This window comes from Pelmatolapia mariae, linkage group LG16_19 (assembly GCF_036321145.2).
Source record: "Pelmatolapia mariae isolate MD_Pm_ZW linkage group LG16_19, Pm_UMD_F_2, whole genome shotgun sequence".
NCBI classification, from domain to species: Eukaryota; Metazoa; Chordata; class Actinopteri; order Cichliformes; family Cichlidae; genus Pelmatolapia; species Pelmatolapia mariae.
In genome coordinates this window covers 46,962,514-47,106,692 of record NC_086241.1, presented here as the reverse complement: position 1 = coordinate 47,106,692, position 144,179 = coordinate 46,962,514, and the positions used below count along the sequence as shown (strand labels likewise).

Here is a 144,179-nt window from a genome sequence, read left to right as displayed (position 1 = left end):
GTTAAAATACAGAGTTAAAAAGTTGAGTCTTTATTTCAAAATCTCGATCAGATACAGTCAGATACAAACATACAATATACACTACTGCTCAATAGTTTGGGTCAGTTTGGAAAGTCCTTGTTTTTCATGGTTATAGTACCTTCATTTGAATGTAATATTCCATGAAGCTTATGCAAAATGTTTCCACTGATGTTTTTGAAACTAAATCAGTCCTCATGAATCACTTATAATATTTAAGGAAATATCTACACAGACATACAAAAGCCCATTTTTTAGTAACAGTTACTCCTGTTTTGAAAAACTTTCACTGTGGTACTCAATACACAATTTTCATGTCAGGTAATTCATATTTGACTACAAACATCTTTATACTGACAAGCAGAGCTGAAGATTACTGTGCTGATTAAAGAAACATTGCATTTGGTTAATTTAGGGTCTGAAGCTTCAAATTTGTGGGTTCAAAAAGTATTCAAAGAGATTAAAAATGATAGAAAATAAAAAAGTTAGTGAAGAATACTCATCCTAATAAATGGAAACTATTCAATGTGTGAAACTGATGCAAAGGTGAAGGTTGTGAACATTTGGATGTGTCACTGTGTTTATGGAAAAGTGCCAACTTGGTTTAATCAGTGTGAAAAGAGAAAATGGGATGATCCACACAGTAATGTGTGGAAATGTATTATTTTCTTAATCAGCAAAGTAGTTTTGGTCTGTGCTGATATCTTTGGTAAAAGTTTTCTTGACTGATAAGTTGGGATTTAACATGATAAACTTACAGTAGATAAGACAATGTACCACTGGAAGACAGGAGGTATTGTTGCTGAAAATGGGCCTGTGTACACCTGTGTAGATATTCCATTAAACCTCATTCATCATTTATGGTCAATGTTACTATTAAGCATTTATATTTCTTTACATTTCTGATTACTCAACATCAAACTAACCTTTATTTTCTTCATAAAACAAGACATTTCTGACTGGATTCAAACTTTTGAGCTGTAGCGTACATTGCAGTGAGAGTCCATGGTTAGTGATTATAGCAGATGATGTAGAGTATCAGGACAGGGACAGACTGTTAAAACGTTATGAGCTGTCTTGCTGCAGAGAAAGTGGAGTCTGTCATCCTTAAATGCTACCAAGATAGGCAGCTGGCAGGATTGAATGATGCTCTGCCTCTGTGGTCAAGTACAGACATAGGCTTTAAGCAACCATGAGCCACTGATGAGCGTGACAGATCAGTATTAATAAGAATGTAAAAGTGGATTTGTTAAACAGCTATGAGTCACTAATAAGAAGAAACCAATGAGCACGCAATAAAGTGGACTTGTTAGGGAGAGTTTTTCATTGGAGTTGGAATAGTTTAGCTCAATTTTTGTTAAAATACAGAGTTAAAAAGTTGAGTCTTTATTTCAAAATCTCGATCAGATACAGTTAGATACAAACATACAATATACACTACTGCTCAATAGTTTGGGTCAGTTTGGAAAGTCCTTGTTTTTCATGGTTATAGTACCTTCATTTGAATGTAATATTCCATGAAGCTTATGCAAAATGTTTCCACAGATGTTTTTGAAACTAAATCAGTCCTCATGAATCACTTACAATATTTAAGGAAATATCTACACAGACATACAAAAGCCCATTTTTAGTAACAATTACTCCTGTTTTGAAAAAATCTCACTGTGGTACTCAATACATGTTTTTCATGTCAGGTAATTCATATTTGACTACAAACATCTTCATACTGACAAGCAGAGCTGAAGATTACTGTGCTGATTAAAGAAACATTACATTTGGTTAATTTAGGGTCTGAAGATTCAAATTTGTGGGTTCAAAAAGTATTCAAAGAGATTAAAAATGATAGAAAATAAAAAAGTTAGTGAAGAATACTCATCCTAATAAATGGAAACTATTCAATGTGTGAAACTGATGCAAAGGTGAAGGTTGTGAACATTTGGATGTGTCACTGTGTTTATGGAAAAGTGCCAACTTGGTTTAATCAGTGTGAAAAGAGAAAATGGGATGATCCACACAGTAATGTGTGGAAATGTATTATTTTCTTAATCAGCAAAGTAGTTTTGGTCTGTGCTGATATCTTTGGTAAAAGTTTTCTTGACTGATAAGTTGGGATTTAACATGATAAACTTACAGTAGATAAGACAATGGACCACTGGAAGACAGGAGGTATTGTTGCTGAAAATGGGCCTGTGTACACCTGTGTAGATATTCCATTAAACCTCATTCATCATTTATGGTCAATGTTACTATTAAGCATTTATAGTTCTTTACATTTCTGATTACTCAACATCAAACTAACCTTTATTTTCTTCATAAAACAAGACATTTCTGACTGGATTCAAACTTTTGAGCTGTAGCGTACATTGCAGTGAGAGTCCATGGTTAGTGATTATAGCAGATGATGTAGAGTATCAGGACAGGGACAGACTGTTAAAACGTTATGAGCTGTCTTGCTGCAGAGAAAGTGGAGTCTGTCATCCTTAAATGCTACCAAGATAGGCAGCTGGCAGGATTGAATGATGCTCTGCCTCTGTGGTCAAGTACAGACATAGGCTTTAAGCAACCATGAGCCACTGATGAGCGTGACAGATCAGTATTAATAAGAATGTAAAAGTGGATTTGTTAAACAGCTATGAGCCACTGATAAGAAGAAACCAATGAGCACGCAATAAAGTGGACTTGTTAGGGAGAGTTTTTCATTGGAGTTGGAATAGTTTAGCTCAATTTTTGTTAAAATACAGAGTTAAAAAGTTGAGTCTTTATTTCAAAATCTCGATCAGATACAGTCAGATACAAACATACAATATACACTACTGCTCAATAGTTTGGGTCAGTTTGGAAAGTCCTTGTTTTTCATGGTTATAGTACCTTCATTTGAATGTAATATTCCATGAAGCTTATGCAAAATGTTTCCACTGATGTTTTTGAAACTAAATCAGTCCTCATGAATCACTTACAATATTTAAGGAAATATCTACACAGACATACAAAAGCCCATTTTTTAGTAACAGTTACTCCTGTTTTGAAAAACTTTCACTGTGGTACTCAATACACAATTTTCATGTCAGGTAATTCATATTTGACTACAAACATCTTTATACTGACAAGCAGAGCTGAAGATTACTGTGCTGATTAAAGAAACATTGCATTTGGTTAATTTAGGGTCTGAAGCTTCAAATTTGTGGGTTCAAAAAGTATTCAAAGAGATTAAAAATGATAGAAAATAAAAAAGTTAGTGAAGAATACTCATCCTAATAAATGGAAACTATTCAATGTGTGAAACTGATGCAAAGGTGAAGGTTGTGAACATTTGGATGTGTCACTGTGTTTATGGAAAAGTGCCAACTTGGTTTAATCAGTGTGAAAAGAGAAAATGGGATGATCCACACAGTAATGTGTGGAAATGTATTATTTTCTTAATCAGCAAAGTAGTTTTGGTCTGTGCTGATATCTTTGGTAAAAGTTTTCTTGACTGATAAGTTGGGATTTAACATGATAAACTTACAGTAGATAAGACAATGGACCACTGGAAGACAGGAGGTATTGTTGCTGAAAATGGGCCTGTGTACACCTGTGTAGATATTCCATTAAACCTCATTCATCATTTATGGTCAATGTTACTATTAAGCATTTATATTTCTTTACATTTCTGATTACTCAACATCAAACTAACCTTTATTTTCTTCATAAAACAAGACATTTCTGACTGGATTCAAACTTTGAGCTGTAGCGTACATTGCAGTGAGAGTCCATGGTTAGTGATTATAGCAGATGATGTAGAGTATCAGGACAGGGACAGACTGTTAAAACGTTATGAGCTGTCTTGCTGCAGAGAAAGTGGAGTCTGTCATCCTTAAATGCTACCAAGATAGGCAGCTGGCAGGATTGAATGATGCTCTGCCTCTGTGGTCAAGTACAGACATAGGCTTTAAGCAACCATGAGCCACTGATGAGCGTGACAGATCAGTATTAATAAGAATGTAAAAGTGGATTTGTTAAACAGCTATGAGTCACTAATAAGAAGAAACCAATGAGCACGCAATAAAGTGGACTTGTTAGGGAAAGTTTTTCATTGGAGTTGGAATAGTTTAGCTCAATTTTTGTTAAAATACAGAGTTAAAAAGTTGAGTCTTTATTTCAAAATCTCGATCAGATACAGTTAGATACAAACATACAATATACACTACTGCTCAATAGTTTGGGTCAGTTTGGAAAGTCCTTGTTTTTCATGGTTATAGTACCTTCATTTGAATGTAATATTCCATGAAGCTTATGCAAAATGTTTCCACAGATGTTTTTGAAACTAAATCAGTCCTCATAAATCACTTATAATGTTTAAGGAAATATCTACACAGACATACAAAAGCCCATTTTTAGTAACAATTACTCCTGTTTTGAAAAAATCTCACTGTGGTACTCAATACATGTTTTTCATGTCAGGTAATTCATATTTGACTACAAACATCTTCATACTGACAAGCAGAGCTGAAGATTACTGTGCTGATTAAAGAAACATTACATTTGGTTAATTTAGGGTCTGAAGATTCAAATTTGTGGGTTCAAAAAGTATTCAAAGAGATTAAAAATGATAGAAAATAAAAAAGTTAGTGAAGAATACTCATCCTAATAAATGGAAACTATTCAATGTGTGAAACTGATGCAAAGGTGAAGGTTGTGAACATTTGGATGTGCCACTGTGTTTATGGAAAAGTGCCAACTTGGTTTAATCAGTGTGAAAAGAGAAAATGGGATGATCCACACAGTAATGTGTGGAAATGTATTATTTTCTTAATCAGCAAAGTAGTTTTGGTCTGTGCTGATATCTTTGGTAAAAGTTTTCTTGACTGATAAGTTGGGATTTAACATGATAAACTTACAGTAGATAAGACAATGGACCACTGGAAGACAGGAGGTATTGTTGCTGAAAATGTGCCTGTGTACACCTGTGTAGATATTCCATTAAACCTCATTCATCATTTATGGTCAATGTTACTATTAAGCATTTATAGTTCTTTACATTTCTGATTAATCAACATCAAACTAACCTTTATTTTCTTCATAAATCAAGACATTTCTGACTGGATTCAAACTTTTGAGCTGTAGCGTACATTGCAGTGAGAGTCCATGGTTAGTGATTATAGCAGATGATGTAGAGTATCAGGACAGGGACAGACTGTTAAAACGTTATGAGCTGTCTTGCTGCAGAGAAAGTGGAGTCTGTCATCCTTAAATGCTACCAAGATAGGCAGCCGGCAGGATTGAATGATGCTCTGCCTCTGTGGTCAAGTACAGACATAGGCTTTAAGCAACCATGAGCCACTGATAAGCGTGACAGATCAGTATTAATAAGAATGTAAAAGTGGATTTGTTAAACAGCTATGAGCCACTGATAAGAAGAAACCAATGAGCACGCAATAAAGTGGACTTGTTAGGGAGAGTTTTTCATTGGAGTTGGAATAGTTTAGCTCAATTTTTGTTAAAATACAGAGTTAAAAAGTTGAGTCTTTATTTCAAAATCTCGATCAGATACAGTCAGATACAAACATACAATATACACTACTGCTCAATAGTTTGGGTCAGTTTGGAAAGTCCTTGTTTTTCATGGTTATAGTACCTTCATTTGAATGTAATATTCCATGAAGCTTATGCAAAATGTTTCCACAGATGTTTTTGAAACTAAATCAGTCCTCATGAATCACTTATAATATTTAAGGAAATATCTACACAGACATACAAAAGCCCATTTTTTAGTAACAGTTACTCCTGTTTTGAAAAACTTTCACTGTGGTACTCAATACACAATTTTCATGTCAGGTAATTCATATTTGACTACAAACATCTTTATACTGACAAGCAGAGCTGAAGATTACTGTGCTGATTAAAGAAACATTGCATTTGGTTAATTTAGGGTCTGAAGCTTCAAATTTGTGGGTTCAAAAAGTATTCAAAGAGATTAAAAATGATAGAAAATAAAAAAGTTATTGAAGAATACTCATCCTAATAAATGGAAACTATTCAATGTGTGAAACTGATGCAAAGGTGAAGGTTGTGAACATTTGGATGTGTCACTGTGTTTATGGAAAAGTGCCAACTTGGTTTAATCAGTGTGAAAAGAGAAAATGGGATGATCCACACAGTAATGTGTGGAAATGTATTATTTTCTTAATCAGCAAAGTAGTTTTGGTCTGTGCTGATATCTTTGGTAAAAGTTTTCTTGACTGATAAGTTGGGATTTAACATGATAAACTTACAGTAGATAAGACAATGGACCACTGGAAGACAGGAGGTATTGTTGCTGAAAATGGGCCTGTGTACACCTGTGTAGATATTCCATTAAACCTCATTCATCATTTATGGTCAATGTTACTATTAAGCATTTATATTTCTTTACATTTCTGATTACTCAACATCAAACTAACCTTTATTTTCTTCATAAAACAAGACATTTCTGACTGGATTCAAACTTTTGAGCTGTAGCGTACATTGCAGTGAGAGTCCATGGTTAGTGATTATAGCAGATGATGTAGAGTATCAGGACAGGGACAGACTGTTAAAACGTTATGAGCTGTCTTGCTGCAGAGAAAGTGGAGTCTGTCATCCTTAAATGCTACCAAGATAGGCAGCTGGCAGGATTGAATGATGCTCTGCCTCTGTGGTCAAGTACAGACATAGGCTTTAAGCAACCATGAGCCACTGATGAGCGTGACAGATCAGTATTAATAAGAATGTAAAAGTGGATTTGTTAAACAGCTATGAGTCACTAATAAGAAGAAACCAATGAGCACGCAATAAAGTGGACTTGTTAGGGAGAGTTTTTCATTGGAGTTGGAATAGTTTAGCTCAATTTTTGTTAAAATACAGAGTTAAAAAGTTGAGTCTTTATTTCAAAATCTCGATCAGATACAGTTAGATACAAACATACAATATACACTACTGCTCAATAGTTTAGGTCAGTTTGGAAAGTCCTTGTTTTTCATGGTTATAGTACCTTCATTTGAATGTAATATTCCATGAAGCTTATGCAAAATGTTTCCACTGATGTTTTTGAAACTAAATCAGTCCTCATAAATCACTTATAATGTTTAAGGAAATATCTACACAGACATACAAAAGCCCATTTTTAGTAACAATTACTCCTGTTTTGAAAAAATTTCACTGTGGTACTCAATACATGTTTTTCATGTCAGGTAATTCATATTTGACTACAAACATCTTCATACTGACAAGCAGAGCTGAAGATTACTGTGCTGATTAAAGAAACATTACATTTGGTTAATTTAGGGTCTGAAGCTTCAAATTTGTGGGACAAGCAGAGCTGATGATATAAAAGAAATAAAAATGTCATGAACCCAGAATTTCTCTCTTTGTTTCATGGAAACGTTTCTTTCCCTCACACCCCTCCTGTGGAGAGGAGGGGTCCACCCTAGGGCAGAGTCTTTCCTGCTCAGCTGGATCTCTTCATGGAGCAGGCAGTTCTTCAGGACGGCGTGTGCCACAGAGCTTCACCAGACTCTCTTCACATCTTCAGTGGTAATCAGATCTGCCTTCTAGTGTTTATTTCTAGTTCTAGTTATTTGGTAACTAGTTCTCTATTTGTTCCAGTTCGTCAGCTGAAGAAGATCGCGCCGGTCAAAAACCTCAATCCATCTGCCCTTAACTTTTCTGAATGGATTGTGGAACTCTGAGCCCTTCACCCGCCTGCCTGCTGTCCACCGTTCCCTCCCTGGTTCGCCTTACGGACTAACCCCTCTCAGCTCCAGAAGTCTCGCGGGAACAGTTAACTCAGATTATCTGAACCCCCCCCATCAATTCTGAATCACTCTGTCTCTGCGCAGATCGCTCAGCCTAATCCTGAGTTCTCTGACTTCTTGGTCACACTGCCTTTGTTTGAATAAAAAACAAACCTTTGTGATTGAACGGTCTGCCCAGTCTGAATTTTGGGTTCTGACTTCCTGCTATTGTGACAGAAATTGTAGGGTCTTCCTTACAAATATAAAGCGACCGTTGTTGTGATTTGGTGCTGTATAAATAAAACTGAATTGAATTGAATAATAATAATGAAAAAAAAATGAAAGAGAGAAAAAGATAATTAATTTGGTAAGAAATGAAAACTATTCAATGTATGAACTGTTAAAAAAATGAAGGCTGAATATCTGGCTGTGCCAGTGTCAGGACTGAATAAAAATAGTTAACCAAATTTACTGTAATGTAATATTAAATGAAGCTTGTCGACAATAAATAAAAATATAAACAAAACAAAATATTTAAAACAAAAAATATTTTTCAGATCTCTTTGATTCCACCTTTTTACTGATTGCATTGTTCTCACATAATATTAATGCTACAAACACAGAATGTAAACTACTGACAATGTTCACAGTGTGATGTTAGTACTTTGTTGGAAAGTGAAGAATCTGAATAATTCCTCCATTGTTTAAACATTTCAAGTGTTTGCTCAGAAAACTGTGTAAGAACATAAGCTTTGTCTACTTCACTGTCTTCATAGTCCTCATATAACTTCGTATCATTGCTGTCAGTACTCTCATGCTCACAGCAGGGTCCTGCTGGAATAATTCCCAACACTATTCCATCTATATCAGACACTACATGCATCTCCACACTTTTAAGAAATACTCTAAGCTACCAACTTTATATTAAATGTTTGTGTACTACATTACTGTTTGTGTAGTACTTCTTATGAGGCCACGAAAATGGGAAGAAATGTTCCCAAAACACACTATTTCTCTATAAATAGAGGTTGAAGAAAGCAAACTAGCTGCTGTTCTAGCCTTTTAATTACTGCTCTTGAAAAACAGTTTACAATTGGAAATAGAACATTTCAGCAAACACAATCACTCAGTGCAGTTATCAAGAGTGAGATTAAATGTTAAAGATCCCTTCATAAAAACTGTTTTAACATCATAGATCAATTTAAAAATAACAGCTAGTCCAACTTTGCTTCATGCTGCCTTTTTTGTTGTATCATCTACAGGTACTTTTTTCACTAACACACCACTCATTATGGAACTTGTTTTGAATGGCGGTAAAAAGGTGGTAAAAATCTGTATAATGTATAAACAAGGTGGACTTAAAACTGGTTTTGTCATATGAAACGGGGCATGTGGCAGGGATTGGACACTGGGAAAAAACATATTACACATATTTCCATATCTGCAGTTGAGCTTTTGGTGTCATCTGAGTTATCTGGACATGCACATGCACTGGGAAGAGACATGTGAGACTGTATCTTTTTATAATGATGTTATCCCTTCATATAGCCTGTAAGAATTATTATTAATTGCTCATTGCAACAAAAATGTATTTGATATCTTTTTGCATTTCATTGACAGGTAAGGCAGTTGTTGTGATTGCAGGCATGTGTTTATAACATTGACAATTTGAGGAGTGAAATTACCCACAATAATATAAATTGAGATGCAGATATGGAAGGAAATAAAGCCTTTTTTTTAAAAAATCTGGCTTTTCAGCCCTGATATTTTCTCAGCTTCTGAGAGAATATCAGGGCTGTACATAATGAAAATCCATCAGTGTTCTGGAAACTGTTCCACAAGACAGCTGATAGAAAATGCCACATACAAATGTTCCAAAAGAACAGATGAAAACAGATTTTGTGTTACTGAGATGTTCAGTCATCTCTCTGACTTGAATATGAGAAAAACTTCTTACAGACGTTTTACACTAGTTTATTTCTGACTCCTCCCCCAAACCTGTTTACAAGACATAGATCAGGAACTAACAGGGTTAGAGTTTGAAAGGGTTTGAAAAAACAAACAAAAAAACCCCCATACCTTTTATACTATCACCCATACACAGGGTATTGTGACCACACCAGGTGGTGTAGTGCAGACACCCAAGTGTCGATGCGATAAGTCGAGACGAGGTGATGTAGGAGTTTCAAATCGATACCATCGCTGTATCTACTAAAAATCTCAGGAGAGTTCAAATCAAATTGATACCATGTATCTACTTGGGTGCTGAGGGGTAGCACTGGCAGGCATTAGCAGGTTTTTTTTTCATTATATGGGTGTCCCAGTAATCATGCAATATGATGATGACATAGCCAGTCTTCCTTTTAACTGTAAACCAAAAGAGAGAAAAACTAAAGAGGGAACAATCTCCATGCACAGGAACTCAAATGACTCACCGTGGTCCATGTCTTTATCTGCCCTGTGTCTGCTCTGAAATCGGCTGATTTTTATAGCAAGGAAAGTTTCCTCTCCTCAGTAAGAAAACTTTATGTTCAGAGCTGAACAACAGAGGGCGACAGAGAGCAACACAAACTGTAGAGTGGTTTGAACTGGAATCTTTTTTCTGGCACAAAAATGCTCAGATGTCATTAATGAGAGACATGTTTTCAGACATGTTTTGGCAGACCATCAATGTGTTTAACATGTCTGAGATGATGAGATATCACTTTTTTATCAGTGCACAATGATGCAGTGAAAAAACAAATATCATTTGTATCATGTGTGACACTCAAAGTTTGTGATCACTTTGTTTTTTTTATTCAAAGTTGCACAATTTGACAGTGTTCATGTGTTTCATAATAAAACACCACAGCGATACCAGCACTCAGATTTCAGCCAAGCTTGACTGAAGCAAGACACACTATTACAACTGTTTCCTATTTGCAGCAGTAGATATCATTTATTATTTTTTTAAAATTCCAATTTCAATAATTTCCTGGTCTCAGATGAGAGTAGCCAAAAATTCTACAGCTCCTCCAACAGAGCCCACAGCTGCGGTGGCGGTCCCAGACAGACCTGCCATACCTGCAGAGAGAAAACAGGCTTCAGAATACAGAGAAGACGGGGAGGCTTTATCCTCGCTGCAACACAGTAACATGTTATTATTTGTATGGCCTGTCAGGTTTATCATACTAAGGGTTTATGGGCAATCACTAAGAAAATAGTTCCAAGGCACCCGTGATTATGTTTCTTTCTTTTCTTTTTTTTCTTTTCTTTTTTTACTTCCTGACTGCAAAACAGCCACCAGACTTCCTGCTGTCGCTCCTCCTCCATCAGCAGCTGCAGACATCATGCTTGCAGCGCAGGAGCCTGCAGCTATTCCAGCTGTGGTGAAACCTTTAGCCCTGAGGACAACAGGAGCAGAGACCACTACTCCACTTGACAACAGGAAGAAACACCTGGTTACTGACCATCAGGATGATTCAAAATAAATACATGTATGGTATGTGTGACTTCTTGTATGAGCCTGAGTGATAATAAATAAACAAACAAAGAAACAAACTGGTGTGTTACCTGCTCCGGCTGTGATCGCTATAGCTCTCACTGAAACACAAAAAAGAAAGAAAGAAACATCTTACCACAGCTTAGCTGGAAATATTTAGACATTGTCTGTAATGCTACAATCATGGACTTATATGATGTAGAGATGATTTGAAAATGATTTGGTCCCACCTTCACTGTTGTGATTGGCGTGGGGGTAGGGACAGGCTTAGGGCGTCGGGGGGTTCCCCAGGAGCATCTTCCTTGGGGGGCTCAACCCGGGGTAGCGGTCAAGGCCAGTTAAGGGCTCTGTTGGCTCTTAGGTGACGGTTTCCTCGTGGCTGCGTGCAGCGGGGCTAGGGGAGGGTCTGTGCTGACGGACGTGGGTTACTGACCTGGTAGCCTGGCTGCCCCTGGGTGGGTCCGGGATGGGCGTGAGGTTCTGGGGGCACTCCGTCTCTGGGCTGGGGCCCTGGCCGGGCCTCGGGGGCTCGGGTCCTGGTTGGTGTGTTGCCGGGGTTGTGGGCGGGTGGGTGTATGGGTGCCCAGCCCTGGCGCAGGGTGCCGCCAGTGCATTGAGCCACCTGGGGGGCTCTTCAACTGGTGGGGGAGGTTGTCACATCTTGCAGGAGCTTTCCTCTCTTCAGGAATTCTCTCTGCAGGAGGGGGAGATACAGGAGAGGTGGAGGAAGATCTCAACCTGGGCATCTATTGTCAGTCTGGAAGATGAGTGGATGATGGGGTGGGTGCAGTTTTCTCTGTGGTGGGGTCGGGTGGGCTGTCCCGGGCTCTGTGGGGCCGGGCGGCGCTGCTGCACTGGGCCCCGGTCCGGATGGGCCTGGGCCCCCTTTCCCTGGCGGGTTGCAGAGTATGGGGGTGCCTACTGGGGTCAGCGGGGGAGCTGGCCCCAGGGAGGGGTCACTTGCCCCTCCCTTCCTTCCCTCCCCATCTTCAGCTGCCTCCCTCTTCCCGCTCCACCACAGTCACCCACACATGCAGGGCCTTGGGGTAGGGGTGTGTCACCAGGGTGCAGAGGAGGCATCCCCCCCCTCTGTCCCCTTCTGGCTGCCTCTGCCTCAATTTTATCCCACGACTTAGACATTCACATTACTCACACTCTCATTACACATACATATAGGATCTTGGGGGTGGGCACGCAACACGGACTCCAAATTACCATCAGGGTGTACACCTCACCCCTGGCGTCGTTGCCCACCTCTCAATTTTAAATACACGTAGACATTGAGGGCTAGCAGGAGGTAGCTCTGGCAGGTAGCTCCATGCCCTCCTGGGTTTTAAATGCACCTTAGAACACACATACATCAACACTACATATGGGCGGGTGGAGGGAGGTTTGGAGTCTTCTCACACCCCCGGTCTCTGCGGCCTGCTGGATTGGGGGGGCTAGGAGGAGGAGTTGGCCATCCGACTGGGGTCTGGAATGTGGGGCCTCCCTGCTGCTGCGGAGTCGGGGCGGTCTGCTTCTCCCCACCGCAGGGAAAAGGGTAACACCACCTGGGTCTGGGTGCAGTTTCCCCCTCCAGGGGCAAGGGTACCTAGACCCGGTTCTTAGAGTACGCTTGGGGAGTGTGATTGTGTGTACAGTGTCTCTTCATGTCTGTCTTCACGTTGGTTGAGTGTGGAGTAATTGCTTATGAGAGCATGAGGGTGGGAATGGATGTTTGTATCTGTGTGTGCCTGTTTGTCTGTGTCTATATGTCAGGTTGGGTATCAGACGCCACCTCTCTGGGGACATCTCAGGCCCTCCAAGGTTAGGAGGTCTATCTCCCCCCACCACTTCCCCTGCCGGTGGCAGACGCCCTCAGACATCGGTGCGTTGGTGGTTCTTTGTGTCCGGGGATGGGCGTCCAGGTACACACCGGCTCACTCCTTGGTGGCTGCTTATCGGGGCCTGGAGCCTGGGGCTCGCTCGGGCCACTTCGGGGAGGGGGTGCCCTCGGCCTCTCGGCCTGGGGCTCGGTCACTCAGGCACAGCTGGCTGCCGGCGGAGCTCACGGGCACGTCACTGCAACCCCCCCTGGCTTCTGCTCCGCGGCTGCTGAGTGACCCCTCATCTGGGACTCTCACTCAGCTCTTTCTGGGATAGTGGCGCGGCTGCCCCTCTGTTGGTCTTCCTTGGTCTCTTGTGTTCTGGGGGCCTCTGGATGTCTGGAGTTTTGATCTCCTCCATACCTGCTTCATGCCCTGGAGGACGGGGCAGTGGCCCCCCACACCCTCTAGCAGATCATTACATGAAGGAACCTTTTAAAAACAAGCGCGTTCATGCTCACAGGTGTACACACGGGTGCTCACACACACAAACTACACCCTTTTTGGCTCTTACCTCAAAGCACACTGTGCGCTGTCAATCTTACGTGCTGCACAATAATCTTTAATATTTAGTATTTACTGTCATATTCCCATATATCATTGTGATGTTGTTTATTCTATTACTCTCGTTTTCTTCAGCTTGCTTTCTTTTTTCTTTCTCAACAGGTGATCCAGGTGATCGATATATGTATTGTTTGTCTACTTATTCTGTTGGTTTTTGTTTTTTGCCCTTTTTCCCCGTCCCTCTTCTCAGCTGTTTTTCTTTCCCTCTTTCTTTCTCCCCTTTCTTTCCCCCAGTCAAGTCTGTCCCGTATTCAGCAAGTGAAAATAAAATAAACAATAAAAGGTGAATCAAATAGACCATTACGGCAAGGCTGGGATGGTCCATTCGGTAAAGTAAATCCGTTGGGCATCTTTCTTCGCCTTTAGACAATAATTCTGATGGCAAAAGAACCAAACGGGACAGGCAAAAAAAAAAAAAAAAAAGAAAAAAAAAAAAGAGATGATTTGAAAAAGGCAGCTGTACTCATACACACCCATTATTCCACTCAGGGTGAGGAGCCTAAGACTGGACTGTGTCTTTTATACAAGTAGGAGGGTCACCAGTTATTTCGTGGAAAACAAAACTCCTAGAGTGGGTGTCACTGTGAAGTAAATAAACTTTCTTTAGTCATGATAGAACAAGTGAGTGATTCTGAGGTTGCATCTTGGGTGGGGAGTGGGGGTGGGGGGTTGACATATTTATTTAATGTTATTTTCTTTGTTATGCAAGAAAAGATCTGGCAGACCCAAAGACACAGAGTCAGAACACAAGTTTCTAAGAGTCACAGAACCACAGCTTCAAGCACAAAAGTAAAAGTACATAATTTCCATAGGGATTAATAAAGTGTTCTGATTCTGATTAAATATAGAAAGGAAGTCTCTGTTTCAAGTGCAGCATGAGTTGCGCTTTTTGTGTTATAGGTGTAGCACTATAACACAAAAAGCCACGATGAAAAAATAAAAAGCCTGGGATTTTTGTAGTCAGGGTTACCGAGGGTAATCTGAGGTAGTCCATGTGAAACCTCACAGTGAAGGTGAGAACAAAGTGAACAGGCTTGTTGTGTTTGCTTGGTCACAGTCACAGTAACCTGTGTGTTAGTCTGTAATGATTTCCCAAGTGGACAAAGTCAATACTGCACTTGAGGGAGCTCAAGTTATGGGATGTGAAGCAACATCAGTTATGAAACACGTATGAGGCACAAAATAACCAGTCACTACCTATAAATCTATACATTTAACTACTCTCCAAAGAGATTAAAGACTAAAGACGGATTTTGTCATGTTCGCTGTGTGCCAGGCAGGATGAGGACCCAAACATGAAAAGGTAAACTCAAGGCAGCAGCTTTATTTGCTGGAAAAAAACCCGAACACTGAATACAAGGAGCAAAACATAAAAACTAGATGCTTGGAAACGAAGACTCTGAAAACAATGAAACCAGACACAAAAAACTGATGAGAAGCAATAACAGGAATCAGAAGCACGGAGACAACACACAGCACTAAGGGTGTATGACACAACAAGGGGCAAAGGAAAAAAACAGGGCTTAAATACACAAGGGAGTAACGAAGGAATAGGAGACAGGAGGGAAACCAGCTGGGAATAATCAGACATGATGAGACGGGGAAGAAGCAAAACTGAATACACTGATATAGGACATGGGACTGTCAAAGTAAAACAGGAAACACAAGACATTCACACAGATGCAGATTTGACTGACTGGAGAGACAGAGGGAACATGGAGACAAGAGTGACTATACATGAAAGGTGGAACACGGGGAAGGCAAAGAAACAGAAACCTAAAGCCTAGGAACTAAGAATAAGCACAAGCAGAAAACCATGAATGACAATAATCCAAGAATATTAACCAATAAACACAAAACACTGGGTCCGTGACCTAATACCAGGACAGAGTTATAACAAGTCCCCGAACAAATACAGATAAAGCATAAGAAGCACATTACCAACAAGTGGAAAGTGCAATAATCTGATCCATTATGTCTGAGTGCAAAGGTCAAACAAGAAAAAAATATCTGAATGGCAATTTCGTGTTATGCTTTCACAATTTACATTTTAAATTGTGAATACAAAAACTGAATTGTGAAGAGTGGCACAGTGGCATACCTGGTGCCCTCACTAAAGTAACAATAAATAACAATTTACTCATTCATTATAACTGATGGAAACATGTAAACTTGAAAAATATGTCTCCATATTGTTTCAAAGATGCAAAAAATGAAACATATGTTTATCTCATCTTTTATTTTTTTAATGAATCAGCTGTCTGCTGGAATCAAGAGTAAATAAGAACCAGCCACTTCATCACCTTAATCATTTGATGAACAAGCTGTGAAAATTATGATTTATTAAAACAGGCAAATTTTATTTTTTATTATAGAAATGGAGCAGGACGAGCTTGTTCATAAAAAATTCAAAAATGCCCAATTAAACAATCAGAAAACAAAAACAATTACAAAACCAAAGGACTTTATCTTAGGTGTGTGAATGACAAAAAGTTTAAGCATTTTTTAACATCTCTGAGAATCTCAATCATCAATTTAAATGCCACGTTACACCAATAGCCAGAAAAGCTACAGACTTGTTCAGCCTGTTTAGGTCTAACACTCCTTTAAACCTTCATTCACAACACTTGAGTCATAACATTTTTCAAAAGACTCTTGGATATAAACAAAGAAACAACAATGGAAAACAATGAGATGTGGAGCTAACCAGCTGAGATGAGTTGCAATAAAAATCAGCGTCGTCATGGTAAATCAGCCTGGCAGGTTCAGGAAGCTTTGAATGAAGGTAAAAGTGTTAAATGTTGTGCTAACTTTAAGACGAAGTGCAGTTTCTGCTGTTGTACTTTCACGACTCTGTGTGTTACTGTGAATGAATGTCCCTGCATCAGGTGTAGCAGCTGCTATCATGTCCACCCCAAAGAAGAACATGCCAGTGTTTGAGGATCAGCTGTGTGTTGCCTTTGATGGCGACGCTGTCCTCTTCTCTAATGAGTTCCAGGGGGATGGACTAAAAGCATTCTTGGATTATGAGAAGCAAAATGTTGAAAAGCCAGTGAAGAAGGTATGATTCGCCTTTTCTAAATATTTTAAAACACCAAATCCAGCTATATGGTTATAGTTATGTTGTCGTTCCGTGATGCCATAAACAATATATATATTTAATCAAAGAAAAGAAAATCTGTGCTAGATTACATTACAATAAACTGATATCAGCTAAATTATCCAAATGCACTTTCCTGCTTTGACCAGATTGTCATGTGTTGAGTCACTCCTCTTCTTCTCTTTCCTTTATTCAGGGACCATTCAGAGGATTCTTGGAGGTTTTAATATAACTGCAGAAAACATTGTATAATAGAGGCAAGAAGTGTCCCATTCGTACCTACCTGGTGACATCTCGAGGGGCAGGCTGTGACGGCTACAGAGCTTTAAACACTCTGCACACCTGGGGTCTGGAGCTTGATGAAGCTGTGTTTGTGGGAGGGGCTGACAAAGGTCCTACACTGCAGAAGATCAAGCCTCACATCTTCTTTGATGACCAGCAGAGACATGTTGATGCTGCATTGGAGGTCAGCACAGTAGCATGTCTGGTGCCTTACCAAACTAAAAATAAATAGCAATCCACTGATTGGATTTTATAACTGCTGGAAAAATGTGAACTTGAAAGGTATAATGCTTCATAAATGCAAATAAACTGTTGTCTGTTGTTTTGTTTTTTTCTACAGTATCACTGTTTTTGTACATTTTTAATTCTATCAAATGCTTCTTAGTAAATCAGCTGTTTGTGAAAATCAGCTGATGGTTTTCTTTTCACCGTTGAGTGAAAAACAAACCACTTCAACAACTGAATGAGCAGATCAGAAGGCATGGCAGAAGTGATGAAACTATATTTTGTGACATTATTTTCATAAAAAAATATTTTATGTAAAAAAAAAAAGTCTGTACTATGTGATAGAGCTACAATAGCAGACTTGGATTTCCTCACACAGAAACAATCTTTCAGGATGTAGATGTAAAGTATTGTTATGGAAATATGTGCTGTTAATCAAAAGAGAGTAAGTAAGGTTTATTTATTGAGCACTTTTCATAGACAAGTAGTCACAAAGCACTATACAGAAAGGGTTTAAATAATCAGAACTTCAGGTACTCAGACAATACAGACAATACAATACAATACAAAAGGTCAAATGTAAATTAAAGTTTAAGATTAAAAAAAAGTCCATCTTTGAGCCCGTCTATTACAGTGTCTGTGGTCAGAGTTAAGTTACATCAAATGTAGTAGAGATGAATTAAAGGTTAAGCTGATGATGCTTAGATTGATTTACTGAATTCCACTTTCACACCAGCTTTATAGTGTCTAGTATAAAGACATAAACAGGCATAAACAGATACAAAGGAATAAACAGTATATTGAGTACAGAGGATGGAAATCAGCAACAACAACTCATGAAAAGTACAGAATGTTTGTACCTTTGCAACCTCTGAAGATTTCTTGCTCTGATAAAACAGATTGGATTGTGAATTACTGATCTGCAGGACGGGTACCTCTATATAGGAAGTCTGTTTCAGCTCCTTTATTGAAGATGTTCTAATCTCTGATCATATGAGTCTTGCCCAGCAGGTAGCAGAGCTTAGATTGAGCTGATGGTGAGTGATGAACTCACCCAGTACTAACATCCCCGTAGTAGGGATGGGAATTGATAAGATTTTCACGATTCCGATTCCATTTTCGATTCTGTTTAACGATTCGATTCTTTATCGATTCTCTTATCGATTCTTATTTTTAAAAAAGGAGAACACTAAGGTCGATTAGCTTAGAACTTTGTTTTATATCTTCTCTTTGAACAAGATAGAAATTTAGGAGTAGCATGGCCTTACAAACCCAACAGTGAGATCTTAAGAGATCCACAGCCTATGGCTCTTCAATGGGGTGTCACAGGGTCCCCAGGGAAAAAAAAATGTAAATGTAAAATAATAAAATAAATATTCTTCTGTAGCAATAACAAAGTATAACATAAATTATTCTGTAGCAATTACACAAGAATATCCAGTAATGTCCCTGCCTACAAGTAAACACATTCACTTACCGAAAATCGGGGGCATCTGCTGTGGCAAATAGGTGCAAGCCTTTTACCACAAACTTAGTCACTGCTCGGTGACATTCGTCTATCCTGGTCTGAATGGAGACGCTACCGGTAGACTGCAGCGAGAACTGCCAGCATCTGAGCCAGCCAGACTCTGTCTGTCTCTCTCATCATGGTCACCTAAATGCAGCGCACAGTAATGGCAGGTTTTGTAATAAGGCAGATCGCGCTAACATAATATGCACTGTTAGTTGATTATTTACCTGCCGCATTAACGGGAGAGGACGTGCAAATATTACCGCTGCTGCTGGGTTGAGAGTCACGAGTCCGGAGCGGAATTAAAAACACGACATTCATTTAAGGTTATCGCGTGTTTTGTGAGCAAATGCTTTTGCATATTCGTAGTGTTTCCTCCCTTAAATGAAATATCTACTTTGCAAGTATTGCAAGTTGCCCTGTTGTCATCCGTTCTCATAAAGTATAACCAAACTTTTGAGCGTTTGAGCCGCTTAGGCGCCATGTTTCCTGCCAGGTAAATGACGCTCCGCAACGTGGTGACGTCATTCGGGGCGACTGGAATCGATAAGGGAATCGTTTGCAAAAATGGCAAACAATTCCAAGGAATTGAAACAGTGGGAACCGGTTCTCAACAAGAACCGGGTTTCGATACTCATCCCTACCCCGTAGTCCAAGTGTCTCCCCTGCTTTCCCTCATATGATAAACCCTGAGAAGCACTGTAGGTCCGATCTTATCAATCACACCTGTTAGTAGCACCTCCCCTCTCAATTGTTGTCAAAATTGTCAAAATATGACCCTGTGAAACCTGCTCAGCCAGGCCTAACGATGTTTTACTATGTTATCGACAAAGGAATGTAACTCCCAAGATAGCTGGCGCCAGGAGCCTTCTGGGAGGGTAGTGGGAGTCTTCCTTGCAGCAGCCCAACTAAGACAAAAGACTGTTGTAACTGAACAGATACAGAGTGTGTGTTCCGCCATACCATATATCACCAAACAAGATGCGACCTTCTCATGAACTTAAAATGTGTATGAGGTATGCCAGACACCATAGGGAGTGAACGTCCTCCCATCTCATGGTGCACAGAGTGCACACAGAACCTTAGCAGACCTAAATAAGGATGAGACATTTTATCAACATACAAACGATTATATATCTCTAAGCATAAATGATTATATGTTTCTAAGTGCAAATGACAATCTTAAGCTATCACTCTCACATCAGTGTTTGGTGTTAAAGAAAACCATATTTACATGAAAGCAGGATTGATTGAATATTCTGAATACAGTGGATCCCAAAATCTTCTCAGTTATCACATTTTGATTACGCATATTTGTGTCGAGAAGTTTTGATCTGGTTGATGGAAAGACCTCACTTCGGGGGCTTCCAGTTCCGGGCAACTAAGGGACGCCAGCTTAGATCGTAGTATCCCGATTAAAATTTAAGAATCACCCCATAAAGTCAATTTACTACGACTAAAATAGTCTCAGTGAATTCCTGGATAGGGGAACGATGGCCACGAAACAAAAAAGCAGGAAGACCACTACGACAATGACAAAAGAGGCAAATGTGTCAGCGCATGATGTCGCTACTGTTAGCTCCGGCGAAGACATGCCAGGTGAAGCTAGACAAGGAGATTTTTTCAGGTTTCTTCAAATGCGGGATTATTTTAACAAACATTGCATTATCTCAAACCCAAACTCGGTTGAGTGAGAAATTTTTAAGATAGTTAAATTAGCATATGTTGGTTCTCTGAGAAAGGCAATCTCCAAACTATATAATGTGCTTCTTCAGGCAAGGAAGGATACTACCCAAAATATTAAGACTAAATGGGAACTGGAATCAGGGATAGGTATAACAAAGGAGAACTGGAAGAGGATTTGTAATTTTCATTGGTACTCAACAAGTTCACTATCTTGGAGAGACCACTGTTGGAAGAATATTATTAGATTTTTCAAAACCCATCATCAAACTAGATATAAAAATGGGACAGCAGAATGCTGGAGAAGATGTGGATCAGAAGAGGCACATCATTACCATATCTTTTGTGATTGCCCTAATTAAAAAATTACTGGCTGGGAATTCATAAAACTCTGTGCGAGGTCTTTAAGATAAAATTTGATATTAATTTTGTAAATTTGTACTTGGGCCTGGTTGCTGGCTCGGTCCGGGGAGGGGACACAAAGCTCTTACAAGCGCTATTAGCAGCCAGCAACAAATCTATAACTAGAAAGTGGCTAAATCCAACTCCGCCAACACTTGAGGATTGGTTTAATGTGGTTTTTGAAATATTTAAAATGGAAAAATTGACATTCTCCTTAAAAGTTCGAAAAGATAAATTCTACAAAATATGAAATAAATGGATTAGCTTTGTGTCCCCCATACACTGTCAAGCCACCGAGTTCATTTTTTGTTATCTGAATGTAGAACAAAAGGACTAAGAAAAAATCTTTATTTTCTTTTTGACTAAATACTATCAATGCACTTTATTGTAACAAGTCCTTTTTCAATAAAAATATCATTTTAAAAAAAAGGAAAGACCTCGCTTCAACTTTACGGTTGGGAGGGAAATTGATTTATCAATTATAAATAATAGCTTAGTGTGGTGTATGATGTATAGGCTGAGTGGGATTTAGTTTTTCCTGTTTGATGGATTTCAGTTTCTGATATTCAAGAAATGTATTCTTGCTGATTTCATATTTTGATACAAGTTCTCCAAATGAAAAACTTTCCATCCTTTATAGCAGCGGTCCCCAACCCCCGGGCCTCGGACCGGTACCGGTCCGTGAGTCGTTTGGTGCCGGGCCGCGAGAGTTGAGGCTCAGGTGTGAAATGTGTGGTTTTCAGGGTTTTTATCGGTTTTCAGCGTTATTTTGTTATCGTTTTTATCGTTAACTCGGTTTTCCTGGGTCTTTTCACGTGTGTTATGAATAAATGTTCTTTTTTTCAGTACCGGTACTAGTTTTATTTTGTTGTATTTATCTGCGACACCTTAAAGACCGGTCCGTGAAAATATTGTCGGGCATAAACCGGTCCGTGGCGCAAAAAAGGTTGGGGACTGCTGCTTTATAGCATATTCTAGATTTTTTTAATCAGTTTCTTGTGCCACGATGAAAAACCAGATATTCCACCAAAACCATTTGCTAGGATTAGATTTGTCTGAATGCTGAAAGTTATTTTGATTGGTTAGAATTTGAGTGTACAGCTTTTTGATAGATTCAGTTCTATCAGACAAACATCCAGAAATATCCAGGAGTAAACCTCAATCAAAGGAGGGTCTTTAATGCGAAACCTTTTGGGAAATTGCTCATCATCAATTCATTCTTGTTTGCAGGCCTGAAAGAACTTATCACTGTCTCATCTGGGAGGGAAGATCAACTTGTGAGTTACAGAGAAACAGTACTCACCTGTACCTGTCTGATGAATCAGGGTTTGAGGTTCAGGAAGCAGTGAATGAAGGTAAATGTGTTAAATGTAATGTGGGCAACAAAACGGCCTCAGGACAAGAAAGTAATAATCTCTAATAGTGACCAGTAAAAAACCACCACACTCACTGAAAATTGAGTACACAAGGTTTATTTTTCTTTGAAGCAGACTAGTGACCGAAGACATAGTTCTGGCCTGCAATCCAAGGCCCAAAGCCACCACAGTCAGAGTTATTAGCCTGGTTACAAGCAGGAAAAGGTGGTCACTGAGAAGAACAAGCAGTCAAGAACATATCAATCTTACATCTTCCTGAGAAAGGCTTTTCAACCACCTTGATAGGTCTTGCGTTAATAGAGAGTGCATTTCCACACTAGATCCTGGAAATTCAACTCTCAAGCTCTTCCTCTACAAGTCTTGAACAATTTCTTCTGGTCAGTTACTTCCTAAATACAGAGGAGATTTTTCCTCTTTAAACTCCCATAATATGCAGGTTCAGCACACCAACAGTTCCCAAGTTCCCAATTTCAACTGGATCAATTTTCTCTCCCCTTTCTAGAGAAGGACTCAAATGACCACCAATCAACTACTCCATGTACTCAACTCCAAATATCTGGCAGCTTGAATAGAGCGGAATCTCCACTCCCATATAGTGTGGCCTATATCTCACAAATACACACACACACACTCACGCACACACGCGCGCGCACGCACACACGCGCGCACACACACACACACACACAATAACTGAAATGGAAAATAATGCCAACACAATATTTAGAGATTCTTCCACCAACATTCTACAACAGAAACAAATTTTAAATCTGATATAAGGCATAAACTCATCCACTTCAGTTTATAGCAATCTTCAAGCTGAATATGCTGCTGGCCATTGACCGGTAATATCGTTTTGACAGACACCAATGTGTCGTGATAACTCGAGAAGGTGAAGTAGGATTTTGAAATTGATACCAAGGGTGTATCTACTAGAGATGGACCGATCCGATATTGCCTATCGGTATCGGTCCAATACTGACCTAAATTACTGGATCGGATATCGGAGAGAAATAAAAAATGTAATCCGATCCGAAGTATCACAAAATCACCTCACAAAACACGCTACTTGGCGTAACCAAGCACGGCGCATCGGAGCAGTATGTGTCACGTGACAGAGCGGCTGTTGTCTGCGAGACCTGTCGGTCTGTTGGAGCATTTGGAGCCTCACTACATGCTTCCTAACCGCGGCATTTCATCTCGGCGAAAACTATTCCAGAGAAGTAAAGCAAGTGTGTAAGTTCATCCCTGAATGTTTGCATAGTATTTCCACGTTAAGCTTAACAACTGATATATTGAGCCACAGCTGGACTGGCCATCGGAGTTCCATATTGAGGTGAAAAAGAAGATTTGAAGATTTGTCCCGTACTTCAGCTAGAATTAAAAAATAGACACAAAGCTGGAGTTATTCTGTCTTTGCTGCGCAGTTGCGTGTAGTTCTGTCATTCACTCCCCCTTCCTCTCCTGTTATTACTTCAATCATGAAACTGATCAATGATCAGCTGATCGGCTTTTCTGACGCAAGTCCCGTCTTTCTTGTTTGTTTATCGCCCACTTTGCGCCAGAAAGAGGAGACCAGCGGATAAACAACAGCAGCACGTTTAAGCGTGACAAGCTGTTGTTAGAATGTATTTAATATTACTTTCTAGTATCAGCTGATGTTTGCTGGAGCCAAGGCTGTAAAAGCTGCTGGTCATGATATCCGTTTGGATATGTGGTGAGAGGAAAACATGAAGATGAAACCAGGAGCTGTCCTTACTAAATCATCAGAGCTGAACAGGTGATGGAGAAACAGGTTTACCTTTTAGGTGACATGAATGAGTTGAAGTTAGGAACTGTTTCTGAGAGACAAATAACACCAGGATCCTTTTCTATGTAGCTGACAGCTGGTAACTGTGCAGGGGCGGGTCTAGCAAAGTTTTGTCGGGGGCCAGGTTGGGCATTAACAGGGAAAGGGGGGCACAAAGAAATACTTTTCTTTGTTATGTCATTTAAAAACTTTGAATAAATAATTATCTGAATCTTACAACAAAAGTGGTCATCTGATTAAATGTATAGAAATCCATTATTGTATATAGTAAATAATAAGTCTAATATACACCCTAATAAACTATAGTACTTTTTCCTTTGGGAAGGTACTATCTGTGCAGTCTACAATTCTGTTGAAGAAAGACGTTGAATCTATTTAATTATTGTAGAAAAATTATTTATTTCTGTGCATTTGTTTTACACTTGCATTAAATTAAAGTTGATTACATCGATTAAGGGCGGGGGTTGGTTCCCTAATATTTTTTGCTGGGAGTTGGCAACCCTATTAGTTAGGTTGCTTAATATTTCCACTAAGTACTCTTTAAAATACCAGAATAGGGAGGATGGTGTAGGTTTAAATTTATTAGATTGATCAGTATTGCTGAACTATAAAATGTTTTGGGTGCAGTGTATTTTTTGCATACAGGTATAACAGAATAGCTTCAGTCTCTTGTTTTTTAAAACTTTAGTATGAACTTATACAAAATGCAGCAAGATATTTATAAAAAAAACAGTTTTATTGATTAAAAAATGCACTATATCGGATTCATATCGGTATCGGCAGATATCCAAATTTATGATATCGGAATCGGTATCGGACATTAAAAAGTGGTATCGTGCCATCTCTAGTATCTACTTAGATGCTGTGGGGTAGCAGTAGCAGCCACCAATAGTTTTTGGGGTTTTTTCGTGATCTTGGGCTCCCAGTAATCATGTAATATGATGATGATAATCTGTGAGCTGACATTAAAATATCCAGTCTTCCTTTTAACTTAAACCAGAAAAACTAAAGAGATGCCAGTTATGTTCAGTTCTGACTGAACCCTTAAACCTGTCATCCATATTTAAAAACTTGTACACAAAACCATGTCTTGTCCTTATAACCGTGTATTGAACACAGTTAGCTGTACTAATGATACACACAAGGTTTAAAGCTTTGCACCATAATATATAATTTTAATATAAATGTATCATAATGAAAATAATGAAAACACAACACAATGATTAAAAACAATCTTGAGAGAATAACAAGACTTTCAGTTTTGGCATAAAGCAAATATATGAGTTCTTCATGATTTTCAGCTGATGAAACTTGCCAAACATCCCACTGCTGCTCCAGCACCAGCCACAGCAGCACCAGCAGTAGCTGACAGACCAGCTGCACCTGCAGCACCATTACACAAAGAAGCAGAGAAATACTTATACTTTGTACATAATAAGTAAATATTACCTCAGTCCTGCTGATATCACAGTGTACTGTATTATTATCAGAAGGCATAGCATACATTTTCACTGCTATGCAGATGACACCCAACTTTATCTATCCATGAAGCCAGATAACACACGCCAATTATTTAAACTGCAGGAATTTACTAAAGACATACAGACCAGGATGACGTCTAATCTTCTGCTTTTAAATTCAGATAAAACTGAGGTTATTGTGCTCGACCCTGAAAATCTTAGAAATATGGTATCTAACCAGATTCTTACTCTGGATGGCATTACCTTGGCCTCCAGTGACACTGTGAGGAACCTTGGAGTCATTTTTGACCAGGATATGTCCTTGAGTGCACATATTAAACAAATATGTAGGACTGCTTTTTTCCATTTGCACTACATGTCTACAATTAGAAATATCCTGTCTCAGAGTGAAGCTGAAAAACTAATTCATGCATTTCTTACTTCTAGGCTGGACTACTGTAATTCATTATTATCAGGATGTCCTAAAAACTCTACGAAAAGCCTTCAGTTAATCCAAAACGCTGCAGCAAGACAGGGACTAGAAAGAGAGAGCATATTTCTCCTGTATTGGCTTCTCTTCATTGGCTCCCTGTTAAATCCAGAATTGAATTCAAAATCCTGCTCCTCACATACAAGGTCTTAAATAATCATCTTATCTTAATGACCTTATAGTACCACATCACCCCATTAGAGCACTTCGCTCTCGCACTGCAGGTTTACTTGTTGTTCCTAGAGTATTTCAAAGTAGAATCGGAGGGAGAGCCTTCAGTTTTCAGGCCCCTCTTCTATAGAATCAGCTTCCCATTTGGATTCGGGAGACAGACACTATGCATTGAGTATTTCTTCTTATGTCACCTTTCTCACTCACTATGTGTTCAAAGACCTCTCTGCACTGAATCACACTTGTTATTAATCTCTGGCTCTCTGCCACAGCATGTTTTTTATCCTGTCTTCCTTCTCTCTCCCCAAGCAGTCGCAGCAGATGGCCCCGCCCCTCCCTGAGCCTGGTTCTGCTGGAAATTTCTTCCTGTTAAAAGTGAGTCTTTCCTTCCCACTGTCACCAAAGTGCTTGCTCATGGGGATTGTGGGGTTTTTCTATGTATTATTGTAGGGTCTACCTTACAATAAGGCGACTGTTGTTGTGATTTGGCGCTGCAGCTTCCAGAAGAGCAGGATCAGTGACTACAGCACCTACTGCAGGAAGCCACGACATGACTCACCGGGGTCCATGTCTTTGCCTGCTCTGCGTCTGCTCTGAAATGGGCAGATTTTAATAGCAAGCAAGGCTTTCTTTCCTCCGCAACAAAACCTTATGTTCAGAGCTGAACAACAGAGGGCGACAGAGAGCAACACAAACTGTAGAGTGGTGTCTCTGTATTTTTGTGTTTCATATCTTTGCTTATATTGGTAAATGGGGCGGTGTTAATAGAATTTACGAAGGGGTCACATGTTTAAAATAAAGAAACCAGTATGTTTGTGGCCATAGCTTCTGGCAAAAATGTTCTTTATAAAATAATATAAAATACAATAAAATGCTTTAATTTCATTCATGAGAGAATTGCATCAGATTAAATCCCAGTATGTCATTCACAACTGTTTAAATGTCGGATATCAGTTTTTGGCAGACCATCTATTTATAGGGCTTTGGAGTTGACGTCACGCCGCAGTGCATTGTGGGATCGCAGCGCCATGTCAGAAGGCCACAAATCAAAACAAACACACTGTGTTGGAAGCAGGACTGCCAGAATCACGCTTAAAATCAACGCAAAAGACGACTGTATCGCGACCGACTGCGCCCAGACGCCAAGAAACGGTACATGGAAAAAATAGCGTGCATCGGTAATGTGGACCCGTATGAAAAAAGGCAGTGGAGCGGAAACCCAGACAGCCTACCGCCGTTGTCCTATCCCGATATCTTCGCGTACCTTGTCTGTGGAGTCAGCGCATGCACGGCGAATCATTTTCGGAATTATAAATTCCTGGAGGCGCACATCTAATTCACAAACGGTTGGGTACAAGATTTGGCCGTTTTTAAGCCTCCACGTTGTGAGTACGTTGACCATATGACCAAGATACAGCCAGAGGTTGCCAGCTGTGCGTTGCCATGTAAATAGTTTGCATTTCATGTGTATGTACTTGCTAAGTACATGTCAACAGATCTTGAATAAAAAAATAAACATACTTTTCGTTTCTGTTTCATATTTCATATGCTGGTTTGCCTGCAATAATGCCAAATAATACGCTACTCCGTCAACATGACGTGGTTCTGCAGCATCACACATTAGGATGCTTTATCTAATTATCTATGACCTCAGCGCATTCAAAATAACACGAAAAGCCTATTAAGAGAGATATGAATTTATTTAGAACTCACCGGAAAGAAAATGCCGCGAGCAAACCAACAAAAAATTGGGGATGGCAGAGAACTCGATATCCGCTCGTCTGACCGCTGCAATCCAAGCCTGACGTCTTCGTTTAGTAATATCGGATACATGAGATCCCTCCCGTTGCCTCCAGGAGGGGAAACGATGAAAAGAGAGCCAATTTTCCAGCTTCTTGCCTTCCTTATCGTGTGATCTAACGTTGCAACACAGCACGTACGAACCATAGCTGACGCTTCTGTGTGCTTTCCTTGGCCTACTGTCATGGCGGGAGGGGGCGTGGCCCCGCTCCCGTGACATCACGCTCCAAAGCCCTATAATGTTACGGAATAAATGTAATGGGGAAGGCTTTAGGACCCAGGGGACCCAAGGGAGGGTATAAAAGAGGAAGTAGCAGCAAGCGCTCTTCTTCTGTCATTTGCACTGACGAGCAGCTGTGAACAATGGTTGTGTGAGTAGGTGAAGAGCCTGAGAAGTTTTAATTGTCTTCTACACAAACAGTTGTTTTAAACCTCTACAGCAGAGGTTCGAGGTACAGGCTGTTTTTCTTTTAGTGCTTTTTTAAATTCGTTGAAATGTATTTGATGTTTATTGTATTTTATGTTTTTAGTAGTGATTTTAGAAGACAAGCCAGGTGTGCAGCAAACAGTTGTCTGCTGGAGGTATGTTAACTTAATATATTTGACATTAAAAAAAAGTGTGTTTATGCACTACAATCTAATTTATATTGTATTGTCTCCTGCAGGACAGGCTGCACATGTGAATTTGTCACTGTTTTTTCCTCCTTCTCCTTTTTGTTGCGTTTTTATCCCAAGTTGGTTTTAGAGTAGATCACCTTTTAAAACTGATTTTTTTATGCTTGGTTTGTTTTTATTTCTACTGGGCTGGTGCAATATTAGTCGGGCAATGTGCAATCCCTGAGCTGGGCTCTTACCTTAGGGGAAGTAGGTCTTTTAGAGGTGCTCCGTGTGGATTTGCAGTGAATAAGTTTTATTAAGAGTGATTTTAGTGCCACCAATTATTGCCTGAACTAAACACTTGGTGCATGCGATAAGTGTTCTGTTGGGCTCGTATTTATTTGGGGTGGATTTGTTTCTTTTAAAGCAACGAGCATCTGGGACCACCGGGGTAGAGCAAGCCCTCAGGTGATAGTTGCATTGCTGGCAGGTAGCACCAATAAAACTAACTACTGTGGTCGTTAGTGACCTTTTCTATTTTGATGTTTTAGGCCTATTGCAAACCCTTTGTTTTCTTTTAAAATAATAAATTTTAACATATTTGACTGATATTGACCCTGTTGTCCCATTTATTCTGGGCTCGTTCCGGTAAGAGCTTTGGGCCTGAAAGTTTGCACTAGTAGTATAGAGGCCCTTAGCGGTTACTCGGTGGCTTTTACTCGCTACATAAATATATATTCTTAGTGCTTATTTTCTGTTTATATTTATAGAGGCCAGTGTAGAAAAACGCCACTTTGAGTTGTAATGACTGCAGAGGGGTAAATGCAAACACGCTTACACACAAGTAATAATTAGACTAATCCTATAGATCAGAGAGCCCCAAACATGATATTCGGAACCAACTTTAAATAACTAAAAGAACAATGGATGAACATATTGGATTATTGAGGCGTCGCAGAGAGGTGTTTTCGTTTTCTGTCCTTTACAGAAGGAGCAGATTCCAGAACCACAGCAAAACCACGAAGCGGTTGGCGAGAATCCAGGAAGCACCAGACGAACGGATCTGGCCAAGAAAAGGGGACCCAAAGGAAGCTAGCGTCTGCAGCTCTCCTTTTCCGGAAATGTAGAATAAAGATGATTTTTGAGCTTTCACCACACTGAGTCGGGTTTTTTCTCGGTCAGTAAAAGAATATACAAGAACCGGATTTGATAATAACCAGATGGAAATATATCGCTTTGTTATCAGTAGATGATAATAATGCAGTGAGAAAATAAAATCAAAATAATTTATGCTTACAGGTAGAATTTGTATGTGCGACACTCAGTGTGTCTGACTTCACTTCAAGCTTTGGTGATCGCTTTATTTCTGCCAGTTATAGAAAGCATGTCAGCCTTGGGACTCAGTTGGATAATAATAATGATCCATGTCTTAGTTTTTTCTGATAGCAGATAGATGAATATAATAATAAAATATAAACACAATAATAAAAATAACCAGAACACAACTTTAAAATACTTTTCATTATTTTTTTAGGGCTCTTTTCGCAGTTGCACAATTTGACCGTGTTCGTGTGTTTTGTAACAAAACACCACAGCATTACCAGCACTAAGATTTCAGCCAAGCTTTACTGAAGCATAACGCTGATACTATTGCAACTGTTTCCAATTGGCAGCAGTAAATCATTTATTTATTTTTTCTTTCTAAATATCTTGATTTCTTGGTCTCAAATGAAAGTAGCCAAATACACAATTCCTCCAACAGCCCCTCCAACAAAGCCCACGGCTGCGGAGGCGATCCAAGACAGACCTGCCATACCTGCAGAGAGAAAACAAGCTTCAGAATACCAGACAGCTGATCGAGCAGTTAGATCAAGTAACTGAACTACAAAGAAGAGGGGGAGGCTTTATCCTACAACGGAGTATTAGAGCCACAAGAAAAAAGTTGTTGTGGACATTACTGTTTGAACACAAACTGCCACATGCGCTATATCCACTAAAGAAAATTCCTTATTTAGATGAGTTAGTTTGTTTGTTAGTTAAACAAATAGATCAGCCGTCTTGTGATACAACATTCATCTTTGTTGCACGGGGATGTAACCATCGACAACCTCGCATCTGTCCATTACCAGCCGTGGCTTTTTGTACAACCTAACACTTATCACCACACTGTGTTCATGAGCTAAAAGAGAAATAATTTCTTTCTTTGTTACTAAAACCGATTCTGAAGCACAATTTCACAAACTCAGATTATATACAGTAGCAACCGTGGCAGCTTGTCTCCAGACAACTGTAATCTCCACATTTCGACTATATTTTCAAAATGATCGATAATATTTTTCTTAAATAAATGGCCCTAAAACTCTTTCGTATTATCCTCACTGCAGCACGGTCACATGTTATTGTTTGGTGGCTCTTTAAGGTTTACAATAATAAAGATTTTTGAGTAATGGGAAACTATTTTTTTTTACCTGCTGACTGTAAAAGAGAAAACAGACTTCCTGCTGCCACTCCTCCTCCACTGGCTATAGCAAGTGCAGACATCCAGCTTGCAGCGTAGGAACTAGCTGCTATTCCAGTTGAGGTGAAACCTACAGCCCCCAGGACAAAAGGAGCAGAGACCACTGCTGCACCTGACAATAGGAAGAAACACCTGGTTACTGATCATCAGGATGCTTCAAAATGAATACATTTATGATATGTGTGACTTCACCTATGAGTTTTAGAGATAGAAATACATAAGCAAATTTTTTACCTGCCCCGACTGCGATCGCTAAGACTGTCACTGAAACACAAGAAACAAAACAAAACAAGACTTACCACAGCTCAACTGGAAATATTTAGACATTTTCTGTGACGGTAGAATCATGAGCTTATAGAGATGATTTGAAAAAGGCAGCTGTACTCACACAGACTCATTATTCCACTCAGGATGAGGAGCTTAAAACTGAACTGTGTCTTAAACAGAAGGGTGAGGATCAGCTGTTATTTCTTGGGAAATGAAACTGAATGGGCGTCACTGGGTCTGTGAAGTAAATAAACTTCCTTTAGTCGTCATAGGAAAAAGTGATTGTGAGGTTGGATCTCAGAGGGTTTGACATATTTACTTATTTTATGTTTTTTTGTGTATTGTTTTTTTTTTTTTTTTTACTTATTATGTATTTCACACACACGGGTTATTTCAAGGATTTTTCTTTCGGCTTTAATCCTTATGTTGAATCACTTGCTTAAAATAAACACAAACAAAAAGGTATTATGTGTGGGAGCAAAAACTATCAGTGGCAGATCTGTAAGAACGGCAGATATATTGTATGTCCTTAAACCTCTGACCTTGCTCAGAGAAAATAAATTACAAATTTAAATTAATTAGAGGCCAAAAAGATTCTTCCTCTTGTCTGCAAGTGGAGACAGACACCAACATGCATCCAAGCACATTTTTGAAACTGCTGGACTTTTAATTTCAAATGCAGTATTTTATATCTGTACCACTAATAAGCAGTGTCCTAGTTACTGTTTCTCAACAGCAATTAAAGTGGGGGGGGGGGGGGGGTCAGTCACTACTGGAGCAGTTCATGGAGACCAGAACAGAAACTTCTTTTTTGCCTTACATGAAATGTCTTAGGTGACTTGATTTAATCAAGCACTTTGGTTGTTGCGTATTTGTTGCACAAAAGTTTCAGTTCATAAGAAATGGTTCTTGTAGTTGTTCAAAGATAGAGTTGTCACACCACTGCAATGACGACAGCATTCAAATATGATGTTGTGAAACCTCGCCGTGGGTGCCATACTTTACATTCAGGTATGTGATGATTGAAGGAATAGGAATTTGTCTTGTCTTTCTTGTCTTTCCCCTTTGAAAAAAAGTTATGTGAATTTATTTTCTCACGGTAGCAGAGCTCGAAATTCCTCCTGACCGTAATGTGAATCAACACAGTGTAAGTTTAAAACAGGTCAACCTTCATATAAATGATGGTTTTTAGGCTGTAGCTCTGCCTCGTGGTGCTCTAACAACCTCATCTACAGACTCACATTTAGCACAATATTATCATCATTAAAACATGATTAAAACCCATTAAAGGTCACTTGATAGTGATGGGCAGAATGACTTCAAACTGTTGTGTATATAATGTAGACCAGAGGTCAAACGTTATAAACAGAAGGGTGTAAAAGTAGTGCTGGAACATACTGTGGCCCGAACCATCATAACACTTTGAGGTTTTGTAGGTCTTTGCTACAAAATGTTTTTTATCTAACATACACACATTCATAGTCTGATGGATGCATCGGAGAGCAAGCCGGAGATAGTATCTTGCCCAAGGATATTTGTGTTATTGTGCTACACTGAGGCTAAGGTAAAAAAAAAAAAAGCCTGGCATTACTGTACTCGGGGTTACTAAAGGTCATTGAAATTCTGCAGATCACAGCTTTGTAGGGAGGGACGCTCCAGTACTGCACTTGGGGCAGCTTGAGTTATGGCATGTTAAACAACATCAGGTATGAAATTAGTGTAAAATCTCCTCACATACTTGAGTCATACCTTGATTCTAGTTTAATCTTGTTAAGAAAAATAATGAGAAACAGAAACAGAAATAAAATGGGCGAGTATAGAAAGGTTATTACAGCAGACACAAGAGCAGAAGGTGAGATGAGTTATAAGAACAACCAACGTTTGAGGAGCCCTGGACAGCAGATCCTACGAAATGGCAGCACTGGAGTTTCTGGAAAGCTTTATTAAACTGCATTTAATCCCAGTCATTTTCAGAGAGAGATTAAAGGTTGAAGACTGATTTATAGCAATTCCCCTCACAAATACAGATAAACCACTAAAAGCGCCTCACTGACGAGCAAGAAGTGCAATAAATGATTGAGAAGTGATACATGCTGTATGCACACAGGCATCAAATAAGGAAAAAAGAATAGCTGAATTGCAGGTTTGAGTTTACATTTGAAATATGACAAAGCGTACCTTCATTAAATTGTGGGAGTGTTAAAATGTTACACACATTATTTTTTAGTTACCAGAGATCCCATCACCATTGCCATGTCATCAGAAGTCCTCTTCAAGAAGCGAGAGGGCTGCAGATCAGAGACACTGGTCCTGCCTTTGATTTGTCAAGCTCAGATATTATGCAGGAGAAAATAATAAAACCAGAGCTCACAGACACACACACATGCGCAACACGTGCATAAACTCAAGAGCATGCAGTGGTTGGTTGTCAGTGAGAATATAGCAGCACAGAAACCTGCACATAAATGCTACCTTCATACTGTTATTTAACACTCACTCAAGTTTGATTTCTCACTCAAATTTAAGGCTCTGCAGGCTGTGAATGATAAACTTAAAAATCATTACCCTGAAAGTGAGGAGCTCTTTAAGGTTATCAACAACAGTTCATCAGACTCACTGAAGAATGCAATCAAAGAACGCGGTGAGTTAATGATACATCCATTTACTACTAATTCAATTAGGCATGTCTCTTAGAGGTCAATATGTTCCATGTCATTTGACATCTACCACTGAGACATACATGTAGGTACGACCTCAGGAGGATGCATTAGAACAGAGCTGTTAAAGGTCTCAGCTCTTCTTATTGAAATAACCCTAAATGGAAGCGATTACATTGAGATAATCTTTGCTCTTTTAAGTGAGCCTGGTACATTCCTGCTCACTCCCCAATGCTTTCTAAATTAGATCTAATCCGTGAAACTGGTCTGTGAAGATCAGGCCTCACATCTTCTTTGATGACCAGCAGAAACATGTTGATGCTGCATTGGAGTCTGGCACAGTGGCACGCCTGGTGCCCTCACCAAACTAACAAGAAATGGCAATTTGTTTATGGGAGTTCCCATATTGCTTTAAAGACACAAAAATAAACATTTTTTTAAATCTCATTTGTTACTTCTGTGAAGTTTTGTTCATAAAATATATTTGCGTGTAATAAAGTAATCAAAAAATATACTGCATGTTGGAGCTGCTGGGATTTCCTCACACAGAAACAATCTTTCAGGATGTAAAGAAGAACCATAATATGTAACTATATCATTGATTATGTCATTATGTTCATCCTCAGAACATCCTCAAAAACATCTGAGTTGTGTATAGCACATGTTAAAATATAACAAATATGACAGTAGCACATTATGCTGCATGGATTTATTAAAAAGCACCAAAATCTAGGAGGTAACATTTCTGTAACGAGACATACAATCTTAGACAAGTAAATACGACTATCACACAAATCTCTGTAAGCATTTAAAGTACTAACACTTTATGTAATATAACTGTTTTGTGAATTGGCGCTACATAAATTGAGTTATATTCAAGTTCAAAATGAACATGAATATAACTCCTCGTCAAACCTAAAGTCATTTCTCTTAATTTGGACAAAAGGCACAACAAAACATAAGAAAGAAGCTTAACTGGCTGTTGAGAAGTATCAGCATCAGCTTCTTCCTGAAGTCCTCCTCACCTCCAAAACCCACCAGAGGAGCCTCTGTTTCACAACCAGCAGCTGCTATATTTAATTTTCAGTGTAATCATTTTATCCCGTTTAAAATTACACATTTTTAAAGAAGATCACTGTTTTACTGTACGGTTTATTCTTTATTCATGTCAGTCCTTAATATGCATTTATGTATATGAATATGTTTAGTAGGCATATTAGTATACTGAGAGCCTCATATGGAGATATTACACTCTGACTTTTCTTCACCTTGTACTTCATTCTGCTCAATAAAATGTTAATATTTGTTAAACAGTGATGATTTTATTGTTTTATACTGTAAAATATGCTAATATGAATAAATATTAGCATCATGAAGACAGCTGTGCTGTGCAACCGATTGTAGGCTGAAAATATAATGAAGGTTATTGTTGTCAGTGTACTCTCACTCAGTGATCTTCTTCTTAGCTCAAGAGCTGGCAGCTCGTCTTGTAATCAGAAGGTTGCCGGTTCGAGCACCGGCTCCGACAGTCTCGGTCGTTGTGTCCTTGCACAAGACACTTCACCCGCTGCCTACTGGTGGTGGTCAGAGGGCCCGGTTGCGCCAGTGTCCGGCAGCCTCGCCTCCGTCAGTGCGCCCCAGGGCAGCTGTGGCTACAATGTAGCTTGCCACCACCAGTGTGTGAATGTGTAAAGCGCTTTGGGGTCCTTAAGAATCAGAATCAGAAAGGGTTTTATTGCCAAATGTTGAGCAGGTTTACAACATTAGGAAATTGCTGCGGTACTTAGTGCAAACATACTGTTATACAACTCTTAAATAGACATAAAAATAAGAATTAAAAGTGCTAAGAGGATAGATATGTACATGAGTGCAGGTGGTGATCAGTGCCAAACATGGAATGATGCAGTGAACACAGTGTAGGGTCATGTGTTAGTGGTGGGAACAGTCATATGGTTATTGTTCATGAGTCCAGCAGCAGAGGGGAAGAAACTGTTCTTGTGGCGAGAGGTTCTGGTGCGAATGGACCGGAGCCTCCTGCCTGAGGGGAGCAGATCAAACAGACTGTGTCCAGGGTGAGAAGGGTCAGCTCTGATCCGAGCTGCATGCCCCAGTGTCCTGGAGGTGTACAGGTCCTGCAGAGATGGGAGTTTGCAGCCAATCACCTTCTCAGCAGAGCGCACAACACGCTGCAGTCTCTGTTTGTCCCTGATAGTGGCTCCAGCGTACCACACGGTGATGGAGGAGGTGAGGATGGACTCGATGATTGCGGTGTAGAATTGCATCATCGTCCGTGTTGGCAGGTTGAATTTCTTCAGCTGCCTCAGGAAGTACATCCTCTGCTGGGCTTTCTTTATGACGGAGGTGATGGTGGGCTCCCACTTCAGGTCCTGGGTGATGGTGGTACCCAGGAAGCGGAATGAGTCCACAGAGGTGATGAGGGTGTCAGTCAGGATGATGGGGGGGAGTGGGGCTGTGTGCTTCCTGAAGTCCACAATAATCTCCACTGTCTTCTGGGCATTCAGCACCAGGTTGTTGTGGCTGCACCAGGACACCAGACGTTCAACCTCCCTCCTGTAGGCAGACTCATCCCCGTCCGAGATGAGTCCAATAACGGTGGTGTCATCTGCAAACTTGATTAGCTTGACAGACTGGTGGGTGGAGGTGCAGCAGTTGGTGTACAGGGAGAAAAGCAGAGGAGAAAGAACACAGCCCTGAGGGGAGCCGGTGCTGATGGTCCGGGAGTCCGAGACATTCTTTCCCAGCCTCACATGCTGCTTCCTGTCTGTCAGGAAGTCAGTGATCCACCGGCAGATGGGCCGTGAGGGTCTTGAGCTAGGAGAGAACCAGGTGCTCAAATGACTTCATGACCACAGATGTCAGAGCCACAGGTCTGTAGTCATTTAGTCCAGTGATCCTTGGTTTCTTGGGGACAGGGATTATGGTGGAGGACTTGAAGCAGACAGGCACATGACATGCCTGCAGTGAGGAGTTGAAAATGCCAGAAAACACTGGGGCCAGCTCGTTTGCACAGTGTCTGAGGGTGGCAGGAGACACACCGTCTGGGCCAGGAGCTTTTCGAGCATTCAGACTCTTAAACTGCTTCCTCACATCTGCTTCATGAATATGAAGAGTAGTGGTGGGAGAAGGTGGTGTGAAATCCTCCTTGGTGTGGGGTGTGGAGGGAGGTGTTGTAGGTGAAGTGTTTGATGGTGGTGATGGCTCTATGGAGGGGGGAGAGGTGGGGGAATGAGTGTCCAAAGTGTCTCTATTGTTGGGGCCGTTGGAGGTGTGAAGGCTGCTTGATGGCTCGTCAAAACGGCAGTAAAAGTCGTTAAGGGTGTTGGCCAAGAGCAAGTCATCAGTGGAGTGGGGGGTTTTAGGCTTGTAGTTGGTGATATTCCTAAAACTTTTCCACACAGAGGCCGAGTCATTCTCTGAGATCTGCTGCTGCATCTTCTCAGAGTGCTGGTGTTTAGCAATGTCCACTTCTTTAGTGAACCTGTACTTGGCCTCTCTGTAGCAGTCCCTGTCTCCGCTTCTGAACGCCTTTCTCTTTTCCAGCCACAGCGTTTTGAGTTTAGGAGTAAACCAGGGTTTGTCATTGTTATAACTCACCCTGGTGCATGATGGCACAATGCTGTCCTCACAGAAGTGGATATAGGAGGTGACAGTGTCCGTAAACTCGTCCAAGCTGTTAGAAGCAGCCTTCATTGTGTCCCAGTCTGTGGACTCCAAACACGTGCGAAGCTCCTCCACAGCCTCGTTGCTCCACACTTTTTTAGTCCTCACGACAGGTTTGGAGAGCTTCAGCCTCTGTCTGTACGTGGGGATCAGGTGGACCATGACGTGGTCAGAAAGTCCGAGTGAAGCGCGGGGCACCGCGCGATAGGCCCCGCTGATCGTGCTGTAGCACGAAGGACTAAGTAAAGCGCTATACAAATACAGGCCATTTACCTTTTACCATTTCTTCTGTAGAAATGTTCCCTATTCAATGGTGCGTTTAGCACCAAACTCAGGATGTCGATTCAACCGTCAGTAAAGGTATTTTCAGTCACTCCCAGCAGAGGGCAGTGCAAGATAGTCAGAGTTTATGTGCCTCTTTCCCCTGTTAGCTTGACTATGATGCTTTCACGCGTTTCTACATTAATGTACAGAAACATTCATCAATGTAAAGCTGTTTAGAAGCTACTTACAATAAGCTGTCTATTCTAAAGAGCTTGGAAAGAAAGCGAATAGACTTCACTCATTTTCATGAAAACATTTCACCTCTCATCCGAGAAGCTTCTTCAGTTCTAAAACAAGCTGAATAAGATTAAATGTTGAGGATGAACCGTCCTCCTGAGGTCTTGACCTTCTCTCTGTCACTCAGATGACTTGTTTCTATTGACAGTGATGGAATCCAGCACACTTCATTAGTGCATCCAAAGACTCAATATATTTAATAGAGTCATTCAGTTGTTGACCAAGTCCTGTGTGAAAGCCCCTAAATCTGTAACATTATGAATTAACTAACCCCTCTTTGTCTTTCACTGGTAAATATCTTAACAAGCACATTGTGTATTTCATCCTTTAGTCACATTATCACTATACAAATAATAAATGTCTTTGTTGCCACAAAATCTAAATGTTACGTTGATTACAGGTGTTGGCAGAGATATGAAAATGCGCAGGAAAATCTGATGTGCATGGCAAACTTCACCGACGATATTTAGGGAGGAATAAACACACATCAGCCTTCCGCCATTTTGATGAACGCATACGCCCCCTAGAGCGTGCCAACTTTATTAACAGCCACACAAATATAAAGCACACATCAAACATAGATGGACCATTTGACTGTCTCCATAATTGAGAGCATTTTCTCTTCTTATGTCAACACCCCCACTTGCTCTCATATTATGATGCTCTTAAGTAAACAAAAAAAAACAACAAGCACAGGGTTTCTTCCTCAGTACTGTATACATGTCCGTATACCATGTTAATGCCCAAACATAAACTTCTCAAACTTGAACAACTTAACTTTTGTTGCAGGTTTTGTCATTACATCTGCTACCATCTCTTCTGTTGAACAATAATCCAGAGTTATTTTCCCTGCACTCACAGTTGACCTCACAAAGTGGTACTTTATGTCAACATGTTTACATCTCTGTCTCGTCACAGGATTCTTCGCCAACACAATTGCACCCTGATTATCTTCATGAACTTTTGGCGGTGCATATTTTTGTCCATCGATACCTTGTAACAGTTGCATTAGGTACAAAACTTCTTGTAAGGTTGCAGCTGAAGCCATACTCAGCTTCACAAGTAGATAATGCAACAGTAGGTTGTCTTTTGGTTTTCCATGAGATTAAAGGACCATCTACAGACAAGCTTATGCAATAACCAGTTGTACTCCGTCTGTCTGTTACATCAGCTGCCCAATCAGCATCGCTGTATGCCCACAACCTCAGTTCTTTGTTGTCACATTTCTTGTAACACAGTTCTTTCTCGGTTGTCCCTTTTAGATACCTCAGTACATGTTTTACTGTAGTCCATTGGTCTTCAGTTGGCTCAGTAAAATACTGTGAAAGTTTACTGACTATAAAACTCAAGTCTGGTCTTGTGCATGTAGCCAAATAGATCAGACTACCAACTGCTTCTCTGTACCTTTTGACATCACTCATCCTTTCTGCACCTTCAGTGTAGTTCAGTTTTTGCTCACAAGGTGTCTGTCTTTCTTTACAATCCTGCATGTTGAATCTTTCAAGTATTTTTTCCACATATTGTTTTTGTGACATTTTTACACAGTTATCACTCTGGTCAAAAACTATACCAATGAAATGTCTCAGTTTACCCAAATCCTTCATTTTGAATTTTGCTGCAACCATTTTCTTCACAACAGTTAGTTCGCTTTCATCACTAGCAGCAATGATCAGGTCATCTACCCATATAATCAGAATCACCTTCTTATTTTCTGTCATCTTTGTGTAAACACAATGGTCAGCGGGATTTTGCACAAAGTTGTTCTCACTCAGATATTCATGCAACAACTTGTTCCAATTTCGGCCTGATTGTTTTAGCCCATATAGCGACTTTTTCAACTTGCACACCAATTTTTCATTTGTGTCAGATTTTACCTCATAGCCCTCAGGTTGTTCCATGAATACCTCACAATCTATTGGTGCGTGAAGATAGGCAGCTTTAACATCCATCTGATGTAAAAGCATGTTTTCTTGTGCTGCCTTTTGCATCAACACTCTGATACTAGTCAGGTTAGCAGTAGGGGAAAATGTTTCTTCATAATCCACACCTATCCTCTGACTGTATCCTTTAGCAACATAACGTGCCTTGTACTTCTCAGATCCATCAACATTGTTTTTGACTGCGTACACCCATCTACCCCCCACTGTCTTCTTACCCTCAGGCAAAGTGGTTAAGGTAAATGTGTCATTTTCTCTTAGTGATTGCATCGCCTCATCCATTGCACTGACCCATTTCTCTGAGTTAGATGAAGTTATTGCTTCCTTAAATGTTTGGGGAATGTTACACATTGCTCTGTAACAATAATCCATGTTTGTGAGTACTTGATCACAATCCTCCTTGTCAGTAACAAATTCACTTAAATACCCAGGCCTCTTTCTCACTCTGGAAGGGTACCTTGCAGCCTCGCAGTCGAGTTCATTCTCCTGTGACTGGCTGCTCATCTCAGACATGCTTAGTGGGATCTGTTCCTGAGTATCTGTGTGTTCTGTACTCACATCAGTCTTTTCTCTGGTCTTGGTGAACCTGTTTGGTGTCTCAAAGTCACCCTCATCATCTGGCACCATGTCAGTCTGTGTTTGTCTCTCTACTCTTGTTTTAGTCTCAAACTTCACCAGTCTATGCTTCTGTACTTTCCCACTGTCTGGGTAGTAGACCATATAAGCTGGACTGTTCTTGTCATATCCAACAAAAATTCCTTTCTCACACCTTGAGTCTAGTTTTCTCTTGTTCTGCCTGTAGGCATAACACACTGACCCAAATGTCTGCATCCTGGAAAGGTTTGGCCTTCTTCCTGTCAGCATTAAATATGGTGTCTGTTCTGTGCGTCTGTTAAAACATCTGTTCCTCACTACAGCTGCTGTTTGCACTGCGTAAGTCCACAACTCTTTAGGTAACTGTTTCTCTATTAACATACACCTGGCCATATCAAAAAGAGTGCGCCAATTGCGTTCTGCAGTACCATTTTGGTGTGGTGAGTATGGTGCTGAGGTCTCATGCTTGATTCCATTTTTGCCAAGGAGTGCCTGATACTCATTTCCCATAAACTCTGTTCCATTGTCAGACCTGATACATTTAACTTGTCCATACGGGGCCGTATCAGCCAAAAACTTCTGTGTTGCTTTTGCTGTGTCACTCTTATTTTTCAGAAAATACACAAACACTGCACTGGAATAGTCATCAGTGAATGATAGTGCAAATCTATATCCATCTCTGGACTCTGGGTCTACTGGACTAGCTAGATCTGTGTGTACCAGCTCTAAGGCGGTTCTGGCTCGTGCATCAGGGTCCCTGTTTCTAGTTTGAACAAACTTTCCCTGTGTGCACACTTCACAATGCAAGACAGATTTATCTGTTTTTCCTTTGATTGCCATACCATCAACAACACCCTGTAATTTCTGAATGTCATCATAATTACAGTGACCAAGAATTTCATGCCATGTTTGCATGTCATAGCAACCCTTACACTGGTCTTTACCTTCAGTGTTTACTGTTTGTAGGTAGTACAGTCTGTTGTACTCATATATTGGGAACCTTGTACCGTCTTTGTGTTGTAAGGTGTCTTTTCCTTGCTTGAAGATCACAGTTGCTCCATTTGAGGTAGCTGCTTTCACAGAGAAGATGTCTTGTGGATACGATGGGATGTACAGTGCCTGTTTCAAGGTTGTTTTGTGGCACTGCCCCCTGCTGTCCATCAAGCAAAACTCTGCCTCCCCTCTTTGCTCTGCAACTCCAGTGCACTTAGTGCCGTCAGCCAACTCTACGTAGTGTGACTTGGGCTGGAAACTGTCGTCGAATCTTCTGAACTTCGTTATATCTGTAACAATATGCGAAGTTGCCCCTGTGTCCACCATCAGACCCTTTTTGTTGATGCCATGCTCTGACTGGAACGCTGCATCCTCGCTGCTTACCCGGAATGCGTAGTTTTTGCTACCCGACTCCTCGGAAACTTTCCGTGCGTTGTCCTGTCGCCGTTTCCGTCTGCAGGTTGAGTGCCGATGGGTGGTGCTTTTACACTCGCTACACCACTGCTTGCGCTGACACGTCCTGGCTTTGTCCCTTTAGTCCGCATCTGAAACACACTATGTCTGTGTTGCCGGCCCCACGGTCATTCGATTTTTCAAACGTGGGATTGTCGCTCGGTCGTGCACGTGCTTTCATGACGTTGTCATCTGACGCTGCGGCGCGCATTTTCTCTGTGTCTTCATAGCTTCGCAATTTAGTTTTAAATTCAACAAAAGTCACTTCAACTTCACTTTGTGTGACATGGATAGCAAACGGTTTGAATGATTCTGGCAGTCCCTTCAAAACCATTGCTACCAATAGCCCATCACTCAATGTTTCTCCAGCATTCCTCAGGGCTGTGATGTGTTGTCTCTGCTAGTATCACATACTCAGTCACACTCTCACTGCTGGACTTTTGGAGCGAAGTGAGTTCTGTATACAGGCTAATTATACGAGGCTTCCCTTTACCTGCATAATAGTTTCTTAGAATCCCCAGCGCCTTTCGTCCATCATCCGCTGCTTCTCGCATAACAAGAGACAAACTTTTGTCATCCAGAAACTGGATCAGCTCCGCGTAGGCCTCTGCATTCTTTGCTCTGTCTTCTTCTCCCTCCGCGTCGGTAGGCTGCTTCAAAATAATGTCTCTTAAACCTTGCAAACGAAGGTGGCCCAAAAATTTCGTCTCCCATAGTTCGTAATTCTTTTCGTCTCCATAAAAAACTAGCCGAGCCCAACGGCTATTTGACTCAGCGGCTCGTCGGCTCATGGCGCTAGCATGGTATGCTAAACCTCACCGAGTGCGCAGTACGTCGCGGCGTTTCTCTCGGTGGCAAAACCACATGGACTCTTTCGGAAAACTTCTTAGCTCTCTGGGCCCATAACCTGTTGGCAGAGATATGAAAATGTGCAGGAAAATCTGATGTGCATGACAAACTTCACCGACGATATTTAGGGAGGAATAAACACACATCAGCCTTCGGCCATTTTGATGAACGCATACGCCCCCTAGAGCGTGCCAACTTTATTAACAGCCACACAAATATAAAGCACACATCAAACATAGATGGACCATTTGACTGTCTCCATAATTGAGAGCATTTTCTCTTCTTATGTCAACAACAGGTGATTAACTTCAACGTTTGCCCTTAATTATGGTTGACTGTCACCACTAGTGATGTGTCGGTCGCGAACGAAATGGCTCTTAGAGCCAGATCTTTGACGTGAACGACGCGAGCCGTGGGTAGTTGTTTTTTTTTTCTTTCTCTCACCCTCTCTCTCGCACTTATTTCCCGCTTCACTCCGCAAGCGAGCTTTGTGCTTTGCACTGGGCAGAGGGGGGAGGGGCGGTAGTTACACTCGCAGTAGCACAGGAACAGAGCGGGAGGGAGAGAGAGAGAGAGAGCCAGGGACAACAACGTCACATTAGAAAGGTATAGTAATCATCCACAACTATTTTCAGTTGCAGATGATAAAGGATTCAGAAAGTTTATTCATGCAGGCCCATATGACAGAGAATATGCATGTTGTTTTTGTTTTCATGTTTTAATTTATATTTAATTGTGTTTTGGTTTGCAGTGTTTTGTGTTGTTTCACTTTAAATTTGTAAAAGGAAAAAGCTGAAAATTTAAATAGTTAAAAGTTGAAATGTGAATAGTTGGTTTTTGTATTATATGATTTATTTATTACATTTTATGTGGAGTGAATAAATAAAAGTATTTTTACGGTGGCCCCTAGAGACAAAGCACATACAAACTCCAAAACACGTTGTTGTGTCCACATACTATTGCATTTGTTCTGTAGATGCATTTACCAGAAGCGCTAGAGGGCGCTAGTGAGTATGTTGTTGTTGTGGCTTTGGAGAAGAAGAAAAAGAAAAATAAAGAAAGGAGTTATCTCCGGTGATCCTCTGTTCCTACCTGCGTGTGTGTGTAATGCTTGCTGAACTAACACCATACAACAAGTGGCGACGAGAGTAGTGGTGATTCAGTTATGGCTCTGCTCTCTTTGCAACCCCCGGCTGTGTTCCTGGATTGTCCAGGCGAACCGAAAATTCCATTTGCTGCGTGGAGAAAGTTGTTCGATAACTACTTGCTTGCAATCGGGGGTAATGACTTTGCTACGGAGAGGAAGAGGGCCCTGCTCATTCACTGCTTGGGAACGGAGGGACAACGAATCTACAGCGCCTTGCCACTCGCTACGGATGATTACGAGGGATCCGTAAAGGCTTTGGAAACGTACTTTCATCCTAAAGTCAATGTTGTCGCCGAGAGATACCGCTTCAGGCAACGAGCCCAAGCTGTCGGTGAGTCTACAGATCACTACGTTGCAGCACTGCGTGAGCTCGTGAAACAATGTAAGTTCGGAGCTATGGAAAATGAAATGTTGCGGGATCAACTTGTAGAGAAGACAAATAATGCTCGTATACGTGAAAGACTGCTAATGGAGGAGGATTTGACGCTTGATAGAGCTTTGGAAATTGCTAGGCGTACAGAGGCTGCAATAGCTGATGCAAAGGCCATTGCTGTTGGTGAAACAAAGCCTGTTGCCGCTGTTCAAGTACAAAAGAAGATGCGCAAGCCAAAATACAAAGCAGCTAAAAAAACGGATACAGCTCCGACGTGCTACCGTTGTGGTTCAGCTGATCACAAAGCCAATGATAAATCCTGCCCCGCAAAAGACTGCAAATGTAATACGTGTGGGAAAATTGGACATTTTTCGAGAGTGTGTAAATCTTCCCATAAGCCTGTTAATGAAGTGACTGTGCCTGAAATGTGTGTTTTAACTGTTGACAGTTGTGTCAGTAGTGATCCAGCTAAACTGATGTGCACTGTTACTGTCACTGTACCAAATACTGCACAGGCATGTACTGTTAAGCTACTAGTAGACACAGGGTCGGGTGTTTCCATACTGCCTGAACATGTTTACAGCACATATTTTGGCTCAGTTAAGTAATCCAGCTGTTCAGCTTATTACATATTCAAAAGAGAAACTGGATGTATTAGGGTGTCTTAGAGCTGACATTACTTACAATGGCAAAAGTGCCTCCACAGATCTCTACATTGTGAGAACAGGAACACCCATACTGGGCATGGACTTGGTGACTGCCCTCCAGCTACACATAAAAGGGGGACAATTAGTCTTTGAGAGTCCCAAGGTCTGTGCTACACTTCAGCAAACCTCTGCTTTGCCCGCTCACTGCAAACAGGAATGTGGGTCTCCAGTTGCATTCGGATGTGCAAAGGACTTTGTACATAAAGTGAAGGTGCGACCTGAAGTGAAGCCAATACAGCAGAAACTTCGACGCTTACCCCTGTCAGTCCGTGGTGCTGTTTCCGCAGAACTCAAGAACCTTGAGGAACATGGCATCATAGAGAAAATCGATGCATCTGAATGGGTCTCCCCGATTGTAGTCACTAGAAGGAAAACTGGTGACATACGCATGTGCGTTGATTTGAGAGAACCTAACAAAGCGGTGGTCGTTGACAGTCATCCCTTGCCACTGATAGAGGACATACTGTCTGAGCTGCGTGGGGCTGTCATGTTCTCCACCCTGGATCTTAAATCCGCCTACCATCAGCTGAAACTACATGAAGAGAGTAGAGGGCTCACTGCTTTTGTAACACAGTAAGGGGAATTGTTGAAAAGAATATATCAATGGGCCAATAGGCTCGACTATAGGAGCACAGGGGTGTGTTTAAATGAGACACAGAGACACGAATGTAACTCAAAAGAACCAGACGACTTTAGTGAAATACACTATAAGGTTGACAAGCACAGGTTAATGACACTTTACAATGTTAGAAAGGAAACTTACAAAAAGAAAGAAAAGTAAAACACATAAACTACTAAAACAATGACTTGGCCAAGTGTTACTTTTGGTTTTCAATGTTCGGTTTCAACATTCGGGTTTCAATGTTCGGGTTTCAATGTTCGGGTTTCAATGTTCGGGTGCACCCTAGTAACCTGACTCCTTAACTCTTATAGAAACAGATTACACGAATCTAATGTACATTCAAATGAAAATCTCACACTCTTTTCACATGTGGAGGATGTTCTACACAACAGCTTATTATTTAAAGTCCCAAATAAAAAATGTCCAAGGGGTAAAGTCCAAAATATTCCCAGGGTGTGAAAGAAAATAGGGGTGGAAGAATGTCAGTCAGTGGTCTTATGTATAACCAGCTGTGTGTGAAAGTGTGAGTGATACAGTCCTACCACACCGCAAGGTGCAGCAGATCATCAAGTGGAAAAGAAGCGAATCTCAGTCTCTCTAAGTCCAGGTGGGAAGGCTCGCCATCTATTTCACCAGAGGAATCCACCTCAGGAACAATTCAGCATACAAAAAAAAACCTGACCTGTCAACAGACAGGGTCAGAAGAGCAATTCAAATATTAATTATACTGTTCTAGCTATAATTCACAACTTAGAATTTTGTTGACATCACATTCAACATCAATTTGCAATTAAAATACTCAAATTTGCAAAAATAAAACATCTCTCTTACACAAACTATGCATTAACCCAAGTAAAGTCAGTGCATATGCGACAACTATTAATCAAACAATTCAGATAAATTCAGTTTCTCAACGATAAAATGTGAAACAGATGTGAACTAACTGAGACATACAACATGTGCTCACCGATCTCAGTGCATCACGGCCGAAGACAATGGTATGGTGTCTCTCGGTCGGAAAATGCGGGGCTCTAAATAACGTAACAGGACATTGTTTTTTCTCTTTAATAACAGTAATACGACGTGAAGGAAAATAAGCATAAGTTGCACTTCAAGTGTTACCTTACTTCTGGAAGCAGATTGAGATGAACTTTAAGGCAGTTGATAGCAACCAGAGCTAACAAAGGCTAACAGTTTAGCTCCACGCGGTACTTTCTAAAGTCGCCAGAAAACTGCAGCATTCGCCTGTTTACTCACTGTGGCTACTCTTACCATGGAAGGTAGCTGATAACCAGCGAACTTATGTGCAGCACAGTTGGTTGCAACTAATATCTAACACTTTTTCCAGCTCGAAAGCTTCAGACTCTCTTTTCTCCTGCCAGCACGCGACTACCTCCACACATAGCAGCGAACACAGAGCAGGTGGGTGGGACACGCAGCGGCAGGCTGCTTTCCCATTGGTCAAAGCATACTGGGACCTGTGCATTTCGATTGGTTGGGCAGGCTGTCCATCTCTCCTCATATCAGTCCTTAAAGTGGTACCCTCATTTTATGTGGGTTACACCCTCCCCTCTTGATGGTATGCCCGTCCCTGGGCATCTGCAGTGTGGCACTGAGTTACACTGCTTTGATCTTTCCAACATAATTGCTAGTTGGATCTTCAAATCCATTTAAAGAGCTAGTCAATGCCTCACTAAGGCCTTGGAAAAGAGAATTCACCACTGTTATCAGAGGATTGCCAAGTTTTACATAATGCAATCTCTTGGGCTTTGCATGCATTCTGTTAGAACGACGAAGAGGAAGAGATGGCTCATCATCTTGAAATCCGTTATTCTGGATCGTCACAGGTTCAGGCTGTTCGGTAACAGGTCTGTTCACATCACTCAATCCTTCATCACATGCTGCATCAGAGCTCGTCTCATCATCTGGAGGAACTTCCTCAGACTGCTGCAATTCTGAACTTTGAGGAAGTCCTTTGGCTGAGTCAAGCCCAGGCAATATGTTTGATTCAGGTGAGTTGTCACGTTCAGGTGAGTTGTCATGTTCAGCTACATCCTGAATCACTCCTTCACCTTCCTCTACTACAAGGGATTCAGTGGCAGGAGGATCAGGTGGAAGTGAAACTGTAGGCACCTCTGGTTCTGCTGATTGTCTGACCACACAAGGAGGTTGACTCAACTTGTGAGTTTCATGTACTGGGACATATACGTCGGGCTTTGATGTAATGAGAGGGCGAAACGTCCAATCAGGTACATCGTCCAGATCAGAGGGAATTTCATCTTCACTCTCAACAACGGAACAGTGCCTTGTTCTGGGTCTCCTGTTTGGGTGGGTTTTGACTGTCTCGGGTTCTGCAGCTGCTAACAGAAATCCACATGGGAGAAGCAAGTCACGATGTAGAGTCCGCACAGGTCCATCTTTACCCTCAGGTTTAACTGTGTAGACTGGCATCTCTCCAGCTCGCTTAAGGACAATGTAAACATCCTCTTCCCACTTATCTGCCAGCTTATGTTTTCCACGCAGCTTCACATTTCGTACAAGAACTCTGTCTCCGGTCTGCAATGTTGATTCAACAACTCGTCGGTCAAATCTGGCTTTGTTGCGACCTGCATTCTTTTGTGCATTACTGGTGGCAATCCGGTAGCTTTCTTCCAAACGAGATTTTAGATTACCGACGTACTGGGAATGAGTCTGCTTAGCAGCATTAGTGGGCAACCTAAAGATAAGGTCGATGGGCAGTCTCGGTTGCCTCCCAAACATCAATTCATAGGGGGAAAATCCAGTCACGTCACTCTTCGTACAATTATAAGCATGTACCAGAGGTTTGACGAAGTCTCTCCAGTGGAGTTTATCTGACCGATCCAGTGTCCCAAGCATCTGGAGAAGAGTGCGGTTGAATCTCTCAACCGGATTCCCTCTAGGGTGGTAAGGAGTTGTACGCACTTTCTTCATGCCAGTAAGTTCACAGAGTTCCTTAATGGTCTTTGATTCAAAGTCAGGACCCTGATCACTAAGAAGCTTTTCGGGAAAACCATAATGGACAATGAAGTTGTCCCAGAGACACTTTGCTACAGTCTGTGCTCGTTGATTTGGAGTTGGCACTGCTACTGCATACTTTGTAAAATGGTCAGTTATGACCAATACATCTTTTGTGTTTGAGCGATCTGACTCTATTGATAAAAAGTCCATGCACACTAGTTCGAGAGGTCTGCAGGTCTTAATGTTTATCAACGGAGCAGCTTTCTCTGGAGGCGTTTTTCGACGAATACATCGCTCACAAGATTTGACCATTTTTTCTATGGTCATGTGCATTTTCGGCCAATAAAATCTGGCCCTTGCCAAGTCTACTGTTCGTTCGACTCCAAGATGGCCCATATCATGATGAAGGCTTGTAAGTGCTGTGGCTCTTAGCTCCTCAGGGAGCACAAGCTGATATGAGATGTTGGGACCATCTTGCCGTTTACGATAAAGCACTCCATTCTGCATCTCAAACCGATTTAACTCCCTGAGTAACAGGGGAAGTTCGGGTAGCTCTAACCTAAGGCTGGGAGGTGGAGTTTCGCCAGTCTCCAAGAGTACAATCACTGCATTGATAGCAGGGTCCAATGTCTGCTTTTGCCTCAACTCCTCCTCAGAAATTGAGTGGACAATGGGAAGCCCATCCACTTGCTCCTGTTGGAAGCAGTCGGGAATAGCTGTGGACTGGTGAGTGAGGGATTCAACTAAGGTCAACCCAGAAGTGGTGGACCCAACATTAGCTACGGCTGAGGTGACCATATGGCGTTCACAAATGGCCTGAATTACATCCGAGGGAACAGTCTCTGGACTTTCAGGGTTGCTCAGATGGTACAGTGTGAACTGCCGGATTCTCTCACTCTCCTTCTTAGATGCATAATCATCCTCTGGTGGACTGTGAGGACGGCGCGAGAGCGCATCAGCATCCAGATTTTGTTTTCCCGCTCTGTACTGAAGACTAAATGAATAGGTGGAAAGACTGGACAACCACCTATACCCTGTTGCATCAAGCTTTGCAGAGGTCAAAATGTACGTAAGAGGGTTGCTGTCAGTCACTACTACAAAGTCTGTACCATATAGGTAGTCAGTGAATTTTTCCGTGACTGCCCACTTAAGGGCCAAGAACTCCAGCTTATGGGCTGGGTACTTCCTCTCACTTTTTGAAAGACCACGACTTGCAAAAGCTATGACCCTGGACTGTCCATCTTGTACCTGGTACAATGCAGCACCAAGGCCAATGGTACTGGCATCCGTATGTAAAACATATGGAAGCTGGGGGTCTGCAAATCCCAAGATTGGAGCTGAGGTTAGCTTTGCTATTATTTGGTCAAAGGCCTCCTGACATTGAGGTGTCCAACGCTGACCAAAGGGTTCCTTTGGGTTGCGATACTCTGAATTTGCGTTTGTCCTTGGCTTGTTGTTCCGCTTCCTAATTGGTGGATAGCCCGAGGTTAGTTCGTTAAGTGGTCTGACAATGACAGAGTACCCCTGAATAAACCTTCGGTAATATCCAGCAAATCCTAAAAAAGACTGAAGTTCCTTAAGATTTGTGGGGATAGGCCAGGTCTTTAAGGCCTCAACTTTGTCAGGGTCAGTCTCTACCCCTCTTGCGGAAACAATGTGACCAAGGTATTTTACCGAGGTCTGAAAGAATTTGCACTTTTCTGGTGCCAGTTTCAAGCCATATGACATCAGTCGTTGCAGGACATGCTTCAAGCGCTGTTCATGTTCCTCCAGGGATGATGAGAAGACAATCAGGTCATCAATGAACACCAGAACCTCTTTGAGATTCATATCTCCCACACACTTCTCCATCAATCTCTGGAATGTCGAAGGCGCATTTGTGATCCCCTGGGGCATCCTGTTAAATTCCCAAAATCCAAGTGGGCAAACAAATGCTATCTTATGCTTGTCTGCTTCCTCCATCTCGACCTGATAGTATCCAGACTTGAGGTCTAGAACCGAGAACCACTTAGAACCTGCAAGAGCACTGAATGCATCTTCCAATTTTGGAAGGGCATAGGCATCTTTGATGGTCTGCAGGTTCAGCTTTCTGTAGTCCACACACAGACGAACAGACCCATTCTTTTTGCGAACGACAACAATGGGGGAAGCAAATGGAGACTCAGATTCTCGTATAACACCAGAATCAAGGAGTTCCTGTAGATGTTGTCTCACAGCATCCACATCATTGGGATGTATGGGGCGTGCTCTTTGTTTAAAGGGTGTCTCATCACTGAGTTTGATATGGTGTTTGACTTTGTCAGTGTGCCCAAAGTCCAATTCGTTTTGAGAGAAGACATTTGGCATGTCGTTTAACATGTTTGTAATTCGCTCCTTCCATTCAGTGGGTAAAGGCGAATCTCCAAAATCAAAGCTCAGTTCTGAGGAAGACTTAGCTTGAAATTTAGAGCAGTCTGGTTCTCTGACAGTTTGCTCTTTGTGTAGCACTTGCACTATAGCATTAACATCTGCCAAAGGTGTTTTGGGGGGTATGACAATGTCATGGTTGGTTTCATTTCTCACTACGACAGGGAGAAGACACTGACGTTTGCGTGGTAAAGTGACTGCAATTGCTGAAACTAGCAAACCATTTGGTAGTGAAGAAGCTGAAGGATGTTCAAGGACAACATCTCTTTGCATGTTCACAGGATTTACATTGACAGAGGCCTCCAGGACAACTGTCTGTCCTGCAGGAACGACTGCAGGCATCTTACCTGTTAGTTTTGCACAACCAAGGCTACCAGAGCTAAAGTTTCTTTGTCGTATCTCAAGTATTTTGAGAACTGCTTGATACCCATTAAACAAAGGCTGAAAGGGTGAAAGCTTCTGGTAATCAGCATAGAGGACATCAAGGGTGTTTGTGCCTATGAGAACCTGCTCATGGGCTGTAGAGCAGAGATGGGGGATAACCAAGGCCAGAGTGTGAACAACAATATCAGAGCCTACAAACTCTTTAGGAAAGGTGATGGTAAGCTCAACATATCCTAAGTAGGGGACAGACTGGCCATTGGCACCCTCCACTTCAAGCAGCTCATTTAAGGGATGAATGGTCAGATCTGCAAGATGTTCTTCATAGAAAGACTGGGGTACAGTTGTGACTTGTGAACCCGTGTCCAAAAGACAGTTTGTGTCTCTTCCGGCAACAGTTACTTGAGCTGTGGTCTTAGTTCCTACAAGGCCATGTGGAAATTTTGATCCTTCCACTTTAACGTTTTTAGTGGCAGATTTCATGATTTTGGGACTGACATTGTGAGACTCCACTCCCATATGTCCCTCTATGGGAGTAGACTTCAGTTTAAATGTGTCTCACTTCGAGAAGCATTAGAGGCTTCCCAAGCAGCCTGTTTTTCTTTCAGCTGTTTTTTCTTAGCTGCTACAAGCGAAGGATTTGGCGATTTATCACAAACTGAGACGACATGGCCATCCTCCCCACACTGGAAACAGTACCATGGACGTGGTCTGCTGTTGGTTTTAAATGCGGAGGGATGCTGACTGGCCACTTTTGGTCTCACACCGTGGGTGTCAGGTGTGACACACAGAGGGACGGACCTCGCTTTTTGCTGCTTAGGTTGTTTCGGCTTATGATTCTCAGACTCTTAAGCTGAACGCTTAGGTCAGCAACTTGTTGCTTTAGTGTCTCAAGATCAGACTTGTCCACCAGATTATTGGTGGTGTGTGCGAGTTGCACATGTGACATGGCGTGCTGCTTGCTAAAGTTTTGGGCAGACTTAGCATGACTAAAATGCTGCCTCATGCGACTCAATTTTGCCGCCTGTTTATCTTCTTCTGTCCTAAGAAGAAGCAGCAGCTCTGCAAAGGAAGGTGGGTTTTCCTTTTTTTGTTCTAGTTGAAGATCGATTATTAATGTATTCTCCCAACAACCTCGAATGAACTGCTTTAAGAGCTGTTGGTCAAAATCATGAGCAGACACACCACCACGTCTCATGGTTCTACTTAATGCAGTGTGCAGCCTTTGCAGGAAAACAGAAGCTCTCTCTCCATCATTTTGAAATGTGCTCATGAACCTAGCGTACAGCTCATCACCATCTTCGACTGTTCCGTAGGCAGAGTCAAGCAACTCAAGATAAGCAGAGGGTCTAGACTGTGGACTCAGATGTTTAATCATCTCGGAAGCAGGAGGAAGCAGACTGTCTAGTATACGTTGTGTGCAGTGCAGATCAGACACAGAAGGATCTCTAATAAGGATTTCAACACTAGCTCGCCACGTATCATAATCTGCCTCATGGCTAGGACTGAAAAAGCCCTGAGTCTACCAGATGAAGCGAACTGGGGTGAGCTCTCATTGCTGCGCACTACATGTTCAACAACTACTCGCTGAACAGCAGTTGGATTAACATCAATTATGGGGCTAGTAGTGGCCCCAGAAGAAACTGGAAGAGTCTGTGAGGGGCTGAAATCAGTCAGGTTTTCACTGATATTGGGAGAGGTAAGAGGCTTACTTGCGTTATTTGGTGATGTCAAAACTGTGGAGTCTAGGGGTGACACTGATTGAGGGTCCTCAGAAAATGAAACGTCTCCCTTGCTGGTTAAGTCTTTCTGTGGAAGTGGGCTCTGTACAGTTGAGGATTCTGGACCAGTTTGAGGTGATTGGGAAATAGCACTTCCTGCAGATGAAACCAGATTTTTAAGTTCTTCCTTCAACATCTCCTCTAATGAATTTCCACTCAGTTTGGCAATTTCACGGAGTTGTTCCATGTATATTTTAGTGGCTTTGTTTCTGGCATCAAGGGTATAAACACTTCCTAAGGCCTGTAACTCATACACAATGCCTGCTTGGGTTGTGCTTGGAAGCCGCAGAGGTAACAGTGGCTCCAATGTGTGCATGGCAGTCTCATGAGTAAACTCGATGATCATGTGCTTATGGTAATCTGACTCAGGATCGTCTAGACGAAAGTAACGGTTGATGGAACCATATTTTTGGAGGAAAGTGGACACTTCCTCATCAGTCTCTGATCCTGTAAGCCCACTAACAACTACAGAATTGGGAATACTGACAGATTCACGTAGTACAACATCCATTTTTTCTCTAGAAGTTGCAGCTCAGATTAAGCACGTTTAAACACCACACACAAATTGTTTGGCACTTAAACACACACAACCATGCTCCTGGCTGGCTCGCCAGAGCTCTCACTGTAACACAGTAAGGGGAATTGTTGAAAAGAATATATCAATGGGCCAATAGGCTCGACTATAGGAGCACAGGGGTGTGTTTAAATGAGACACAGAGACACGAATGTAACTCAAAAGAACCAGACGACTTTAGTGAAATACACTATAAGGTTGACAAGCACAGGTTAATGACACTTTACAATGTTAGAAAGGAAACTTACAAAAAGAAAGAAAAGTAAAACACATAAACTACTAAAACAATGACTTGGCCAAGTGTTACTTTTGGTTTTCAATGTTCGGTTTCAACATTCGGGTTTCAATGTTCGGGTTTCAATGTTCGGGTTTCAATGTTCGGGTGCACCCTAGTAACCTGACTCCTTAACTCTTATAGAAACAGATTACACGAATCTAATGTACATTCAAATGAAAATCTCACACTCTTTTCACATGTGGAGGATGTTCTACACAACAGCTTATTATTTAAAGTCCCAAATAAAAAATGTCCAAGGGGTAAAGTCCAAAATATTCCCAGGGTGTGAAAGAAAATAGGGGTGGAAGAATGTCAGTCAGTGGTCTTATGTATAACCAGCTGTGTGTGAAAGTGTGAGTGATACAGTCCTACCACACCGCAAGGTGCAGCAGATCATCAAGTGGAAAAGAAGCGAATCTCAGTCTCTCTAAGTCCAGGTGGGAAGGCTCGCCATCTATTTCACCAGAGGAATCCACCTCAGGAACAATTCAGCATACAAAAAAAAACCTGACCTGTCAACAGACAGGGTCAGAAGAGCAATTCAAATATTAATTATACTGTTCTAGCTATAATTCACAACTTAGAATTTTGTTGACATCACATTCAACATCAATTTGCAATTAAAATACTCAAATTTGCAAAAATAAAACATCTCTCTTACACAAACTATGCATTAACCCAAGTAAAGTCAGTGCATATGCGACAACTATTAATCAAACAATTCAGATAAATTCAGTTTCTCAACGATATAATGTGAAACAGATGTGAACTAACTGAGACATACAACATGTGCTCACCGATCTCAGTGCATCACGGCCGAAGACAATGGTATGGTGTCTCTCGGTCGGAAAATGCGGGGCTCTAAATAACGTAACAGGACATTGTTTTTTCTCTTTAATAACAGTAATACGACGTGAAGGAAAATAAGCATAAGTTGCACTTCAAGTGTTACCTTACTTCTGGAAGCAGATTGAGATGAACTTTAAGGCAGTTGATAGCAACCAGAGCTAACAAAGGCTAACAGTTTAGCTCCACGCGGTACTTTCTAAAGTCGCCAGAAAACTGCAGCATTCGCCTGTTTACTCACTGTGGCTACTCTTACCATGGAAGGTAGCTGATAACCAGCGAACTTATGTGCAGCACAGTTGGTTGCAACTAATATCTAACACTTTTTCCAGCTCGAAAGCTTCAGACTCTCTTTTCTCCTGCCAGCACGCGACTACCTCCACACATAGCAGCGAACACAGAGCAGGTGGGTGGGACACGCAGCGGCAGGCTGCTTTCCCATTGGTCAAAGCATACTGGGACCTGTGCATTTCGATTGGTTGGGCAGGCTGTCCATCTCTCCTCATATCAGTCCTTAAAGTGGTACCCTCATTTTATGTGGGTTACACTTTCATTACACATGAAGGACTGTACCAGTACTGCAGAGTCCCCTACGGGTTGAGTTCAGCGCCTGCAGTGTTCCAAAAGATGATGACACAGATCCTACATGGCCAGAAAGGGGTGCAATGCTATCTTGATGATGTCATCATATACGGAACTTCAGAAGCCGAACATGAGGCCAAAATGTGTGCTGTGTTACACAGAATCAACAATGCAGGACTGAAACTCAATGTTGACAAATGTCAACTCCGTCAAACTACTCTGAGCTTTCTGGGTCAAAAGATCGGTCCAGGTCTGCTGCCAGATGACTCTCATGTCACTGCTATCCTGCATGCTCCGCCCCCTACTGATCCTGCAACCCTGCGCTCATTTCTTGGCTTGAGTGCATGGTACAGCAAGTTTGTGCCAAATTACGCGACTGTTGTTGAACCTATGAGAGCTCTTCTGCGTAAGGACTGTTCATTCCACTGGAACGAAGCAGCTCAAGCAGCGTTTGATCAAGTCAAGCAGTTAATCGTGCACAGCCCTGCTCTGGTGATGTTCGACCCCAGTAAGCCAACCATAGTCTCGACAGATGCCTCAGACTACGGTGTAGGTGCTGTTTTGACTCAACTTGACGGTAATGATGCAGAACAGACTGTTGCATTTGCATCTCGCAGCCTGTCTGATGCAGAGAGGAAATACTCAATCGTTGAGAAGGAAGCCCTAGCTTGCGTCTGGGCTGCTGAAAAATGGCGCACATGGCTCTGGGGCAGAAAATTCCTCCTACGAACAGATCACCAAGCACTTACAACATTACTGACTACTAAGGGCAATAACAGAGCTGGTCTACGCATAGCCAGATGGTCAGCTCGCCTGTTGGAGTTTGACTATGAAGTGGAATATAGAACTGGGTCATTGAACCATGTTGCTGACTGTCTTTCTAGGCTCCCACTTCCTGAGACAGACATGGCATGTGCAGGGGATGTAGAGTCAGTTGCAGCCATCCTCACTGATCTGAGTGCTGTGTCTGAGGATGACTTCCAGTCAGTGTGCAAAGCCTGTCCAGTGTTCACAAAGCTCCGTGTGCAGATACGGAAAGGCTGGCCTGCAAGGAAGACGTCACTGGAACCTGACTTACAGCCGTACTTCCCAATCTGCCATGAACTTGCAGTCATGAATGAGTGCATCGTCAGAGGTACACATTGTTTGCTCGTGCCTGAGTTGTTGCAGAAAAAACTCACTGATATAGCTCATGAAACTCACCAAGGCATTGTACGTACCAAACAACGCCTGAGGGAATTGTACTGGTGGCCCAAAATGGATTGTCACATAGAGACACTGATAAAAAACTGTGCAACGTGCAGACAGAATGACAAGTCCACTGTCACCCATGATGCTCCACTTCAACCCATTCCTTTACCAGCTGCTGCTTGGGAAAAGGTGTCTGTGGACATCATAGGCCCTTTTGAAATAGCCCCTTCTGACTGTAGATTTGCCATCACATTGGTAGACTACTTTAGTAAGTGGCCTGAAGTAGCTTTTGCTCCCCGAGCTGATGCAGCCACTATCATTCAGTTCCTTTCTGTAGTTTTCTCTCGTGAAGGGAATCCAAAGACATTGATAAGTGACAATGGCTCCCAATTTCTCTCTGCTGAGTTTGCTGACTTCCTCAAAAGCAGGGGAATACAACACCTAAGATCTTCAGTGTATTACCCAAGAGCTAATGGGGAAGTTGAGAGATTCAATAGATGCGTTAAAGACTGCCTACAGACTGCCTCGATTCAAGGACAACCCTGGAAATCGTTCTTGAGAACAGAGCAACCCCTCATTCAACAACTGGAGTTTCCCCTTCAGAACTGCTCCATGGACGACGAATGAGAACAAAGTTACAGGTAATGGATATGCCTGTTCCTCAGACAGAGAGGCATACCATGTGCGAAAGAGTTAAGAATAAGCAAATGAAAATGAAAGAATACACCGATGCTCACAGACACGCCAAACCATCCAACTTTCAACCTGGTGACAAGGTACGGGTTAGGAAGCCATGGAAGGTAAAGAAAGGCAAGTTAAGGTTTTCTAAACCAAGGACTGTCATGACAAGGAAAGGGCCAAATACTTATTTGCTGGATGATGGACGGACCTGGAATGCCTCACACTTATCGGCTCTGTCAGAGCTGAACACAGGTACTGATTCTGACACAACAATGGACTGTCATGAACCAGGAACTGATCTAGCATCTAACTCTGAGTCTGATAGTAGGCTTAGGCCCACCAGGATGAGGAATCCACCTTGCTGGACCCAAGACTTTGTCATGGGGAAGTGAATGTTACTGAGTAATGTGAAATATGTTAAACGTGTATTAGGTGACATACATCAGAATGATGAAGTCAGGTTCATGTAAGAAATCCTTGCTCAAAGGGGGAAGATGTTGTGTCCACATACTATTGCATTTGTTCTGTAGATGCATTTACCAGAAGCGCTAGAGGGCGCTAGTGAGTATGTTGTTGTTGTGGCTTTGGAGAAGAAGAAAAAGAAAAATAAAGAAAGGAGTTATCTCCGGTGATCCTCTGTTCCTACCTGCGTGTGTGTAATGCTTGCTGAACTAACACCATACAAAGCACGTACAAACTCCAAAACACGTAAAAACTCAGAAGCACATAAAAACTCAAAACACGTACAAAAGAGAACAGAAGTGCTCCAGAATGCTAGGCGCAGTGTTGAGCTTTTGTTACCTAGTGGCTACACAAGCCAGCAAGTACCAACGACCGGATTTGGTGTGTGGTAGTAACAGGTAAATGAACTTTTTTTTTTAAATTATTTGAATATATATGAGTGCTTGTGTATAAATACACAAACAATACACATATGCTTTCAATTGTGTAATTTAAGTGATCTAGGTAGCTCTGTTTTGGAAGTTCAGTTAATGCTAGAAATGTGTTTTGGAGTTTGTACGTGCTTTGTCTCTAGGGGCCACCACATATATTTATATATAAACATATATAAATAAAACCACTTTTTTTTTTACATTAGTAATTCCTTTTGTGCATAATTTTATATTATTGTTAATAATAAATTAATTAAAGCAACAAAACAACCTGAAGAGCCGGTTCGGAGCCGAAAGAGCTGGCTCTTTTTAGTGAGCCGAGCCGAAAGAGCCGGTTCTCTAAAAAGAGCCAGAAATCCCATCACTAGTCACCACATGCATCAGCCACCATTCATGTCACACTGCTGGCTGAAAGGGAAAGACAAAATATGGACACCTCACTGAAAAAATAAATGTATTTAAAAACAATGTCAAGAATATCACCATTTTGTCTGTAATGTGTGTAGTGTGTGGATGCGTGTGTAAAGCAAATAAAATTCAAATAATCCCAAATGACCTGGAAGAATGAGCGATAGAAACTGAGGTTGCTGAGGTCCATATATAGTCTCAGTGGAGTAACTAAGCACGGTGACAAATATTGCTCTAAATAAGCCACTCCCTAATACAAGTAGCCGCCAAAACCTGGAAGATGTCTAAGAGCCATCACACATATGTATTCACAATAAAACAGGTTTTTGTGATGTTGTCATGGGGGATGTCAACATGAAATGTACACAGTAAAAATTAGCACACACAGGTGTTCATCAAAAATCAAAGAAAAACATTGTAGAATTGATTTGACCTGACAACATTTTTAATTTGTGTATATAAAGAAAGCCAATTAAAATGAACAAAAACAAAAGAAGGACATACCTGTTTTATGTAAGCTTTGGATGAGATGGAGATAAAAGCTAACACATTAATGAGCCCACTCCTGCACCCTGATAAGTATGAAGGATTAATTTGTTACCCAGATGATCTCAATGTTGCAAAATGTGCTTTAACCACTAAAATCAGCCACTGTGACCATTGCTGCAGAGCACACTGAAAAACACTGATGGGGGCCATGAAGGTCTGTAGTTAAATTCCTGCTCAGTGAGTGTCTATTTAAGATAAACATCATTAACAGACATTTTAATTAGCTGCTGACATCAACATGGAACACCAAGTCTCCTGCAGTAGGACAGACCTCCCTGATTTAACCCTGGAGGACCCATGGGGTCAGATCCGACCCCATTGGTTCTCCAGGGTTAATATACCATAATGCTCAGTGTTATGTTGTCATGGCAATATGAAGTCAAAAAAATACAAAACACAAATGAAATAGAACACATTTAAACGATGGCAATGGGACAGCAGGTTGTAAGAAGATTTCAAGCAGGAAAACTTTTGAGGATTTCTCTTAAATTTGCAAATTTGGATAACAAAACTCGAGGTGGAAACATGGAAGCAGCTGGTAGGAATACATCTGAGGAAAGGACACATGAAGGTGCAGCATGAGGAGAGATACAAGAGGAGAAAGATGGTGCAGAGATCATCGTGGACCAAGTAAAAGAAGCAGACAGCAAACTGTGAGTAGACAAAACACACAAAGAGCTCAAAATTATTGTGCTGATTGAAGAAAAGTTAAATTTGGTTAGTTTGGGGTCTGAAGCTCCAGCTGTGTGGGTTCAATTGTTTTCAAAATGAAGATGAAATTATTTTTAACAAGAATTGGAGAAGTCTTATGTGTGAAAATGCTAAAACGCAGAAGGTTTTGAACACCTGGGTGGTTTATTCACAATAGAAAAAGAAAATATGATAATGCAGACATTAATGTGACAAAAATGTCTTGTTTCCTTAATCAGCACAACGGTTTTGGTCTCAACTAAAAAACAAGGAAATGGGTTGCCTTTTTGTTTCTCTTACGCTCAGTGTGTCAGATGTTTAGTCAGTTCTCAGCATTATTCAATGGTAATAGTATGTTGAATTAATGTAGTTTATTTGAAACATTGTAGGCCTTAGTGAAATTGAGACACAGCTCCTAAACTTTGAAGACAAACAGAAAAATATGACAGCTTCTGAAAACGTTTAAAGTTGCTTAGGCCTGCTGAGCTGCAAACACAATAACAGACATGAAAAATTTGTAATGATTAAAAAAAAACTGGAGATTTGTTGGCTTTTTTGTAATACAGTGTTAAAATGGCTCGAAGTAAAGGATTTTTAAAATTATTTATCAGAAAAAAAGATTAATTTTAGATATGAAAAATCTTTCATGAGTGAAGCTGATCAAAAGCTGAAGGTAGTGGCACACCCAAATGTTCACGTTGTTTATGGAAAAGTGCCAACTTGGTTTAATCAGTGTGAAAAGAGAAAATGGGATGATCCACACAGTAATGTGTGGAAATGTATTATTTTCTTAATCAGCAAAGTAGTTTTGGTCTGTGCTGATATCTTTGGTAAAAGTTTTCTTGACTGATAAGTTGGGATTTAACATGATAAACTTACAGTAGATAAGACAATGGACCACTGGAAGACAGGAGGTATTGTTGCTGAAAATGGGCCTGTGTACACCTGTGTAGATATTCCATTAAACCCCATTCATCATTTATGGTCAATGTTACTATTGAGCATTTATAGTTCTTAAAATTTTAGATTAATTTTGTTTTACTCAACATCAAACTAACCGTTATTTTCTTCATAAAACAAGACGTTTCTGACTGGATTCAAACTTTTGAGCTGTAGCGTACATTGCAGTGAGAGTCCATGGTTAGTGATTATAGCAGATGATGTAGAGTATCAGGACAGGGACAGACTGTTAAAACGTTATGAGCTGTCTTGCTGCAGAGAAAGTGGAGTCTGTCATCCTTAAATGCTACCAAGATAGGCAGCTGGCAGGATTGAATGATGCTCTGCCTCTGTGGTCAAGTACAGACATAGGCTTTAAGCAACTATGAGCCACTGATGAGCGTGACAGATCAGTATTAATAAGAATGTAAAAGTGGATTTGTTAAACAGCTATGAGTCACTAATAAGAAGAAACCAATGAGCACGCAATAAAGTGGACTTGTTAGGGAGAGTTTTTCATTGGAGTTGGAATAGTTTAGCTCAATTTTTGTTAAAATACAGAGTTAAAAAGTTGTCTTTGTTTCAAAATCTCGATCAGATACAGTCAGATACAAACATACAATATACACTACTGCTCAATAGTTTGGGTCAGTTTGGAAAGTCCTTGTTTTTCATGGTTATAGTACCTTCATTTGAATGTAATATTCCATGAAGCTTATGCAAAATGTTTCCACAGATGTTTTTGAAACTAAATCAGTCCTCATAAATCACTTATAATGTTTAAGGAAATATCTACACAGACATACAAAAGCCCATTTTTAGTAACAAATACTCCTGTTTTGAAAAAATTTCACTGTGGTACTCAATACATGTTTTTCATGTCAGGTAATTCATATTTGACTACAAACATCTTCATACTGACAAGCAGAGCTGAAGATTACTGTGCTGATTAAAGAAACATTACATTTGGTTAATTTAGGGTCTGAAGCTTCAGATTTGTGGGTTCAAAAAGTATTCAAAGAGATTAAAAATGATAGAAAATAAAAAAGTTAGTGAAGAATACTCATCCTAATAAATGGAAACTATTCAATGTGTGAAACTGATGCAAAGGTGAAGGTTGTGAACATTTGGATGTGTCACTGTGTTTATGGAAAAGTGCCAACTTGGTTTAATCAGTGTGAAAAGAGAAAATGGGATGATCCACACAGTAATGTGTGGAAATGTATTATTTTCTTAATCAGCAAAGTAGTTTTGGTCTGTGCTGATATCTTTGGTAAAAGTTTTCTTGACTGATAAGTTGGGATTTAACATGATAAACTTACAGTAGATAAGACAATGGACCACTGGAAGACAGGAGGTATTGTTGCTGAAAATGGGCCTGTGTACACCTGTGTAGATATTCCATTAAACCTCATTCATCATTTATGGTCAATGTTACTATTAAGCATTTATATTTCTTTACATTTCTGATTAATCAACATCAAACTAACCGTTATTTTCTTCATAAATCAAGACATTTCTGACTGGATTCAAACTTTTGAGCTGTAGCGTACATTGCAGTGAGAGTCCATGGTTAGTGATTATAGCAGATGATGTAGAGTATCAGGAAAGGGACAGACTGTTAAAACGTTATGAGCTGTCTTGCTGCAGAGAAAGTGGAGTCTGTCATCCTTAAATGCTACCAAGATAGGCAGCTGGCAGGATTGAATGATGCTCTGCCTCTGTGGTCAAGTACAGACATAGGCTTTAAGCAACCATGAGCCACTGATGAGCGTGACAGATCAGTATTAATAAGAATGTAAAAGTGGATTTGTTAAACAGCTATGAGTCACTAATAAGAAGAAACCAATGAGCACGCAATAAAGTGGACTTGTTAGGGAGAGTTTTTCATTGGAGTTGGAATAGTTTAGCTCAATTTTTGGTAAAATACAGAGTTAAAAAGTTGAGTCTTTATTTCAAAATCTCGATCAGATACAGTTAGATACAAACATACAATATACACTACTGCTCAATAGTTTGGGTCACTTTGGAAAGTTCTTGTTTTTCATGGTTATAGTACCTTCATTTGAATGTAATATTCCATGAAGCTTATGCAAAATGTTTCCACAGATGTTTTTGAAACTAAATCAGTCCTCATAAATCACTTATAATGTTTAAGGAAATATCTACACAGACATACAAAAGCCCATTTTTAGTAACAAATACTCCTGTTTTGAAAAAATCTCACTGTGGTACTCAATACATGTTTTTCATGTCAGGTAATTCATATTTGACTACAAACATCTTCATACTGACAAGCAGAGCTGAAGATTACTGTGCTGATTAAAGAAACATTACATTTGGTTAATTTAGGGTCTGAAGCTTCAAATTTGTGGGTTCAAAAAGTATTCAAAGAGATTAAAAATGATAGAAAATAAAAAAGTTAGTGAAGAATACTCATCCTAATAAATGGAAACTATTCAATGTGTGAAACTGATGCAAAGGTGAAGGTTGTGAACATTTGGATGTGCCACTGTGTTTATGGAAAAGTGCCAACTTGGTTTAATCAGTGTGAAAAGAGAAAATGGGATGATCCACACAGTAATGTGTGGAAATGTATTATTTTCTTAATCAGCAAAGTAGTTTTGGTCTGTGCTGATATCTTTGGTAAAAGTTTTCTTGACTGATAAGTTGGGATTTAACATGATAAACTTACAGTAGATAAGACAATGGACCACTGGAAGACAGGAGGTATTGTTGCTGAAAATGGGCCTGTGTACACCTGTGTAGATATTCCATTAAACCTCATTCATCATTTATGGTCAATGTTACTATTAAGCATTTATATTTCTTTACATTTCTGATTACTCAACATCAAACTAACCTTTATTTTCTTCATAAAACAAGACATTTCTGACTGGATTCAAACTTTTGAGCTGTAGCGTACATTGCAGTGAGAGTCCATGGTTAGTGATTATAGCAGATGATGTAGAGTATCAGGACAGGGACAGACTGTTAAAACGTTATGAGCTGTCTTGCTGCAGAGAAAGTGGAGTCTGTCATCCTTAAATGCTACCAAGATAGGCAGCTGGCAGGATTGAATGATGCTCTGCCTCTGTGGTCAAGTACAGACATAGGCTTTAAGCAACCATGAGCCACTGATGAGCGTGACAGATCAGTATTAATAAGAATGTAAAAGTGGATTTGTTAAACAGCTATGAGCCACTGATAAGAAGAAACCAATGAGCACGCAATAAAGTGGACTTGTTAGGGAGAGTTTTTCATTGGAGTTGGAATAGTTTAGCTCAATTTTTGGTAAAATACAGAGTTAAAAAGTTGAGTCTTTATTTCAAAATCTCGATCAGATACAGTTAGATACAAACATACAATATACACTACTGCTCAATAGTTTAGGTCAGTTTGGAAAGTCCTTGTTTTTCATGGTTATAGTACCTTCATTTGAATGTAATATTCCATGAAGCGTATGCAAAATGTTTCCACAGATGTTTTTGAAACTAAATCAGTCCTCATAAATCACTTATAATGTTTAAGGAAATATCTACACAGACATACAAAAGCCCATTTTTAGTAACAAATACTCCTGTTTTGAAAAAATCTCACTGTGGTACTCAATACATGTTTTTCATGTCAGGTAATTCATATTTGACTACAAACATCTTTATACTGACAAGCAGAGCTGAAGATTACTGTGCTGATTAAAGAAACATTACATTTGGTTAATTTAGGGTCTGAAGCTTCAAATTTGTGGGTTCAAAAAGTATTCAAAGAGATTAAAAATGATAGAAAATAAAAAAGTTAGTGAAGAATACTCATCCTAATAAATGGAAACTATTCAATGTGTGAAACTGATGCAAAGGTGAAGGTTGTGAACATTTGGATGTGTCACTGTGTTTATGGAAAAGTGCCAACTTGGTTTAATCAGTGTGAAAAGAGAAAATGGGATGATCCACACAGTAATGTGTGAAAATGTATTATTTTCTTAATCAGCAAAGTAGTTTTGGTCTGTGCTGATATCTTTGGTAAAAGTTTTCTTGACTGATAAGTTGGGATTTAACATGATAAACTTACAGTAGATAAGACAATGGACCACTGGAAGACAGGAGGTATCGTTGCTGAAAATGGGCCTGTGTACACCTGTGTAGATATTCCATTAAACCTCATTCATCATTTATGGTCAATGTTACTATTAAGCATTTATATTTCTTTACATTTCTGATTACTCAACATCAAACTAACCTTTATTTTCTTCATAAAACAAGACATTTCTGACTGGATTCAAACTTTTGAGCTGTAGCGTACATTGCAGTGAGAGTCCATGGTTAGTGATTATAGCAGATGATGTAGAGTATCAGGACAGGGACAGACTGTTAAAACGTTATGAGCTGTCTTGCTGCAGAGAAAGTGGAGTCTGTCATCCTTAAATGCTACCAAGATAGGCAGCTGGCAGGATTGAATGATGCTCTGCCTCTGTGGTCAAGTACAGACATAGGCTTTAAGCAACCATGAGCCACTGATGAGTGTGACAGATCAGTATTAATAAGAATGTAAAAGTGGATTTGTTAAACAGCTATGAGTCACTAATAAGAAGAAACCAATGAGCACGCAATAAAGTGGACTTGTTAGGGAGAGTTTTTCATTGGAGTTGGAATAGTTTAGCTCAATTTTTGTTAAAATACAGAGCTAAAAAGTTGTCTTTGTTTCAAAATCTCGATCAGATACAGTTAGATACAAACATACAATATACACTACTGCTCAATAGTTTGGGTCACTTTGGAAAGTTCTTGTTTTTCATGGTTATAGTACCTTCATTTGAATGTAATATTCCATGAAGCTTGTGCAAAATGTTTCCACAGATGTTTTTGAAACTAAATCAGTCCTCATAAATCACTTATAATGTTTAAGGAAATATCTACACAGACATACAAAAGCCCATTTTTAGTAACAATTACTCCTGTTTTGAAAAAATTTCACTGTGGTACTCAATACATGTTTTTCATGTCAGGTAATTCATATTTGACTACAAACATCTTGTAGAATTAAAGAGATTATTTTTACTGCTACTGTTCAAGACCATCATCTTATCGTTGCATTAATTATCATTTCATCAAAGCATTTATTGAAGCTGTTGGCATTATGTTATAATTTGTATTACAGGGGTTATCATAATCAAATATTAACATGTTTATGACAGGTGCAGTTATAACCACTTTAAAATGATTGAGTTAAATATATATATCAAAACTCATATGCTGAGTATATTGTTACAAGTAAAATAGTAGCTGAGCAAAGGCCTGAATGTATTCAGCTTCTTGTTGCATTTGAGTTTGCCTAGCAACAGGTGACACAAGGAGGACAAGTCCATGGGGACCTCAAAGGCCTGAGATCATCACCATATTTGGATGGATGCCAGAAAGGGGAACTTCTGTGTCTGCAGTTATCTCTTAAAATACATGAATGTTCTCTACATGCAAATTATGTGCTTGTAAACGCAAGAGGGGGCGTTACAATACCCTGATGTTATAAAAGCAATCTAGAGTGTATTTTGGGTAGAGATGTACAACTGATGTTTTGCAGTTTACACCTCTCCACGCTGCGTGCATTCATTAAAATCAATTGTTTGACCGACCTCTTCTGGACTATCATTGTTTTACTCTCATCCTCAATTTCGAACTCGTAACAATCTTCATACTGACAAGCAGAGCTGAAGATTACTGTGCTGATTAAAGAAACATTACATTTGGTTAATTTAGGGTCTGAAGCTTCAAATTTGTGGGTTCAAAAAGTATTCAAAGAGATTAAAAATGATAGAAAATAAAAAAGTTAGTGAAGAATACTCATCCTAATAAATGGAAACTATTCAATGTGTGAAACTGATGCAAAGTTGAAGGTTGTGAACATTTGGATGTGCCACTGTGTTTATGGAAAAGTGCCAACTTGGTTTAATCAGTGTGAAAAGAGAAAATGGGATGATCCACACAGTAATGTGTGGAAATGTATTATTTTCTTAATCAGCAAAGTAGTTTTGGTCTGTGCTGATATCTTTGGTAAAAGTTTTCTTGACTGATAAGTTGGGATTTAACATGATAAACTTACAGTAGATAAGACAATGGACCACTGGAAGACAGGAGGTATTGTTGCTGAAAATGGGCCTGTGTACACCTGTGTAGATATTCCATTAAACCTCATTCATCATTTATGGTCAATGTTACTATTAAGCATTTATAGTTCTTTACATTTCTGATTAATCAACATCAAACTAACCTTTATTTTCTTCATAAATCAAGACATTTCTGACTGGATTCAAACTTTGAGCTGTAGCGTACATTGCAGTGAGAGTCCATGGTTAGTGATTATAGCAGATGATGTAGAGTATCAGGACAGGGACAGACTGTTAAAACGTTATGAGCTGTCTTGCTGCAGAGAAAGTGGAGTCTGTCATCCTTAAATGCTACCAAGATAGGCAGCTGGCAGGATTGAATGATGCTCTGCCTCTGTGGTCAAGTACAGACATAGGCTTTAAGCAACCATGAGCCACTGATGAGCGTGACAGATCAGTATTAATAAGAATGTAAAAGTGCATTTGTTAAACAGCTATGAGCCACTGATAAGAAGAAACCAATGAGCACGCAATAAAGTGGACTTGTTAGTGAGAGTTTTTCATTGGAGTTGGAATAGTTTAGCTCAATTTTTGTTAAAATACAGAGTTAAAAAGTTGAGTCTTTATTTCAAAATCTCGATCAGATACAGTCAGATACAAACATACAATATACACTACTGCTCAATAGTTTAGGTCAGTTTGGAAAGTCCTTGTTTTTCATGGTTATAGTACCTTCATTTGAATGTAATATTCCATGAAGCGTATGCAAAATGTTTCCACTGATGTTTTTGAAACTAAATCAGTCCTCATAAATCACTTATAATGTTTAAGGAAATATCTACACAGACATACAAAAGCCCATTTTTAGTAACAATTACTCCTGTTTTGAAAAAATTTCACTGTGGTACTCAATACATGTTTTTCATGTCAGGTAATTCATATTTGACTACAAACATCTTCATACTGACAAGCAGAGCTGAAGATTACTGTGCTGATTAAAGAAACATTACATTTGGTTAATTTAGGGTCTGAAGCTTCAAATTTGTGGGACAAGCAGAGCTGATGATATAAAAGAAATAAAAATGTCATAAACCCAGAATTTCTCTCTTTGTTTCATGGAAACGTTTCTTTCCCTCTCTCCCCTCCTGTGGAGAGGAGGGGTCCACCCTAGGGCAGAGTCTTTCCTGCTCAGCTGGATCTCTTCATGGAGCAGGCAGTTCTTCAGGACGGCGTGTGCCACAGAGCTTCACCAGACTCTCTTCACATCTTCAGTGGTAATCAGATCTGCCTTCTAGTGTTTATTTCTAGTTCTAGTTATTTGGTAACTAGTTCTCTATTTGTTCCAGTTCGTCAGCTGAAGAAGATCGCGCCGGTCAAAAACCTCAAGCCATCTGCCCTCAACTTTTCTGAATGGATTGTGGAACTCTGAGCCCTTCATCCGCCTGCCTGCTGTCCACCGTTCCCTCCCTGGTTCGCCTTACGGACTAACCCCTCTCAGCTCCAGAAGTCTCGCGGGAACAGTTAACTCAGATTATCTGAACCCCCCCATCAATTCTGAATCACTCTGTCTCTGCGCAGATCGCTCAGCCTAATCCTGAGTTCTCTGACTTTTTGGTCACACTGCCTTTGTTTGAATAAAAAACAAACCTTTGTGATTGAACGGTCTGCCCAGTCTGAATTTTGGGTTCTGACTTCCTGCTATTGTGACATAAATTGTAGGGTCTTCCTTACAAATATAAAGCGACCGTTGTTGTGATTTGGTGCTGTATAAATAAAACTGAATTGAATTGAATAATAATAATGAAAAAAAATGAAAGAGAGAAAAAGATAATTAATTTGGTAAGAAATGAAAACTATTCAATGTATGAACTGTTAAAAAAATGAAGGCTGAATATCTGGCTGTGCCAGTGTCAGGACTGAATAAAAATAGTTAACCAAATTTACTGTAATGTAATATTAAATGAAGCTTGTCGACAATAAATAAAAATATAAACAAAACAAAATATTTAAAACAAAAAATATTTTTCAGATCTCTTTGATTCCACCTTTTTACTGATTGCATTGTTCTCACATAATATTAATGCTACAAACACAGAATGTAAACTACTGACAATGTTCACAGTGTGATGTTAGTACTTTGTTGGAAAGTGAAGAATCTGAATAATTCCTCCATTGTTTAAACATTTCAAGTGTTTGCTCAGAAAACTGTGTAAGAACATAAGCTTTGTCTACTTCACTGTCTTCATAGTCCTCATATAACTTTGTATCATTGCTGTCAGTACTCTCATGCTCACAGCAGGGTCCTGCTGGAATAATTCCCAACACTATTCCATCTATATCAGACACTACATGCATCTCCACACTTTTAAGAAATACTCTAAGCTACCAACTTTATATTAAATGTTTGTGTACTACATTACTGTTTGTGTAGTACTTCTTATGAGGCCACGAAAATGGGAAGAAATGTTCCCAAAACACACTATTTCTCTATAAATAGAGGTTGAAGAAAGCAAACTAGCTGCTGTTCTAGCCTTTTAATTACTGCTCTTGAAAAACAGTTTACAATTGGAAATAGAACATTTCAGCAAACACAATCACTCAGTGCAGTTATCAAGAGTGAGATTAAATGTTAAAGATCCCTTCATAAAAACTGTTTTAACATCATAGATCAATTTAAAAATAACAGCTAGTCCAACTTTGCTTCATGCTGCCTTTTTTGTCGTATCATCTACAGGTACTTTTTTCACTAACACACCACTCATTATGGAACTTGTTTTGAATGGCGGTAAAAAGGTGATAAAAATCTGTATAATGTATAAACAAGGTGGACTTAAAACTGGTTTTGTCATATGAAACGGGGCATGTGGCAGGGATTGGACACTGGGAAAAAACATATTACACATATTTCCATATCTGCAGTTGAGTTTTTGGTGTCATCTGAGTTATCTGGACATGCACATGCACTGGGAAGAGACATGTGAGACTGTATCTTTTTATAATGATGTTATCCCTTCATATAGCCTGTAAGAATTATTATTAATTGCTCATTGCAAAAAAATATATTTGATATCTTTTTGCATTTCATTGACAGGTAAGGCAGTTGTTGTGATTGCAGGCATGTGTTTATAACACTGACAATTTAAGGAGTGAAATTACCCACAATAATATAAATTGAGATGCAGATATGGAAGGAAATAAAGCCTTTTTTAAAAATCTGGCTTTTCAGCCCTGATATTTTCTCAGCTTCTGAGAGAATATCAGGGCTGTACATAATGAAAATCCATCAGTGTTCTGGAAACTGTTCCACAAGACAGCTGATAGAAAATGCCACATACAAATGTTCCAAAAGAACAGATGAAAACAGATTTTGTGTCACTAAGATGTTCAGTCATCTCTCTGACTTGAATATGAGAAAAAACGTCTTACAGACGTTTTACACTAGTTTATTTCTGACTCCTCCCCCAAACCTGTTTACAAGACATAGATCAGGAACTAACAGGGTTAGAGTTTGAAAGGGTTTGAAAAAACAAACAAAAAAAAAAACATACCTTTTATACTATCACCCATACACAGGGTATTGTGACCACACCAGGTGGTGTAGTGCAGGCACCCAAGTGTCGATGCGATAAGTCAAGACGAGGTGATGTAGGAGTTTCAAATCGATACCATCGCTGTATCTATACTAAAAATCTCAGGAGAGTTCAAATCAAATTGATACCATGTATCTACTTGGATGCTGAGGGGTAGCACTGGCAGGCATTAGCAGTTTGTTTTTTGTTTTTTTCATTATATGGGTGTCCCAGTAATCATGCAATATGATGATGACAATCTGTGGGGTGTCATTAAAATAGCCAGTCTTCCTTTTAACTGTAAACCAAAAGAGAGAAAAACTAAAGAGGGAACAATCTCCATGCACAGGAACTCAAATGACTCACCGTGGTCCATGTCTTTATCTGCCCTGTGTCTGCTCTGAAATCGGCTGATTTTTATAGCAAGGAAAGTTTCCTCTCCTCAGTAAGAAAACTTTATGTTCAGAGCTGAACAACAGAGGGCGACAGAGAGCAACACAAACTGTAGAGTGGTTTGAACTGGAATCTTTTTTCTGGCACAAAAATGCTCAGATGTCATTAATGAGAGACATGTTTTCAGACATGTTTTGGCAGACCATCAATGTGTTTAACATGTCTGAGATGATGAGATATCACTTTTTTATCAGTGCACAATGATGCAGTGAAAAAACAAATATCATTTGTATCATGTGTGACACTCAAATTTTGTGATCACTTTGTTTTTTTTATTCAAAGTTGCACAATTTGACAGTGTTCATGTGTTTCATAATAAAACACCACAGCGATACCAGCACTCAGATTTCAGCCAAGCTTGACTGAAGCAAGACACACTATTACAACTGTTTCCTATTTGCAGCAGTAGATATCATTTATTTTTATTTTTTTAAAATTCCAATTTCAATAATTTCCTGGTCTCAGATGAGAGTAGGAAAAGATCCCACAGCTCCTCCAACAGAGCCCACAGCTGCGGTGGCGGTCCCAGACAGACCTGCCATTCCTGCAGAGAGAAAACAGGCTTCGGAATACCAGACAGCTGATCGAGCAGTTAGATCAAGTAATTGAGTTACAGAGAAGACGGGGAGGCTTTATCCTCACTGCAACACAGTAACATGTTATTATTTGTATTATTTGTATACAATCAGGAAACAAAAACAATTACAAAACTAAAGGACTTTATCTTAGGTGTGTGAATAACAAAAGGTATAAGCATTTTTTAACATCTCTGAGAATCTCAATCATCAATTTAAATGCCACGTTACACCAATAGCCAGAAAAGCTACAGACTTGTTCAGCCTGTTTAGGTCTAACACTCCTTTAAACCTTCATTCACAACACTTGAGTCATAACATTTTTCAAAAGACTCTTGGATATAAACAAAGAAACAACAATAGAAAAAAATCAGAGGTGTCCAGGCTGGAGGTGAGATGTGGAGCTAACCAGCTGCGATGAGTTGCAATAAAAATCAGCGTCGCCAGAAACAGAAACATATGAATTTTTCCATATTTAATTAGATCAATTTAACACTGATAAATTTTGAAACATTTATAACTTGATTGATCAGCTTATTGATCACCAGCTCACTATGGGAAAATCACAGATTAATTATAAGAATGATAGTAATAGTAATGATAGGTGATGTGAACATCTAGTATTCAAACTTTGGCTCGTGCTGCATTTTTCAAGATTCAAGATTCACTTTTATAATTTTTCACTAACACACGGCACATTATTACTTTTTTTCTTCTGCATTTCGGTAAAATGCTCTATAATGTATAAACAAGGTGGAGTTGAAATTGGTTTTGTTGTGTGAAACAGGGCATGTAGGCCTGAAATGTGGACCAGGTGTGAACAAACAAACTATGTGATGAATCTAAACAGTTTTGGTAAAACAGATGGTCCAGTAGCCTTTTCATTCATTCTTGTTTGCATGGCTGGAAGAACTTATCACTCTGTTACCTGTGACTGAAGATCAACTTGTGAGTGAGTTAAAAAGAAACAACACCCACCTGTAACTGTCTGATGAACCAGGGTTGAAGGTTCAGGAAGCTTTGAATGAAGGTAAAAGTGTTAAATGTTGTGCTAACTTTAAGATGAAGTGCAGTCTGTGCTGTTGTACTTTAATGACTCTGTGTGTTACTGTGAATGAATGTCCCTGCATCAGGTATAGCAGCTGCTATCATGTTCACACCAACAAACATCATCACAGAGTCTGAGAATCAGCTGAGTGTTGCCTTTGATGGCGACGCTGTCCTCTTCTCTAATGAGTCAGAGTTCATGTTCAAGAGTGATGAACTACAAGCATTCTTGGATCATGAGGAGCAAAAAGTTGAAATTCCAATGAATGAGGTATGATAGAAACACATTTCACCTTCTTTCAATATTTTTTAAAAAACACCTCATTTAACTCCATGGTTTTAGTTATGCCTTCTGCAGTGTCATAAACAATATATATTTAATCATAGAAAAGAAAATCTCTTCTTGATTACATTGTAATAAACTGATATTAGCTAAATTATCCAAATAGCACAGATGTGGCTGGGGTCCACGTCCTCCCCGTTGCTAGGGTGGGAGCAGTGCCTCTCACTATGGGGTACCGGGAGTCTGTGAGTGACATCTCAAGCCTCACTTTTGCACATTTAAACTCCTCTACCAGACTAGGGATAGGCAATGACAGTATCCCGTCGCTATAGCGTCCGACGCTGCTGAGGCATTTGGGAAGTCCGAGCCACTTCTTAACGTAGGAGCTCACTAGCCTTTCTAGTCGATTGGTATGATTGAGTGAGACCTCATACATTGTCAAAGGTCACAGTAGTCTGGGTAACAAACTGGAAGCACCAGAGCTTCAGTTTCCCTGAGAGTGCAGTGATGTTAATCCGCTTGAGGTCATTAGCCAAGTTCTGCCTTAGTTGATCTAGTTGTCACATATCATTGAAGTCTGCATTGTACCACCATCCCAGGCTGATGACCAGCAGAGACATGTTGATGCTGCATTGGAGGTTGGCACAGTGGCATGCCTGGTGCCCTAAAAATAAATAGCAATCCACTGATTGGATATTATAACTGTTGGAAATATGTGAACTTGAAAAGTATGTTTTCATAATGCTTCATAGATGCAAATAAATAAAGAAGCAAACATCTTCATCTCATGTGTTGTTGTTTTTTCTGCTGTGTCACTGTTTGTGTCAATTTTTACATTCTATCAAATGCTTCTTAGTATATCAGCTATTTGTGAAAGTCAGGTAATAATTTTCTTTTCACTATTGAGTGAAAAACAAACCACTTTATCACCTGAATGAGCAGATCAGACAGGGATAACAGAAGGGATGAAACCATTTTGTGTGACATTATGTTCATATAAAATGTTTTAATGTAAAAAAAGGAATCAAAAAATATACTGTGTGATGGGGCTGCCATCGCAGATTTTAATTTCTTCAGACAGAAACAATACTTCAGGATGTAGATGTAAAGAATAATTATGAAAATATGCGCTGTTAATCTAAAGAGAGAAGATTAAGTAAGGTTTATTTATTAAGCACTATTCATTGATAAGCAGTCAGCACTGCACACAAAAGGCTTAAATAAACAGAACACTCCCACCGCAACCATCACTACACTCGGCCGCTCAGGCTGCTACCCAGTCAGTCATTCAGCCTGTAGCCCTGCCGTTAGTCCAGTGTGCAGTTCAGCCATTCACTCAACCACGGCTCCACTTTCACCACAAACAACGCGACTATCTCTAGTTCACTCGCCTCTAGTTCAGTCGCCTCTTAAGTCGCACGCAGCTCAGCCATTAAGGGGAGACAAAAGACTTTCCCCCCTGCTCATTTCTTAGCAATAAATAGTTCTCAAGCAGCAACGACAGTGTGGACAAAAAACCAGGCATTAATTTATCTTCCCTATATGACCCTGATGCAAATGAGGGAAATGAAAGCAAGCAATCAATTCCCTAATTGGGCTTGCGCTATTTCAACTTGTTAAGGGGGCCTCTGTCTAGATTAAAGGGAAGGTCAATTTCTCATCATTGACATCATCAAGGACATGTTACCTGTCCTTGATGATACTAAAGTAGAACCCGTCTCTCTTGTTTTTTGTTTTTTTTTTATCTCCCGCTTTGCGCCAGAAAGAGGAAACCAGCGCATGTCGCGCTAAACAACAGCAGCACGTTTAAGCTTGATCAGCTGTTGTTAGAATTTATTTAATATTACTTGTGTCGGCTGATTTTTGCTGGAGCCACGGCCGTAAAGCTGCTGGTCATTACCTTTTAGGTGACACGAATGAGTTGAAGGGAAGTTATGAACCGTTTCTGAGAGACAAATAACACCAGGATCCTTTTTTTTTACGTAGCTGACAGCTGATAACTGTGCAGAGGCGGGTCTAGCACAGTTTTGCCAGGGGGTCAGGTAGGGCATTAACAGGGAAAGGGGGGCACAAAGAAATACTTTTCTTTCTTATTCTCATTTAAAATGTCTAGCTTTTATTAAATAATTATCTGGATCTTACAACTAAAGTTTTTATCTGATGTAAAATGCATAGAAATCATACATATATACCATCAAGACAGACATCACTGTCACGACAGCGTTTGTTTTCATTCAAAGACTTTATGGCGTTTCCTATAATACCTGGTGGGCTGGTCACTAGTCAAAATGCCCGGGCCAATTTTTTGTCCCAGTCCAGCCCTGTATATATTAAAAAAACAACTATATGTAAAATAATTAAAGATGGTTTGTTCTTCTGATTTTTAAAAGAGGTAGTGGTTTATTTAATTGCAACCTGTAATTTATTGCAGTTAACTTTTATTTGTTTAATTGTTTACAAAAGGTTTGAGGTGTGGAATAAACTGCAAAGGAGTTTGAAAACTGGTTGGAGGATGTGTTTATGCGGGGGGGGGGGGGGGGGGGGGGGACGATTTTCTTGTAAAACAAAGCGAGGTCCTAGCAAAAAAAATTGGTAACTACTGCTGTAACACAACATAAGAACACTGGGCCATAGCTCAGCTGGTTTCTATCAAAGACGAATGGCTCACCAGGGTCCATGTCTTTATCTGCTCTGCGTCTGCTCTGAAACGGGCTGATTTTTATAGCAAGCAAAGTTTCATTTCCTCAGAAACAAAACTTTATGTTCACAGCTGAACAACAGAGGGCGACAGATGTCATTAATAAGAGACATGTTTCAGATGTGTTTGACAGATTAAATGTCAGCAATTTATTTCCAACAGTTTATATAGCAGAAATCATTTTGGGCAGACCATCAACGTTTTTAACATGTCTGAGATGATAAGATATCACTTTGTTATCAGTGCATAATTATGCAGTGGAAAAGTAAAAAATAATTTGTATCCTGTGCGAAAGTGTGATCACTTTCTGTTTTTACATCAAGCCTTGGTGAACACTTTTAATTTCTGCCAGTTATAACAAGCAAAACATGTCAGACTTGGGACCCAATTATGTAAAAGCTATGATTTATATATGTCTATATATATATATATATATATATATATATATATATATATATATATATATATATATATATATATATCTGTTATCTTTAAAAAAATGTAATAATAAAATATAAATATAAATATAATAATAACCAGAACACAACTTTAAAATGCTTTTCATTATTAGGGCTTTATTCTAAGTTGCACAATTTGACCGTGTTCATGTGTTTCGTAATAAAACACCACAGCATTACCAGCACTCACATTTCAACCAAGCTTTACTGAAGCATGACGCTGATACTTTTGGCAACTGTTTCCAACAACAGTAATTATATCCTTTGTTATTATTATTTTTCTTTCTGATTATCATAATTTCCTGGTCTCAGATGAGAGTAGCCAAAAATCCCACAGCTCCTCCAACAGAGCCCACGGCTGCGGTGGCGGCCCCAGACAGACCTGCCATACCTGCAGAGAGAAAACAGGCTTCAGAATATCAGACAGCTGATCGAGCAGTTAGATCAAGTAACTGAGCTACAGAGAAGACAGAGAGGCTTTATCCTCACTGCAACACAGTAACATGTTATTGTTTATAAGGGGGGGTTTGTTTTTGTTTTTTTACCTGCTGACTGCAAAACAGCCACCAGGCTTCCTGCTGCCACTCCTCCTCCATTGGCCACAGCAGCTGCAGACATCATGCTTGCAGCATAGGAACCAGCTGCTATTCCAGCTGAGGTGAAACCTACAGCCCCCAGGACAATAGGAGCAGAGATCACTGCTCCACCTGACAACAGGAAGAAACACCTGGTTACTGATCATCAGGATGCTTCGAAATGAATATGTGTATGATATGGGTGGCTATAGCTCAGGTGGCAGAGCAGGTCAGCCCCTAATCAGAAGGTCGGTGGTTTGACCCAGGCTGCCTCCTGACTGCATGCCAAATATCCTTGGGCAAGAACCCCATGTTTGCCTGCTGGTGGTGGTCAGGGGGCCCGGTGGCGCCAGCCTCCCCTCTGTCAGTGCGCCCCAGGGCAGCTGTTGCTACATTGTAGCTTGCCACCACCAGTGTGTGATTGGGTGGATGACTGAATGTAGTGTAAAGCACTTTGGGGTCCATAGGGACTAAGTAAAGCGCTATACAAATGCAGGCCATTTACCATTTATGATATGTGCGACTTCTACCAGCCTGAGTGATAACAAATAAATAAAAAAACAAACAGCTGTATTACCTGCTCCAGCTGCGATTGCTATAGCTGTCACTGGAACACAAAAAAAGAAAGAAAAAAACATCTTATCTCAGCTCAGCTGTAAATATTTTGACATTTTCTGCGATGCTACAATCATAAGCCTATATGATGTAGTTATAGATAATATCAAAAAGGCAGCTGTACTCACATAGACCCATTATTCCACTCAGGATGAGGAGCCTAAGACTCGACTGTGCCTTATAAACAAGTGGGAGGGTCAGCTGTTATTCCTAGGAAACGAAACTCTTCGAGTGGGCGTCACTGGGTCTGTGAAGTAAACAACACTTCTTCAGTCATTTTGGAACAAGTGATTCTGAGGTTGGATCTCAGGGGGGTTGACATATTTATTTTTATTTTACTTTTCTTTGTTATGCTTTTCATATACACTGAAGTATTTCAGGGATTTTGCAAGAGAGGAAGTTGCTTAGTCACCCTGCCTAAAATTTTAAAAAAAAAAAGTCGTTATGGAGAGCTTGTATGGACTTCACTTGGATCATTGCAAATGTATTTCTGTGCTATTATGTATGGTAAGAAAAAAGAAACATAAATACAAATAAATTGACAGTAATTATACCCAAAAGTACCACATTGTATTGTATTTTTTCCAGTGCATGTCATGTGATGCTTACCTCCTAAGTGACATTATTAACCACATGATTCATTCATTTTATGTTTTTATGTTTTTATGTCTCTTTGACCTCCCCGGGGACTGAAGATGGAAACTAGCTCTGACTCCTTCTGTTCTGGCTGAACTGACTTTCTTTTCAAGTGGAATAGCAGCAGGATCCAGTACTTCCAAACTGATGTCATATTTTGCTATATTTTACAGAGGTACAGTTCCAGTGAGTGTCATAGCAACCTTGTAGTTCCCAGGTAATATATTTTCTGTGTTTTGTTCTCTCTCTTTGTTTAAACAAAACAAACAGAGAGAGGAAACAGCACAAGCGCCTGGTAGATTTAAATATATTCAAATATATATTCAAGTGTTTTAGTTGACCTTGAGGTAGAATCCAAGAAGGGAAAGCTTTATCCTCACTGCAGCATAATGATGTGTGTCGATCTGTGGAACCAGCACCCCAATACAGGAAGTCTGGATCAGCTCTTAGTTTAAATGTCTAGTTTTTTATCCTTTGGGCTTTACCCAATACGCAGTGTAGAGCCTAGATGGAGCCGATGATGAAGGTAACTCACCCCGTTCTAACTGCCTCAAAAGCCCTCTAGTTGTCTACTCCCTCCTGATTAAAAAAACAACAACAAAAAATGGGTCCTGAGTAGCCTTCTGGACCAGTTTTACCAGTCACACCTGTTGTGGCAGCTCCCCTCTACAAGGAAAATGCAAGTAACTAAATACTAATACAATGATAATATTTTTACCCAGAAGCAGCATAGTTGTTGTGGATTTTTTGAATGACGTGTATACCACATATCTGCAATAATCATCATCAGATATTTGCTCGCATGTAGCAAAACCAACGCCTGTCTACAGTCAGAAGTAATGTCATAAGATTATGCCAGTTACTGATTTATATTAATGTGTGACTCCTGACCATGTTGTGACCTATTGTGATAAGGCAAAGCAAAGGGTTAATCAAAGGGTGCCCCTCTGCAGACGGCCCTTAGCCAGAGTCCTGACTGGCCCCTTCCTGGACCTTGGTCGGTACCTGACCCTGCACCTCCTGTTTTTGGCTGGAGGACAAGTGGAAAGTTACCCAGCAGCAGGAGGTGGGGTTACTGGCCCATAAGAAGGGGCCAGAAGAGTCATCAGGGCTTTTCCCTGCTGTCTGTCCGTTGCGGTTGGTCCCAACCTGCATGAGCTTACGGCGAACACCTCAGGGGAGCTTTTGCTTTTTCTTCTTTTTGCTGAACTTCACTGTTCAATAACACAACTGGCATAGACCTCTGCTCTTCTCCTGTGATTTTTTGTGGTTTTTGACTTTAATTGGAATTTGGGAGCTGAAATCAACCTTCTTCTAACCTGAGGAATTGCTCACACAACCTCTTGAAATTGCGACCCCACACAGTGCATTGGTGTATTTTGTCCGGTGCTGCTGTTCACGTGTGGGCAGTTAGTATCATTTACGGAGAAATGAAAGTGGAACTTCCATTAATAATTATAAAAAGCCAGGAGGGGATGCACTGGGCAAAATATACACCTGCACTGTGGATATCTGCGCATAACTAGGGATACACTCTCTGTATCATCTGAATGTGGATATAGCATGGACTGGGAAGAAATATGTAAATCCTTCATATTTTACTGTTTATGTTATTATTTATTTTTCATGCAGTGTAATTTAATGAATTTCTTACTCCATGCGCGTTTTTGTTCACTGTTTGTCTTTCAATAACAGGTAAGGGAGTCGTTATAGTCGGAGGTAAGCTGTCAGATGACATGATTCACCGCTTTCACCCAACCCACAATGCAATGCAAATCTTATAAACGTAAACTTTATTTACAGTTGAACAACTAAGACATTTTACTATTTCAAGAAATGACATAGCTCATTTTGAATTTCATGGCAGGAACACATCACTGTCTTCTGTTTTTATTTACATTTCACAATAAATTTTTTTGTAATTAAGGTTGGTTCTTGTTACTTCTTATTTGAAAATCTTTCCAATATATATATAAAATAATATTCAGGAGGTGCTGGCACTGTGGCTCTGGCTCCAGCCGTTTAAGCTGCACTGGGGTTCACTCCAGCTGGAATAGCAGCAGGCTCCATCGCTGCCAAACTGATGTCATATTTTGCAGTTGCTAATGGAGGAGGAGTTGCAGCAGGAGGTCTCATAGCAACGCTGCAGTCCTGGGGTAAACCAGATATTTTGATTTAATTAGTAAATTATTTAAACAATATTATTTAGATGTTGCAAAGAAAATTGCTTACATATTTAAATATATAAAACAGATATAATGCAAATCATATACTGTATAGAGAAGCATCAAAAAGAATAGCATAAAAGCTTTACACATGAATAACAAACAGCTGATGGCGTCTATAATTTTACTGTAGGTATGGGAGGTCTGACGGGAGCTGCCACTGGAGGTTTTGCTGGTGCTGGAGGAACAGTGGGTTGGCTGCTCTCAACCATTTGTAACCAGACTGGAACACGTTAAGATTTACACTATGAACAAATACCAGATGTTTAGTCATGTGACAAATCTCAAATGAAGCATCATTTTACAAATGTCAGACACTCAGCTTAAAGCAAAATTTAAAAATTAAGTTAAATATATGGTGGATTAAGGTTACTGCTATTTTGAAACCATCATTTTTATGTATCATTGTAGAGGATGAAGCTGTTTGATCTGAACCCAAGACTGATACGATGCATTTTCTGAATTTAATGTGAAAATAAAAATCCATGCAAAATAAAAGCATAGTTGTTTTTATTTTAAACATCATAATGTAATGCAGACCATCAACGTTTTTAACATGTCTGAGATGATAAGATATCACTTTGTTATCAGTGCATAATTATGCAGTGGAAAAGTAAAAAATAATTTGTATCCTGTGCGAAAGGGTGATCACTTTCTGTTTTTACATCAAGCCTTGGTGAACATTTTTAATTTCTGCCAGTTATAACAAGTCCAGAAAATGTGCCAAAATTCTGACTGGGTTGTAGGGGATCAAATACCAGCTTCACCCAGTGCTATGCAAAAACGCAAAATACAAAACACGGAAAGCAAAGAAAGTAAAATGAGTTATAGAGCCCACGAATGCCTCAGTTTCCCGAAAGTTTACAATAATCTCCACAGAAAGACTCCTCATAATACATGCACTGAGCTTATCTGCTGGCAAGATTATGGAAATGGGTGCAAGGCTTTAAGAAATCAAAACATGAGCACCTGAATGCTAAAAAATAAATAAATCAGACTCACCTTAGTGAGGACAAAGGCATTAACACCATTCTGAAATTTAGAACTACAATTTCCTACAATAAGGTAATCAATTGATATGAAAATTTTAGTGTAGAACATTAAAAAAAATCTGCACATCCTTAAAAAAAAAGGAGGGGGGGAGGATTACAGTTTATTTTGTGAGGGTTAAATCTTTAAATAATCTTTTGTACCATTACAAATTTTAAAAACACTGGAGCCAGCAGAAACTTTGAAATGCATTTTATTTAAGTTAATTTCAGTTACTCTTATTTAGATCTTTCAACAAAGTAAAATATTGCTTAGAGAAGGAAGGAAAGGGTTTAGTGAGTTTCCATTCCTACACCTGAAATGATCAGTGGCAAAGCTGTAAGAACGACAAATGTGCAGCACATCTTCAAAAATGATAACTCTTCACTCTGGTTTAATATTTTCCTTTATTTTGAACCTTTAATGAATAAACGCTAGAACACTCTTTAGTTTAAACACTTCAGTAACATGTGGTATGACCAAAACATTTCGTTAAATCCTGAAATTTTTACAACACTCTGAATTTGTGGAATTACTCTTTGGTGCACTGAAATGAGGTCAGTGACACGCAGAAACACTTTCACTCATTCACTGAAACAGTTAAAAAATGTATCACTCATATTTCTGACATCACAAAAATGCTCATTAGTAGGAAGTGCAGTGGCAACAAATATCATTAGAATTTGCCATGTGAGATTATTTACATTTTTTATTTCCGTATGACACCTGCCAGCAATTTCAGTCCTGCTCCTGCAGCAGCTCCAACACTGCCCACAGCTGCAGTGGCAGCCCCCGACAGCCCAGCTGCACCTTCAAGAGGGAGTAGGAAAAATATTCACAGCTTCAATATGTTGCATCAAGTCAAGCAGCTGAGTTTGCTTATAACTTTATCAGGAATCAAAACAACTGACTGCCACCTAACAGTGGCATCACTGCCCCCTAGTGGTGTCAGATTTCATAAACTAAAAAAATGCTCTATGGCTTATACACCAATACCACACTTCTTTTCTGTCAGCTGCTCACTCATGTTGTAGGCACTAAAGTCCTTTTAAGGGTCTGGTAAATGGCCTGCATTTGTATAGCGCTTTACTTAGTCCCTATGGACCCCAAAGCGCTTTACACTACATTCAATCATCCACCCATTCACACACTGGTGATGGCAAGCTACATTGTAGCCACAGCTGCCCTGGGACACTGGCGCAACCAGGCCCTCTGACCACCAGTAGGCAATGGGTAAAGTGTCTTGCCCAAGGACACAACGACCAAGACTGTCGGAGCCGGGGCTCGAACAGGCAAACTTCTGATTACAAGACAAACTGCCAACTCTTGAGCCACGATCGCCCCACACCACAAGCTTAGTCCTGTAACACAACACGGGACACTAAGGCCGTCCCCATTTAAGTCTGTAAATAGACTTTAAGCTGAATCAGTGTGTACATTTGTAAATGTGTTATCAGTCATTTGTATTGAATTATTCAGTCCCCGAGTATACATATACTGGTCACCACCAACAGGAGCAAGGGTCACCTTTGCTTTGGTTCCTACGGTGGCCCTGAGAGGCCAAACGGACTGCAACTTAAGAAAACACCAGCAATAAGAAAAATGCTACAAAAGCACACAAAACACAACAGAAATAGGAAAAACGAAAACAGAAATAGGAAAAAACACAAGGGAAGTGTTTCTGGGGAGACAATAACCCGACGGACCAGTTGCAGGAACCCAAAACATGGTAGGCATGTTTTATCATGATTCATATAATACTGATGACGGATTTTTAGGCTAATAGTTAGGCTAACACACTTACCTCTAATCTTTTCTTTCCTCACAAAACCGATAGATCCTCCACTTCTTTTAAGTGTCTCCCAGCGCAATTCGTAGCATATTTTTGGTTCCTGCAACTCGTCTGTCGGGTTATCGTCTCCCCAGAAACACTTCCCTTGTGCTTTTGGATATCTGTTTTTTCTTATTTCTGTTTTCGTTTTTCCTATTTCCGTTGTGTTTTGTGTGCTTTTGTAGCGTTTTTCTTATTGCTGCTGTTTTCTTAAGTTGCAGTCCGTTTGGCCTCTCAGGGCCACTGTAGGTTCCTAATAAAGTGAATGTATACAGCACTATTGATGAAACCACAGTAAAGTCAGACAACAAGCCTACCTGCTGACTGCAAAAGAGCCACCATGCTTCCAGCTACCACTCCCCCTCCATTAGCCACCGCAGCAGCAGACATCATGCTTGCAGCATAGGAGCCTGCAGCTATTCCAGCTGAGGTGAAACCTACGGCCCCCAGAGCAACAGGAGCCAAGGCCACTGCACCTACTGCACATGGACGAGAACACCAGCATAAGTGTGACTGTTACAAACGATATGCCTTATAAAAAGTTTTTATATAAGTAGAGGCCTGAGGTATAAGGCAGGATTACATCTTATCCTGGGCTCGCTTTAAATGTTAAAGCAAGTTTAGCATATCCAGGGTATCTTTCAGTTATCTGGATTCACTTACCCCAACACTGGCAATCTGGATAAGTGGTCACATGAAGCTGTTATGAAACAAATTAAGTTAATCCAGGGTTCACCCTTCTCGCTCACGTAAAAGGGCTGGTGCTGTTGTGAAGTGTAAGTGTGAGAGGAAAAAGTACTTTACAGTAGTTTAGTATTAAACTTTTATGAATGTTTGTGCCCTCAAAGCACTTTGGACAGCATGACTGAAAAATACACATTCTATGAATAAATTCTGGCCTATTTGAAGCCAGGGAAGCTGTGTAAGTTTACAGATTCAATATCACAGTTCTGTCTTTGAGGCACAGGAGAATCTGATGATTATAATCAAGGTCAGGAAGTACAAGTTTGTGTCCTGTTTCACAATCATGTATTATTGCTGGAGAACAAAGAAAATGTTGTAAAACATTTGCTTCCAACAGGAAAACGTAAAGTAATAAAGTTGTATCTAAAGATCTACATTTATTAAAAACATCAGGGAAAAAACGAAGACTTTACACAAAAACATTAGATCCTCCTACTGTCCACACACAGAGGTCTGAGGGACTTTCTATGAACAGTGACCCTATTGTCTGGATGATGTATTGGTCAGTAGGTGGTGATTTCATGCATAATCTTTATATTTCATTTGAGAGCATTAGTTACAATGCAATACATTTCACAGAGTTCAAGTTATGACTAATGATCAGCAGGTATGAAACAACGCCTGCTGACTAATCGGTTTTCTGAAAATAGCGTCACTATTCATAAAAGATCCCTCAGACCTCAGTGTACATACAGTAGGACGGACTAAAGTTTTTCAAAAGACCCTAAAGTCTTAGTTCTTAGTGTAGTTCAATATTCTTACAGTTCACTTTATTCCTTGACATTTTTCTTTTCCCTTTTGGTGGTAAATTGTTTACATGCTGCCCAAAGCAATTCCTGTCAAGCGTCAGCCCGAACCAAGCCCCGCGTTAGCTTATCAAGCCGACACCCAGCTTCGTGTGACCGCTTCTCCTGACTGCGGTAAAAGGTAGTGGATCAACATAACAGAGAGATATCGTGGGTGTGTCGATCCCCGGTGACCACACAGACCGTCCAAAGCCTTACCTGCTCCCCCTGCAACGGCAACGATCGTCCCTGAAACACAACATCAAAGCTCACATCAGCACTAGCATTTGCTATCATCATGGCACCGTCACACCATTAAACACATGAATATAGTTGTTTTAAAGTAATACGTGTATTAAAATACTCACCAACACGCATGTTTACGGAGTTCCGCTTTCTATGTTTGTCTAGCGTATTGATGCAGAACTGTCTCGACAATAGAGATTGAAAATGTGACGTCATTGAGGGGTAAAACCGCAAAGGATTGTGGGAACCCAAGGCAAGAGGTACTAGCGCACGCAGGCTTTCAATTGAAATAAGTTACACAGCGATAAAAAGAAACAAAAAATGGCAAGAAGCTGTTGCATTGTTAATTGCAATAGCCGGTCGCATGACAGTCTCGGGAAGCCGACGGGTAAAGAGATCGGTTGTTATCGGATTACGTCGTTAAGGAGAAATTGTTCAAGCCATGTTTCCGAAGTAAAAAGAGGCGACGGATGGCCTGGATTGCAGCCATTCAAAGACCAAATATAACGTCCAGAACACTCCAGCTCACAGGTTAGTCTGCTCCAAGCATTCCCACAAAGGTCAGTGTTTTGTAGGAGTTAATACGTCATTTTTCATATTTAATTAGTGACGTAGGTTACAAGCAAGTCTGGCGCTAAACAGAAATTGTCGCGCTATGCTCCTTTGTTTATTGTGCATAAATAGTGAATTGTCCTGACACAATATTGCGTTTATTACCACGGTACATTGACAAAAACATATACTTTTATTCACAGGGTAAAACAGTTGTTTTGTATCACTAATTGTCCAGTGCGATTACAGCATACAATATTATTGTCACTGCTACATTTCTGTGATGCGTACCTGAAGTCATTTCCACTACTAATTAATTACTGTTGAGCTCAAAGGTTATATTAATAAACGGTGAATGAGTGTGTATTTATGAGGACGATTTGTGAGACTGGTAAACTTATGATACGTATGATGGTCTTTCGTTCTACACGGTGCATTTCAAGGTCCTGCACCCATCTGTCAGTAAACTGTACCTGGGCTTGTTGCAGTGACCTGAAGTTAAACTTCATGAGTGTATGCACTCACTCCAAGAACCATATAATTATAAATATGATCGTGGTGAAAGTGGGCAGCACACTAACGTCTTTTGTCTACTCTGTGTGCTCGTAAGGGTCTGACCCTTTCACTCCTTTGATTTTTTCCTCGTATCTTTTCTTTGCCTTTTCGTCGAGTCTGTCTTTGTACGGACCGCCGTTGTTCTCCTTCGTTTTGTACAATCCTTTTTTGTGTGGCAAAGAAAAACCAAGAAGGTATTGGAACCGGAGAATGAACGTTTTGCGGTGCTTCAAATGCTTGCATTTGATGCGGTACTTGGATTGTTTTGCCTTGGGTTACCGGCATGCAATGCGCGAAAGTCACGTGGTCTGTCAATCTCTATTGACGCTGCCAGAGCGACACTTACTGTATTTATAGGTCAGGAATGAAAAACGAAACTTAACATTTCCGTGTACGTTTCATCAAAAAACAAAACGAAAAGAAGAAAGTAAAACAAAAACATGCTGCAGTTTCCTCAAAATTAATATTTGAATATCATCAGTTATCCGTTTTGGATACTTTCATGATTGTTCAGATTTTTTACAATTTCAGATAACACATCACAGCACATCAGATAATGGGAAATAAATATTATAATCATTTCAATCTCATTTAACTGCGGGGCTAAGACTAATTTAATAATTTCTTCAGTTTCTTCTGGCGAGATTTAACTTTGAGCAAACTGAGAACACGTGGCTGTGTTGTTTAGTGTTGTTATCACGTGATTTTGTACATTCACAGGAGAGTCACAAACTGGACCTCTTTCTTTGCACCTTATATATCACATTTATTATTATTATGATTAGACTCCAAAAATATGTGTAATCACAGTATAAGATCGGGAGAAAAACCTTTTGTGACTGAAAATAACGTACAGTGGTTTATAGCTCATTTCTTCTTTCCTTCTGTAACATCTAAATTACACCATAAATTGCAAAACTGTATTCAAAGTAACGTAACTACGTAACATTAGTGATTTAGCCCTCCTAATGGCTTGCATGTATTTACACTGTATTGAATTTTATCGTGACATGCACTAAAATTAGCATGACAGGAGTGTTTATATACTTGTTGCTGTGCCAAGTTTCCACATCCTTTAAACTAATGAGGCAGAACTGGACATGGGATAGTGGAGATCAATATTAAACTTTAAATTATACTATAAATTGGAACTTCACATTTTCATTTCTGCTAATGTTTTACACTCTTAATGATACATTTGACCAATCAAATTGTTTAGATGAGGTTCATGTATCCTAAAATGAAAATGTGAATAACAACACTTTATCTTTGATTAAACAAATAATGAAAACAATAGACTTAAGATAAGATCTTTAATCAGTTCCTCTTCGCCAACTTCAGGAATAAATTAGGAAATAAATATTTCATATTAAAAAATATACAAACAGGCACCCCTAAAGTTTGTATTGTGGGTATACTGCGGCGTAATCTCTTGCATCGTGTGAAAGTTATATTAAAAGGCATGCTGTATTTTTTTTTATTTATTTATTTAATAATGCTCGCCACCACTAGAGGGCACGATGATGCCATCAGTTGTTTTTAATCAGAAACCTTATCTGAGTCAAATGGTAAAGGCAAACAGTTTTTGTGGTGTTATTGGAAAATACTGAATGGAGCTGTACTTTTGTTTCTAGTTTTATCCGTAAGATTAGAATAAGAATAATCTAAATAATTAAGTTAAATATTAAACCAAAGGTGACTTTTTTCAAATATTTATTTATTTTTTAACTATAACAACTTTTGGTTATTAAACAGCAATATTCCACATCCAGACACTAGAGGGTGTTTATAGTGCTGCTGGGGGCTCAGAGGACGAATTAGCCTAACTTCATATGTGTACCTCTTCTGTTCTTTACCAAATGCCACTAAATATGCATTAAAATATATTTTAACCCTCTAAAGGACGACATTGCTCCAGGGAAACAGAAAGTCTCGTGCCCATTACGTGTGAAGTTCAATAATGCCAACCAATCAGATTGTTTCGAAGAGTATCAAATTTCAGTCCAATAAGATGTGGCAGTCACTATTATGAATAAGTTGAAAGTGTGATATCTTATTCTTACACATGGTGATAGGACCGCATTGTGTGTGAAGAAGGTAAGAATGTTTGCCCTAGTGTTTGCATAGTGTTTTATTGCTACTTTTGCTAAAGCAGTGGTTCTAAAAAAATTATCCACCACTTGTCATTGTGAACTAATACCCACATAGCTGCAGGTCTGACCTGGTTCTGGTGTCAAGCCAGCACTGCTGGCTGACTTCTGGCATGATAAGTGGTATGTCATCCAGATATGGGCCAGGCCTGGCATAGATGGCACTGTTTATGTGATGGGATGCCATGTCTGGCTCGGATTTGGTTTGGTTTATGTGGCCCAGGCTCATAGAAAGCAGGTCTGGGCCAGATCTGACATCAAGCTGGGACTTCTGACTGACTGGTGTCATGGCAGGGTGTATGTCAACCAGATGTGGGCCAGGTCTGGCAATGATGGCACTATTTATGGTCCTATTTTCCTATTTTAGTTAGAAGACCCAAATGCCATGTTGCAACACTATACTGCTATGGTAGCCAACGTTTCAAATGCAGGTTTGACAGGTTTGTGAGTGTACACTTTATCCAAAACCTAGTGAGGGTTTACTCATGTTACCACTGGGTGGCTGTAGCTCAGGAGGTAGAGCAGGTCGTCTACTAACCTTCTGGTCAGTAGGCGACCTTCTGGTCACCCAATCACTTTCTCTAAACTGAGTGCTTCCTAACTACATTCATACTCTTGATTTGCAGACTAGAGGAGCCAGAGATCGAACGTGATTGGGTGAAAATAGTGTTCTATAAGAGTCAGTCCATTCACTGTCTGAACAGAGTTTTGTCATGTTACTTTTGCACTATTATGTTCCGGCACATGTTGTTATTACATGGTTTGATTAAGGTACACATGAGGCTGACATCTGGGGCCAGAGCTGAAACTGTTCTGGGCCAGCACAGGACCAGCAGTGTGTCTGCAGCTGGCCCATGTGTGGGCCACCTCTGGCATATCAGATCTGGGCCACCAAAGGGCCGTCATTCTTTGCGGTATGTGGGCCATGCGTAAGCACATTGTGTGGGCCAGATCCGGGCCATACCAATTTTGCTATGTGGGAATAGGAAATATCTAACTATGGTAAGAAATATTAACAATTCTACTGCCAGGAAGAAGTGCGGAGAGTTGATGATGTTTTAAACGGGTCCAATTTGTCTTTTTAAAGACTGAATAATGTAAGGAACAATTTATTTCATTTCATTATTTATTTATTTTATTTATTTACTTATTTGGTTGTGAGAGGAGGGAGCACCTCCTTGCCTGTCTGTAAATATCATCGCACACCACTGTTAAATGGTGGTATATGGCTGTATGTCTACGGTTTTCGTGTAGTATGTTATTTTCTGGTTAATATTTGTAGTGAGGGGACATTTTTATAGTTCAATATCAAATTCAGAAAAACAATATTGTAAGGTGGCTTGCTGAGTCACCAACAGACTGTATATAACACATGGATTTAGCCACTGGGACGCCATCCATTGTTTTGTGGACTCACATTTTGAGGTCTCAATTTGTTGGGCTGCTGCCATGATTATTTATTTCTTTATTAATAGAGACGTGACCACATTTAGACTAATGAGTGGAAATCTAAGTTATCGGCTAGCACTACTTTTTTAAGCAAACTGCATTTTTACACTTTATGGGTGCATCACACAAGCACCACAACTACTACCCCCACTACATAATTTCCTCAGGGATTAATAAAGTATTCTGATTCTGAATCGGATTCTGAATTATTGCTATGTAACATCCAAATAAAATACTAGAATTTTATTCAGCAAAACAAACTTCTTGGTCTTGGATTAGTTCAATTAACTGCATATCATTATCCCTCTCCTGGTTTCTTTTTCAGGTAAAGAGCTGGGCCGGCTGTGTGGTTGCTCAATCTGCGGGTGAAGCCCTTTTGTTCCTGGGCTCTAGCTCTCACATATATAAGGCCCAGCTTTAGGAGCGTTTCTCTGCCAGATTGCAGTTGCATCATGGTGTGAAATGCCTTGTTTATAAGATGGTCAGAAAACCTACAATAGTCTCACAAGGAAGTCTTTCACTCATTTGTAACTACTTACCAGGCTGGTCACTTCTCACAGCATGTAAAAGGAAAGTAATCACAGAGTCCACCCAGAACAGAGTATGTGTATTTTTTAACATGATCACATTAACATTGCAGTTAGTTCTTCTTTCAGTTGTCCAGTTTTTAAAATGTGTTGCACCAAATTAAAAAAGTTTTGTGCAAAACCCATCTCATAGTGCTTCATGGGGAAAAAGGATAATGACCCAAATCATGCTGCAAAAGCAACCCAAGAGTTTCTCGGCACAAAGAAATGGTATATTCTTCAATGGCCAAGTCAGAAACCTGACATCCAACCAATAGAGCGGGCTTTTGGTGAAACTGTGAATGTATGTGTGCTATCTTATATGACGTGTTTCCCCCTGTTTGTCCAAGATAAATTTCGTCCAAGCAAAACAATAACTGCTGATCTGATCCGATCTTTTCAGTTACTTCAGTTACTCAATCACCTATTGCATGATTTTAAATCCAATGTGGAGGTATAAATGGGAAAAATGACAAAAATCAAGTCAATGTCCAAATACTTACAGCCCTACACGTACCAACTTTACTTACTTTTATCAGTAAATCCATGCTTCAGAGAGCAGCCATCACACTTTGATGATGTCATCTGCACTGTTTCACTTCCTGCTTTTCTTTGTCAGCCTGATGGTAACTCTTTCCTGAAGCTTACCAACAATTGGTATTCAGCACACAGAGTTAAACAAAAGATGCTTAAAGATACGTTACAAATTAATAATGTTAACATCATATATAACAAGCCAGAGACCAAAACCTTGTTTTTGTTCCAGGCTGTAAACATGTTTAATTCTGCTCTAAAACTGGACATTTAAACATGGGGGTTTATGGGAAAAGACTCACATTTGGAGCCGGTTGTTGGATGAACAGCAGTACTTTGAGTCCTGACACATTTTTGTCATTTTTCAGCCTCAAAGGTTTCCATTTGTTTCAACATTCAAGTTCTGAGTGCACATTGCTGCTCAGAAAGAGCCTGGGAACAGGAGAAGTGGCTGAATAGCTCAACTCTGAAACTTGTCCTTCACCTTTCCCCCTCTCCCTTCTTTCTTGTACCCTCACCCACCTTTCCCACAAGTGACCAAACACTTTACCTGAACTCAGGTTTCTGCTTTTGTTCCAGATGGTAAGAAATGGGAGGATGAGAGACTTAAGTGGTCACATCGGTGGTGAATGTGGCCTCTTCGGGTTTCGGATTATCAAGCAGGAATTGGATAAAATGTGAAGATCAAGGAAAAATGCTTATGCAGTCGAAGCTGCAGCACCTGAAGTAGGTCCTGATCTGAGTTTAGCAGAGAATGAGCTGGACAATGCGGCCTTTGTCTCGTGATCAAAGGGGGAAATTCTCACACAAATCAGGAGGGGTGCTCAGGTGAATTCCATCCAGCCGCCGACCTTCACAGATAAGCAGGCGGCTCCTTTATGGCTAAGCCCCTGCAGTTGGTGGAGGAAGGCCTCGGCAGCCCTTCAATTACTTACTTGCTCTTGGTCAGTTATTAAAATGCCACCAACGTCTTGCTTTGTGAGATACTGTTGCCAGATTGTGGTGGATGAAGGAAATCGCTTCTGAAATGTCAGTGCCGCACACACCTCCAGATGTAATTTGTGCTTTAACCAAACTGAAATAAACTCGCAGCTAAAGCCAGTTGAGAATTAGGCCACACCCCTTCAGTGTATTCTTTCCCCTTCATCTAAAACCAATTTAGAGCCTTAGATTTTGAAGCAGAGCCAGAGCTGCATCAGTTGTGGACACTTGATCTGATTTTCTTCATTCTCAGCTGACCCACCTTTATTCAGTTTTAATTTGATGGCTTTATAGTCTAGCCTGAAAACTTTAAACACTCAAAGCAGGAAAGATGGTCAGTCATGTGGTCTCACAATTTAAAGGTTTATTTAATCTACATAAAAATAAACAGTTCAAGTCACACCCTAAAAGTACAGTGGTCACAATTTAGCCCATTTACAAATCACGTTCAGGCGAATGAAACCAGAATCAAAGACCGTCACTGCACACGAGGAGTCTGAGGTGTTCTCCCACTGCACGCAGGAGGAGGAGGGCCGGTGTGGTGCCAAAGTAGTTTTCAGAGTCCATGCAGAGCCAGTACAGAGGATAGAACGAGCAGAATGCTTGAAAGTGAGCGTCGCCTTTTAAGACAAGTTTTCCCACCCAGCACTTGAAATGTAATTCCAAAACGCGGTTTTGGTTGTTTTTGAGTGAGTGGGTGGGTGGATTGAGAGATTACTGTATTTAGACTAAGCCAGCATTGGATCCACAGTGCAACCTGTGCTGGCTTTTGTGTCCAGCGCGGTCAGTCCACTCGGTCAGGACCTGTGGAGGAGAAGAGCAGTCAGAGCCAGCGGGGGGAGCAGCAGCATGAAGGCGGCGGTAGTCCCACAACCAGCCCCCGTGGAACTCGGGGTGGTGATGTTTGTGTTGTCCGGATTCGTGCCGTTATTCGCCAGGGCCACCTGAAACACATTTGTATTTAATTAAGATGATTCAGTCCGGGTGATTTAATTTTAAAACCAGAATTTAACGTGCGAGGGAGAAAGTTAATCAAAATTCAGCGTCTGGAGTCATTTAGTTTCCATTTTAACTTGGAAAAAAAAATTTAAGATAAGAGCTTTAAAGCCTCTGTTCAAGACCTAGCCCGACTCTTCTAGAAGTTTGCCATTGTATCCTTATTGCCGCCGTCTGTTCTGCAGGGGACAAACTGATTTTTATATTCATGACTTTTCCCCTAAACATACGAGATCATAGATGCACTCCCAGCATAACGTCTTAAGCTCCCTAACATTTAGCTCATCTGCGCCATTACAGCGTTTCATGCGTAAACAGATTCCGTTGGCCACACAACTGATTCCCACCATACCCCCAAAAGGTTGGTGAAAGTATGAAGAAACAAAAAAAAAAAAAAAAAAGGAGGTACGGATCAAACTGACCTGTGATGTGAGATGGAAAGCCAGCAGCAAGACTGCGACGCACAGCTTCTTCATGATGGAGGGGATTCTGTTCTTCTTGGTAGAGAAAACGTGAATAAAACAGGAGACCAAGCCTTTGCTTTTTTAAATACCTCCCAGTGACGTCATCAACCACCCCAAAACACCTGCCTTTATGTATCATTCTGCAACAAATGTTATTTACTTTTACTTAGCTACGAATTATGCATTTTGCGTTATAGTAAACCGGATAAGAAATAAAAATAAATGAATAGCAAAATTACTTATTACTTGCATATTAAATAAATTAGAGATATAGCTGCCATACTAATACTGCACTATTTCCTGTTCTCTATGTGGTTTGATGCATTGATCATTATTTTACAGTGTTCTTTTTTTGAGTGAGAGCGTTAGATAATGCATGAAATAGCTCATCTTATTTTAAACATGCTGAGGTAACTCCTCTGTTAAAAAAACAGAACCTTGATCCTAGCTCTACTAGTAATTACCGACCTATTTCAAAATTGCCATTTTTAAGTAAATTACTTGAAAAAATAGTTGAAAATCAGTTCAGGTCTCTATTATGTAAATTACACATTCTTGACCCTTTTCAGTCTGGCTTTCAAAAGCAGCACTCTACAGAGACCGCTCTCCTAAGAGTCTATAATGATCTATTAATGGCATCTGACGCAGGGAATTGTTCTGTGATCATCTTGCTTGATCTTAGTGCAGCCTTTGACACCATCGATCACAAAATCCTACTTAACAGGCTCAAGGTTTTGGCTGGTATATCTGGCTCTGCCCTAGACTGGTTTTCTTCCTACTTATCAGACAGGACCTTTTCTGTTAGGACTTATGACATTGCTGCCCTGACCTGTGGGGTCCCACAGGGTTCAGTTTTAGGTCCATTACTATTTTCTTTTTATATGCTTCCTTTAGCTGGTATCATTCAATCTTTTAACGACCTGTCTTATCATTTTTATGCTGATGAAATTCAGCTCCATATGTCCTTTAAGCCTCATCAGCTGGATAGGCTGTCCACCCTAGTCCAGTGCTTAGCCCAGGTTTCTGATTGGCTTTCAAGCAACTACCTTGTTCTAAATACTAACAAAACCGAGACCATGATCATAGCTCCTCCTGAGCTACATTCTAAAATCAGTCAGGTTCTTGCCTCCTTCTGCCCATCTGTCAAGTCAAATATTCGAAATCTCGGAGTAATATTTGACTCTTCTCTGGGCCTCGACTCTCATGTAAAATCTTTGTCTCGTTCCTGTTTCTATCATTTAAGAAACATATCTAAACTGCGACATATGGTTTCCTCAGCTGAACTGCAAAAACTAATTCATGCATTTGTGTCATCACGCTTAGATTATTGTAATTCCCTGTTTACTAGCTTGGATAAATCATCTCTCTCTCGCCTCCAGGCAATACAAAACGCAGCAGCCAGACTATTAACTCATTCTACCAAGCGTGTTCACATCACTCCCATCTTATATTCTTTACATTGGCTCCCAATAGAGTTTAGAATTCGCTTTAAAATTCTTGTTTTAACATATAGAGCACTAAATGGCCAGGCCCCAGATTATTTATCCAAGCTTCTTATAAAATACACTGCTGCTCGTCATCTCCGCTCACAGACTCAGAGTCTCTTAGTTGTTCCCCGCACACGACTGAAGACAAAAGGGGACAGAGCCTTTCAGTCTGTTGCACCAAGGCTGTGGAACAATTTACCACTACAGTTACGTTTGTTTGACTCTGTGGATTCTTTTAAAAAACAGTTAAAAACTTTTCTGTTCAAACAAGCCTTTTGTTGATCTACATATTTTACATTTTTTTACATTATTTACATTTGATCTTTTATATTGTGTACATTGTCTATTGATTTTATTGTTTATTTTAATATTTGTGTACAGCGCTTTGTGATTGTCTGTCTGTGAAAAGCGCTTAATAAATAAAGTTTACTTACTTACTTACTTACTCAGTAAAGCTTTCTCAATAGGCTGTCCAGGCTCCCCATTTCTATCTTTGCTGGTCAAATTAAATACCGTTTGAGGATGAATAATAAGAACCAATTTCTTGTCTCACTTTCAGACACTAATTTATCCCTCACACATGATTTAGAGGTTATACCATCTCATATGTGGGGATTACATTGTGTAAAGATGAAACATAAACACAAAATTATTCTTTGAGCCAATTATTAACCAGATTAATAAAAGGTTCAGTATGTTCAGCATCCGTGGAGATTCAGAATGAGAAGGAAAAACTTCCTTGTACTGCAGTAAAAGGAATTTTTTCCTTCTCATTCTGAATTTTAAGAACTTTAAGATATGTTATGATTGTATTTGTTATTGAATTTAATCTGGTAAAACAAGCCTCACCCTCTAAAAAATACATTTTATATAATGGAAAATAGACTATTTGTTAATCATAGTACTAAACTCAACTAGAAAAGGTGAATACTACACAAACATAACAATTACATCTATCTATCTATAAATAGACAGATCTATCCGTAGCCTATTCCAGCTGTCATAGGACAAGAGACAGAGTACCCTCTGGACGGGTCGCCAGTTTATCACAAGGCTAGCCCAGAGAAACAGGCAACCATTGACATTTACACCTATAATCAATCTTAGAATCACCAATTAACCTAACCCCTTTAACTGCATGTCTTTGCACTGTGGGAGGAAGCTGGATTACCACAAGAGAACCAGACATGGGGAGAACATGCAAACTCAACACAGAAAAGCCCCAGACTGGATTCAATTCATTTCAATTCAATTCAATTCAATTCAATTCAATTCAATTCAATTCAATTCAATTTATATAGCACTAAATCACAACAACAGTTGCCTCAAGCTTTAATGTAAGTACCCTACAAAATACACAAAAAACAAAGAAAAAAACAACAATGAGATTACCCCTATAAACAAGCACTTCTGTGACAGCGGGAAGGAAAACACAAAGACTGCTGTGGAAACACTCAATGGATCATGTGAGTCCACCAACCTGGGTTCAGGGTCACCTGCTCCAACCCTAACAATGTGCTTTGTCAAAAGGAACGTTTTAAGCCTTAAAAGTAGACAGGGCGTCTGACTCACAGCTGGTTTCACAGAAGAGGGGCCCGAAAGCTGAAGGCTCTGCCTCCCATTCTACGTCTAAATATGCCAGGAACCACAAGTAAACCAGCAGTCTGAGAGCAAAGTGCTTTGTTGGAGTAAAAAGTTACTATGAGGTCTTTAAGGGGCCTAAATATCAAGATTTGAACCCCAGTGAGGCATAAGTGATGAGCACCACTCCATATTCTATATACATGAAATGTAATTTATGCGTAATAATTTATAGCAATGTCTTTCTTTCTGCTGTCATGGTTCAAAATAAACAGCGCCCCCGGTGGCATCTCGCTGTCAAAAATGCGAAAGCTTCACCCATGACTCCGCTGGGTTTCCGTAGTTGTCCTCTCCTGTATTTCTTCCGAAGGAAACAGAACACGCTAATACAGAAGGGCGGACTAAAACAACACGGAAACTTCACGCAGAAACAACAAAGCTGTCTGTTTTTGCGAGTTAGCAGCTCGGCCGCAGAGCTATTCGTCTGTCCATGCTGCGGCTGCTGTGCCGGAGTTCGGCGGGGAGCCAGACGCTAGTGCGATGGGCACGGAGGTCACAGCGGGGAGGCGGCCTCCTCCTGCACCGCGCTCTGTCTTGCACCTCCAGCTGTCGCTGTCACGGTACCGGTTCGGGTGAAGTTAATGGTCAGCCCGCAGAGAACGGCTCCGGTAACGCACTGTACCGGGATTCGGTGCTTTTGCCCAAGACAGAGTTCCCGATGAAACTGACCGGACAGAAGCTTCTGGACCGAGAACTCCAAATACAACAGGTACAGCAGGCTAACGAAATCTCATTCAAAAATTGTCAAATTCTATTTTTTTTTATCTTGCTTACTAAGTGGTTCCGATAAACTTCAACACACGAATAGTTTATGCTTTTGTTTAGCATTTAGTCTTTAATTCGGCATTACTGTTCAGGCCCACAGCTGTATCATTGTTACTTTTGACTAGTCCTGATTTCAATTTTGAGCTGAAACATGCAGATCATTGCAACGACAAGGCAGTTTAAAGTGCTATTCATAAAATATTAAAGGGATTACTGTAACGTGATTAGCACAAGACATTATAAGAAAATTTATAAAGAAAGTAAAAGAAGAAAATAAAACTATTTGACTTGAGAAAATTATAAATTAACACAAATGAGTAAAAGTTACAGGATTGGGATTACTAAGCCTGGTCACACGTGATAAAAGACTTATAACATATCTTCGTAGATATTGGAAATAGCTCACTCTAGATTTAATAGATATTAATACTTGTTTTTTATTTTTTGCAGGAGTGTGGTTTTGCAGATTTGTACTCATGGCAGCGGGAGAGGAAGGCCAAGAATAAGTTCTGCCTTCATGATGGACCTCCGTATGCTAATGGAGACCCTCATGTTGGACACGCTCTCAATAAGGTAAAAGTGAAAACCTTTCAGCTTTCTATCATCATGTCCTCCTCCAATGAAAATTGATTTGCAAATATAACGTTACACCACAAAACATATGTGTAGAATAATGAGTGCATTTTACGAGAAAAACAAAAGCATCTTTGTACGTTAGGCCACATCCATCCATTCATTTTCTTTCACTTAGCCAATTCAGCATTGTAGTTGAGCTGGAGCCTACCCCAGCTGTCACACCCTGGACAGATCACCTACCTGTTGCAGGGCTAACACCATCTGCTAACCAACCCTGACCCACCTTTAGTCTTTTTAAATCCAAAAATTGTGTCACTGTTCATTATAAAAGTTATACTAGCCCTTTAAACATCAACTGTTAAAGATAACATTTTGTACTCCAAGATTTCTCCTGGATGTCTCTGCATAGTAAGAATCCTTTTTGATAATAAGTTTACAACAAAAGTCATCAGACTTATTCTGTTAAAGAAACTCTGTCTGAGCCCAGTTAAAAGGAAATACATTCCAAAGTAACAAGGAAGTAGTATATTTCACCTACTCTTCATCCTATAGTGAATGTTTCCCAAGTAACACATTTTTAAGACGGAGCTTTTCGATGCGAACAACGGTGTATTTGGTGGAAATGTTATTGAAAGCTTTAAACGTTTGCTTCTTTTCTTTCTGAGTCAGTGCAGTCCTCCTGCAGACGCCTACAATTTAAAAAAGAAAAAAAGAAAAAAAAGACTGATTTACCAACTTTGTCTGTGAATAGTTACAACAACATTACTATTGCTAATGAAACCATTCAAAAAATTTCCTTTCTTGCTATCAATATTTTCTGAGTTACAGAGAGGTTGGTCCATATTTTTCTTATTTTATTCCTGCCCTCATGATTTGTAAATATTTACTAGCTTCTCAATTATTATTCCATTCAGATCCTGAAGGACATCCGTAACCGTTTTGAGATGCTAAGAGGGCGGCAGGTGCACTACATCCCAGGGTGGGACTGCCACGGCCTCCCTATTGAGCTGAAGGCTCTGGGAGACCTGGGGACGAGCAGCCTTAGTCCTCTGCAGATCAGACAGAAAGGTGAGAAGAAGAAGGAGGAAGTAGGAGGGCTTTTTCTGGTGACTTTTATTCAGATTTTATGCAGCTGCTGTTTGGTTTGTCTCATCCAGCGCGGGAGTTTGCAGAGGGAGCGATAGCCCGCCAGAAAGCTGCTTTCCAGCGCTGGGGGGTGATGGCTGATTGGGATCAGTGCTACTACACTTTTGATGGCACCTACGAGGCTGCTCAGCTGAAAGTCTTCCAAGAGATGCACATTAAGGTGGGTGATGATCTGATCTAAACATCAGCCAGTGTCACAGTAGAGTGATGTACCTACAAAGCAAGTTCAGCATGAACAGGCTTTCTTTGTGTCAGCTGGATTAACAGACCCCCAAACCCCAGTCAGAGAACATTTTATTTATTTATTTTTTTAAATTTGTTTATTTAATTTAAACATCAAAATGGGACTCACTGACAGTGTATGGTCTAATGTGGTTGTCCCTCTTTGTTCTTCAGGGGCTCATTTACCAGGACTACAAGCCTGTCTTCTGGTCTCCTTCATCCGGGTAATGCAGTTTATTGCAGTTATTACATCTTAGAAATTAAGAAGAAATTATTTTTAAAAATTTAGAAATTAAGAAGAAATTATTTTTAAAAATTTAGAAATTAAGAAGAAATTATTACAAAATTTTTAAAAATAATTTCTTCTTGAATCTATTGCTGCAAATCTTACAGAACAGCTCTGGCAGAGGCGGAGCTAGAGTACAACCCCGAGCATGTGAGCAGAGCCATCTATGCCACATTCCCCCTCGTCACACTTCCACCAAAGATCGCTTCACAAGAAGGTGAAGCACACGTGTGGATAAAGCTTTTAGGCATTTTTCACCTGGTATGAAATCTCCTGACTGTGTGTGTCTGTGTAGGGTTGGAAAGTGTCTCTGTGTTGGTGTGGACCACCCAGCCTTGGACCATTCCTGCTAACCAGGCTGTCTGCTACATGCCAAATGCCCAGTAAGGAACAGCACCACTAAAACACTGGAGACTCATCCAGCTTGGTCTCACTGCAAAATGTGACAGTCGTGAAAAAAGCAAACGATTTGTTTCTGTTTATAAGATGTCATCATGACTTTATTACCTAAACCCAAAGAGATACTTTTCCATTTCATAACTATAGAGGGTAGTTGTTTGTTTGTTTTAAACCAAAGCATTTTTATTGTTCAAATCTAACCCAGGCACTATTATTATGATGTCAGTAACGTGGGTAGCATGGTGGGTTTTTAAGTGAGTTGTTTTCTGTCTTGTTTGCAGGTATTCTGTGGTGAAGAGAGCGGACAACTCTGAGAAGTTTCTAGTAGCAACTGAGCGGACGGCCAGCATAGCAGCACTGCTGGGCACAGACCTGCAGACTGTAGGCACCTTCACAGGTAACACATAGTGTCTGAAGCATCACCTTACCAGGTGCAGACGTGATATTTCCTGCAGTGGAAATGAGCTTTTAACAAAAATAATCCAGGTTGAATTTTGGGGAAATAAAATTCTTCTCTGTATTTTTCCTTCTGCGTCCCATCAGTGGACCCTGCACCAAAGTTTGAGAACCACTGCTGTTTGAGAACATGAGCAGAGTTATGTTTATCCATCTTTTCCTCTCCTAGGCTCCCTGCTTGAAGGTGGGATCTGCAAACATCCCACGATTCCTGACAAGCAAGTGCCATTGCTGCCAGCTAATCACGTGACCATGGTGAAGGGAACTGGATTGGTTCACACGGCACCGGCACACGGCATGGAGGACTACAGTGTGGCCTCGCAGTTTAAACTGCCTGTGGTATGTTCTGTGTGTAAAAACTAAAAATCCCAACAGTCAAGAAAAAACTTGTGGGTTTATGGAGGCCCCAATGAGCCAAAAGTAGGAAGAAATACAGAAAAAAACATATTTCTGGGGAAATAACTAAGGTGAAAATACAGAAATATATAAAAAATGCGATTGGAAATTTATTTATTATTTTATTTTATTTTTTTGTACACACACACAGACATAATTTTTTAATTTTTGACTTATGAAAGCTTTGTGGAGTAGGCAGAAATCTGTGAAAAGCAAATAAAATACAAAAAGGGATTTTCATGTATCAGTATAGCCAATATACATGCATGGAGATTTTTATTTAACAGTTTGGATCATGTTTGTTGAATAATGTGGCTACAGTATATGATAAAACCTTTGTGCACATTATACTTCTACCAAAGGAATGTATGGTGGATGAAGACGGGAAATTCAATGAATTAGCTGGACCTGAACTACAGAAGCTTTCTGTAATGACAGAAGGAAACGATAAAGGTATAAAAACATGGAGAAGAGGGCAGAATACGGGGTTTCTACAGGCTGCTAAAAAATAAATACATTAAAAAATCCAATAATCTGGAATTTAGACATTAAAGTTTTTTTTTAAATAATATTTTTAATCAAGATAGAAAAATGTTTTGAAAATTAGTTTGTTTCTTGTTTGATGGATGTATCTGATGCTTGCTTCACTCAGTGATTTCAATGCTGAAGCAGAGCAATGCTCTGCTGAAGGAGGAGCAGTGCATCCATAGTTACCCATATGACTGGAGGACAAAGCAACCTGTAGTCATCAGACCCAGCAAACAGTGGTTCATCAACACAGAGTCACTCAAAGACAAAGCAAAGGTAAAATACATTTAGATGATTTGGACCAGATTAGTTTTTTCTTCTGTACCTGACACTTCATTTCTTCCAGTGAGGGGGAGTGCTTCACATTTCCAGTTTTGTCTAAATAAGTATGTGTGTGGGATTTTGCAGGAGGCCCTGCAGAAGGTGCGCGTTTTGCCCGAGTCGGCCAGGAGCAGCCTGCTCACCATGCTGGACAGACGGACATACTGGTGCATCTCCAGGCAGCGCAGCTGGGGCGTCCCCATCCCCGTCTTCTACCATAAAGAAAGTGGAGATGCTCTCATCAACAAGTAAAGCCAACAAACACATTCATAATAAAACACACACACCAACAGCCGTGTGCACATATTTACTGTATTTGCTTGAAATTTCTCTTTTTGTTCTTCTTTTTTTTTTTTTTTTAAAACAGTATTTACAAACTGGCAAACATCTAACATCTGTGATTCTTTGACTTTTACAGATACACTGTGTCCCACATCGCACAGCTCTTCAAAGAAAAGGGCAGCGACTGTTGGTGGGAGCTTCCCATTGAGACTCTGCTGCCTCCCGAGGTGCTCAAGAAGGTGCGTAAGCTAATGTGTGGAAACAGCTAACAATCAGATAATACTGATAACAGGGTTCTCACTGTCATCCATGTCATCATTGATGTCATTGCCAGTGGCATCCCTTCCCATCCTCAAGCATTCTCAACTTTGCCGTCCCACTTTTTAGGCAACGGCATTTTATAAAAACTACAACAACTCTAGGAAAAATGTGCAACAGTGTTACAGCCCTCCTGGGTTCTATTTCTAAACCAGTGTACAAGCTTAGCATCAAATCCAGTGTGTGTCCACACAGGGGGCCGTAAATCAGATTTTTCTTGGATTAACAGGCCTCCATGTTGGGACCCGTTTTTATTAATGACATTTGCAAGGACATCTAAGCAAAAATACACCTCTATGCTCATGATGGTGTCATTCATGCATATGCTTCTTATCTATATCTATAAACCAATATTGAGTACATTTCCACTTTACCTCTACACCCTTCTGTCTCTACTCTGGTAAGTTACCAGCTACACTTCAAATGGTGGCTGGACTTTGATAAGTCTGGGAAAAGCCTTTTCTTATGCACTGTGAACAAGGAAAAACTGAAACTATATCAATTAATGATTTTAAAGGCATCATAGGGACTGTGGTTAAGGGCACATGGCTTTACTCTTGGCAATATGTTTTCTTTAATTTTTTTTCTCTAAGAGAATATTTGAGATGGTTTTTCTCGTAAATGTATAACTTATCACAGTTTTTCTGTGAATATATATTTGTCTCAGAGTAAAGCAGGTGCAGTGAGTGATTATGTTCGTGGAGAAGACGTCCTGGACATTTGGTTTGACAGTGGAGCGTCGTGGGCAGCAGTGCTCGAAGGTACATTTGAAATTTCTTCAATTTGTCCTGTTATGCAGATCATGTAAAAGTATAACTGGATTTTGTTAATTTTGTAAAAACCTCTCCGAGGACATTGAAAAGGATCGTCTCAGAGCAGCAGAACACGTCTGTGACTGAAGGTTTCCAAGTGGCTCTAATCAAACCTCCTGTTATTAGTTTTATTAGCAACAAAGCTGCTTGAAGCTACCTTATGTAGTCCAACATGCCAATTAAGCTGCTTTGCAAAGCATCATTAGTGAGAGTGGGCTAGTCAGAGTCCTTGATTAGCAAACCCCAGCACATCACAGATACCGGACAAGGTGACTGGATTTATTTATCTGTTTTTAGAACTGGAAGAAATTCCTGCTCACTGTCAGGGTCAGAAGTAGGAAAAAATCAACACAGGTTAATAAGTATGACTAAAAGTTAAAACTGGTAATAGTATGGAAACCGTTAACTAGATGTATATAAGTTTGGATAAAGAAGTGAAATCGTTCACTAAACACACTGGGTAAAAAGTTAAAATAGCAGTAATTACACACTTTATCAGGTATACCTGTTAAACACAAATATCTGGGATAGGATCAGAATTTGATGTAAAGAACATGAAATCAGGGGTCCATCCCGCCTCGTGTCAACGGTTCAGGCTGCAGGTGGCGTAATGGGGTGGGGGATTATTCAGCACATTTTGGGTCAAAATTTGCCGAGGGGTGTGAGTGGAGTTAATGTTTTTTAATAGCAATTCAACCAATATTAGAGTTGGATCCTGCTCACTTTGAACTGTCTGCACTTTAAAGGTATTTTTGAACTACTACCACATGGTCCAGTAGCTTTGTTTTGCTCCAGGAGATTCAAATAGACACTTATTTGCTGAAGTATGAGAGTTTTCCCATCATCTGTGTGGTTGTGTTGTCATTTGTAGAGGAAATGGAGGAAAACTCTGATGAGCCTGAGTCACGTCTCAAATGGCTCCCAGCTGGGCTCCAGAAATCTCTGGTTACAGGTTGTTTGATCATTCAGCTACAGGGACAGGCACTCTAGTCTTTGTATTATAGTCATTTATTTTCTTTTTTGTCTCTCTCAATATTCTCTCGTACTTTTTACCTCTTTTTACCTTTAAAATCTTTTGGGATATTTGGTAATGATGTGTTATCGCTTGCTTACCAGCCAACCCATTTCTTCCTGTCGCTCCATCACAGTGCCTCAGTACTGCCAGTACTCAGTAATGTCTTTTGATGAACATTTTGTTCAGTTGGAAGATTGTAACTGATTAGCACAGCATGAATCTCAGCACCCTGCCTTTTATGACTCCCTTTCAAAAACATTCAGGACACTGAGAGTGTTGAAAGGTTCATATGCTACATAACTGGATAAACAGTTGAAATAGTGTGAGAAGCAGTAAAAACTTGAAAATTTCCAGCTGTTATCTAAAAGTAGGGATAAAGAAATTGAGAAATTATTAGCAAATAAATTGTTAACTAAACATACTTCAATCATTTAAAATGCGTAGTTAAAATTATCAATAAAGTCTGAAGTTATTAGCTTAAGTTTTGCTAGGAGTTGAAATTGCTAGCTAAACATACTGGATAACAATGTATTAGTCATTAAAAAAATTCCATAATCATCTCATTGGCCCATGGGAGATTAATTTGTAAAGGCTCTAAAGATGTATTAATAATTTGTTATTATTGTTAGCTTAAAATAGCTTGCAAATCATTAAATGCTGAACTCAAATTTTATACAGTTTAGCTCAGAGCTCAGCTTTTCTCTTGCAGCGGAGTCTGACTCTCGGGCTGACGTTTATGTGGAGGGAAAGGACCAGATTGGAGGCTGGTTTCAGTCATCGCTGCTCACCAGTGTGGCTGTCCGGAACAAGGCACCTTACAAGTGAGCGTGCCTTCCACTTGCTACACAGATGATAATGATACACGGAAAGAAAATTGATGAAAGTGTCTGAAAAATGAATATTGTTGCAGGTCTCTTGTGGTCCACGGCTTTGCAGTCAGTGAGAAAGGAGACAAGATGTCCAAGTCGGTGGGCAACGTTGTGGATCCTGATGTGGTCATTAATGGAGGGAAGGTAAAACAGATGAAGACTTTTCAACCTGTTCTAGATTTGAAATTAGGATAAAGTTAAATAAAGGACAATTATTCACTACAATCTACATGTTGTGTCAGAGCTACACTCTGCAAATATAGAACTTCACGCATCAAAGATTTCAAATTGTGATTCTTTGATTTTACCATTTCCTTGTTTGCCACTTTAAAAAAACACACAAAAAAAGATTTTAAATGGAGCTGAAACTGAGAAGATAAATTTGCATTTCTGTGTAGAAACTTTCTAAACTGTCATCTTTGCCAGGGCCCCACTGAGCCGGCCTACGGGGCAGACGTGCTCCGCTGGTGGGTGGCAGAGTCGAACGTCTTCTCTGAGGTCCAGATTGGCCCCTCTGTGCTCAACTCAGCCCGGGACAGTATCAGTAAGGTACTGTAAGGTGCAGTTTATCTGCTCGCCACGTTCGTCTCACCTGCTGCACCTCCTTTCATGGCTGTTGTTTGCCTTCCAGCTGAGGAACACTCTGAAATTCCTACTGGGAAACCTGCAGGGCTTCGACCCACGACTGCAGGCTGTGGATCCCAAACAGATGCACTACATCGACCAGTACATGCTGCACCTGCTGCGTGAGTACAGCATCAAGGTGTGTTTAAGGTGTAGTCCATCCAACTAATGAAACGAGCACATTTGTGCCCCCTGCTGACGTCTCTTTGTTCCCAGGTTGAAGATGCCTACAGTGAGTTTGATGCTGGCAGGGTCATCCGTGTGCTGCAGGCCTTCATAACCAGAGAACTCTCCAGCTTCTACTTCAGTATCATCAAGGACAGGTAACATGTCAGAACATGTTAAAGATTCCTTTGCGTCCAGTAGCTTTGTTCATGTCTTTGTCTCTCCGTCGGTCAGGCTGTACTGCGATGCAGAGGACTCGTTGGGTCGAAGATCCTGCCAGACGGTTTTAGAGGAAATTCTGGATGGCGTGACGAGATCCATCGCTCCGATCTTGCCACATATGGCTGAAGAGGTGTACCTGCACGCACCAGGACATGACAGTACGTGTCTTTCGATTTTCAGTGGTTACTCTTTTACTGCCGCATGCATTCTCCACCACACAGCCTTTCTATGTTTTCTGTGTTTCAATAGAAGGGGAGACATTATTTAAAAGTGGCTGGATTAAAAGCAGCTCTGTGTGGCGGCGACCAGGATTAGAGGAGGCTGTGGAAGGAGCGTGTGCCATCAGGGACTCCTTCCTGTCTTCCATTCCTGGCAAAAACGCCGCCAGGTACGACCTCACTGTCGCCATCGAACCAGGCCTCTTGTTCGAACTCATGGAGGTAAGCTGGCTCTTCATATAAACTGAGCTGAAGTGTATGCTACAGTGCAGAAGGATTGTGTGACAGAAACTCCCATTAGTTTGTTTTTGTGTTGGTTTTGTTAACATCAAAGAAATAGATATAGACTTTAAACTGACCTAGAGATGCTGTATTTAGGTCGTCTGTTGTAGTGTACTGCACTAGTACTAGCCCTCTGGTGTAGGATAGTATGTGTTAGTGAACAACCTGCTGAGCTCAGCAAGCTGTGAAAGAAGCCGGCTGCTGGAGTGAAGGGGCGTCCGTGATTACTAATTTCTTAATCAATTAAATTTAGACTAGTAAACTTGTTTTAAAGTAAGAAGATCCCCCCCAGGTGAACATCCACACGCGCTCTAACTTTGTAAAATGTTACAAATGAATGCATCCATAAATTTAAGTTTATAAATACATACATCATAAATTAGTTAATCAGCTAATTTAGTTGCTTTAGTCTGATTTCAGCTTAGTGTGAGAGTCTGCCAACCTCAAAACATTATTTATGATGATGCTAGTTTCTCCTCATCTCATTCATATTCTCACCTTGAAGCAGAGAGAAGAGAAATATTAATGAATTTGATAGGAAGATGTTGCATCACTCTAAGCACGATAAACGCTTCCCAATATGCCTATCTCAAGCATAACAGTGAGAAAATAACTTGTCTGAGTTTCTCACTTATCTTGATTCATATTGAGCAGTTTGGAAAAACCTTTGAAGTACTCACGAAACAACTTAGAATGGGAATTAATTACAGCCATTACCTTTACCGGGACAGCTTTGTCTGAAAAACTGAAATTGTATTTCTGGTGCCTCATATTAGCACTCCATTAAAACATTGTGCATTTTTTGATTTGTGAAACACTGAACACTACTTTGTACATGAATTTTTTAAAAATATATTTAATATATATACTCCTGCCATCATCCACTTTACTTCCAGTCTCTCCAGGAGGAGCCCACCTCCACCACCTCCCAGCTGGCTGAGCTGATGATGGCAGCTCGGGTCAACCTGGCCACAAAGATGCCTCGAGACCTGGATCCGGAGGCTCTGCTGAACCATGGCACCTTCCTCATCAACCTGGAGGGTGAGGACCTTCAGCCTAAAACTCCCAGATAAGAGTAACAGCAGCTGATAGCTGTCACAGCAACGCTTTTTCCCTGTCTGTGTGTAAACATGTTTATTTCTGCTTGGAAATTAACATGGAAGCCTGTGTAGTCTCACTCACTCAAGTGATCATTGGACGTTTTTGATTCCTGTGTTGTTTTAAGTGCAGGATGTTGATGCCTTACCTTTTTTCAGTATGCAACCATAGTAATCTATATTTTGTCACATAAAGTAAGGTTTTGGTGTTGAAATTACTTTTATTCAAACTGCTTTGACAGGTTCTTTTTGCATTTCTATACATTCACAGACCTGCAAATCTTCAAGTTTCACACCAGAATCTGTCTGTGTTTTATCAGGTGGTGTAATCCGCGAGGAGAGCGCCTACAGTATCGCAGTGACGCCCACCTCTGCTGCCCGTTGCCCACGGTGTCGCCGCTACACCACCAACTCAGCGGATTGCCTCTGCCCGCGCTGCCAGAGTGTCGTCTCCCAGGCTCACTGATGACCTCTGGCTCGGTTTGAAGGGCTGACCAGAGACCAGGTTTTGCACGCCCATTGGAGGCTGTAAAAAGGACTAGAATCATCTGCTGTCGTGCCGTAGTTCTCTCTCAGAGGACTGCTTATTGGAAGAAAAATGAAGCCTCAGCACAGGAAGGCAACAAAGCATCTGGTCTCTGAAATGTGTTTTAACAAATGTAAAAAGATGGTCTATAGGTGGGGTTTCCATTCAGAGAGCTTTACGTGTGTCTGCGTTCTTTTTAAAAAATGTGCTACAGCCACATTTCACCCCAAAGGCAAATGTACACTCGTCTCCTCTGGTTTGTAGCGTTTAGGGGAGAAAATGAGAAATACTAATCTAAACCATTTTTGGTATGAGTTGCCAAGTTTTGGAGCTTTAGAGATGTTTGTTGTCTCTTCTATTAATGATATAATAGTAAAAAAACTCGTAATTGTGTTAGAGACACAAGTTATTTGGGGTGTGGTTTGCCTGAGTCTCCAGTTACACCTTAAAACAATCACTTTATCAGCATCCACAGGCTAATTTGTCAGAAGTGCATTTGGATGCAGCGCCTTCAGTTCTCCCTCCCTTGTGTAAAACACCAAATAAAATGTGCCTCAGATACGTTGGCAGTTCTGGTATCAGCAAAGCTGTACAATCTTGATTGCACTTTATTTAAAAAAAAAAATTGAATTTAGTAGATGGTGCTCCTGATATGAACGTCTTGGCTACCATATTTTTGAGATTTTAAAAGGTCTTAAAATGCATTGAATTAATTATTCTAAATTGTAAGCTTGCAATCAGTTTTTTCCTGACATTATAATTTAAAGATCATCAGGAATCCTGTGCAGAGCTATGGATATAAGCACTGTTCATTTGTACCAAAACTACACCATCCAAATGAATGACCATGAAGAACTAAGTGTTTACATATCCATGACAGGCTGTAAATGTTGATGTTATCTAGCTGCAAGCTTCATTTGTTGGTGCATTCAGATCATACCTGATCATGAGGTTTGTGGATATTTTCTTTTTCAAAAATGTATTTCCCTGTTTAGATCTGTCGTATTCTGGGGAAGGCAGATGTCAAATCCAGGTGATTAAACAGCTCTACAAACCAGAGGAGAAATAAGAGTGTTTGAATTAACTACTTCTTTTACTGTATGGCAAAAGAATGCACTACAGAGAGTCACTGTGTGACAGCAAACTGATGCTGGTGGGTACTTCTTTGTATAATAGCTTGTGTTCCTTGTAAACTTAAAGAATTCAAAGTTGTCTGACTTATAAATGATTAAATAAAGAACGGGTCTTTACAGACTCATGTTCTTTAAGCTTTAAGAAGCATCTTTATTCTGTGTGGGAGCAGCTGGTGTACAGGCACAGCTATTAAAGTTCAGTCTGCATATATAAATAAAAAAATCAGGTCCATTTTTCTTGCTAATACATTTCTGATCTGTGAAGAAGAGGAGTCGTCGTCTGACATGGCACACAGGGTGTCTGACTTTAACGTGAGTACTAACACAAATATTTAATCTCATTTGCTGTCACATGCAGGGAAATAAGATGGATTAAAAAAAACAATTAAAAGCCTCTGAATCCACCGTGTTTAACACCACCTATGATTACTGAGCAGAACAACAAAACCTCCAAACGGGGATGAGAAAGTTCTTTATCCTCTTCCTCTCTGACAGTCTCTCACATTCCAACTATCTGCAGCATCCTCCCCTCAGTCCTCTGTGGTGAGGACCTCTACGGCCTCCAGCAGGTGGAGGGCCAGACTGTACTGAGCGTGGTTCTCCGGCAGTATCTCGATCAGACGACCGACCAGCCGGCTGGTCTGGGGCAGCGGGATCAGGGGACACCGCAGCTCATGTGGGTCCTGCAAAATAAACCACACTTCCAGTTAAAAATTACCAGATGATTTATTTAAACTACATTACAGGTCCTGGCTGAGGGGCAGCACTTGCAGCGACCAGTTTTTTTCCCCCCCCTTTTCTAATTTATTACAGTCTCACCAATGATTTCAGTCAGTTTTTATATCTGTAAGTAATAATAAATCAGCCCATTTTCACTCCCAGGATTTTAATTTGTGCTGCTTTTATCTCATTCTAAATTCAGACAAAACTGACATCATTGCATCAATTTCAGAAAGAGCAGCTCACAGGGCACGGTCTGCTCATTGGGTGTCTCTCCAATCTTCTAGGGTCATTGTGAACTGACTCACTCTCAAACCACCAGTTTTTGCTCCCTAAACCAAACCAGCAGGAACTGGATATAACTGAACTGAAGTGCGAAGTTTTTGAGATCATTTAAATTCTATTAAAAAGTTTTTTAATACGCCTTAAATTTAACCTATTGTGATTTTAATGGCTAATTATTCATGTTGGACACTCATGACTGTACCAACTTGAGCAAAAGTTAAACAATTTCATGTTATAACAGAGAATCTGTCACTGTGAACAGAACTCAGCAATGACTACATTTTAAAGAAACAAAAAGGAGAAACTGCAGCGCCAAATTCAGTTGAGCAATAGAAAAAAAAACCACATTGGCTCTTTGGGGACACCAAAGGTTCCTGTTTGTTTCTGAAAATACATAAATGTAGAGTTCAAAGACCCTTTAGGAAAAGAGCAGACTGTAGTGTTGGGATCTCACCATCGCCTTCAGCCACGTGCAGAGGGTGGGGGGCAGGCGGGCCAGCAGCTCCATGGCGGCCTGCGTCTGGTTCTGGCTGTGGAGAAGCGAGTAGCTCAGCCTCTGACCTGTCAGCACCAACAACTGGGAGCCCAAAACATCCTTATCTTCCACCTCTAACATCACCTGAGAACGGAGAGATTAACTGCTTTAAGATTTACGTTTTTGTGATCTACGGTTTGTGGCTACAAATCTCTTCACATAACCACACCTAACCAATACCTAAACCAAGTAGTCTTAGTGCCTAAAGTGAGTTTAAGCAAGTTTTCGTGATCTACAAGGAAACAGAGTTTCCAACCTCTTCTGCCCGAAGATCGAGTCCTTGGCTGTAGAGCTCGCAGACGAGATGCCGCCGCAGGATGTCTGGGTTGACCTGCAGCAGAGAGCCGAGCTCTAAACACAGCGAGGGCCACCACTCGGCTTTGGGTCCGCTTGAAGGAAGTGGAGTGGAGCTAGAGGGATCATCTATAGCCTGAACCCAACCGGTCAGCACCCGCAGGAGGAACTGAAACAGAGGACAAAGTGGAACAGCAGGAGATCAAGCGATGGGTGTGGAACATCATTGTCCGATTATTGTCTGCATTTTGTTCCACCTCTTACCTCCTGTCGCACAGAGACCAAACCTGGGTCCATGTCTCCGCTGGGCATCAGCTGGATGGTCGTCAGGTCTCTGAAGAAAGCATTCTTACCCTGCAAACACACATGTGACACAAATAGATAAACATTAGAAATGTCGGCTGGTATCATTTGTGATCTGTATCTGCCAGCACCGGAGTACCATGAACTGCATTTTTCCTAATGGCAACAAAACATGAATCAACCCTTACAGCCTGGATTTGGATTTACAGAAAGGTGATTTGTTTGTATAACTCTCTGGTTTACATTGTATTAATGCTTAAACGTTTGCATCATTAAGGATGAGGCCGTTGGAACTGTCAGGTCACTGTGGTGGTCAGCTGTCTCTTCACCTCCCCTAACTAAAATCACTTAACTGGACCTCTCAACTGTTAGCACAGTTAATGTTACAGTAAGCTAACCATACAGTAAACTTGCTAACCCACCTATTTGCCAATTGCTGATGACTTAGTACTGCCTACTGTCATCCAGATGTCGTCACATCTAACTCCAAAAAACATGGAGGTGGCTTTACGGAGACTTCAGAACCTCCAGTGGGTGACGGATGGATTCAAATGCAGCAGTGAGTGTCCCTGCATGTCAGTTTACGTCTACGTTTTCGTTCTAAACTTTGGCAGAGTGTCGATCTCCTCACCTTGCTATCAAAAAGGCTGAATGGTTTGACCTTGACACTGAAGGTCATAGCAGCATGTAGCAGGGATGCTAACAGGCAGTGGTGCTGGACCAGCGGGTAGTGAACACCTCTTTGCTCCAGGGCAAGTTCAGCAATGGAAGCTGGGCCCTCGGCTCCAGACCACGCCTCCTCGATGGACAACTCTGGGGCAGAAACCTCCTCCACCGCCGAGTCCGCCTGCACGGAAAAGTAAAAGAACGGCTAATGAGAAGAGTCATTTTCCAATTTATATTAAACACTATTATACATATTCATTAAGAAAAACCAAAGATATGATTTGATTTTATTCCTAATGCTTACTTTTCAAGCCATTTATTTGATATTTTCAGCAAGAGTACAGCAGTCATGCAGCTTTTATGTCGAGGGCTTTTTATGTGAATGGCAAGAACAGGAAGAAGCCCTCTTCACACATGCATAGAATAAATCAGGTCTCTGGTGCAGACTGGGCAGTGAGGGTAGTATTAGTAGCCCTTTTGATCAGGCAGCAGGTGGAAAAAAAACAAAACAACTAACAACTAGAAATGCTTTCCCATTATATTAGACTAAAATCCCATTTCTATAAGCCTAACCAACTTCCTACTGTTGTCGTTCAGTGTTTCACCGCCATGCTAACCACTCTCCATGCTATCACTCTGCTGTCTCCTTTACTTACATAAAACTTCATAAAAGAAAAAAGGCACTGATTCCTAACCAACACTCCAGTCACCTCCATGAGGATATTCAGCAGCTGGACGCAGCAGCCCAGGAAGGACGTCACCGCTTTGTCTCCCATCCCGACATCCTGCACAAAAATTCACAGATCTTTACAACATGCTTTAAATCTGAATATTTGTATGGACTAATATATTTACAGATAAATAAACATTTTGAATAGAATTGGTGCTGAAATGTAACTCTTACCCGTCGACACAAGCGATCTTTGGGTGCTTTCCCCACCTGTTTCAAAATAAATCAATAAAATAAGAGATTTAATTCAGTACAAAGTCCCGACACAGTGGCAGAGATCAGCTCAACTCGCTATGACCAGAACTTACTTTCTCCATGAGAAAGGTTGCTGCTGAGAAACGCTTGACAATGAATGTGCTCCACATCATCGTACAAACACCTGTGAGGAGTTAAGACATGCTGACTACCGGGGAGGTACTGACTTCTAAAGCATGCATTCTATTATTGGATCAATAAAACAGACCGAAAGCCAGTGTGGTACTCACCTTGCTGGATATGAGGACTGGAGACCATCTTCAAATGTTCCACAGACCAGCAGAGATATCGACCCTCCTATGAAGAGAAGGAGGTGTGAGATCAGACTGAAGAGCCTGTTCAGGTCTTTATGAGAGTTTGCACTTTCTACTATTAAATACAGTATGTATTAGTTTGCGCACAGATAGAAGATTTACAATGCTGCACCTGTACCCATAAAAAAAAGTCAAAAACCTCAAGTAAAATTTGCTGCTACATTTTCACCAGTTTTGGCTGTGAATGATCTAAACATAGCAGCAGTGTTTGAAATGGTGCAGAAGAGCACAAGGAGACAACCTTGGAAGAGACGTATGCTAATGCTAAATCTGGGAAAGCTCTTTCCTTCTTATGAGTGGAGACGTGTGACTTTTTGATAACAAGTTGTGTGTGTGCTTGTGTATTTACACACCTCTGGGTCTTTGTTCCACTGCACCACATACTCCCAGCAGCAGTGGGCGAAGACAAAATCAGGTGAGAGAGAGTGTGGGAACCGCTGGCATACCGCTAACAGCAACTCTGAAAAACACAGAAGAAAACAGAGGCTGATTTGGATTCAGGTTCAATGAAACAATGAGTCGTGCAGAACAGGAAATACGACAATTTTTTCTGTCTTCAGATTACTGTGATTATTTGATCATTAACCAAACCTTGATCATTATGAATAAATACCATACAATGCTATTATCTTCTATTAGCCGCTGAGGACTGTGTCACACCACATGTTAGGAAGATGTTTCTATACAAATTTCCAATTTCTACTTCCAATATTCTTGGACTTTAGCAGACTCATGTGCCCAGCTAGAGTCCTAAATATTTATAGAAACAGACAGTTTTAATTTGATGATCATTGGTTTGAATTTTTTTTTAAATCACCACAAACAACAACACAGCTGAAGCCACATTATTCTAAGATTTTCAAGTTAAAATATATCTCAAAATTGCCTGGAAAGACTAACATACCAAACGTGTGTTAATGTCTTAGTCCTCACCTGCTGTCCTGTCTGTGTCCTCTTGGCTTTTCTCCTTCTCATGTCTTTCTTCTTCGTCTCTCTGCTCCACATTGTCATCTGCTTCTTTATTTCCACTTTTCTGGAGGATTTCCTTCAGCCGCTCTGGGGAAATGTCTTGTCTAAACACCCACTTAGAGACACTGTCGGCAATACCGCCTGAAACAGACAAAAGCAAACAGTGAATGTATTTTAAATTACTAACTAGGCTTTGGCCAGGCAGTGTATTTGAATGGGTTGTGGCAGTCGTTCCAGATTCCCACACTCCAAAGAAGAATGCAGCCATCAGGGGAAAACTATGGTCAATATCATCAAGACACTGAATTCATGGAGAGAAGAAGTCAAAAAAACAAGGAGTAACTGAGGAGAGAACAGCGATACAGTGCATTTGAATAAATTTATGAAGTGATGAAAAACCAAGAAAGGAAACATGACAAGTAAAAAATTAACTCATACAGCTTGAAGTCTCCCTGAACTTATTTTTCTCTACCTGTGCCTCCCTCCAACAATGTTTTAATAGAGCACTGAACTGTAGCGCCCCCTGTTGCTCCTGGTGGAGGAGGCACCAACAGCAGAGTCTGCAGCACCAGCACGTCTTCCAGCTGGTGAACACACACCACCCACTGCTCCAACTCCAGTGACACTGCCTCCCACTCTGACTGAAACTGACACACACACACACACACACACACACACACACACACACACACATTAGTGTTGGTTGATTTTAAAGGGGGTTATGTCCCTATTTTTTGCTTAAGACAGTCCTCAAGTGCATGACGCTTCTCTACCTTGCTATCAGCTCGGCTTGTGATGCTAGCTTTAGCAGCACGGTGAGCGACCAGTGCAGCCAGCAGGGCAGCGGCAGCATTGTGGGACTGAACACATGTAGTGCGGACTTGCTGCCACCAGGGGGAGATTGATTGTGGGTCCCATGACTCCTCGACTGCACCTAAACGGAAGAGAAAAAGAAGAGGCCACTCTTATTCTACTTATTCTTCTTTTCCAGTCTGACGGTTACTTCTTGAAGTTCACATTTCTTTCGATTTCTTGGTGTCCAACTGAAGAAAACCACCAGAGCACCAACCAACAACTTTGTCATCAGCACATCTAACATCAGAAACATCAGATGAATTAGCCCTTCAACCATTAACATATAGAGTTGCATTGTTTAGCCTCGCGAACTAAACAAACACGACAAGCCTTACAGGTACCTTTCATATTGCTGAGGGCGACAAGTAGTCTGTGGAGGTTTCGAACATTTTCCTCTGGTTTCTGTAGCACCTCCTTCTCCCGATGCAACCACACACTCAACAGCAAAGACTGACAGAAACAGGAAGTATGAACTGAATTAATTACTGATATTTATTCAAAGACCTATTTGCAGTATATTATACACCCTAATTTCATGTGAGAACATATCAGGCTCCAGACACGCTGGGTAGACTTACGCAGACAGATAATGAAGTCTGTGTTCTTTCATTCATTAACAGTAAATACTGTATACTGATATCACAATATAGAGTGACCATTACTGAATAAATTACACACCAGTGGGTTGTGGTTCCTCTTTGGCAAAGATTTAAAAAGCCTCATATCAGTATTATGTATGTATTATACAGTAAAAAATTAAAAAGCTATGCAATTCTATTTAAAAATGTATGCACTATATAAGATTTGTAAGATTTCTCTCAACAGCAGCTACACATCCTGTCACATCCTGATCCCAGCTTTCACCCAGTCTTTCCCCCCAGCTTACCAGAAGCTGCTGTGGGCTGATGCTGGCCTGCTGTAGTGTGTAACAGACTTTATGGAGTGGACTTTTTCCACACAGACAACTCCAGAACAGGAAGTTTCCTGCAAATGACAAACAGGAAAAGTACTCAGTCTGAGTTTTGATTGAGTGTAACAGCATTAATGTGCCTGCGTGTAACAGCACTTATGTTGCCTGCCTTACCCAACTGGTTCCATTCAGTTTCAGACCTACGGATCACCTTAACCTCCTCATCCTCTGTGCACTCCAACTGGGAGAGAAAAGCCTGAGCAGGCAGGGGGGAGTCAGGTGAGTCCTGGGCAAACGAAACACTGGGTCTTGGTGTGAACTGGGCATAGCGCTGCAAGGTCGGTGCAACACGGGACAATTCCTCCTCTATGCCTTCAAGGGAGTCCTGCAAGGATGGAAGAAATAAATACTGGAATAGCACTGAGGTTTTAGCTCACCACCTCTAAAGAAGCTCTTAATTTCTTTAAATTTGTGTGGGTGGGTGTGTTCTCACATTTTCAGCGCTTTCCTCGACATCTGTGGCAGAATGCAGTTGCTGGATGTCTGTGTAGAGCTGCAGTAGTTTGAGCTGTGATGAGCAGAGCTGAAGTAACTCAGTGTCCACTTCCTCAGGCTCTGAAGTGCAGAAACAAAAGGAGAAACAAGCCCAGGGTGATTATGAGATACAAGTTCCTCACACTTTTTTCTTTCATATTACATTTCTTCATCAGTAAACGTATACTTTACCTTGCCGTTTCAAAGTGTCATCTAAGGCACGTATGATGTTAACAAGACAAGAGACAGGAGTGTTTTTATTTGACAGAAGAGACTCCAGTGCCTGAAAGAAAATGGAGACACTGAATTTACAACATCATATTAAACTGACAAGAAGATTTTAAGTGAATAATGGCAGCAGTGGTGTTCAGTTTGGTTGCAACCACAATTTAAAATCACCTGGAAAATAAAAGATTTTTACATATAGGGCCAGTGTGCCCAAGGAGACTTGAACAGGGGCCCAGGATTGAGCTGCTGGACCAATCAGGGCTTTCAAGTACTTGAAAAGATAAATTACTTGGGTTCCTGTCCCATGTGAAAGAAAAAGTAAAAGTTGCTTCATCATTCTTAGACTTAATGGACTTCTAATTTTAATCTGTTTTTCAATTTAGATTTAGCTTTCAGTTGCAGGTTGGTTAGATTTAGCAGAAGTCTGTAATTAGAGTAAAACAGGGCCATTTAAAACAATAACCACATCAGATTTTGGTCGTACCTGCTTCTTAACTGCAGGGTGTTTGATATCTAGTAAGATGCTTCTGGCTTCACTCTCCAATATATCTAAAAGAACACAGAGTCATTAATGATATAATACTGTATAACACATGAAATAGATTTGAACATGAAACCTGACATCTCTCATCATGCACATTTTTACATTTTTAGCTTACCAAGCTCAATGTCTCGGCTCCTTAGTAGGGTAGTGAGTTTCTTTACCAGGTGCATATCTTTGGCTCGCTCGCTCTTCTTATCACTGAAATGAAAAAGACAGAAAGATGGAGTTAGAGGGGACTTTTGCTGCCATCGTGCAGTAGGTTTTTTGTTTGTGCCTTTTGGAGATTTTTTAAGGCAATTATCTGACAACAATAATAATAATAATAATAATAACTTTATTTATAAAGCACTTTCAAACAAAGTGCTGTACAACTATTTGAAACTAAAAAGATAAATAAATAAAAGCGATACATAACAATACAAGTAAAAAACACAATACAGTAAGAATTTAAAAACTAAAAGCCATAGAATTAAGACATGTAGGATAGGGTGAACAAATGTGTCTTCAACTTAGTTTAAAAACCTCCACAGAGCATGCCTGCCTAATATCTTGAGGGAGGTTGTTCCACAGAAACGGGGCACGGAAAGAAACGGCACGCTCTCCAATTGTCTTTTTTCTGGCTCTAGGAACCTTTAGAAGGCCAGAGTCCTGAGATCGTAGAGCACAGGATGGAACATAAAGGTGTAAAAGGTCGGAGAGGTATGAAGGTGCCGTTTAAAGCCTTGTAGGTGAGCGGCAGGACCTTAAAATCTGCTCGAACCTGACAAGGTAGCCAATGAAGAGATCTTAGTACAGGGGTAATGTGCTTAAATTTCTCAGTTCTTGTTAAAATGCGAGCAGCTGCATTTTGAAGCTGTAGACCTCTAAAACTTTTCTTTGGTAGCCCAGAAAGAAGAGCATTACAATAATCAATACGTGAAGACACAAATGCATGGACAAGAACCTCTGCAGTGTTGCTTAACAAAACTTGTCTGATTCTGCTATGTTCCTCAAATGATAAAAGGCGGTCTTTGTTATCTCTTTTTCTCACCGTTGGGTTATGTGTACCAATAAACTGTCAAAGGAGTTTTTGCTGTGAGTAAAATTCACAGATTTTACCTGGATGTTACTTAACAATAATTAGCACGTATCCAAAGCCAGTCATTTGCATAGTAAACATAGACACACAACATATTCTGGGGTACCAAAACAAAACCAGTGGTCAGTTCAGAAAGTCCGTCTTTACAGCTGAAGCATAAAATACAAATATCACATCTACTATCCAGAGGTCATGTTAGCCACTGTGCCTAAACAGGTGAAAAAAGAAATAAACTGAATGCCTTAGCCTTTCGTGTCTCAATAAAGACATTGCTCATCAATGAATTACTTCTTCCCACTCCTTTTTAACCACCTGTTGTACTAGAAGACAATATGTTCCTTCCTGTATATAGGCTCTATCTTGTACATATGTATATGCATATGCTCGAAATAAATGATCAATCAACCGGCATGAATCCTATGACAAAAACTGATTTTTTCAAACCTCACAGAACCAGGAAGTTGCAGCTCTTCAGATCCAACCTAATGTCAAATGACTCTTTGTGTCAGATTTAAGAGTTTTTAAAGGTGGGGAAAATCTGACCTAAGAAAGTGGGCAAGACTCTGAAAAATTGATTTTTTCACTGCACCTGCATTCATTTTAAACACCTACATGACAGCCTGTCCTTTTAGTCTGCGTACAAACCTGAGAGCCAGGTGGAAGGGAATGTTCACGGTCCTCAGAGCTCCTGTGATTGGATCAAGCAGACACACCTGCTGTGTGTGGAGCTGCCAACCCTGACTGGTCACACTGTTCACCCCCATCAGACGGTAACCAGCATACAGCAACCTGCAACACCATACAAGCATATATTTTGTTATATTCCAACTTAAGGATCAAATGAGATTCTTCTACAGTAAGAAAATGTGGAAGCTTCACGGTGTGTACCTGCAATGTTTGCCTACAGTGAAAGCTCCGACCCGAGGCCCCTGTTGCATTGCCCAAACTTCCAGGATCCCCCTACGAGGGGCGTAGATGACCAGGAACAGAGCGTGGCGTCTGGGGAGGGACACAGAGGGGGATAAATCCCGCTCGCTACGCTCCTCTGGAACCTGCAGCCAACCCAACTGGGCATCTCTGTAACCTGGAGATAAATTTATGATTGGGACATTGTTAGTATTATATTAATAATGACACAGGCCGAAGAAGGGATCATAGTAAAAATAAACATTACAGTGTTTAGGGCAACTCCTGCTACATTGGGAAGCTCTTTAATTAATTATTTTTAAAGTAGCCCCAGCTACAAATCAGCTGTCAGATTTATTTAAAAATAAATCTATGAAAACAAAAAAAGGAAACATCTTCATCTGATCATCTGTACAAAGATTAGATTATCAGATTTTAAATTGGGCTGTGACATTTTTAATGTATAAAATACCTGATCTACAGACCTATTTTAATATCATACTGAAATTATAAATGCAATGAGATAGAGCTGCATTTCTAGCCCATCTAATGATGCTCAATTTCTCTGGCAACATTCAGATAGCAGGGTCAGAATTAGGTGTTCACAACATGAATGCATCGATCCATCCTGCCTTTTATCAAAGGTTCAGGCTGCTGACGCTGGTGTATTGCTGTAGGGTTGTTTTTTTGGCATAATTTGGGCTCCTTAGTACCAACTGGTCATCAACTGATTACTGTAGATGACCATGTCCATTACATACTTTATGACCACAGTATACCCATCATCTAATGGCTGCTGCAGCAGGAAGTGACAAAGCTCAAATCATCATCTTAAAGTGATTGCTTGAGCATGACAGTGAATTCACTGTACTCAAATAGCCTCCACAGTGACCAGATCTCAGTCCAAAAGAGCAACTTGGGCATGTGGTGGAACAGGAGATTTGCATCATGGGTGCACAGGCCACACATCTGCAGTAACTGTGCAACACTATCCTGCCAATATGGAACAAATGTATGTTTGTGTTTCTATTACATATGTGTGTCACTCACTTCACTCACAACTAGTTCTTCCACGTGTTTACACCTCACCTTTCCACATGCGAATGGCGATGCCCCTGGCCAAGTCCAGCAGTGTGACTCGGCCAAAGTCATCTGTCACTCCAGCCAGCGTGTTGCACGGGGACAGACATATTGACTCGCCATGCCGCCGAGAGTCTGGGAGACCAAATCTGCAAGGGAGAGCGGCAAGTGTGTTGAGGTCAGATTAGGTTTTCAGTCTCAACAGCACAGAGTCGAGGACGACTGGATTTGTGTTTAAATGTCCTAGTTCGTACCTGATACTTAAAGGGGTGGCAGGCTCCACCTTGGGCTTCTGTTTCTGGGGAGCCTCCTCTTCGTTCTTGTTTTTGTTCCATCCCAACCACCCGCTGAGAGGGAAATGACAAGTGACGATGGAAAAAATAGAAAGAGGAAAAAGAAAAAGTGAGAAAACAAAAACAAAAAAATAAATAATAATTTTGTTGTCAACAGTAAGAAGGAAACTTCAAACACAGATCTTCCGCCTCCAGATGCTTTCCAGCACACTGACCCCTGACTTTGGCTTGGAAACAACTTCTCCGCTGGATGAGCCATTTGTCTTTGCCAGCTGCTGTAGTGGCTTGATACAAGCCTCCAAAAACTATCCATTTGTCGGATAATTTTATTGGAGCCCAAAGACTCTGGACCGTTTTTGACTTAGTTGTGTCTAAGTATTTGTTTGCTTTTGGAACTTGAAGATAATTTGGTGCCCAAAACAGTGAATGACCTCAGACTTTAAAAACAGATTTATTGAAACCACTTTGAAAGCCAGAGAAAAATTACCAGATTACTGAACTCAGATTTGAAATTAATGAGCAGAAAGAAGAGTTTAAATTATATTTATGTCACAACTTAAACATATAGCTGCATAGCAATTGCATAACAGTGGAAATCATCACTGTATGATCTAGGAAAATAAAAATGTAAAAAAAATGTAAAATAGGGCAGAGAACCTAAGCCTGGGGAACACCATGTGATTGGGCTTCACACACACACACACACACACACACACACACACACACACACACACACACACACACACACACACACACACACACACACACACAGACACACACACACACACACAGACACACACACACACCTGGCAGCACTGAAGAGGGCTGAGGTGAGTTTACTGGCCACTGCCATAGCCACGTGGGACAGCAGAGGCTGAGAACTCCCCTATAAACAGTTAGGGACACAAGAAAGTTAATTTTTTAACTGCAGGCGATTATAATCATGATACATACCCATTTTGAAAATATAATTACCTCTATAGCATAGTAAAAGCCCGTGTATGGCCCAGATCCTACAGTGACATACTGGCTCATGGCGGGGGGGCTGCCTTTGACTGAGGCGTTGAATCCCCCCAGGATAGAAGCGTTCTTCATTTGGTCAAAGACACACAGTGTCATGACGCCTAAAAGCAGAAGAGTTACTTACTGTCATCTGGATTAATCATAAAAATAAATCTGTAGACTTTCCATCTGAATTGATCACTTTCAGAGAAAATATCTCAGTTAAAATATGTAAAGGTGAATAACATATCCGTCAGATGGATAGAGTCTTGTTTGACTACCATTGGATAGTGTTATCTCTCCAGTTCTATTTGCTCTATTAAAATGAATGAAGGGCTAATTCATCTGATGTTGTAAATGTAAATGACACAGTCGCATCTGCAGATCCAAAACATTATGTTGTTTAATATCATAAGTCAATCCATTATGCAGAAGCCAACCACCAGCATGAATTATCAGTGGAAAGCTCTCAAACGGACTCTTACCCACACTGCTGTGGTCCACAATGGTGTCCATTTCCTGCAGACCCCACTTCTTATAGGCCAGAGGAGGAGGCTGGATCACATCATTACCTGCTGCTGCAGCTGATCAAAAGGAAGTTAAGTTAGTAAGAAGCAACAACTTTAATAAAACAGGAATTTTTTTTTAGTATCTATTAGTCAACTTTAACTCTACTAAGGTCTAAACAGGGTTTGTCTTGGGTAGGGATGGGTATCGTTTAGGTTTTATCTGATACCGGTGCCAAATCGGTACTTTTGAAACGGTGCCGGTGCTTAAACGGTGCTCGAACCGGTGCTTAAAGAATGGAGAACACAAACTTCGTCCAAAAACCTCTCATGTTTTTATTTTTAGCAGTCTCTTTTTTTCTGCAACATGATAAGAACCGTAACAACATATAAACATCATCTGTGCAAAGATTTATGTTTTTAAAGTGAAACAGTGAAAAATTACAGCGCTGTCAATACATGAATATCCAGACGTTGTACAAAAATGTCCAATTCTGGCACACAATTGGACACCATGCCAGTTGATTTTTTTAGGCATTTAAGAGCAGACATTAATTAATTTTATTATCATGCCTAAAAATGCTTTTTTTAAAAATATGTTTTTGAAGAATTAACCATACAGTTACATGGTAATGGGCCTTTTCTGCCATGGAGCGCTTAATTGGCCTCTGGCCCTTTAAACTCTGAGGAGCTGTAACTTTGGTTTCTTTTGGTCAATTTGCATGATTGACACCTCTTTTTAATTGTTTGAGCCAATAGAGTCACAGTAACGATGCCACGTTCACGTTAATTCAACCAATCAGACGTTCCAAGGCCAAAACCCACGTAGGCCCAAATTTACTGCATGTGACGTCTGTCCAGTCACGTGTCTATAGGTGGGTCTAAAATGGAGGTTGTTGATGGAAAACGACTCTGGTGCGGCTAGGTAGGCGTGGTAACTGCTGATAATCACATGGCTATCGGCGAAAATAACGGAGGAAATCTGGACGGTAAGCCAATTTCTGTCTTAGCGCATTTGCGCCGCTGTGTGTTTTTGTGGTCTTCTTTTGCGGCTCATTCAGTGAATTTTGGTCAGAGTGTGGTGAAACTTGGTGTTTGGAATTGGTGATAGCTCTGGAAGATAACCAGCTTTTCTTTAGCCGGTTACATGAAGTCTGGAGAATTTCTGGTTCGCCTTGTTTGTTTAGCGGACTTGTGCGCATTTACATAACTGCTCGTTTAATCATGGCTTGTTTTCGTTGAGTTTGGTGGTTGTAGAAATGGTTTATATGACATTTTAGCTGAGATTCAGAGGTTTCTGTGGATACCACACATGTCTGGACTTGTATTTCTCACCCCGTGTTATAACCGATTAAACGTGATCTCCTCCTTTTTGCTCGTGGTACCGGGGGCGTGGGGCTTAAAGCACTTGTTGCAGGCTGCTGAGTTTGCATCTTTTGCTGTGAAGTACACCCAGACTTTTGACCGCTTCGCCTTGGGCATTTTTAATCTGTAGCTCTGCTCTAAAAGAACGTACGTACCTGGGCCCGCCTACTATCTTTGTAAAGGTAAAATGATTGGCTAGAATCCAAAGTGTATGACATCTCAAGAAAAAATAAAGCACCGAAATGTGCGCTGCTTTTCGGTCTGGTTACTACCGTTTATGTCAGAACCGGTGCCATTACCGGTACCCATCCCTAGTCTTGGGTCACACAGAGTATTCAGGGTTATTATAGGAGCAGACAACAAACACACAGAGCAGAGCTTGGCTCCCCAGATAGCAAACACATCTGGACCTGACCTGGGGCCAATTTTGGCCTAGCAATTGTAGGCCCAGGCTTCACTGAAACGTCACTTGATATTTGGCCCATGAGAGGTAGACCTGTGGGTGTATTTAAGCAGCCAAACAGGCACTAAATCAAGGCCAAATATGGCCCAAAGGAAACTGCAGATGTGGGCCACGTTTGGGCCAAACACTCATTGTTATCTGGGTACTACGCTCCAAACTGTTTATACTTCAGGTGAGTGTGTTTGTGGGGTGTGTGGGGTTTGTGGGGTGGGGGTTCTGTATAAGTAGGTTGGTTTCACCTTAGTACCTGAATGCTTTGTGGCAAACACTTTCCAGCCAGCAAGCAAGTGAAAAACATCTTTTGTTAACACACTGCAAACACTACTGAGAGATTATGCATGTTTTGTTTTGTTTTCAGCTCAGTTTTGGCTTTTGAGGGGTTAACTACAATTGTAAGCATGCTGAGTCCACATACAGTAAGGCTGAAAAGTCTGTTACCTCCCTGTTCAGGAAGGGAGAGAGTTTTCCTTATATTTGTTGCAACTTCTCACCAAAGTCCCTGACTTACTTAGGAGAGTCACTTTATATATTATATATTTGATATTGACTATATTAACAGTGGCCATATACATTTGGGGACTCACTGTGGCATATAATTTATTTATTTTTAAATCTATTTGCAAGTACATTCAGTTTACTATCTGAGCAATTTTGAAAGTTCAGGCACTGCTAACCAGCTAGCCCTGGTCCATCCTTTGATATCATTTAGTGGATCCCTCATCCTGTGACTGGCAATCTTTCTTCATCTCTGGTGGATCACTAACCAGAACCTGGAGAACCACCTTGTAGAAAGTGCAGAGCAGAAAAAAGGACTACCAGCTGCAGTCCAAGATGATAAAGTTGGAAGATATCTGACTTTAGATGAGAGTATTTCCAAAGGGGTAGCTGAATATAATGTTCAGGGGGGCATGCTCTATACCCTATTAAAAATGCACTTAGAAAATAGAAGTGGCCACTTTTTTGTGCACACACACTGCTGCCACAAACAGAAACTAAATGTCTGACTGAACTTTCCTCCTACAAAGACACAGAGAAGCAGCCGTACCTCTTGCCACCTGATTCCTGCAGGCCCGCAGAGACTGAAAGAGGCTGAATCCATCTATGGTGACCATAGCAGCAGGGTAGAGGATGCTCAGCTCCTCGTGCTGCAGACGGAAAAAAAAAAATCAACAATCAACATTAGCTCACAGATCAGGATTATAATCTTCATGCTCAATGATAATCACACAATTGAAACAGACTGTCACCTCTCTGAATTTGAAGAGTGCTTCAGGTGTGTGTTACCTGCTCAGTTACTCCAGGATGGCGAGGGATCTCGTAAGTGCGACACTTGAGCCTCAGTACCGGGTCCTCGTGTAGCAGCTGGGCAAGAAGCAGAACGCCGCTCTGATGGGACACAATCGATAGTGAGGGCTGGGTGAAAACACATCAATATTTAAAAATATATCAATGTCATTCTAGCAAAAAATTAAACCATGCATGCTTTTTTTAATTAATACAGATTGATTCTGCTTTACATAAAGAGTTTTAGTAAAGTAGTGCCAATGTTTGCAACTTTGCACTCTGATTTGAGCAAAACTGCTCTGCATGAAGGGAGAGACAGTCACATCACACTTTCTTGTCTATAATTCAAAGAATTATTGAATTCTTTCAGATTTAGAAATGAAGACGTTATAGATTAAAAAGGTACCTCAGTGTAGAAACGGACATAACCAGATGTGAAACCCACGACTACACATGTCCAGTCAGGCCGCCCGGTGGAGCTCCTGAAAAATGTATTGAGACATGAAGTGAAGATACACACAAGCACTTCCCCTTATTTAGTTCACAGATAACTAAATCTCACCTCTTTTGACTTGCCAAGGGAATACAAATGGTGCTGCTCACACACTCTCTATGAGGAAACAGAAATCAGACTTCGAGTCATATTTTGACACATATATTAGTTGTATTTACATTCTAGCTAAGGTTTTTAATTATCATAATTTTTAATGTATTAATTGCGTTTTGCCTTCTGAAAAACTGTCAACTTCTTATTTAATCTCTTCTTGTAAAACAGCAAGAACAAAACAGGTCTGAAAAGTTAGAGGAACTGCAGTTTTTGACCTAACGGCCACTTGAGACTGGCGTCAAAAGCGAGTTAATCCTCATACGCTTTCAGGTTTAAACCCAGTACAAAAAACTGTTTTGGTTTCTATAGCTGAATTTCTACATTCATCAAAACTGTAGGGGTTTTATTTTAGTAAAGGTCCACTTTTTAAACTGAACTAAGGGTAATTGATCTGTCTCGTTTCCAGCCTCCAATTCAATCACCTGGATAATTCGTCAACAGGAGCATCTCTGTTAGCCATTATCAACCTTTTCCACAATGACTGTGTGTAAGTTAACATATTGTTTTCTCACCCTTCCTCAGTGCTAAGAGTTCCAGTCCAAGATACTCCCAGAGTCATCTCTTCTCTGCCGCTGTCATCTGTGCGCCATTTAGCTATAAGAATAAAGAAAGATGAGATATACTTTATTTACTCAAAAGTTGGGAAGCTCCTTAATTTCACTGACAAAAATAAAATACGACAAGCAAGAAGAAAAGTACATAAAGCAATCAGAAAAACAAACAAAAAAACTGGTTACTAAATCTAAAACCCTTAGTTCTGTCCAGGTAAATCTGGATTTGCAATGACTGGACACAAAGTAAGCAGCTACTGCTGTTGCTCAGAGGTGAAAGGTGGCACATAGCCTTTGTGACAAAGCTGGGGTTAAGCCATATATTGATCTTTATATTATTACATTAAATACATATTATTATTATTATTACATTCCGGATCAACTACATGCTTAGCCCTGTTGTTGGGTTGGCTAAAGCAAACAATAGGGGTGTCTTCAAGGACAACCCTAGACTAACTCAACCTATTCTAGGCGTTCAAAGAGGGAACAGGTAAGGCCAGTCAATACTGTGGAAAGATCCCACAATGGAGTGGCCTAGATGTGGGTAATTATACTGCACACCCTTCGTGAAGCAGCATACCAGGGAATGCTGGCTGATGGCCTATGCCTTAAACAAAAAAAAGAACGGCAGGCTGAAATGCCAAATACAACTTGATCGTTGAGAAGGCTTTCCCCTTTTCAATCAATCAGGGCCAGAAGAAATCAAAATCATTGTTGCAAATCACTAAAATATGATGGCACCTGTTTTCAAACAAATGCCATTTGTGCTGATATAGCATACTGGTAGACGATGCTCAAGCACACTGGACAGTGTCAATAACACTAAGAGGGAGCTCAGCTGTGCTCAGGTTGAACCACTCAGGGGCTAAGCACACAGAGCTAGCCTTTCTTGGTGAGGGGTGCAATAGCTCCCCCTGTGCCTGAGATAGAAAGTCTCTGTGTAATGGAAGAGTCTCTGCATAGTGACAGAGACCTGATGAGAAACTAACAAGCGTATCAGTGGTAATGGGTAGCACATCCTGATGGTTGTTCTACCGACACCTCATTAGCAATTTGTTTCTACTTTGCTTCGGGAAATACTTCCATATCCAAGGGTAAAAGTATTACTACACCACACCATGACTAGCTACAGGAAATTATTGGTGCTGCTCATGAGCTGCTCCTGCTTGAATTTGTGGACACTTTAGTGCCCAATAGTGTATTTGTCAACAGGCTTCTGTGAAAAAAGGTATTAAATAGAAGGGTCCTAGGCCCTCCTGAATGAGGGTTAGTGCTGTCATATGAGAGCATCTGATGAGGACATGGGATGCATTTCCATAGTGAGACACAAAACAAACAGTATGAAAGAAAACTCCAGAGTCACAGATCAGGGTGTGCGTGTCTGAGAATCTGACCTGAGAGAAAGGCCGCCTTCTGTTCACGGGCCACCACCAGCAGGTCAGCACAGGGCGACAGGGACACGACACAGTCCTGCAGCCATGGTTCACCCTGCCCACCAGCATCATCCGCGACCTGCAGAGCAAAGGAGATATTCAGACCTATGCCACCTTTAGAAGTGCGCATTGAACGCTTATATTCTAATATTATATGACATTATAACAATAAAATGAGTATTTGTCCTATGTCAAAACCAATGACAATATTATCAGTTGTTGATTTAAATGTAAACTAGGTCATATTTTTGAATTACAAAAGGCTTTTTTTAACTGACAATGTCTGACCACACCAACCCAACACAGAAGTCCAACACAAACTCCACACATGGACTAAAAGAAAACTAACGCTGATGTGGCTTCAGACAGGATTTTGCAGCATCCATGCAGCGTAGATGCATTACAGGTAGCAGGCTGACTGCATCTTGCTTGCTAACATTACTGCTAGCAAAATCACATCTGAGTAAAAATGCTTATTAGCTACGCTGTCAAAGACTACTAATTTTAGCCATCAGTAAATTGTGTAATGGCACAAAACATTAATGTCTGTAATAGCAAAAGTGGTGGTGGTTATCCAGCTAGCTGTAACTTCATTAACGATATTATTATATGTCATTATACGACATGCAGGACACATAGTGCAGGACACTCTGCGCAGGTCTCATCACTGCACACAGACAACTTTAAGAAAAATGACAGAATGACACATTCTTTCCCTATAAATAAATAGACATCAACTTAAAACACCAATATTGTCACATTCCACAATGAGACAAACCTTTTTATCAGAGGTGGATTCCTCCTCTTTATTATCACCACCTTCCCATGCCGACTCCCAGTCAGAGGTGTCCCAAGACAGCTCATTATCTTCTGAGTAGGAGGCAGGAAACAAACAAACAAACAAACAAATAAATAAATAAATAAAATAAAATTTTAAAAATGGGTCAAGGGAGGTTTGTGCTTGTACGGTGGCTAAAACAGAGTGTAGAGAAGAGATGAATGCAGTGACTAAGATAAACTCAAAAGACTCGAAATGTATGTTGCTTTTTTGAAGCCACATGATGGAACTCCAAGTTATCAGCTAGCTTAGCTAGCAAGCTGCATTCATAGGTACCAGCTATTTAATAGCAAGTGCCATCCAAACAAAGTATTCGAGTATGAGCTGGAGCGCAGATTTCTTTGATAGTCTGTTTGCACAATTAACTGCACAGCAAGCAAAATAATCTCTCAGGTAGTTGGGCACCAAAAGGACAAACATACTAAAGAGGTCCAGTCTAGGGAGTCCAATTAGCTGAGGTGAACCCTGGCAGACAGTTAGTAGCTACATCCGCCTGTGTTAGCATCCACCTGTCAAAGAGGCAAACTTTAAGCATTAATCATAATCAGAATACTTTAATAATCCCTAAGGAAATTTTTAACAAAATTTAAACATGCGAGTTATATAAATATTCATCCTTTGTATCATTGTTATGAAGGAGAAAATTAGCTATAAAAAAAATCAAACCTGTTATATGCAGCAGGATGTTAACATGTTAAGTTCTGCCATACAGTTGAAAGAACTGTAAAGAAGGGGTGCGGAAGTCATATAACTACATAACTGTGGCAGCTAAAGTTGAGCAGTCAGAAGCTCTGTGCCACAGGGAAATGAACTAATAATATAGCAGCAGCGTAAAGCTCAGAAATCAGGAGGAAATCCTGCTGCTTTACGCCTTGGCGCTTCAGTGTCCCCATGACGACAGTGTGTGTGTCTGCAGGCATCAGTATGAAATGACGCATGAATGCAACACATCCAAGCACCCTTTCTATCTGTCCTTTCTCTCTGCTGAGCATCCTGCAGTGACGCCCTCAGGGACCTCATGTGCAATGACTTGCAGATTTCTCCTCCTCCGGCTGATGGATGCAAACAACAACCCAATACCAGCAATATTTGGTGGATTAGTGAACTTGGGCTAGTTGACATATAACTGTGTGCTACCTGGCGTCTAGCTACAGATTTATTGTTTGGCCAATATAAACACATTATCACACCGAAGATTTAGAATGATGTTAAATGGATTTGAATAAGGATCGGCCAAAAGAACATCTGAGATGAAGCCATCCATGCTATAAGGAAGTCTTGATACTGAGCTTAATGATCATGCTGTAATCGGCCCATGATTCTTTTCTCAAACGCTGAAATATTCTGTGTCAAAGTTATGTGTTTTGCAAATTGGTGCACAACATTTCAAATTCACTTAAACTTCACATGGTTGATAAAACACCTCCCCCAAAGTCACAACAGGAAACGAGACGTTTTATACTGTGACATACTCCTAACACTTTCACCACATCCATCTTTAGTATGGTCAGAAAGTCCTTCAGTTAAGGGACCCTCACACTTGACAATCGTAAGGTAGGCCCACCCCAAATCATATCCTGTTTTTCTTCTAGTAGTACTAAAATGTACTAACCAGACATAAAACTAACGACTGAGCCTATAAACATATCGGTAAAGTGCTTACTGAGGTCGCAGATCAAATGAGCAATAGGCTCATTTTCTCATGGACATCTATACGATCAGACTTCTTTTAAAATAAAGGAGTCGCCCCCTGCTGACCATGTGGAAATAATGTAGGTTTAAGACATTTCCTTTTCAAATTTGGAAGCTACATTCATTTTTCATATACACCCCATATGTTTAACATCAACAGGTTGTAATATAGTAGCATTTCTGTATTGACTTCCACATAGCGGAAAAACGAAATGATGCATATAACATTGCGTGCAAAACGAGTCCAGGCCTGAATACAACCATACAAGGATTCACCTGTAAACAGCTGCAAGCTGCTTTTGATTCTGGACTCACAAAAGGCACATTAAGGCGGTGAACATTTCTTTTATTCAGTTGTAACATGAAAAAAAACTAATCAACTAAACAAAACTAGTTATGCACACATTATCCGCATTTTCAAACCACTGTACAGCCCTGAGGTCACTTTTCTAATGCTGTGAGCTGCTATCTGAGCTACTGTCACTTCAGTTTGAAGCTGCAGAAGACCCCCATCCTCCTCCTGTATCGTTACCTGTTTGACTCTTCTCTTCGACTGGCTCGCTTTTCACGTTCCGAAACAAGAAGTGCCGGACCGTTTTGAACTCTTGAAGCCGACAGAACTCAAATAAGCTGCAGGACATCCCTCTTCCGTCCCGTCCGGACCCAAGAAGACGAGAAACAGCCTGTTAGCTTTGCTGCTAACAGTCCAGTTGTGGAAGAAATGCGCCCAGTATTACACTTCTGCTATCGCGACAACTTTATGACAGCGCTGTCACAAAGAAAGGATTTTCTAAATGTCCTATACTACCCCCTAGACAAGTACAAACCACTGCCCGCCGCTCTTATTTTTCCCTAAACTTCCCACCCTCAGTCCTGATGACACATCATTAGCATAATAACATTCCACTGCTTCCGGGTTAAAGTTCCGTCACCGATTTCAGAATAAAAACAAAATAACAAAAGCTCATTTAACAAATGAGAACTCAAATATCATCACTAAAAACTCTATAATCATTAAAATCACAAAATATTACCACAAAAATACAATCATATCAATTTTTTAAAAAATTGTCTAGAAAATTCCGATTTTCAACAATGTACAATTATCTAAGTTTTCTCTTGTCAGTTACTTTTTGCTTTTTATCCTCTACAATTTGTGAGTTTCTTCTCAGGAATTATGTGTTTTCCCGTCAGTATGTGATTCTCTTCTTTTTAATTGTTTTTAATGTGAACATGTGAATCTTATTGTGCATTTATTTTAATTTTTAAAATATAATTGTGATTTGTTCTTGTAAATTTAGTTTTTACTTAACTTAAGCTTCTTTGAAAACTGAGCAGTTGAACTCATAACCTGATTTTATATAAATATATATATATATAGACCCATACTGACATGGACACTGCTCTGAATGCATCTAAAAACAAAAATACAAACTAAATTATTTACAGTACTGCACAAAAGTCTTGAACCCACATTTACTTACATTTTGTTTCAGAATAGCACGTTATTATTATACTTGACCATTTTCAGAGAAAAAGTTTGTTGTTTATTTGTTTATTAAGCCACTTAACAGTGCCCTGTGAATCATTCAAGGCACCTAACTCAAGAGATGAACTCAAGAGATGAATGAGTGTTATGTCTACACATAACAGAACTAATTTTATATCATATACAAGGATCATGTCACAAAAACACAACATTTGTTCCTATTTCTTTAATCAAGTATACAAAATCTGACTAGAAAGCTTATCTAAGAGAGTTCAGGTTGCATTGAAGAATAAAGGCGGTCATCCAAGAGACTGACTTTCAAGCTCATTAGAATTGGCCCGGCTTTGACAGAAATACAGTGATTTACATTTTCAGTAAATCACTGTATTTCCCATTTTCCTAGCAAAATATGAAGAAATCAGGGGTAGCTCAAGATTTTTGCACAGCACTGAATATAGTGCTCTGAAAAAGTAGTTCCTCCTTAATTGTCTCTTATTTTGTTGCATATTTGTCATATTTCACATGATCAAACAAATGGTCATATCAGGCAAAAGATAACCTATTATTAAATGATGATTTCATTTATTAAGGGAAATAAGTTATTGAAACCAGTGCGGAAAAGTAATACGCCCATAATTTAAAAACTGACTGTACCATAAAGAACTTTGCCACAAGTGGCAATGAATCTCTCGCATTACTGTGGAGGAATTTTGGCTCACTCTTCTTTGCAAAATTATTTTTGATTCAACTTTTCAGTTTGAACGGTCTGTTTAAGGTCACGCCAAAGCATTTCAATTGCATATGAGTCCTAAATGTGATTAGGCACTCCAAAGCCTTTATTCTGTTTTTGTTTTGCCCTAGTTTGAGTTCATCAGAGGTGGAATTGTCCTGCTGCATAACACATGTGTGCTTGGAGTTCAGGACATGAAGTGATGGCCAGACATTCTTCCTCGGGATTTTCTGGTAGAGAGCAGACTTCATGGTTTCATCAATTATAGCAAGTAACCTTGAAGCAGCAAATCAGCTCCAAGATCATTACACTATCACTACCAAGTTTGGTAGGTAGGTTTGGATAATGTTTTATTTTTCACTGAATAAATGATATCCACATTTACAAATTACCTTTTGTGTTTATTCAGGTAATCTATGCCCTGAAGCTGGTTATACAGCGGGACAATGATCCAAAAACACACCAGCAACTCCACATCATAGAAATTAATAGATAAATAAAACATGAAAAAGAAAAGCATGTTTCCCATGGAGACAACAAAGAACAACAATAAATAGTGCAAGTGATGCATTTTTCTTACAAATCCTTATAAAGGTTGAAATAAACTACTAAATGAACACACATCTCACCTGGAGAAGAATATCCAGAATCACGAGTTTGTGTTTGCGTCTTGCAGAGGCTTGTGACGTCATTGAGCTCTCCAATATTATTTAGCGTCATAGTTAAGCACACACACACACACACACACACACACACACACACACACACACACACACACACACAAATCCACTACCACAAGATGGCAGTAATACAACATTAATGATTAAAGCTTTCCGCAAAACGTCAAAGAAGAAGCGCAGGTGGCTAAAGGAGCAGCAGAAGAAGAAATCCGACGCCACAAGCAGAAAGCAGGAAGCAGGGATCATTGTACTGTAGAATTTGCTTATACAACGACATATATAAACACAGCTTCTGGACGACTCTTCACAGAAATAATAACATGCCTAGAAAGATTGTGAAAGGTAAGAATAAAGCAGTGATAATTATTTCTTAGTAGGGAGGCCTGACCATCAGTTTCATTTACCAAGAAATTGACTTGTTTGAGCTTATGTCGCTGTTTAGCTTACCAGCTAACGACGTATTATTGTGGCTTTCAGAGAGGGCGAAGGTGACGCTGCTGTGTTTTTACCACCTTTAACGTTAACTCTCGAACGTTACATGCTAGTCCTTGAGTATTTAAATATATGTTTGAAGTTTATTTTTCCATTTCTCTACCTGCCAGGTGGGACAGCCATGCCCAGAATTCGAGAAAACTCGAGACTAATGCACACACACGTGAGTATGACTAAAGCCATAAAACTGCTGTGTTGTTATTACAGTGTTATCACAGATGTAGAAAAACAGGTTATTATGATGTTAGGTGTGGTCATGGTGGCTCGTCAGCATGTAATAAAGCAGACGTCTTGCTTGCAGTCTTACAGCGAACGCTGTTTATTCGGAGTTACTTTATTTCTTTAACAAGCTACTTTTGTTCCATTCTTTGTCACAATGATCCCACACTGCTCCATAAATGTTGAGGTCCAGATTGTGGACTAATAGTGTTTTGTTTTTTAATATCCAGGTCTACTTTTAATGCATAGGCAGTGTGTTTGTTTGAAACACACTGGCAATGTCATCCTTAAGACGTTGCTAGTGAGACTCTTGCCAGATGGTTTTCTGTCTTCATAATTCCATCAGTTTTGACAAAATCACAGCACCGTTCTCTGAAATTTAGCCCCAAAACAAATAGAGGCACTGCTGAAGAAACTCCTGTTATACTTTTTATGCTACCGTTGATTTTTCTGTCCCGTTTCATGTAATGTGGTATACTTCAGCCACAGCTGGTTTCTGGTCTCTTGAGTTAGGTGTCTCTTTTATATATTTTTATGTAAAAAAACAAAACAAAAATATTGGTACAAGAGGGGAAAAGAGTGGTAAATAAACCAATGTTTAAAAAAAAAAAAAGACCCTTCAGAAAGCCTGAAGAACTAATATAAAGAAAGGAAGGGTGGCTCAAGACTTTTGTATTGTGCTTTGTGTCCCAGGCTTGTGAAGATAAGATGTACTAATGAAAAAGAAGCTGGGGTAGTAAACTCACAATGACATAAAACGAAGGAACGCTGGAAGTCATCATATTTGAGACATGACTTGTTTAATCATTATCAATTAGTCAATCAACAGGAGAATAAAGATCCTAATTCTAGAGACAAATTAGTATCAAAGGAAATGATTCATACAATGTCACACTAATTTAATAACTCTCTACTCACAGTTTCACCTGTTAGCATTTTCTGAACTTCTGACCCCCTTCATGTATAAAAGGATGTTGGATGGATGAAAGATATTCATGTGATAACAACAGAGGAATCCAACCAGCAAACATTTGATTGCAAGAAGCAGGAACCTGTGAAATGCAGGCTGCAATTTTGCTTTAAAAATACTGAAACTGTTAATTACAAACCAAACCAGTTGTAGTTTAGTTTACAGCAGATTCATTTTTTAAACATGTAAATATGTTGGATGCTAACTATTTGTTTGTTTCTTTTTTTCTTTCTTTATAGGAATCAATGGTAGATTACCTGAGTGGACGAGATCCTTCTGGCAATTTCCTGAATGCTATCCGGCCTGGCTTTTTTGGTAAGGCATTCTCTGAAACTGCTGTTACAAGTTATGTTAAAGAGGAAATCAAGCTTGAAATCAAGCTTTAGTATGGGCTTACAGTTTTAAGCATTGCTGCTCAGGTGTTGTTGTTTTTTTCCTTTTTATATAAACTGAGATTGGCCTGCTTTGATGCAAGTACAGTGTTGAATAATCTAAGGTTAAATAGAGGAGGGAGGAAACACTGAGCATACATTTGGAAGAGTAAGGAAACAGAAGGAATGGGAAGGGATATCAGACATACATCTTCTTGAGCCATTTGCAGCAAATCCACAATTACAGACTAGTACTGTGCCTATTATATTGCCAACCATAATACCAGTATAAATCTTTACGTGATATAAAATTGTCATATCACAAATTTGTTGATATAGCAACGCCATCTGTTTAGTGGACAACAATGAGACGAGCACGGTTATGTCTGAGAGGCAGAGCCGTGGATCAGCCTCCTACGAGTATTTAGCACCTTAAAAGGGAGCTACTTCAGTGCGCTCCATTAAAGCACAAGACTTTAAAAAAATATACAGAAAAAATGCTCCTGCTAAAGGTGGAAACAACAAACTTGTTTCACCACTTCAGGCAAACTCCCACCATTGATAACCAGGTTATGAAGGAGGAGGTGCTGGCAGTGATGTGTGGCCCAAATGTAAGCAAATGAGCCCACCAAGCTTGGTTGGAGCAATTGCTGGTTGTGCTCAATGTGAAGAGCAATCGCTGGATGGAAATTGCTGACGTGGCTACATGGTGGTAAAGCAGGGTTTTAAGCAGCTGTTTACATCCCAGGTAGGAATTGTTTTTGAGTTTGTTTGTGGGTTTTTTTAACTTGTATTCTGTGCAATTGTGCAGGCTGCTCAAGAGCTGAAAGTGTTGAGCAGTTATTTTATACTTAATTTGTAGGGAAATGAAGTATAAGGCTATATTTGCACTTGCATCTGACTTATGCTGTGTCACTGTTATTGCATCATAATGCTGCTGGCACCCGTGGGACCTTATTTCAGTAGATTCAGTTCAAATTAGGATGCATGTCATCAGTGACAGTTGCTCATTAGAAAAGACTGATGGAAATGTACCTATGTTTACACTTATTGTGTCCAAGCTGCAAGCATCAGCAAAACAGTGTTAACAGGTAACAGATATTTCCCACAACAACAGAAAACTAATTATTGCAAATGTTCTTGAAATGTTGTTATTTAATTCTAAAGCTGCTGTATATCTCCCACCTCTATTATAGCCACAAGAAATCCAACTAAACTGATAACAGTTATTTCATGTATGTATTGAGTATAACAAGTAGACGCTCAGTGCAATAAAGGAAACAACTGAGTGAAACGGGTGAATTTAGTGACTCATAGCAGATGTTGCAGCAGATGTTCCCTGTAGCTACTTATGACAGTTTTGTAACAGTGAGGAGGAACTTTCTTAAAAAAGCTGTAGTAGTTGATTTGATTTAGTTCATTTACTTAAAAATGTTGTTATTTACTTGTTTCCAGGTGTTTTGCTTTTTTGTGGTTCTTTTCACCACTTTCGTGATTAAACAGCAGGGAATTTGGTGTGATCTTTGCATTGTGTTATTGTGGAGTGACAATCACATTTTTGTATTTGTCTTTTATAACTTGCAGGTTTAAATTTTTTAAATCCTTTCGAGGAAGATATCGTTTATTCGGATGATGACGACGACGATGACGATCGTTATTATCAACGCAGGGCCGCTAACAGGACTTTAGAACCACATCCGCAAATAAAACAGCTCACTGATGAGGTATTGCCCTTTTATTGCACTTGTTGGGAAATGAAACAAGGAACGATCTCTTTAATATTTGTGTCTGGTTTGTAATAGGACATATCTTTCTCTGTGACTCGCGTTCTCTGTGGAGAATAAACCAAAGCATTCAAAAAACTTTAAGCAGTATTATATTTATCTTTTAAAATGGTAATTTTATCCAAAGCAATTTATCTTGTGTGCACTGTCTGATTTTAATCTTTTTTGGGAATTTATTGGAACGTTAGTTGACACTGCCTTTTTTTTTTCTTTTTTTTTCACCAGGAGGCTGATAGAATTGCAAAGGAATTAATAGAAGAAGAGGAAAGGCGTAAGGAGAAAACTAAGAAGAACAAGCGTAAAAAAATGGTCTGCATATGCATACTTATTAGGATTTAGCGTTCTAGCAATGCTGGCGTTTTGCTTTTTTTTTGACGAGAATTTTCTGTCTTTTGTTGCAGCGTAAAAAAGAAAAGAAGCGGCTAGAAAAGGAGAATGCAGTTAAAGACGGTTCACCTGTGAGTCTGTTTTTATCCTTGTTGTGTGTACATGCAAGTGTCAGAGTGGAAAATCCAGACAGAAAGGTATTTTTAAAGCTGCTCTGATTGTTTGTAATGCTGTTTATGTTATTTCAGGAGGAAGAACAAGGCAAGTCAGATTCCTCTGAAAAAGAAGATGATGACACTATAATTGAAAGTAATGCAGAAACAACTGGATCTTCACGAAGCGATAAAACTCCAGCCAGATGTGATAAGACTGGTGCTGATACTGCAGAAAAAAATCTTGTGAAGATGAATGAGAACGAGGAAGAGGAGCAAAAGGTCTGTCTGAGTTGTAAATTTCAGTTTTTTGGAACAGAAAGGCAACCTTTTCTTTTAATGCATTGGGGAACTAAGTGGTAGAGCTTTAACAGTATCAGATTATATGCAAATATGTAACACTATTTTTCATGCGTATTTTAAATGACAGTCTTTTCACAAGAGCACCTTGCGGATGATTATCCCCAAAACAACCACCTTGTTTTATCCTCCGTAGGATTTGGATTTAAATAATTCATATGCTGCTTCTGCTGAATCGGCGCCTGAGGAGACGTGGATTCAGAAGCAGAAAAAAGGAGGAAAAAAGGCGGAAAGTAAATTATCTGCAGTTCAACAGCCTGAAGTGGAAAAGCCAAATATCACTGAGGAACCTGAAGTTAGAAAGAATGAAAAAGCTGAAACCAGTAAAGAGGTGGGAATCTTGAAAACATATTCTTATAGGTCAAGACTAAAGTCTGTTGCTCCAAAATTGCTGAATGTTTTGACACTTAACCTGGACACTGGTTGGTGCCCCCTGGCAACATAAATGTATATTCCCCAACTGGTTGACAAATGTTTGCTTGTATGCAAACAAGTCAGCATCTTCCATGCAAACGTGAGGTTATTAATGTCATAACCTCTGTTCTCCGATAACTCAAGTATGTCACTATGGGTAACATTTCCTCTGTGTTGTCCTCAGAAGCTTCTGTTGTTACTCTGTTGTTAGCCAGTATTGGCTGGCAATTGTAATGCTTGTGTCAAACAGTGGCCGTCCTCTTCCCTATGAAAGGGGTTGACACAGCTCCAAGCTCATGTGAAAAACTGTCTCAGTTCCCGTATATTTTATGTACAGGGGAGGAGAAAGTTGGGGGAGTGGAAAGAGAGCATTGGAAAGTTTGTTTGCTTCATTGGCTTGCCTGTGCACACAGTTGCACTTCTCCATAACTACTTGACAGTCACCAAGGGGTCACTGACCGGTCTCTAGGCCTGCTTGAGTGGGACTTTAGCAGTCCATCTTAGGACTGCCAGTAGTGTTGTGTTCAAATTTTTTTAGAAGGAAGTACAGGAGAAATATCTGTCATTTTAAAAGATTTCATTTGCTTTGGCAGTTTGTAATCGACCTCCTATCTGCTCCTTTTTCCTGGAATCATAAAGACAGACACAAAAACACCCCCTGCCTAGCCTTGATCATTTTAATATTACTGATTCTAGTTTGGGACATTCTGTTCGGACTCCCTTTGACCCAGAGAATATCCCTCTAACCATTATCTAATGTGATGTGTAAGCATGCTGCAAAACCCTCTGCGCTCCTACGTCAACCCTCAGTATTTCAGCTCATTCATACTGCTGGATGAAGCTTTTGTTAGCTTTTACTAGCAACCACAACGCAAATGTGTTTGTTTTTGTTTTTCCAATTCAAAGTACGACTTTGAAAATATTATTCATCAACCACACTTTTTGGGGGGTTTTTTTCTATACAGAAATCAATGGATCCCATATTAGAGGAGTATGCAAAGAAAAGCATTGAGTTTGCCAGTAAGTGACATTTTCCATCCATCATCATTGGGAGCCTTATGTTAAAAAAAATGTCAAAATACAAACAGGACACAACAGTACTTTTTCTCTTTTCCAGACATGGGAAATCGTTTGGCTGCCTCTGGGCAGTACGAGAAGGCAGTAAAATGTTTCACTGAGGCTATTAAATTCAACCCAAAGGAATTTAAGTAAGAACATTGACTTAAATTGACTTCATTAGAACTACCAGGAGCTGTTAACTGCTAATGGCCATAAATGTTTGTTCGCTGTGTTTCAGGTTATTTGGAAATCGGTCCCTCTGTTTTGAAAGACTACAGCAGTATGACAGTGCTCTCACGGATGCTGACGTTGCACTCTCCATGGAACCAAACTGGATAAAAGGTTTATTTAGGAAAGGGAAAGCTCTCTGTGGTCTTAAGGTAAGTTATCCAGTTAACACAGCTTGTATTTTGCTGGGGTTTTTGTTGTAGCTGTAAATATGATTTAGATGGGCATTTTGACACTGAGATCTCTGGGGATTAACATACTCCTGTAGAAGAATAGAGGAACTGCAGATTGCTCCAGGGGCTGATACTTGCTTGTGCTGCATTGCATCATACTCGGGTGTTTTCTGTTATTTAGCGTTACCAGCATAACAGGAGTCCCTGTGTGAAGAGCCCGGTGCTATTAAACAGTAACAGACTGCATCCTCCAAAATGCCGTGTGGCTGAATCAGAACCTCTTTAAGCATGCTCGTTTAAAAACTGAAGACTTGGCAGTTTTGTTTGTGTAATAACGCAATCCTACAACTTGTTGTAAATTCCCCAACTAATTTCAAATCCTAACATTGATTCTCCCAGAGATACTACGAAGCCTCACTGATTTACAAAGAGGTCCTGAGGCTGGAAAGTACAAGTGCTGAAGCTGCACAGGAGCTGAAACGAGCACAGACGCTGCACCTCATGGTAGGAGACACTTTGCAAAAATGGAAATGAGAAAAAACAAAAGTCTGATTCATTGGTTTCCTACCCTGGATACGCCTGTGTGTGTGTGTGTGTGTGTGTGTGTGTGTGTGTGTGTGTGTGTGTGTGTGTGTGTGTGTGTGTGTGTGTGTTTTGGGCTAATAAAGTAGTCATCTGTGGCTTTAATGTCTGTATTGTTTGTATGATTTCAGGAAATGGGCTTCAGCTGGGCACTGAGCTCTGAAGCCCTGAAAACTCACGGCGCACTAGAGGAAGCCGTGGAAGCTCTGTTTGCCAGTGAGAGTAACACAGGTCCTGGAGGTAAATAAAATAATATAAAATGTTTTCAAAGTTGTAACAACAACAGCGTCCTGGTATATAAAGAGTGCACTAGAACAGTCGGCAATGTTAAGACTACATTCTTTGCCATGATTGAGTAGGGTTAGTCGATTTGTGAAAATTGCTTTTGTGTTTAAAAAAAAAAAAAAAAAAAAAAAAAAGAGCAAATCTATACCTCGTCTAAAAGAACGGTGTTGTTACCACTTATGATTTTGTGTTAAATCACAAAAATATATAAATTCCAGTCTAGTGTGAACATGACTGTACTGTTTGTTCAGTCTGCACAGCTCCTGCCACGAGCAAAGAGACAGCAGACCCACCAGCATGGCTGAAAGATGATGACGGTGATGATGACGACGATGATGATAACGATGACGATGTGGGAGAGTGGACTGTCCTACAACCAAGCCGCCCTCGAATGCAGCAGATGAGAGAGTCTGACGCGTTTGGCCAAAACAGATCAACGTCTCAGTCGCCGACCCCTCGCTCCAGGAATGGTCCAAAACCGTAAGTCCTCATTAATATGTAGGTGAAAATTAAAACAAAAAGGTGTTTATGAAATAATTATAGTTTTCTTTTTGCAAGATTTAAAAAAAGTTTTTTTTGTGGTGTGATAATCACTCTGCAGGTCTCCGACTGATTTGTCTCACCTTGGATGTGCTATGTATAAGTTTGTGTATGTAGTCGGAGTAAGGATCTACTAAAAAGTGTATAATGTTGGAAGACTTGATTTTAATGTGACTGTAAGTTTGATGTTGAGAGGAAGTGGGACGAGATTTCCTTTCAAGCTTTTAAAGTTACTTGCTTAATCATAGAGCACATCAATTTAAAACTGAATGTTTTTATTCTTGCCGTTTTGTTTTAAAGAGAACTTTTCCCTGTTTGGACTGGATTATTGGGGCCTACTGTCACCTATGTAAAACTCCACGAGCTCTTTAGCAGGTGAGCTATGGCAATGCTATTGTTGTGTGAGGATCTTCCTCAGCACTCTCATGTTGTAGGCTTGAAATTAGAAAGAAAAACCAAAATATGATCTGAGCAGTTGCTGGGTCTTTTTTGTCAGTTAAGTAGTGAGTTCATCGATCCTTTTAACACTCGCTCCTTTCTCCCTCTCAGAGCTGGTGCCATCTACAGCATCAAGATGCTCCTGGAGCAACAGTGTGCCTTTGTGAACTACACCAGAAAGGAAGATTGTGATAAAGCCATCCAGTGTATTAATGTATGTATCCATTTGCCATTTGCAGCGAGTTATAGCTAGTTACATTCAGGGACAAAGCTCGTGTGTCAAACGTAGCCATAGGTGCAGCACATGTGTAGTGTAGAGCAGCATGAGTCACAGGCAAGACAAGACAGTGAACTTTAGTCTTTGGATTGTGATGCAGGTTTAGATTTTTTTTTTCTTGGACTTAGCTCTGTGATATGAAACCTAAGGTTTGTATAGTATGGGTAAAGTCTGACTCTAAGTCCAGTGTTGTAGGCTTTTGAGTCTGTAGGTTTCCAAGAGTCTGCTTATGCTCTTTGTTACACTGCAGTGCAACTGGCCAATACATCTCTGGTAAACTGGTATTTAATGGAAGACAAATATAAGCACATAAAGTAATAAGACTAACCTGTTCTGTCTCCACGGCAGCTACCTACCATATACACACTGCACTCACGCCTGTTGGTGTAGCCTTCTTTATTTATTGTTACAGTAGTGGCCCCACTAACGGTGATCATAGGTCACGTAAACTCTTAGTGCATCTGTGTTGCACCAACCCGAATGATAAATCATTGATAAATTACTCAAGAAAACCACGGTCACAGTAATCGATGATTAACAAGGTCTGTTCACTCTCCAGGGAATGATTTTCGAGGGGGCTCCGCTGACGGTGCGATACCCCTACAAAGTCCACCCTGAACTCGGTGGGTCCAAATTAGCTGCTACTGACCGCTGTCCTCGCCCAAGGTAAGGACATTCTTCCTTTTATTGAGAAAAGCACTGATTCACTTTGGTCACAAGATTAGATTTTATTCTCCTTTGATGAATTGAGACAAATAAGACCTGATTACTTTATATTGTATTACATCAGGGCCTGTAGTTCCAGATTTGTGATGAGATTATTTCTGTCATTTTTGGCCTTTTTAAAGAACAATGAATGTATTTTTTTTAAAAAAACTTAAATTTTATCATTCATCACCAGAACTGAATTTTTTTAAATGATTTATCACTTGTTTTTCATATTGTAGCACATACAAGAAGGAGTGCTTTTTCTGGAGGACGACAGGATGCACAAGGGACGACTGCACCTTCAGACACGTCCCGGAGCACAAGAACATCGACAGGGACAAATTCACCAGCAGGCTGGGATTGCATGCAGCAATTCAAAAATGATCACGCCAATGAGAAGCACGTGGCGTTTCCTTTGATTTGACGCCGTGATCATGGCACCCTGTTTTGTTTTTTTTTTGTTTGTTTTTTTTATCATTGTTCTGGTTCACAACAAAAAAAGTTTACTTTGAATTGTTTATTATTAGATTTTGGTAAATCTGTGCATCGCCATCACTGTATGTGTCCAAAGGAGACCTGGATCGACATAGTACTACATTAATATTATAATTATTCATGTGCCTTCTTAGAGTGGCGCATGCATATATATATATATATATATATATATATATATATAAAATATGCCGTAAGCGCTAAGCAATCTTTGGCAATGGTTTGTTTTCAGGAATTCCTGATTCCATTTTGTTATAGATTAGATTTTAGTTTGTTGCATTTTATTATTTAAATTAGATTTAACAGATTTTTTTCTGTTGATTTGAACACTAGGTGGCAGCATTATATCTAGCCTTGAACTTCAGGGCTGCAAAGTCTTTGCTTTCATTTTAAAGGCTGTGATTCCTGTTTGGGTATTTTATTTGCACATTTATTGTGCAGCGTTTCATTTTGTGTCATCTTAATGCCGGGCAGCGGTTTGTTAATGTGTGAAAAGCTCAACGGTTGGATTCTCGCGGTATGAACATTAAAGGTTTCTAATGCCCCATCTGTTGTCTGTGTGTTTCAGTGTGGTTATGTTTGTATAAGAGCTTTTTGCAAAAAATGAACATAAAAACAATATATACAAAAAGATAAAGGAGTACATTGAATAGAAACCAAAAAGCTTTTATAAGATTTGGCTTATTTTAGCTTAGAGTTCCAGTTTTGTCACCAAATGAAACAACAAAAACAATGATGATCATTCCTCAGTTTGTGGTGTGTTTACCAACTTATTTCTGATTATTGATTGGGTTTTATTCTCTTTTTGAACATTCCTTGAACAAATTATACAGCCTCAGTGACTATTCCACAAGTCTTCCCCTTTTCTAGATTTTTTTTTTTCATATTGGCCCTGACTCTTATTTCTTTAAACACCTTTCCTCTGAGTTCATTCTATAACTGAAACTTCAAACAACCATTTAATTTGTTTTGAAAGTAGAATATGTTTATGTTTGTGGGATAGTCAGAAGGATCTTAAATGACACAGAATAAAACACTGTATGAATAAACAAATGTGTCTTTAACTCTTTGTGCTCATTTTCAGTAGAGAAGCCATGTGTAAGTACTAGTTTATTTGGATGGATTGATTTAGCCACATTATACGAGACCTACCATACCAAACTTGAATAA

At 40.2% G+C, this 144,179-nt stretch overlaps 5 protein-coding genes across 13 annotated transcripts; 2 read left to right on the top strand and 3 right to left on the bottom strand.

The window, feature by feature from the left end:
- Window positions 1–76,364: 76,364 nt before the first annotated feature.
- On the bottom strand, window positions 76,365–77,862 carry LOC134645416 (interferon alpha-inducible protein 27-like protein 2A). Its single transcript, XM_063498839.1, has 4 exons — window positions 77,599–77,862; window positions 77,433–77,462; window positions 76,826–76,987; window positions 76,365–76,671 (listed from the first exon to the last, which is right to left on the bottom strand). Exons 1-4 carry the CDS (start codon window positions 77,606–77,608, stop codon window positions 76,589–76,591), a joined length of 285 nt encoding a protein of 94 aa, XP_063354909.1. The 5' UTR covers window positions 77,609–77,862; the 3' UTR covers window positions 76,365–76,588.
- A 1,857-nt stretch (window positions 77,863–79,719) lies between these two features.
- LOC134645415 (interferon alpha-inducible protein 27-like protein 2A) lies at window positions 79,720–85,555 on the bottom strand. Of its 2 annotated transcripts, none has more exons than XM_063498838.1 (4): window positions 85,089–85,555; window positions 84,940–84,969; window positions 83,509–83,670; window positions 79,720–80,257 (listed from the first exon to the last, which is right to left on the bottom strand). In XM_063498838.1, the coding sequence occupies exons 1-4, from the start codon at window positions 85,180–85,182 to the stop codon at window positions 80,193–80,195; spliced, it is 351 nt and encodes a 116-aa protein (XP_063354908.1). In that variant the 5' UTR covers window positions 85,183–85,555; the 3' UTR covers window positions 79,720–80,192. The 2 variants fall into 2 exon arrangements, with proteins under 2 accessions (XP_063354908.1, XP_063354907.1); XM_063498837.1 differs by lacking the exon at window positions 79,720–80,257 and adding an exon at window positions 81,449–82,170 and having other exon boundaries at window positions 85,089–85,535.
- A 10,962-nt stretch (window positions 85,556–96,517) lies between these two features.
- Window positions 96,518–107,815, top strand: iars2 (isoleucyl-tRNA synthetase 2, mitochondrial). 2 transcript variants are annotated; one of them, XM_063496792.1, is made up of 24 exons: window positions 96,518–97,050; window positions 97,557–97,679; window positions 98,597–98,750; window positions 98,840–98,988; window positions 99,225–99,274; window positions 99,444–99,553; window positions 99,632–99,719; window positions 100,017–100,132; window positions 100,361–100,530; window positions 100,950–101,040; window positions 101,240–101,391; window positions 101,524–101,684; window positions 101,855–101,957; window positions 102,704–102,797; window positions 103,720–103,800; window positions 104,573–104,684; window positions 104,774–104,876; window positions 105,159–105,281; window positions 105,364–105,495; window positions 105,573–105,679; window positions 105,756–105,901; window positions 105,993–106,183; window positions 107,140–107,284; window positions 107,661–107,815. In XM_063496792.1, the coding sequence occupies exons 1-24, from the start codon at window positions 96,772–96,774 to the stop codon at window positions 107,804–107,806; spliced, it is 3,126 nt and encodes a 1,041-aa protein (XP_063352862.1). In that variant the 5' UTR covers window positions 96,518–96,771; the 3' UTR covers window positions 107,807–107,815. The 2 variants fall into 2 exon arrangements, with proteins under 2 accessions (XP_063352862.1, XP_063352861.1); XM_063496791.1 differs by lacking the exon at window positions 103,720–103,800 and having other exon boundaries at window positions 96,524–97,050.
- A 1,711-nt stretch (window positions 107,816–109,526) lies between these two features.
- rab3gap2 (RAB3 GTPase activating protein subunit 2 (non-catalytic)) lies at window positions 109,527–131,138 on the bottom strand. 7 transcript variants are annotated; one of them, XM_063496782.2, is made up of 36 exons: window positions 130,772–131,138; window positions 128,488–128,579; window positions 127,671–127,788; window positions 126,238–126,319; window positions 125,681–125,728; window positions 125,525–125,600; window positions 125,119–125,220; window positions 124,880–124,979; window positions 124,082–124,102; window positions 121,986–122,084; window positions 121,474–121,622; window positions 121,305–121,384; window positions 120,460–120,552; window positions 120,215–120,354; window positions 119,108–119,303; window positions 118,865–119,008; window positions 117,257–117,339; window positions 117,082–117,146; window positions 116,562–116,652; window positions 116,329–116,450; window positions 116,010–116,220; window positions 115,812–115,909; window positions 115,267–115,375; window positions 114,844–115,004; window positions 114,543–114,717; window positions 114,035–114,211; window positions 113,455–113,561; window positions 113,018–113,084; window positions 112,841–112,911; window positions 112,707–112,742; window positions 112,498–112,587; window positions 111,768–111,983; window positions 111,098–111,187; window positions 110,796–111,002; window positions 110,459–110,623; window positions 109,527–109,682 (listed from the first exon to the last, which is right to left on the bottom strand). In XM_063496782.2, the coding sequence occupies exons 1-36, from the start codon at window positions 130,878–130,880 to the stop codon at window positions 109,530–109,532; spliced, it is 4,143 nt and encodes a 1,380-aa protein (XP_063352852.1). In that variant the 5' UTR covers window positions 130,881–131,138; the 3' UTR covers window positions 109,527–109,529. The 7 variants fall into 7 exon arrangements, with proteins under 7 accessions (XP_063352852.1, XP_063352853.1, XP_063352855.1 ...); XM_063496783.2 differs by having other exon boundaries at window positions 128,488–128,576; XM_063496785.2 differs by having other exon boundaries at window positions 112,513–112,587; window positions 130,772–131,137.
- Window positions 131,139–133,323: 2,185 nt separating this feature from the next.
- si:dkey-33c12.4 (uncharacterized protein LOC560112 homolog) lies at window positions 133,324–143,647 on the top strand. Its single transcript, XM_063498141.1, has 18 exons — window positions 133,324–133,480; window positions 133,741–133,793; window positions 135,059–135,134; window positions 136,775–136,914; window positions 137,200–137,283; window positions 137,376–137,432; window positions 137,550–137,735; window positions 137,950–138,144; window positions 139,193–139,247; window positions 139,345–139,435; window positions 139,525–139,666; window positions 140,087–140,191; window positions 140,401–140,509; window positions 140,806–141,034; window positions 141,395–141,469; window positions 141,644–141,746; window positions 142,369–142,475; window positions 142,757–143,647. Exons 1-18 carry the CDS (start codon window positions 133,459–133,461, stop codon window positions 142,899–142,901), a joined length of 1,974 nt encoding a protein of 657 aa, XP_063354211.1. The 5' UTR covers window positions 133,324–133,458; the 3' UTR covers window positions 142,902–143,647.
- Window positions 143,648–144,179: the final 532 nt, after the last annotated feature.

Bases quoted from the DNA above. Each gene is read 5' to 3' on its own strand.
- LOC134645416 (XM_063498839.1), bottom strand. The intron at 76,988-77,432 runs GTAATACAGCTG...TCCTGTTGTCAG, and splicing joins AGCAATCGCAGCTGGAGCAG to GTGGAGCAGTGATCTCTGCT. The intron at 76,672-76,825 runs GTAAAAAAACAA...TTCTCTCTGCAG, and splicing joins GGCTGTTTTGCAGTCAGCAG to GTATGGCAGGTCTGTCTGGG.
- si:dkey-33c12.4 (XM_063498141.1), top strand. From the start codon at position 133,459: ATGCCTAGAAAGATTGTGAAAG. The intron at 135,135-136,774 runs GTAAGGCATTCT...TATAACTTGCAG, and splicing joins TATCCGGCCTGGCTTTTTTG to GTTTAAATTTTTTAAATCCT. The intron at 137,284-137,375 runs GTCTGCATATGC...CTTTTGTTGCAG, and splicing joins AGAACAAGCGTAAAAAAATG to CGTAAAAAAGAAAAGAAGCG.
- LOC134645415 (XM_063498837.1), bottom strand. From the start codon at position 85,182: ATGACGTCACATTTTCAATCTCTATTGTCGAGACAGTTCTGCATCAAT. The intron at 84,970-85,088 runs GTGAGTATTTTA...GTTGTGTTTCAG, and splicing joins CTCCGTAAACATGCGTGTTG to GGACGATCGTTGCCGTTGCA. The intron at 82,171-83,508 runs GTAGGCTTGTTG...TCCCTCTTGAAG, and splicing joins GGCTCTTTTGCAGTCAGCAG to GTGCAGCTGGGCTGTCGGGG.
- iars2 (XM_063496792.1), top strand. From the start codon at position 96,772: ATGCTGCGGCTGCTGTGCCGGAGTTCGGCGGGGAGCCAGACGCTAGTG. The intron at 102,798-103,719 runs GTACATTTGAAA...TGTCATTTGTAG, and splicing joins GTGGGCAGCAGTGCTCGAAG to AGGAAATGGAGGAAAACTCT. The intron at 105,902-105,992 runs GTACGTGTCTTT...GTGTTTCAATAG, and splicing joins GCACGCACCAGGACATGACA to AAGGGGAGACATTATTTAAA.
- rab3gap2 (XM_063496782.2), bottom strand. From the start codon at position 130,880: ATGTCCTGCAGCTTATTTGAGTTCTGTCGGCTTCAAGAGTTCAAAACG. The intron at 120,553-121,304 runs GTGTGTGTGTGT...TTTCCCTCTCAG, and splicing joins GCCCTCTTCAGTGCTGCCAG to CGGGTGGTTGGGATGGAACA. The intron at 113,085-113,454 runs GTGTGTAAATAC...TTCTCTTCATAG, and splicing joins AGTGGAACAAAGACCCAGAG to GAGGGTCGATATCTCTGCTG.